A 144179-nucleotide genomic window follows, 5' to 3' on the forward strand; every position below is an offset into this window, starting at 1 on the left:
TGAAGGGAATGGGGGGAAGAGGCAAGGTGGGACTGGGGGAAGTTGAGGGAGGGGGCTTTGAGATATATAATGAATAAATTATGAAAATAATAAAATTAAAAATAAAATTATCAGTAAAGACTTTCAAAAAACCTGTTTTTCTTGCCTTTCATTTAAATTTTTATCACCTGAATCATGTATTGTTATGAAAATTTATGACTTTTTCCCAGTACAGACTCACTGAAAACAGCTGTTTTGTTTGATGAGGTGCTATGTGCCCTGCTCACATTTCTACTCTTTGCTCTCTTCTACAGAGCCATTCACAATACACACCATGTACACACACACACACACACACACACACACACACACACACACACACACACCATACAATTAACAGCACTGCCTTGGAGGATAAAGAGAAATATTTACACTGGTAACCTGATGTTAACTCATTTAAACTCAAATTAAATGAGAAAGGTTACCAGAATTCCTCCCTTTTAGAAAGGAAACAGTATGTTACGAATCAGAGGCTGATGAAAAGAAAACTCTAAACTTGCCTGGAGAACTAGCTCAAGCTGTGTTGAATTATTTAATTATGGGAAGATTTTGCCACATACATCCTTTGTAAGTACTGTGATTTAGTCATGTCTAACCTGACAATTAACTCTTTTGTTTTGAGTAGAGAAAGTACATAAGTAGTTTAAGCCCAGATCTCTTCGTGCATCTCACAAAATTTATAAAGAACAACAGAAGAACAAACAAAAACCCAGAAAAATGCCTTTAGCACAATCAGAAGACAAGAAAGACCTTAAAAGGCTTAAATTAAATGGAAACCAATTTCTAGCAGAGCTAAGGCTTGAGATCCTGTGGCAAAGCTTTGCAGTGAGCAAAGTTGTGAGGGAAACTGTGGAAAAAAACCCAGTGGGAAAGAGAAGGGATGAAAAAGCCCCTCCTTAGATGTGCCCAGTGGAAGACAGGAAAAGGATGCAATGGTATCTCCCAGAAAGTCTATTTCAAATGTGAAAATGAGTGCAGGTACACAGAAGATTCCTAGTAAATCAAACTCTGTATAAAAGGATTTAGTAGCTGCACTTTCACTTAAAACAAAACAAACAACAATGTATTAGTTTCTGTCACAATAACAAAATGCATAAAAGAATCAACTTTTTAGTAGGAATAACTATTTAGGTGCATGGTTTCAGGGGTTTTAGTATATGTCTTCTGTTACCTTCTGGAGCTGAGGTAAAGCAATACACCAAGCAGAAGCAAGTAACAAAGAAGGCACATTATCTCATTGTCCCATTCTGTGTCCCATTCTGTCCCTCACTGTGTGGTTAACTGAGATGTGTAACTTTAGTTGGCAAAGGCATTTGCCTAGGGCTGCACATGATAGGGGAAAGAGGAGAACAAATGCTGGGAATAATTATTCATGTGTGTTTTACCTTTGATCCTTAAATGGAAATGTTAGTTCAACAAACCCAAGTGGGTAAGCAAGTAAAAGCAAAGACCTTTCAGATTTCTGAATGAGGGTCAGACTTGGAATGAGACAGAACAGGGAAAGAATGAAGAAATCAACTAAACATTAAAGTTGCAAAATTCCTTTAGCTTCCATAATTACTGGTATAATGGCTTACAGAAATCTGGGCATCTTAAAATAACTCCTTTTAAGTACTTTCTTTTTCTATTCCACTTTAATAAAGTTTAATACTAGCTTCTAAATTCCAAAATGTTTACTGAACTTTGCAAGAGGGGAGAAAAATCAAGAACTTCCACCTGGTGAATCAACTCCATGAGATGTGCAGCTCACACTGAAATGCATCAAGTTTGATGATGTAAATTTAATTAACTTTGGGTTTTAAAATAAAAATCACACAGATAGCAACTGATTAGATGTTCCTGCAATGTACAGAGCTGGTCTTTTTGGTGGATGAATTCATGGGAGGGCCTGCATGAATATAAATAAAACACTTTATTAGAGATTATTTTGTTCATGTAAAATAGCATAATGACAAAATAGAGAGAAGGCATGTTGTTTTATGTTGCTGGCCTTCTGCTAGTGTAGGGTCAGTAAGAATGCTTAGAACATCGTTTGGGTGCCAGGTACATTTCATGAGTTCAACAAACATTAAACTCATCTCTTCACATAGCATCTTCAATGCTTCTCAGTTTTGACTGAGGGAAAGGAACAATGGATACTTCTTTCTCAAGTGGAACTAGTTTTTCACATTCAGACAAAAAAATCAAGTAGTTTCATCCACTCTATGCGAAGCAACTTTTCTTTTCTGGAGAGAAGGCAGAAGCTGGCTTTCAGGGCATGGCTTGTTGCTCCCAAAAAAAATAGTCACAAAGAGAAATGGAAGGTGTTGGCCAACATAAGTGCATGAACTTAGCAGTTTTCCTCACTTCAAGATTAGGGTCCATACAGATTGCCAGGGGAAATAGAAGATACTGCTCTCAGAAAGTCGAATCCATTCTTACCAGCCAAGGAAAGAAAAAAATAATGTAACCAATGGTCCATTGCCTTTAAGGAATAAGCATCTGCTCTGCCATGGAGAGAATTCAGCTTGCCCCTGTCTGTTATGCCTAGTTTCTTTATAGGGTCAAGCACATTTAATCATACTTAATCCTGAGCCATGCAGTGCAGAGTTGGAGGGCTGGGCTTCTGGTAGCCAGGTGTTTATTGTTGTGGCTGCCTAAAAGAAATCAGGTCTTTATACCTGGTTCTCAAGCAAACACAACTTTCCAATCTTAACATAAATTTATATCAAAGCTAAATACACTAAACTATTCCTACTAATACACTATTTGTATGTAAAAACAACCAATAATAATATAATAACTTCTTATTATCCTTACCAAATCTATTAATTAAAGACTTTTAATTGTTTTTTTGGAAGATATAGAAAACAGGTACAAAGTAAGTCCAATATGAAAACAGTCTTATAAGAAAATTGCCTGTCAGTTTCTAAGCTCCAGAAGAAATAGTCCCAGGGATGCCTTCCTAGACTCAACTGATATTAATAAAAAAAGAAAAAAAAAAGAAAAAGAAAAAAGGCTGTTTCATGTTGGATGCTATCTTCTTAAGCATATTACTATATTAAGTGACCTAAAATAATGCAAAAGCCCTTATTACCTGATCCTTTGAGAAATAGCAAAATATTTATAAAATGAAATTATAGTTACAGTAATCAGAAATTAGTTTATATTTTGAATTAATGTAAGTACTAAATCAAAGGTTTACAAAATTAAAAAAGGATGTAAATTGTATTTCTGTCTTCCATCTACCAAGATCCCTAATCAGCAAGCCAAATCATTCACATTTCCAGTAACATTTTATGCACTTTAAGCATCCACTACATAGACACAACATTTCTATACAGAGATAGTAATAAGCTACATTTACCCACAGGAACCACACTAGGGGTATTATTTAAGTCCTTGCTACTTTTTATCACATAATAATATATTGTATATTTTTGCATTGTAAAGTCCTTTCAAATTGTACTTCATTCCTCCCATGCTGGAAATATGGAATATTATCTTACTTTTTCGTCTTCAACCCAGTACTTCAAATAATTGTCTTCGATCAACATATCTTTACTAATGTATAATAAATAATTTTAGCTTAATTTTCTAAATGAAGCATACTGTCATAGAAGCCTTTTTTAAAAACTTTTTTAATTGGAAAAGTAACAGATTTGTTTATGCTATTTTCATTGATACATAGTTTTGGTTAATCCCTCTCTTCCTGTCTCTCCTTTCACCTGTTTCTATAGTCTAATTTTCTCTGTATATTCATCTGTTCCATTAATTCCTTGTCCATTTTCATATTACAAATGTCTGTTACCTTTCTTAAAGCTTCTTTTCACCCTCTCTCCGGTCCTTTTCTATTTTGTGGCTTCTATACATACTTACTTTCATATAAGTACACCTTGCTTAAGCATAAACATTAGAAGCTAGAATCTGCAAATGAGTCTGGGTTAACTCATGTAATATAATAAGTCTCAGTTCTGTACATTGTCCTGCAATTTTAAAATGTAGTTTTTTCTTCATATGCAAATACAACTTATTTGTGTATATGGACTACATTTTAACTATACACTGATTTGTTGATGGACATTTTGATGGCTAATTTGGTTTTCAACTTGACCCAGTGAGTAAACGCCTCCAAGAAGCCCTGTGTATTTATGTGACAGTCATTGACTGTTGATTGATGATGGAGAGCCTAGACCTTTGTGGGCAAGCCCATTTCTGAGCAGGTAGTCCTGGACAGTACAAAGAAAGGTAGCTGAATATGAGCCTGGAAGTGAGTAGGGCAGACATGCAAGATGATTCCATTTCCTTGCATTGCAATCCTTCCTTTCCATTGAATTTAGTTACTGAAACTTTGTCTTATACAGCTGCTGGTGCCAGTTTTATTTTCAGTTCCAAACAAACCATAGAATCATTTTCTATAGTACTATCAACATAGTACTATAATAAGTATTTCTGGAAACCAGAGACCTAAAATAATAATTTTTTCTATATTTAATGTCTACTTATTTTAATACAATTAAAATTCTACATTTTAATATAAACTTTGGTTATGTCAAATTTATGTAAAATTAAGTCTTAAATAAAGTACTCATGGTCTTTACCCTTTTGCATTATTTTTGTTGTGTTCTACTACATAGAACAATCTGTTTTGGCCTGTGATATATTACAAGAATATGTTCTTAATTTTCTCATTTGTCTTTCACTTGATCTTTAGTGAACCTACAATGTAGCTATTTTCAGCCAGCCTTTGCCTGTTTTCAGGGTTGTGTTACACTTTAAAAATACTTTCTCAAAGTTTAAAGTTTTCTATTTTAAAATTTTTGACTGTTGTTACTTCACCAATTTTATTTCTTTGTCCCTTTTCATCCATTCAAATTTACTTAAATTTTTTTTTTTTATTGATTTTTGTGAGTTTCACATTATGCACCCCAATCTTACTCATTCCCTTCACACTTTGCTCTTGGAACCTCACCCCCAAAATAAAAATTTAAAAAATCACACCACACACACACACACAGCATAGAAAAACATCTTGCTGTGGAAGCTTCAGTATGTTACAATATGTCCCACAGTATATCATCTTCACCTGTAAATGTTCATTGTAATGAGTCATTGGTTTTGTCCTAGGTCTCGGCTGCTGTGACACCATCAATATTGGATCCTTACTGGTCCTCCTCCCAGTTAGCTTATTGTTGCCCTGTGTCAGGGAGATCCTGCAGGTTTGGAGGTTTTCATCTGTCCCAATCATTAACAGATGATGTAAATTTTTGGGGTGGACCAACTCAGTGTCCTGGATCTGAGCCTGAGCGAAGGCTGGGCTGGTCAGCCTTCAGTTCTTCCTTTTCCACAACACCAGGTGGAGTTCTCCAGCACTAATCTGGCTAGCAGTGCTACTATCAGTGGGAGGCAGGGTCGGCCTCCTCCTCTGATGTCCTCCAGGCCACCTCACTTGCGTCCACACCTCCAGAGAGCTCCATTGTGCCGCCCAGTCAAGGGGCAGGACCCACTCTCGCAAGTGATGCAGTCTGTGTCGCTGGGACAACTCTCCAACTCTTACATTCTCAGGGATGGCTCACCCATGCCTTCACCGTTAGGTTCAGCTCCACTGTGTATCTCATGTGAGGTTCGGGGCTGTCTCTCCCCAGTGTTACAGCCAGTGAGGGTGCAGCGTCAGCTCTCCCAATTACCGCAGGTTGCAAAAAGAGAGAAAAAGCATCACACTCTACCCATGCCATCTATTGCTAGATGAGTAGCGGGGGCCAGCTTTCCCTTGCTCTTGTCCTCCCGGCTGGCTCATCCATACCCCCTCAACTAGGTCAAGCACTACTGTGCTGCCCAGGCAAGGGTCAGAGCTTCCTCTGCCAAGTTTTGCAGCCAGTGAGGGGTAGACAAAACTCCTGATCATCCACGTGATCCTGGAAGCTGCCCTGACCAGGGACGGCCCCAGGTTCTTTAGTGGTAATAGGAGCCTCGGACACTGACACCGACCCTTGCTACAACGTAGCCACAAACCCTGACATGGCCCCCAGTGGCAGCTAGGGCTGTGACTTTACCATAGCCACAAGTAGTAGGACTGGCCACTAACAAGGGCCACTCCTCTCCACCCTCGCATCTCCAGTTCCATGTCTCTTCATAATGCTCAAGCTGCTCCACTTCTCTTTCTCTCCCATCAGTCCATCATATGCTTTCACATTGTGGTGGATCCGGCTGCAGATCCACAGAACTGGCAGATCGCTGGGTGACATCCTTTGTCCATGATGCTGTATAGTGTGGCAGTAAGTGGGTGTCAAAGGCCTTCTTGTGTTGTGGGGCAGAGGGCAGGTCTGTGGGTATCTTTTCCTGCCCATACTGCATGTTATGGAATGGCATGGTGAAACACAGATCTTTGTCTGTCTTTCCCCTTCCATTCTTTAGTGCCTGGATTTGATTTGATCTGATCTGGTTTGATTTTTGTGTGTCCTAGGCCACCAAACTAGCCAACGAGGACTGCCATCTCTCTGTCCTTCAGTGATATGAGAACAATACCACCGGCAAGGTGTCTATTTGACTGCTGCCAGGAGGCAGCCAAATTTATTTTGATGTAGGGTAAAGGTATGAATGCCCCTCCCTGCCATTCTGAGTTATTGTGCAGTTGTTATGACATAGCCATCAGAATCCTTCGCAATTACCTTGCTCTGTTTACAACAAACACACAGTTCCTGCATGTACTTTACAGAGCTTCCATTTCTTCTCTGTTTTATTATGATCTGTCAGTAACTAGCATATTAGAAAAAGAACATGGTTAAAATTCTGTGATCAAGGAAGTTTATAAGATATTCTGATGTCTGAAAAAGGGAGAGCATCATTTGCAAATGGTGTTGGTCAAACAGGATGGCTGCAGGCAAAAGAATCCAGAATAGATCCACACTTATCACCCTGCACAAACTCAAGTTTACATGAAACAAAGACCTCAACAAAACCAGATATTCTGAACCTTATAGAACAGAAAGTGGAAAAAAAAGCCTTGAATTCATTGGCCAAAAAGAGACATCTTGCTTGTTTACTGATTGGTTGACATTTTTCCTTGAAAACAAGTTTTTTTTCCCTCACAATAATATATCCTGATTATGACATCTCCACATTCTACCCATCCCAGTTCTTTCCCATCTCTCTTTCCACCCACATCCCCTCCTTTCCTTTTCTGTTTCTCTTTAGAAAAAAGCCAGACTTCTAAAGGGTAATAATAATATAATGAATATTATAATATAATATAATATAATATAATATAATATAATATAATATAATATAATATAATATAATATAATGTAATATGATAAAACAAAACTAACACAATGGAATTGGACATAACAAACAAACAGAAGAAAAAGAGCTCAAAAGAAGGAGCAAGAAACAGACCCACTCATTTTCACACTCAATCAAAACACTACACTGACAGCCGTAATATAGACACAAAAACCTGGTGCAGACCCATTCTGTCCCTGTGCATGCTGCTTCAGTCTTTATGAGCTCACATTTGCTTTGATTATGTTGATATATAAGGCCTTGTTTTCTTCTTGTCTTCTATCCCTCCTCTAGCTCCTACATTTTTTCTACCTTCTCTTCATTGGAGTTCCCCGAGGAGAAGGATTTAATGGAGACATATGCCATTTAAGGCTGAGTGTTCCAAGATCTCTCACCCTCTACAAAATGTCTAGCTCTGGGTCTCTGTATTTTCCCCCTCTGCTGCAAGAGGAAGCTTCTCTAATGATGGCTGAGGAAGGCACGGTTCTGCGAGTGTGGCCGAATATCATCAGGAGTTGTTTTATTGATATGTTTTTGTTGATATTTGTTTGTTTGCCTGTTAGAATAGTATTATTTGGTTTTCTCCGTGTCCCTTAGCTATCTGGTCTCAGGTTCTTGGTCACCTAAACAGTGTCAGGTCTGGGGTTCATTTTGTAGAGTAGGCCTTAACTTAAATCGGATATTGCTTAGTTATTCCCATACTATTTGTGCTACTATTGCACTAGCAGCTTTTGCAGACAGGGCACCATTGTCAATTCAAGGTTTTGTGGCTGGCTTGGTGTTTATGCTTCCCTTTGATAGCATGTAGACTAACTTTCCTTACCAAAGACACTGGAGTGTAGGAACGCAAACTTTGTGTAGCCACTAGCTCAACTTCTCCATGCTTAATGAGTGTGTAAGTGTTATCCTTAGCAATAGGACTTTGCTTTCAGTTTGCGTAGAGCCATCTATAGTCTTAGCAACAGCCTGTGCTGTTTAAGGATTACCATAGGACCCCTTGACCAACAACTGAGTTAGATGTAACCCAATCTCAGCACTGGAAGTTTTGTTTGGTAAAAAGATATGACTACTCGGGGTTCTTGTCTATTCCATTATTTGGTACATTCTGTTAGCCTTTATATGTGTATATATTTTAGAATGCTTCTATTGTGCTAGGTTTCCATACTACCTCTGAAATGGTCCCTTATTTTAGCTATTTTTTTCCATAATCTTTCTTTCATCCTCATTTTTCTTCCTCAATACTTGATCCTCAAATTAAAGCACCCCCAACTCTCCATAACTATATAGTCTCTTTCCCTTTCCTTAGGAGATTTCTCTGCCCTGACCCCAAGTCTCTTACACCATACATACCTAAAGTCTGTGGTTCTATCGATTGTAACTTTGTTATCACTGAGTTAATAGCTAATGTCTACATAAAATTATAATATAAACTATATTATATGTAAATATATAATATAATATATATGTATACTATATACTATATACCAATATATACTATATTTCTTTGTGTGGGTCTGGGATACCTCACTCAAAATATTTTTTTTTTCTATTTCCATCTATTTACTGTGACTTTCAAATTTATTTTTTTAATGGTTGAGTAATACTCCATTGTTTAGAGATACCACATTTTCTTTACCCATTTTTCTCTTTAGGAAAATCTACATTGTTTCCACTTTCTGGCTATTATGAATAGAGCAGAAATGAATATGTTCCAGAAAATGTCTTTGTGGTAGGATGTCCTTTGGGTATATGCCCAAGAATAGTATACATGGATCTAGAAGTATATCAATTTCCATCTTTCTGAGACACCACCACACTGATATAGTAGCTGTATACGTTTTAGCTCCCAACAGCAATAGATGAGTATTTCTTTCATCTACATCCTTGTATTAAGGGGCTGTCATTTGTGTCATTAACTTTAGCCATTCTGACTGAGATAAGATAAAATCTCAAAGTAGTTTTGATTTACAGTTCCGTTATGGCTAAGGATGGTAAATATTTTTAAAATGTTTCTCAGCCATCTGAGTTTCCTCTTTTTAGTATTTTCTGTTTAGATCTGTGTCCCATTTTTAATTAATTTTTTTACATTAATTACATTTTATATACTTTGTATCCCAGCTGTAACCTCCTCCCTCACTCCCTCCCAATTCCACCCTCCCTCCCTCATCTCCTCCCATGCCCTTCCAAGTCCACTGATAGGAGAGGTCCTCCTTCCCTTCCATCTGACCATAGCTTATCAGGTCTCATCAGGATTGGCTGATCTGTGATCTGGCAAGTTTTTAATTGGATTATTAATATTTTGATTTTTAGTTTTTGAGTTCTTTTTATTGACTATTAGTCCTCTATCTCAATGGGGAGTTGGTATAAATCTTTTCCCATTCTGTACACTGGGGCTTTGTCCTTTTGACAGTGTTCTTTTTTTTTTTTTTTTCAGAAGCCTTTCAGTTTCATGAAATCCCATTTATTAATTGTTGATCTTAGTGTCTGTGATAATGGTATTCTGGTCAGAACTTCTTTTCTTGTGCCAATGAGTTCAAGGCTATATCCCACTTTCTCTTTTATTTGAATTTTTTCTTTTCTTCCTTCCTGTGTTAACAGTAAATGCCAATCAGTGGGATGAAAGTCTAAATATTTTAATTTAATTTTTTTTTATAGCATAAAATTTTACTAGTAGCAAACTTTTCTCATCCAACATTTATTATATAGTCAGATCAACTAATGACAATTTATAATCAAGCAAACAAAAATATAGTAGTATAAGAAGCTAATCCTTTGTCATCTGCATGTGCAGAACAGTGCTTCAGAAATTTGATGTGGGGCCCAAGGTTCTTCATTTATTTATTTTTCTACTTCGCAGATAATTTTGACAGGCTTTCCAACTAAGAACATCTTCATAGACTCTGCAATGGACAGTTCACATGGAGCAGCACAGTGTTTTCTTACTGCTGGATTGTCCTACAATCTCTGCATACTTCTCAGGATGCTGAACTCAACTGACTAATGCTGGCCTATGCTGATACACATGGCTCTGTTTTGAATGTTATGACTATTACCTCCTGCTGGCAACACATTAGTGTGTTAAGGTCTGCAGAGGCACCAGCATGTTGGAAAATGTTTCATTTTTTTCCTGCACCTTGTAGTTTGGATACTATTTGGAGAATGAAATGTGAGATATATTGAGGACTTCACAGATTTTTCACGCTTTGCTGCATCATTAAGGATGGATTGTATACAGGAAGGCTACTGATTTTTTTTAATTAATCTTGTATTTCTGAAGGAGTTTACCAGCTGCAGGAGTTCTCTGGTGGATTTTTGGGTTGCTTATGTATGCTATTGTGTCATCTGTGAATAGGGATGCTTTAGGTACTTTCTTTTGCAATTTGTATTCCTTTGATCTCCTTTAGTTGTCTTATTGTTCTAGCTAGAACTTCTAGCTAGGGGAATGGGGGATATCTCTGATATGGATATGTTGCCTGCTTTTTTATCACTTCCCCCTGCTGGGACTTCCCTACAAGGCCACAGAGGATGAAGATGAACTTGGTCCTTATGCAAATAGATGAGCTGGGCTGTCTGGGTGGAGGATCCCCTATTCTGAGAAATATGGGAGGTGAGATGCAAGAGGGAGGATAGGACTGGGAGAGAGGATGGAGGAGCCGATGGCCAAAATGTTAATTGAATTAATTAATTAAAAAAATAAAAAGAAAAAAAGGATGGATTGTAAACATCACTGGATGGAGTTTAACAAATAAATATGATGAACTCAGAACAAATTCTGTTCATGTTTTTCAATAGTGGAGATGCCATCATCTAGTACAGACAGTTGATGTTTAGTGGGAGACTGTTTCATCAAATTCGTAGGACTTAATTGTGTACAAAAAAAGCTCTGGGCCCTTCATGTGTACAGATAACTGTAAAGTGAGGAGATCTGCCAATGAAGCTGCCATGATGAGTGGGAAAAAGGCATAGCAATAATGAGTAGAAAGTTTTTTTAGGGAGAGGTCCTAGTCAGTGGTTATTTCACCTTGAGGTTCACTAACTCTCTAGACTTAGTTACATTGACACACTAGAGAAAAGAAACTTTTACAAATGTTTCAGATTCAGAGTGGTCAACCATTCAGAAAAAATGAATGAACTAATGGTATGTCATTAGTATGGTTAGTATGGTTAGACGCCCAGTTAATCCCAAGCGTTTTTTATTTAAATCTGCAGTTGCATCTCTGACACACAGTAGTCATGATTCCTGTTGACAAAGACATGGCAGGTTATTACTGATAATCCAAAGAAGAGCTAAAGAAATTCTGTTATCTTGCATGATAACTTCATTATTTCGCGCTTTTGCATATATTTTGATGGATTTCCAGATTTGCCAGAATGTAACAATTGTTAAACAAAAAGTTCTTGTGATATTTTATATAATGTTGATAAAAAGTTTGATACAAGCTGTCCTTTGGATGACGCTTTTTCACAAGGCTAAGACAAGAAGTACATAGTTTGAATAGCTCCAAGTCAGATGTTGCTGCTATTAATAAGCATGGGGATAAGCTAGGCCTTAATTGGTTAATACATGATCCCATAAATAATTATTGGACATTGTGACTTACATAGTACCAGGATATTACTTTTATTTTCTTATCTGGTCAAGGACTGATACTAAGTCACTGAGATCACTGGTAGTGCGTTATCAGCTACTGAATTCTTTTGTGTCTCATTGTCTCTACCCCTTACCTCCATTATGTCTAGTTATATCATCAATAATCAACACATATTAGATGATACAAAATTTTGGAGATTGCTTGAAGTTATTCTAATTTCTTGCATTGTTCTTGTTAAAAGTTTAAAGGAAACAAAAGGAGGTAGTGTATAATTAAATGGTAAATTCAGAGAGTGATATAAAAGTTTATAGACAGGATTAAACATCACACATTAAAAGCTTTAGTGAAAGTTTCACAGAACCAAAGGTATTTGGGCAAGGATTTGAAGGTGGGTAGGATTTGGGCAGGAAGGAAAGGATTGAGAATGTATTTCAGATGGAGCCAACATATACAATTAAAAAGAGTTGAAAAAGAGTTCACATCTGCCTAGGGACTTGAGACAATACTTTGGAGGAGGCTTCTTACAGTTTCATTGTGATTTCTCTAATATATTCATCAATTAGAAGTTTATTTGGGACAATCATAGTAAGGAAAGTAGTGTGTGGAATTTTATGAGATATGGATTTTGATAAATGTTTAAGAAACAATGGCCATTATTTAGATAATCAGTGGACTTGGCAAGGGGCACGGTGGAGAGGAGGGAGGGAGGGACTGGGAGGGAATGAGGGATCGGGACACGGCTTGGGTACAGAGTTAATAAAATGTAACTGATAAGAAAAAAAAAGACAGTAAAAAAAATAAAAAAAATTAAAAAAAAAAAAGAATGGAATACTCACATTTAAAATTCTCCTATCAGTGGACTTGGGGAGGGGCATGTGTGAAGAAGGGGGAAGGAGGGTGGGACCGAGAGAGGAGGAGGGAGGGTCTTATGGGGGGATACAAAGTGAATAAACTGTAATTAATAAAAAAATTCTCTAAAAATAAAAAGAAAGTAATATTTTGGCAAATTAATGGCAGATTAAATAGAAAAACTAGGCAGTATTGAAAAGTGTGGTCCAAATAGCCAGAAACACACTATAAAGTCCATTGGCCGGCAAATATATTCTTCATTATACTCCTTTAGCATGATTGTATGAGAAATTATGATACTGCCATCATTGGCATTTCTCAGGGTTCAGGATATAGATGGATTTGTGGTTGTTTTAAGCTTCTACTTTGTTCAGTTTTCCTTCTCAGTTAGTCCCTGAGTTTTCTTAATGACATGCTGCTGATAAAGGAAAACACTTTAGGATCATGACTGTCTGTGCCATGGAGTTGAGTTATTTCTTCCAAACATGGAATTTCAAGTCTATATTTGTACCACTATGGAGTGGGAAAGTGGCAACATACAGGACAGGGCCCTTTCACCTCTAAAGAGTGTATCTATAGGTGCTGTCAGGTCTTTCTGAAACACTCTACTCTGAATTTTTTTCCCTTTGTGTTTTTTTTTCTTATATTTAAACTGCTCTGTCTCTCCTGCTTTATACTAGTTATTACCTGCTAACTAATCCATTTTTCTATTGTGTTATAATTTAGGAGTTAAAGGAACAGAGAAGCCTGTTTCCTGGAACTGTGGAATGTGCCAAGAAAAGGAAAAGGTTCTGGTTGTGACAGACATTCGTGAGAGAAAGCAAAGAAGCCAAACATAGCTAAAGACCAAGTGCCTGGGAAAAGATAGTCCAAAAGTGAATTTGAAAGACAAGAGGAATACTGTCTATGCAAAAGCTAAGCACAATGCCTGGGTTGTAAACAGGTATACATAAGTGGATTTTATTGGTTAGGGTGGCAAGAAAGGCTGGCAATTTCCAAGCAGCTATAAAACCCAATAAGGACCTGGTTGTTATTACCAGAGGGAGCAGTGATAGGAGTCCACAGGCTTTCACCATGGTCTCTTTGTTTAACTCATAAGGCTTCGCTTAATATGCTGAAGATTGTTACATTATAGGATGCTCTGGGGAATTGGAACTTGCCTACAAACATGGCCATGGTAAAATCAACGAGAAATAAAATGCTTTGGTGGCTGAGACTGAAAGTTCACCGTCTTGTTAAATATGGTTACCTCCTGTATAGAGACCTGATTCACTCAGTCTACACTATTGCAGAACACTTCCGAAGAATCAAATACCCTCTTGAGACTCCTATATCTTCATCAGATGGAAGTGAAGAAAAAGACCACTTGTTCTATAGGAAGTGAATGATGCTGCTAGCAACAGAGAAGGCCAGATGGAGACTCACTGAAGGGCGCACTAACTTGTCTTCCGTTGTGTTTTTGTAATCTAGTCAGTAAGTACATCTTAAACGAACACAAGCGGAAAGTGAAGTAAAACTACCCGGCATGCAGTAGTCCAAGGAAGTTACTAACTGATGTCTCCATGCAGGTTGATATGTTGTGATGCAGTTCAAGGTTTACACACTAATTTAACAAAGTCAAGGGAAAGGCGTAGCTGAAGCCTGGCCGTTGTTGGCATAAAATTTCAACCTAAGTTCAGTCAATATTGGGGACTTTCTTACATATACACACGTCACATTGCATGTTATTTACTAGATAGCTGAAAGATATTTGTAAGATAAATTGAACTCCACTAAATGCAATGTGATGTTAATTATTTTACCTTCAGAGATAGTTATTTTTCTCCCTTGATACTGCTCTTGACAGAAAAGTATTCTTTGGTGGAGAAATGAGTGAGAGTGAATTTGAAGATTGATGAACTGTGGCTGTTGTGTTTTTACCTCCTAGTACTACAAATCAAGATAAATTTACAGAACAAGACAGGGCTCTCTTGGCTTATTATCAATAGAGAGAGGATACCTTTTCACACTGGAGACTTGCAAGCAATGCATGTAGGTTCAGTATGTGTGTAGTGGTCAAGTGTGAGTTTATGTCATTAGTAAAAATTACCAACATAATTAAACTTTGGCATATACCCACTTAAAATCTGAAATAGACAGCAAGTATGGAAATTTATTCATACACAGTTAATATATTTAGACTCTAACATATTTTTGTCTCATATAATGTTTAGGATATACATTGTTCTTGGATCATTGTTTTGTTCCTTGTTTACTGGAAATTCAAATTTATCAAGGTGCTCTTTTTTTTTTTTCATCTCTAGTCCATGTTCTGATTATCAGTTCCCTAGGTTTAGAATAACTTGTTTGCACATTAAAGAGAGATCAAATTATTAGAATGGATAACTCACATTAGTAATCTCTGAATACTGATGCATTCAATTATGATATATTTATTTGTATAATGTTTTTACTTGTATCACAAAATAAATAGCAACAATAATTTTAGTAGTTTCAAAAAACATATTCGATTTATTCCTGCAGCTTGCCACACTGTCTATGGAAACCATCCTGGATCAAATCATGTAATTTCTCACTTTGAGCTATTTTATATTCTTTATATTTAATATATTTAAGTAGTCCTTGAACAAATATTTATCAAATCCCTGCTAAGTGCCTGGCAGCATTTTTTTTTGCTGTGTACTTCCAGTAAAATAAAATAAAAGAGGGCTCATTCACTCCTTTTAAATGACTGTGATGAGGAAGCAAATTGGTAAAATATATGCAATATCAGATGGTGAAGAGGTGCAGCACAAACATGAGAATGTGCTGCGGACGTATGCATGTCAAATAGAGGCGAGCTAAGGTGTTTCTGAGAGGTGGCTTCTTTAGGCTTTTCTATTATTGTGATAAAGATCATGGAAGACACTGCTCACTCGCTTTCTCCCCGTGGTTTACTCAGCTCTCTGCTTCGTTATACTCTCAGGAACACCTGCCCAGCGGTGACACCACCTAGAGTGGGCTAGATCCTTCCACCTCAATCATAGTCGACAAAATGCCTCATAGGCTTACCTGCAGGCCACCCTGATAGAGAAAATTGAAATTCCCTGTTTCCAGATATGTCTAGGTTTGTATAAAGATGAAAACAAAACAAAACAAAACAAAACAAAAACAAAAACAACCAGCACAACATCTGAACAAAGACCCGAGTATAAGGAGAAGAACAGTCACGTAGTTCACCTAGAGAAAAATATTTCAGGTTACAGAAACAGTAGGGTTAAAACCTAATGAAACAGAATTTTGACAAAATGGAATCTGGAGTCATGGAGACAATGGGAAAAATGAGAAAGTACAAGAATATATTTTAAATCATTGCTAGGAATTACGGTTTCAAGTAAATGGGAATCCACTGTGGGTGTTGAATAGAGTTGTGATTCTATTTGACCCACAAGACCTTACGTGTCCAGATTGTTTTGTGTAGACCATTCTTGTTAAACTATTTGAAGACTGCTACAGTAATCCAGGTAGGTACTGATGGCTGAACCAGGGAGTGATGCTAATGTCAGTGAGAAGAATGTTTCCGGATAAATTTTAAAGCTACAACCAAATCATTGCCAGGAAAATAGGCAGTTAGAAACTGAATAAAACAAAGGAATTTATAGGTGACTTGGAAGGATTTTTCTGGATTTTGGAGGATAGATATCTGACTTACTAAAGCAAGACTGAGGGGAGAGTGGAACATTTGGAGAAGATAGTTGGTTTGTGATACATTAATTATTATTTATGTATTTTCTCTCTCAAGTGAAAGTATGGAACATGGCAAACAAGATAGGACTGAACTCCAGATGCTGACAGGAATTGTCTTTGGAGATGACATTTTTAAGTTCATAACACTAACCAGGATAAGGATATGGTGTGTGCAGAAAGAACTATGGGGGTCAGTGGTCCTACTGAGAAAGCGCATCCTGAAAGAGGGTGGAAAAGTAACTCCCACACAGCCTCTTGGCCAGTATAGGGACAGCCAGAACATGGCATGAGATCTGTAGTTCTCAGTGTAAAAACTGGTGCTACACTACAGCTATAAACTAGGGTTTGCATATTTTTGTACCTCTTTATTTTCTGATTTTTAAAAATTTATTTAGTTTTTTTCATACAATATAATCTGATCATATTATTTCTCCTTCCTAACTCTCTCCAGATTCTTCTTACCTTCCTTATCATCAAAATTTATGTTCTTTCTCTGTCTCTAAAAATAAAAAAAACAAAAACAAAAATTATAATCAAAACAAATAAACAAAAATCAAGAAGACAAAATATCACCAGAATAAAACGAAACAAAACAGCACACAGAAGTACATGGAGCTTTACAGGCTGGTCAAATCCTCAGACAGGTGCTGAGAAAGTGTACAGCGAGTGAGAGGCTTTGGTGCACTTAGTCCTAAATGGATGTCTTCCTCAAATCTTCCCCTGAAAGCTCAGTGCTCTACACAAGGGAGGCGTGGGAAAGACTGTAAGAAGCAGAGTCTTCCAGAAACAAAGCGTCTGGAGCACATATGATCTCACAGACACTGAGACAATACATCCAAGCTCTACATACGTTCAAACTAGACAAAATCCTAGAATAGTTTGTTCTTCTTAAGATCAGTTAAAATTTATTGGCACTGTAATAGGTTTGGGAGGTGGACAGTTTGTGAAGAGATGAAGTGGTGAAGTTGAGATACTGTTTTTCAAGGCAACAGGGTCAGTTTTTGAGGCAGTGAGATTTCTAGGAGGGCTAGATTCCTTTCCAGGAGAGTGGGTTGCTTTGAAAGAGAGTTGCCTGTGTGTTTTGTCTCCTTTACATACATCTGCTCATGCCTGTCACCTTCACATGTACTGGTGCAGGTAAGCCTGTCCACCACCTCATTATGAAGCCCTTGCCAGATGCAACACTAAATCTCTCACTCCCAGCTTGTAGCACAGTGAGCTGTAAGAACTCTATTCCTTCAGATATTATTCACCTTTTGCTCTTTCTTTGCAGTAACAGAAAACAAAGACCATTTCTCTGACAAAAGGAGATTCTGTGTAATGTAAAGTATACATTGGACAAAATGAGAGAAGAGTTGAAGAAAAGAAGGATCAACAACTACAGTGCGAAATTTTGTTGAAAAGGAAAAAATGTAACTGGTGGAGAGATTTGGTCAAGGGTGAGGAGATTATTCTTTTCCATGGAAGCGATTTATAACCCATTTTCTGTTTTCTGTTCACAATGCTGAGGGCATGCTTTACTGAGGCATGGTCACGTGGCAATCCCGCAGGAACAACTTTGGCTGCAGAATACCATTTTGGACCATTGTCAGAGGTTCCCCTGTCCTTATACAACTAATTTATATTAGAGTACTTTTACTTTTAAAATTACTTTAAATAAATATATTTTTAAAAATCAAAATAATTTCAACTGAACATGGCTAAAACTTTTTTTAAGGCTTTCATCTGCGTTACAGTTCAAAATCTGTGAGCTCCAAACTGTCTCAACACAATCCGGTGGCATTATTGGATTGTATTGTTGGGTTTGAGAAGCATGGCCATTGGGCCTTTGCTGATCACCTGTAGAATAACACTTCAGTTCATACCGGCTCTGTTCGCAAGACCCGTGGTGCAAGCCACTTCTGAACAAGCAGCAAGAGCAACAGCAGGCTAAATTTAAAATCACCTCAATAGAGAGGGAGTTGGAACCAGGCCTGGCAGTGGTGGGATCCCGGCTGAGTGGGAACTCACCTCTGCCAAGCTTCGATTTCCCTCAGAATGTCAATAGTCGAGCCAAGGACTCAACAGATGGAAATTGGCCAGTGAGAGGTTGGGAGAGGAAGACATTGAGGGAGAGGCTTGGAGCAGGCCAAGAGTTAAATGCTAGCTTGTCCTCACAGTCGTTACGAACTTATTCTGTGTTTTATCTAAACCTGGACTCCTTACATGGGAAAACTTTTCCTTGAACTATGTATGGCACGATTAGTTTGTCTCTTTCTCAGTTTGGGATTTGGCCGGTGGGTCACCCCTTGTTTGGCAGGACTCCTCCTGGGAGAAATGTGCTGGGTCCCTCTTGGTATGGATGGCATGAGCAGAGGCCTCAACCACAACTGCATTATTTTAACAGGAGTATGAATCATTCATTCATTCATTCATTTCATCAAGCCTGAACTTAAAAAATACATTTTATTTGTTGTGTGTGTGTACCTGCTTAAAAATAGAAAATCATCAAAGAATCACACTGAATGGCTTAGGCAAACCCTCTCCCTTGAAAACGGGCCTTATCAGTAAATGTCTCCTATCTAACCTTAGGTAACAAACTTAACTAATAACCAGATAATACTTAATGCTGCCCAACTCTAAACAAACACAATGGTTATGATTTGTGGAGGTTTTCTGGGGCTGAGCAGCTGTCTGAAGCAGCTGACAAGACACAAAGCACAGCAGAGCAGATAACACCACCTTCGCACACTGCTCAGAAAGGCCTCCTCTCGCTCTGGCTGGCCAGCAAGCTCAGGGAGTTAACACTCCAAACCGCCTCATGTATTTAAACTTTGTGCAGTGGGTCATATAAACACTCTGGAGTTAAATGGTGTAATAGATCTAAAAATCTCTTACCGCTTTCTTTTCTCCCTCAGATTTATCACGCTGTGATATAAATACCCACAGTATTTTACAAGACAATGAACTTGGCTTTTTCTAAGGCCAGTAACTTTTGCTGATTAGTAGAAACCCAGAGAGCTGTAAAATAGCTGTTTGACACAATCTTGAAGCTTTGAGAAGTGCATCCCTGGAACATAGTTCAAATTACAGTATGATCATATTTCTAAAACAAAAAAATCCATATACATAAATAGCCTTATAAATAGCAAAATATGCCAAAATCATGCATGCAAGGAGAGTGCTAATGTGCAACAGATAGCCAGTTCAGAACACATATAAGATTCAGTTTTCATTTGTTTATTTCTCTTTTCCTAGCATCTGGGAGATGGGCCAGTTGGATGCAAATTGGAAATGAGGGCTTGAAAGTTTTAGTAATTTCTTCATTTTTGCCTTTATACAAAATGACATTGTCGGTCACATATCTATTTGTTGGGCTCTTGAAACTATTAGTTGTAGGTCTCTGGAGAATATCATGGTTTCTGGGGAATTTTTCTTTTCCTTGTCTTTCAGTATTTTCAATCTAGAATGTATGATGTCATCATAGCTCTGTTAGCTCTACCATGACAAATAAAACACATTTGCACAATAGAGAAGCTGGCTTGGGCATCACAAGAGAAGTAATATTGTTTATGATTTCTCTTCCCCTTGTGGGCACAACTATTACCCACCAAATTCCTCTGAAAAGCAGAGGGAAGCTGGAGATGAAGACATCGAATGCTCTTCTGGGAACCAGTGGCATCCCCCTTGCCGTTCCTCCCTGAAAGGACCGAAAAGAAAGTCTCTACTTATTTTGGATCAACAAAGCTTGAACAATGGGTGGTGTGTGCAAAGCCTCTTTCCCACTAGACCTATGGCGTTAGCCTGTGAGGCTATTCATAGAACATAATGCACGGCCTCCCAGCTTAAACCAGAGCCCTCTCTAACTTACGGTTCCTCACGTTTTGTTTCTGGCATTTTAATCCTTAGCATTATCCAAGAATTAAACTAAGAGGAAAATGTTTGTGTCTCCAAGCCACAGGATGCTGCTCTTTCACTCTGTGACTTATCTTCATTTGGAATCCTGGAAGGGGCCCTGAGAGGCTGTCTCTCTCCTCTGGAGTCCTGTTTATTCTGTCAGACACTATCTGAAAGGCTTTACTCTTAATTTATCCTCATCTAGTAAAAGTTCTCTTTGAGAAAGAGGAAAATTAGTTTTTATTTTTTTTACTAAAAATAAAGATTTGCTGAACAAAATCTGAGGTGATATTTCCAAGGGAATCTTTGATGCTTCATTTTAAGGGCTTGTTTAGTGACTACCGAGCTTACTGATAGAAACACATGCAAACCTTTTGACAGCTTGGAGAAAGCATGAGATGAAACTGAGAGCATTGGGTCAAAGCCTGCACCACTGTTGAATTGACAAACCATCTAACACACACACAAAAATTCCCAATAGGTACCCCGTGGCTAAATTTTGATGATATGCAATCCACTGGCTAACAGAACACAATATTGCCTGCTACAGTGGACAGCACTGTGACTAAGAACAGAAATGCAGACTTTAGAGGACTTATTATTCATCTAAGTTTAAATTTGTCATCTTGGACTATTAATATAGTTATGCCCTAACTGTTCGAGGACATTCAGGAACCTGGGTGCTGGTTAGTTTTATGTCTTCTTGACACAACTGGAATCATCTGAGAGAAGGAAACCTCAATTAAGCAAAGCAAATGCCTCCAGAAGATAGTGCTGTAGGGACTTTTAAAATTAGTGATTAATGGGGACGGCCCAACTCACTGTGGGTGGTGCTACCCCTGGTCTGGGTTCTATGAGAAAGCACACTGAGCAAGTCACAAGAAACAAGACATAAAGAAGCACCCGTCCAAGGCCGCTGCAGAAGCTCCTGCCTCCAACTTTTGTTCTGTGTTTTGAATTCCAGGCCTGACTTCCTTCCTGATGTGGAAGTATAAGCCAACTATAACCTTTCCTTCTTAAGTTGGTTTCATCCTGGTGTTTAATTACAGCAATAGTAACTCTAACTATGACAGGTTATTTTTTTAATGAAAGTTTATGACTGTTTTCTGCCTGTAATTGCTTCCATTTTAGATTTGTTCTTTCTAACATAGGAAGAATGGTACATGAAAATTGTTGACTATGAAATACAGGTAACTCTTAATGCCTCTAAGAGAAATTTTGGAAAATTTATTCAGGCAATTGGGAGTTTATCATAATTTTTATTTTATCAATAGTAGATTTTGTTTTCCTCTTTCAGGATAGCTATATTATCCCTGTAGATACAGAGCCTTGCCATGTAGCCAAGAATGAGCTTGAATGCTCAATCTCCTGCCTCTCCCTCCAGATTGCTAGAATCACAGTTATCTACCACTGCTTTTGGCTCATTAACAAATGTTAATATAAAAATATGACCTGTTTTATACTACGTCTCTTTGCTCCTTTCTCCCAAAATAAATTCTAAAAAGAATGGCAAAATAAATATAATTGACTTCATGTATCTTGGATTTTGTGTGTGATATGTCAGGACTTGTTTGTTGATTCTTACTAGCATTACTTTTCTGAAGAGATTTCTCTTGGTTAAACATTAAAAAAGCTAATGTGAAAATAGTTCAGTTTTTCAAAATGGAACATATTGACTCCAGTGATTACAAATTCCCAGGATGAAGGTTGGAGGTGGCCTGCCAGAGACTTTCAGACTCCAGTATCTCTCACCTGCAGTCCCACAAACTCTCTAAAATAATGTTATCACTGTCTTAGTGTCTTAATTACCTTCAGGCCCCTATTACTGACCTCCTCCTTTGTTGATTAAAGTATACCTTTAGAAAATATCTGCAGAGATTATTTTGCTGGATTCTTTAGTGGCATTCCATCTCATTTAAAATAAAGTTTCTTTAGTATTCTAGCATTGCCCTTGATAAACCTTCCCCTCGGCCTCTTTCTGGTTGCATCTTCTATTATTCTCTGTCCGACTCGTCTCCTCCAGTAACATGGGCACCCTTTGTTGACCTTATCAACCTCATCATGTTCCTGCCTCATCATCCAATTTGCTTCCCTCTTCCATTCTTGTTTATACTTTACATTATTGCTGTTTGTTTAACTTCTTCTCTTCACTATGTCAAAGTGTAAGTCATTCATTTCTGACCTCTATTCTACCTTATTTATCTACTTAACACTACTTACTTCCCCATTTGTTTAATTAAGACACTGTATGAAGGTGACCATTACAGAGTAGGTGCTCATTACATGGCTTTAGAGCAAATGAATAAATGAATGATAGTAAGGGGAGGGGCATCAGAGAACATTGAAATTCAGAGTTTAATGGTGAATTCCCACATGGTCTAGGCTCCCTGGGCATCAGGCAGTTATGTAGCCAATATTTTTTCAATGTATAGGAATTGGTGTGCATATACAGGAAGTTACAGTTTGCCTCCTGTCATTGACACTTCTTGGTGACACTTGGTTAAGGAAATTTTCAGCTTTATTTGTTGTTGCTTACATTTAAACACGGACTACTGCAAAGAGACATTCTTTTCTCCTGTATGCTGCTTGTGAAAGAAAAGTGGCAGGGGCTTGAAAAATAGGAAGATAAGAAAATCTGGTACAAGACTTTTGTTGCAGTTTCCAAAGGTTTTAGGTGTGTGTATATGTGTGTGTGTGTGTGTGTAATTTTTTCTTTATTATTATTTTTTATTAATTTTTTTATTTTTTTACATTGGTTCCATTTTATTTTTTACATTAGTTCCATTTTATTCGTTTTCTATCCCAGCTGTAGTCCCCTTCCTCATTCCCTCCCAATCCTACCCTTCCTCCCTCATCTCCTCCCATGCCCCTCTCTAAACCCACTTGGAAGGCTGATCAACCTAGTTCCTTGCCCTTAGGTAGACAGGAAATAAAAGTGTAACATTCTAATCACTGTCCTGCTTCCCTCTTACAATGCTCAAAGGAATTTTCCAGCATTATCTATTGGTAACATAAGCCAACATTATGGGCAGTTTTAAAGATGACTAAATTGGATCCATAGTTACACTATCTTTCTAAGTTCCCATTTATTATTGCTCTCTCCTTTTGGTGGTTATGGTCCTCATACTTAACTCAGTACACCATGTAATGACTGTATTCGTTACAGTGATCACACTATCTCCCTCTGTGGATTGCCTGTGGGTTGTAGGAGGTATATGTTGATCTGCAGAAGCCTTTCCAAAGACAGGGAATTAAGAGATTTGCTGACCGCTTTTGAAGACTAATTTTATCCAGACTCACAATTTGAAAAATTGTGCTATTTCTTCCTGTGGAAAATGAGTAATCTCATTAATTCTACCCTTCATCCAGGAATTGCCATGCTTTTAAGATTAAGGTGTTCTGTTTTGTTTTGTTTTACTTTTTGTTTTGTTTTAAGATTTCTTTTTCTAATTTTTGGTAGGCACCTAGTTTATTTTCCTTGTATTTATCCTTGCCATATGTGTAAAGTGTCTTGATGGTGAAGTATGGTATCTTGTACAGTTTGGGAAAATTACCTACGAATATTTCTTCATAAATGATCATTCCTTGTTATCATTTTTCTTCCTTCCAAGACTCCAATACTATTTCCTTCACTTGAATTCATCTTTACTAATTGAAAATTTCATACAGTGTATTTAGATTATATTCCACTCCTTCTCACCCTTTAACTCTTTCTGCCGTCCTTTACCTCACCACACTTGTCAACTCTGTACCCTCTTTTACTTTTAATAACTTACCCACTGTAATTTGTCCTGCCCATGTTACACATTGGTGCTGGCTGATGACTATCCTTCCCTAAAGCTATCAGCTACCAATAGTCCCTTAGTGAGGGATGGCGGGAGTCCTTAGAGGTTTCTTTCCCTGTCTGTGATAGAACGTTCACTGACTTAATCTTGTGCAGCTCTCATGTAGACAACTACAGCTGGTAGAAGTTCATGAATGCAGCAGTCCTGTCATTTTCTAAAGATGCCGTCTAGCTTTGATCTTTCCTAATGTGTGGCTACCCCTCTTCTGCGATGGTCCCCGGGTCTTGGGGGTAGGAGAAGTGAAGTGAGGCACTTCACTTTACAGCTGAACAATTACTTTCTCTGCTTTGACCAGTAGTGAGTTTCTGGGTTAACTACAATCCACCACGCAAAGAAACTTCTCTAACATAGCATGAGGGCTACAGTAATCTACAGGAATAGAGATATACATTTGAAGGGCTAACTGATATTAGTCTGACTGGCAGAATAATAGTAGAAGGCTCTTCCTTAACCATTTATTCTAGTCAGATTTACAGTACCCATTATGTATTTTTTTCTGTGGAATTGGTTGTAAATCCATTGAGAAAGTGACGTTTACCCTGATAATTTTGTTCTACTGTTGCACCCATGGACATTTCTAGCCACAGTGGCCATTACTATTGTCGACAGGGCTCATGGCCAGTTAAAATTCCTTCTCCCAGAGGGGCCTTGCATAGAAACTTCCAGTTAATTAAGACAGATATCCAGCAGGGAGGGAGATTTCTGGTCACTAACAACTTGATTTCTTCACATCCTATGACTAAAGTGTGTGATATCTCCAACAATAAGTTTTTTACCTTCAAGTTCTATGGGTGACTTGTATTGTCTGTGATATCTCTGGTCATCTGGTCATCTACAAACAACTGGAGGCAAGGTAGCCCAAATCAGACACAGATTCTTTTTTTTTTTTTTTTTTTTTTTTTGTTAGGCATTGTATGGATTCCGGGAAGAAGAATCAAATGGTCTTTGTTCCTTCCTTCCTACCTTCCCTCCTTCCCTCCTTCCTTTCTTCCTTCCTTCCTTCCTTCCTTCCTTCTTTCCTTTCTGTTTTCCTTCCTTCCTTCCTTTGTTCTTTCCTTCCTTCCTCCCTTTCTTTCTTTCCTTCCTTTCAGATTTATTTATTTTATGATTGTATGTATGAGTCGTATGTATGTATGTATGGTTGTATGTAAGTATGAGCCTGTATGAGTCTATGGGCATGATGTGTGTGAAAGAGCCCACAGAGGACAGAAGCAATCATGGCCCTCCTGGAACTGAAGCTACAGATGGTTGTGATTTGTCCTATGGGGACTAGGAATTGAAACAAACTCCTCTCCCAGAGTATAAGGCCGTTTAGCCCCAGAGACAACTCTGTAGCATTGTATCAGTGGTATTTCCTAATGGAACATTTTATTAACCTGTATATCTACAATCTTTTTGCATATTTTCCAACATTTTGTTGTTTGAGAACTTGAAATATCTTCCACTGACCCCCCTTCTAGAAGGGTTTAGTAATCTTTAATGTATAATTACTGTTTTATAAGCATTTAATGTATATAGTCCTATTTTCTTCCAGACAACTTACTTTTCTTAAGCAGATAGATGAAGGAGCCCTGCAGTGTCATAACTTAAACTCTGCTGCTTCTCTGCAGTAAGTTCTATTCTTCTGTGAACCCAAGGGTGCCAGGAGATTTGCTTAACTTCTTATCTTTTGTGCTTGAACTGTTTATGATTTCAGCTGACATCTCAAGTAGAAATCCTTATTGTCAGTTGTCAGTCTCAGTTCCTTTCCACATTTTCTTCTCTGGGCTCTTGAAATTCAAGACACAGCTGTCTGGAAGCCATACATTCCAGCTTCTTCCTGTCCATTGCTGTCATTTACCAGAAACTATGTTGCACACTTTCCCCTTTTCCCAAGGCCTCTGGGTTTTCTGACTCTAGTTTTAACTCTTCTCAACACTGGCCTTCTTTTTTTCTTTTTTTTTTTTTATTAATCATGCTCTCTTTATTTTAAATTTTTTGAATGTGGATATACAAGGCTGTTCTGTGGCGGATCCATTGTGGCATCCTAATACCAAAGATAATTTTGCCCAAACAAAATCAAAAGAGAATCCAATTACTGGATTATGGCAGGGCTCCGACCCTGTATTAATATGGGAAGAGGGCATGTTTGTGTTTTTCCACAGGACGAATAGGGAACCAGGTGGTCCCAGAGAGGCTGGTATGATTTGCAGGAGTTGTTCCCCAGAAAGAAGATGTTCCCCCTGCAGACAACCGTAAACTCTGCCCTAACCTAGACTGAAAAGCTGCATCAGACCTGAGCTCCTGACCCAGCTCTTGCTTCATTCTGCTCCTCAACACTGGCCTTCTTATTGGAAGTCTATTTTCTCAAGAATGGGTTGGAGGAGTAAGTTTTCTTAGTTTCAATTTTTGGTATTAAATCGTGTTTTTCTAGCTGTTCTCGGCAAAAGCCAACATCAGTGGCCCACTCCCTCCCCCCCAAAAAAATCAAAGTAAGTTTACTCATTTTAAGCTCTTATCATTGAGATATTTTGCATATGCAAATTAATGCTATGTTTTATATCATTCCTTTGAAACTAAACTTGTGAAATCTTCATTTGCATTTGTATACAACTAACTCTCAGTTTTACCTACCTCAATGTCCCTGACTTGGAAACCACATTTGCTTCAGTGGCTACTGTATCTGGACACATCAACAGAGACAGGGAAAATTGAATATGTTTCATTAAAGCAGTAAAAGGAGTTCACTTATATTTTCAAAGAAGTTTCTCATTTGTGATATATTTGTGAAGAATGTTTTTTTTTTTTTTTTTTTTTTTTTTTTTCCCTATTGAGCTCTTCAAGAATTAGAGGAAAACTGAAGTAGAACTTGTGGAGAACCTCTGCTTATATGGAATTGCTTTATACAATGGAGCATGAACAAAGGTCATATATTGTCACATAGTTCAAAAGTGTTTAGGAAAGGATACAATTTTACCTTTAAGGTTCTCATGTCCACTTTACCTTCTTGAAAGTTTTTATACAAGACACACTGTGGTCACTGATGGGTTTGTCACAGTGGGGCTCTGTGTTCTTCGATAGGTGTGTCTTTGCCAAATGGGCTGCTATGGCTGTGACAGATGAAAAAAGCCTTAACCACACTACTTAAAAAGAGAAGGAGATGGGGGCTGCAGAGATGCTCAGAGGTTAAGAGCACTGACTGCTCTTTCAGAAGCCCTGAGTTCAATTCCCAGCAATCACATGGTGGCTCACAGCTATTTATACTGGCCCTGATCAGCATGTTCTTATGGATGGCCCTATACCAGTGAGTATACCAAGTCCATTCAGTGGGTTTAACAAGGAGGACAATGTAGTTGGGAGAGAAAAGTACAGGTGTGTGTGGGGGGGTGAATGAGAGATGAATTGGAGAGAAGAGACTGAGGATAGATATCAAAGTATCAAACAAAACACATATTGATGTATCAAATTCTCAAACAATAAACAAAAAATCAATTAAAAAATGTGTGACTTGAGGTTGATGGGAGATGGCTTTTAGAAGGTAAAAACATTTGTCATGCAATTCTGACAACACAAGTTTGATTCCCAGAACCCAAGTAAAGGTAGAAGATGAACACTGACTATACAAAATTTTCCTCTGATTTCCTTATGTAGGCATACACACACACACACACACACACACACACACACACACACACACACCATACACACAGATCAAAATGAAAAATAAAAATGATTTTTAAAGCATGGTTTTTAATAGAACATATGTTTCAATGTATGACAATATTGAATAAAGGTAGCTTACTGGGAAATATAATATGGAGATTAGATTAGATCATTATTTCATACATGTATAATTTTTAAGAGTGCTGGAATCATATAGGTTTACAGGGGGAAAGAATCTAATGTTGTCAGTTTGAACAGTTAACTGTACAGTCTCTCGTATAATTCAGGGCTTTCTGACAGCTAAGCCAGTACTAAAGACATCAGCGTGAATATTCCTTTTCTTATTACGCTCAGTAGGGCATTCATAGTGAATAATTTTACTTTCATAGTCCAAGATATTCTGATAGCAGACAGCTTTAGTCTCCATTAAGATGCATATGCTGTGAAGATAACCACATCGATCCCACGCAGTGCTAGGACTCAGGTACCCCTTCTCATTTTCCTAACTGTTCCTTCTTCCCTGTCTTGTCGCCATTAGGAATGAGAGCCCTGAACATGCACATTGCTTCCGTTTTCACACAATGCTACTGTTTTTTCTAACAGGTTCATGCCCTAGGTTACTGCTACAGTCACTTGCCCAGACGATTTTTCCTAATCTCTGAATTTCATGGAAATTATTGTGGCAGATGAACAGGTAAAACTCACTTCTCTGTGTTATGTGGAGAGCTGAGGCAGGCAAAACTTTGTGCTGGCTGCCAGTATGGCTATTTTGACAAGACAGTAGAAAGCAACAACCCACTCCCACACACAGTGCTTTCCCAGATGTGTCTTGGTGAGTATCAAGTGTAATTATGTGTTTGCTAATCTCAAGCTCCTGGACTAATACAGAAGGAACAAACTAATAGAGAGCTTCCCTGTCTCTAGTCTAACCATATGCAAAGCCTCCCATTTTACCAAAGCCACCCATCATTACAACGCTGTCAATTCCTTCTCAAATCTGAAGGCTGACAGTACATGCTTGTGCCTTTAGAAAAACAGACACCTCATAAGAGAACAGTTATTAGTGCTGAGGGCTGAATTTAAATGCAGAGACAAAAGTAGCCGTGCTCTCATCAGTGAACACCTCATTTTGTCCCTTTTGAATAACGGAAGAGACTGTATAAATTTAGTATCCATAAGGCTTGTCATCAGCTAAATTTTATCCAGTGACAATGGAGAAACTGATCCACTAGCCAACTCATAGCAAAAATGCAACCTCAGAAAGAGCAAGTAGAAGCACAGTACCAGATACGTCTGCCTTATTTCCTTTCTTTCCTTCTTCTTGTTTTTTAATTTAACTTTGCAGATGAAATAGTAAAGTGAAACTTCAAAGTGTCAGACCAAGAAGATAGCAGTACCAATGGTGTAATTTCACAAATTATATTTATGATCATGTGAGTATCTTGTTTATTCATATACTTCCATGGCTGCACGTAAAATTACCTCGCAATTCTGTGTACATACAACTGTAAGCAAACAGCATGGTAAGTGAAGGGAGAAACTATGTTTTCAATATTCAACAAAAAGAAATAGTCATGGCCTGATTTTTTCAGTTTTTGGGCATATGACTACTTAATTTAGAAAAGCAAGCTAAAAAAGCATCAAATACATAATCCCATTTTGAAAACAAAAAAGTCTTATGGTCTGTTTTGTCCATATCCTCACTATGTATGCAAAGAGAAAGACATGGGAATACAATCTAAAACATGAAAAATGTTATGCAAAAAACAGAGGTGGAGAGAAAGTGAAGGGAAGGTGAAGAGGTAAGTCAAAGAAAGTTATTTAATGTAAGCATAAGGATCCTAGAAATATGTGCACAGATACCAAATCGCTTGAATATTTCCTCAATTGAATACGAGTTTTCAAATATAGTAATTTCATTAATTTTGTGGGCATATAAAAGCAAACTATTCTTGAGTCATGTCATAGTGAATTATTTTCATTAGAAATATTTGCCGTGTTTCAGTGTGTGAGTGTGTGTGTGTGGTGTAACAAGAAGTACATTTGGCATGAAGTATTCCTGGGACAGCTTTCTTAGGACTCACCACTGCTTCAAGTCCTGCTATCCAAACAGGAAACATGAACATTCAGGACGAGGTAAAGCATACTCATTTGGTATGCTTTCAGAGGTGAGAATTTTTTCTTTTTTTAAAAAATTATATTTTTATAAATTACAGTTTATTCACTTTGCATCTCTGCTGTAGCCCCCCTCATCTCCTCCCAACCCCACCCTCCCTCTCTCATCTCCTACCATGCCCCTCCCCAAGTCCACTGATAGGTGAGGTCCTCCTCCTCTTCCTTGTGACCCTAGCCTATCAGACTGGCTGCATTGTCTTTCTCTTTGGCCTGGTAAGGCTGCACCCCCCAGAAGAGGTGAACAGAGGCCCAGCCACTGGGTTCATGCCAGAGAAAGTACCTGCTCCCCTTACTAGGGAACCCTCTTGGAGACTGAGTCTATGGGCTATGTCTGAGCCGGGATTTTAGGTCTAGAGTTGAGATTTTAAAAAACATCTATTCCCATTATCTAAGTGGCTTGCTTTGTATCACATTTCATCCAACAATAACATTGTCTGTAACCAGCTTAGTTCAAACAACATCCTGCACTAGTAACTGGGCAGGCCTCAAAAGACAGGTTCAAAAAGAACTTATGCTAGTAGAGAAGCTAGACCCCACAGGATGGGAAGCAGAAAGAAAGGCATGGGTGAAGAGAGCAAATTACAACTTAGTGATATCACACATAATAATAGAGTGCCTCCTGAGTTGTGGACCAGAGAGGTAAAAGGAAATTTTTAAAAAATTCTTTATTTTGAAATTGAAGTCCTGTTACCCACAGCTTCGTCTCCAAGTGATAGTTGATAACTTTTTTATATAATTTTTATTACAATTTATTCACTTTGTATCCCAGTCATAGCCCCACCCTCATCCCCTCCCAATCCTGCCCCGCATCCCTCCCTCATCTCCTCCCATGCCCCTCCCCCAGTCCATCTGACCCTAGCCTATCATGTCTCATCAGGACTGTCTTTCATAGTCTTCTTTTTTAAGTGAATAAGTACAGTTGTTTTGTTCATCTCTCTTCCCCAAATACATGAGTAACATGTTCATCTTAAATTCTTTGTTTTGAATTCTCTCCCCTTTTGAAGGACTAAAGATAGAAGAGTTCAATAACATGCATGCTTTGTTTCAAGGTTACATCTGGGCACTTAAATTACTGACCATACTTGTGTTTATAATTTCTCAGGACTCTTACCTTTGAAGCAGGGTTTTTATATTAATTCTGACTGTTCGTTTAAAGGATACTGGATAGCTAATGAGTTTTAATAACAAAACAAATACTGGATTAAGCTTTAGATAAATTAATTTCAGAGAAATCAAAGACTTATCTGTACGGTGGTTGTATCTTATTTGCTTTTGATATAAATTTAAAATCAATATTTATTGCAGTTTAGTTGTATTAGCATATATTTGGAAAGCAAAATAATCAAATATTAAAAACAGCTGACAGAAACTCATTTTGCCTAGAGTTTTGAGGCATTTTAAGCATATTTCATAAAATGGAAGGTAAATAAAACTGTTACCTGTGTATTTTATTTAAAATATTACTAAAATTATACTCAAATACCCAATATTCATATAACATTTGAAGTAAAGTCAGTATATAAATGTTCTGTTAGCTTAATTTATATTAAAAAAGGTACACTATACATAATTTTCTTTCTTTGTTACTTTTCATTTAATGCAGCCGTTCTCCACCTGTGGGTACCAACCCATACAGGGGTCATATATCAGAGATCCTGCATATCAGATATTTACATTATGATTCATCAACTGCAATAAAATCACAGTTATGAAGTAGCCCTTTTGTAAGTGGTGAATTAAATAGAAACAAAAAGGAAACTTAAGTTTTCTAGAAGATACTTACCTTGAATGAAGCCTGGGTAAAATCAAGCCTCTCAGAAATATTTTTATGACTGTTAAGCCATAAGAATTAGAAATATAATCATGTATTCAGTTGTTACACAATGGAAAGAAATAATACTGATGCAAGACCATTTGAAGAATATACAGTGCACACATAATTTTAGAAGAAAACTGTATATCCTTGAATTTAGCCAGACAGCTCGAAACCTAAAACGTACCAGGCCTCTTGAGCGGTGAACTAACTAACTGAGGCAGGAATCTACAGCTGAGAGAGAAGTCAGGCAATAGGAATTTGTGGTTTGTGCTGCCGGAAGCGGGAACGAGAAAGGGACTGCTCTGTAGGAAGTCTCCTTAACAGTATCCTAGAAAGAAATCTGCTGATCCCTGTGATCAGTAATATCTGCTCTCCTCACAAGTGTTGGTTTCGTTTTTTTTCTTAAGGTTTAGAATTTAGTGAGAAAACCGAACAGGTGATGTTCACTCTGTTTAAGTCAGTTTGCTGCCTGCCTTTAGGGATGGTACCAGACTGTAACATGAACTTTGTAAGATCCCTGTTTCTAGTTCTTTGTTTTATTATATTTTATTTTATAATGTATACATTTCTATTTTATATCAAGATACAAGTTTCATAGTGTGGAAGGAAAGAGAAGAAAAGAGTAATGGAGAAAGAGGAAGAGGTTGAGGAGGAAAGAAGGGATAGGATCAGAAGGGAGGAAGAAAGGGAGGAAGAAGAAGGGAAAAGAAAAATGAGAAACCAGGAAAAGAATAAGATAATTTTCTTCATTTTCCTTATAAAATGAAGCATAGAACCTTGTCATGAGAAAAAAAATAAGATAAATACGATTTATTTTCTAGTGTAAAATAAGATATTTCCCTATGAAATTGTATGCATTTTCTTTGATTTATGAAATGATATTCATATTAACTTTTTGTTCTTTTAAAAAAGTATTTATTTATTACAATTTTATCATTTTGTATCCCTGTTGCAGCCCCCTCCCTCGTCTCATCTCACTTTCAACCTTCCACTTCTCCTTCTATGCCCTTTCCCTGGTCCACTACCTCCTCCCCTTCTATCTGACCTAGCCTATTAGGTCTAATCAGGGCTAGCTGCATCACCTTCCTCTGTGGCCTGGCATTGTCCCCCTATACACAGAGGGAGGTAATCAAAGAGCCAGCTGCTGAGTTCATGTCAGTAGCTGTTCCCCTTACTAGGGTACCCACTTGGAAACTGAGCAGCCAATGGGCTTCTTTTGAACAGGGTATCTAGGTTCTTGGTTGGAGAATCAGTCTCTGCAAGCTCCCCCTGGGCCCAGGTTTTTTGTCTCTCTTGTTCTCCTTGGTGGATCAAATTAACTCTTATTTAAAGTATAAGTTTCAAATCAAAACTAAACTTCAATATTACTTGCAGTCGATAGCTAATGTAAGATAAAGTAGCAGTCTAAAATTATGCCTTTAAGCAAAATCTGTGTTGTCTTCAGTCACAGGTTTTTATCTTCTCATGGTGTTCATGATTTGAGCTATAAATTAAACCAAATGAAATGGTTTTTTATTGAGATTTTACCATAGTAGGAGAAAAATTCCTTCAGGTGGTTATTGAAGGATATGACTTTTTAACAAGATATTTAAAACACCTTATTCTGAATAATTATTTGCATTGGGTTTTATTGGTAACTGAGTTAAAGGACAACTGTTTCTGCTTGTGTGGGATCAAAACTGTATTTCATTTTTTTTATTCCAGTGTTGGAAAATCTTGAGTCTAGAATTATGAACAGCAACAACAAAAACAACAACAAAAACAAAAATCAATGTTTGATTTAAAGTTTTCACCAGAAAGATGCAATCCCTTGAGAATTTGGAATTCAAAACAGAACACTGAAACTCAAATCTCTGCCCACTCCCTGCTTCCACCTTCTCGTGCTGCATATTTCCTTTATCAGAAAATCCATGGTCAAGTTGTGGCTGCTGCTCCAACAGCCCAACTAGTGGAGAAAGGAGGAAGGTAACATGATAAAAGATGTGCTTTGTAAATCATCTTTCAAAAGCTATCCTGGGAGGAACCAGATAGACCTAGGAATCTTAAGTGTTTAGCAAATAATTTTAGCTGTGCATTCTAAATGCAGCACTCTGCCTTTACCTAATTACAGAAATATGTGCTGCAGTTTGCAAAACTTCACCTCTGTCATAACTTTTCTTGAAGTTCAGCCAACCAATGATAATAAAGCTGTCACGAGATTAAAGGGGGCTCCAAGTCATTCTTTCTGACATTTATATGTAGCATGGGAAATGCAAACAAGTCTGTGGAGTTATTAGTAATATTACGGGCTTTGAATCCTTAAAGAGCAGTGCCTAAGACATCTGCTTCGGCCAAGAAGGTGATATATCCAAACTGCCAGTCAGTCCTCTTTTGTCTGGATTCAGGAAACCAACTCTAAAGGGGGAAAGGGAGTAATTTACATGAAGGATGGTTCTCACAGCTGCCCTTAGATGGAGCAAACTTGCAGCCTGGGGAAAGAAAACCTTGCAACCCTCCTTCCACTCCCCTGGCCATTTCTCAAGGCCCCTTCCTGGCTTGGCTGCCTGTCCTGGATTTCAACGCCAGCAGTGGACTTGGAGCAGCTGGCATCGTGTGGGGGAACCATAAAAACGCTCCTCTGAGGTTTCCCAGCCAGGCTGAGGTTTGTTTTTGTTTAGTGGGGACACTACACAGGAACAGAATTGAAATAAGAAGGAAGAAGGAAGAAGAAGAAGAAAAAGAGGAAGAAAAAGAAGAAGAAGAAGAAGAAGAAGAAGAAGAAGAAGAAGAAGAAGAAGAAGAAGAAGAAGAAGAAGAAGAAGAAGAAGAAGAAACCACCATTTTAAGTACTGTGGTGAAAAATCTGCATTTTATCATTGAGTTCATATATATATGAAGAAAACACATAGGCTCTCTCACTTTTTCTTTGATCACGAAGCAGCTTTTCTCCAATGACATAAAAACACAACATGCGGAACTTCCTTTCATAGTTTTGAGGCTGGTCACCCACAAGTCTAGAGCAATGGGAAACCTTGCTTCTAGCACAAAAGCAATCCTAACAACTAATCTTGGTGCTGATATTCAGCTATTGATTCAACCTTTGAGATTTTTGGCGATAAAATTAAATAATGACAATTTGTAGTATGATAAACTAATAATTAGTAGTCAAGGCTTGTGTGTGGGTGTGGGTAATCTTAGTGCAACGGTTACTCTGCATTCTGCATTTAAACTTTCCTGACATAGTCATTTCCTCACATGGTCATTTCCTTCCTTTTTGAGGAAACTTCAACTTGCATTTTGATTCCAGGAAGAGGGTGCCTGAAGGTTGTAGAGAAAGGATATCAGAAACAAACGGGACTGGCATCAGGTCTGTTTCAGGATCCACTAACAACCGAATAACCCCTTATCTGTCAGGCTTCCACAAATAAAACTGCACTTGATTACATCTTATTTAGGAAAGCAGCTGTTTGTTCTTCATGTGACTAAACATTGTAAGCTTAATGATAAACATAAATTCAAGATGACGATTTCCTTCTGGTTTCCTTCTGGTTCAAAAATGGCTGAGGAATTTCTCAGAGCATTTGTTTTTACAACTATTGTGAAGATACCTAACTACACAGTATTAAATCTAATAGTGATTTAAAAATTGCTCATTTGTTAATGATCACATGATATTTTCTTAGTTAATAGATCCTTTCTAGGAAGCTGAATGTACTTTGCCATCAATATCAATTGGTGGTAATTTACCTGTTTAAAAAATTTGGGTGAACCTACAATAAATTAGATGAGCAAAAATATGCTATTGAGCGTAGCACTTAAGATGATTACTTATCATCATTGGTTTAATGTTCAAAGAAGAAAATTTGCTACTGACACCGTGATAAGTGAAAGATTGAGATGTACAAAATGAGGACTGCGAAGGTCTCCTCAATGGTGAGCTACTTAAACAGATTTTTGAAAACACGTTGTGCGTTCCTAGAATCGCTCTAACGTCGCATGAGGTGGTTGCCTGTTCACACTATATGCTGGATGCAGCTGAAGTTATTTTGCAGTTTCTAACTAGTGTTTAGAAATTACCAGCAAATGTAAAAGCAATAGGGAAATTTAATTAAGAATAACCAAGTACTAATTTTTAAAAGTAGTGACAATAAGGTGCATTGCCGTGTTTACTTATATGAAGCAATGGAGTTCTAAGTTACCCAAGCAATCACTGAAATCTGAGATTTCTGATGTCCAGAACAGACCTGAGCTTTCACCCTGAGCCAGGACTTTCCAGACAGGTTGCACGTGCATTTTCACGTGACCCTTCGGGGGTAGGGCTGAGATTAAGAAGTTTTTGCAATAAGAGAGAAGAGAAAAGTCCAACAGAGGAGGAAAGCAGAAGGGTAAACAGAGGAAGAGGCTTGGAAGGAAGATATTTGAATCTGAATGGTGAGTTAATGATTCAATTAGTTTTCCACTTTGTTAAACTACATTAATCCTTCTTTATCAGGTCCCCATATTGAAACTCTTTGAAAAGAAAAATGCAAAGGATCCTAAAAAAAATTCTAAGAGCCACAGGCTTTTAAAATTGTAAATGCTTCCCAAATACGTGCTGCCCATTGGAAGCTGTGTAGATATTGTTCCAAGAATCTTAAGACATGAAAAGGGGCAAGTTCCACCGGCCTCCTAGTCTTGAGGAGGTTCCTATCTGAATTAGGCTTACAAAGTGTGCAAACTGTGCATTCTTTTTAAGCATGGAAGAAGACAATTATTCTAAATTAACAAAATAGGAAAGATGTGATTTGAAAATAATTGGCTACATGTGAAATATTTCCAAAATATGATTGTGGGAAGTTAAAACTGACAAGGATGTGGGGTTTTTTTTTTGTCTTTTTACATTCTATTTGCTTTTACACTTACCTTTTAATTTATAAAACAGTGCAGATTAAATTCTTGAACTTGGATTCTTATTGGCATTTTGTTGTCCCTACAATCATCAAACACATTTTATTATGATTAGTCAAACCCTATGCTGTTCTCACAATTACATATTGTTCCAAATATTTACAATCTAGCAGATGTTAAATTGGTTCACTAAATATATTAAGAGAATGAAGAGAGATGAAAAGCTGCTGAAGAAAATTACCCACAGGATAGTGAAAACACAGCCAGGCAGTCTAATCATAAAAGTCAAACTGCCAGTTGGAATTAATTTAGATGTTGAATCTTATAATGTGTTTTATTTTAAATATAAACTAAAACTCAAAGTTTGTTGTACAAGATATAGTTATAGATCAGTCAAATGTGACTCAGCTTGATTAATTTTAAATTATATCGTAAGCATCTTGATGTTCATACACACACCACTTTATTGAGCTGCTTATGGTATGATATAAAATATATGTTATATATCTACATATACAGACGTATGCATATTGCATCTACATATTACACATTGCTTGTATATTTTTTGACATTTAAAGTACCTTATATTGAAAGGTTGCTATCGTTTTTTTCCCATGCACTTTGATTTCTTTAGTTAGCTGGTCTATGGGTTAGTAAATAAAAGTTCTAAATGATCAGAATGTTGAAAAGTAACTAATTTTCTGAATGCCCTGACAGCTGACGAACTTACAGAATAAATTAGAGAAGAAAGGAAAACAAGATGAGACAAGGGGAAAAGGGAGTCAGAAGAGACCACCACCGTGAGGGTGCAGTGTGATGAAAAATAAGAAAAACTACTCTGTTACTTAATAGAATCTTTGTTTTCTAATATCTGCTAACTAGAATGCCAGGTTCTTGTCAATAAATTAATTGTTATAATACTTGTCAGTACACAGTGACGTTTTCACAAACAGTATTTGGTTCGAGCTACAGTGTACTTTTTGGTCTAGGAGACCCAAGGCATTAAAGTCACCTAAACTTCATCGTTAAAGTGATCAAGCTAGGAATATATACTGACAACAAAGTGAAAATAGTGAATTTAGTGAAAGCAAAACTGGCTTAGGTGAAGTTGGAGATCATATTTTTAATCTATTTTAATCTCTATCATGTCTAGTATCTATACCTATAAATTTACATATCTATATATGATTCATAGATGATACAAATAAAATTTGGCTATAATTTCATAGAACTCAGTGACAAGGTCAGTGGCACAAACTCTGAAGTCTAACTGCTTGGATGACATTTATCATGTCACTGTGGCACCCTCTGTGGGAGATAGGAGATTTTGTGTGAAATATGTTGTGTGTGTTCACTTTAGCAATACATGTATTAAAACAGAACAATACAGGGAAGAGTCCCACACCCCCTAAGCAAATATGGCAGAATCCCATGGCTATTTTATGTTTAAAGAGAAATAAAATAGTTAAGCATGGCACGTATTAGGTATTTGGTAAATATCAACTGTTATTCTGTAAATATTGTTGGAATAAAATAACGTAGAGAGTTCACTTTCAAGAACTGGAAATTACAGAACCCTTTAGACATAAATTAGAACAATTGTTATTTGAGGGACTTCTGTGGACATTTCTGAGTCTGTTATAAACATATAAGGATAGAGAATACATATTCTCAGGTTAGATTACTATGTAATGAAATGAATCCTGTAAACTCATTTATTAAAAAATCTATTATTTCATTCTTGTCACTCTTAAAAATTCTTTTCAGGGAGCTGGAGGAATGGCTCAGAAGTTGAGAATACTGGCTATTCTTCCAGAGGACTTGGGTTTGTTCCCCAGTACCTACTGAGTGTCTTCCAACAGTCTGTAACTCTAGGTAATCTCTTGCTCTCATTTTTAGCCTCTTCAGGCACCAGGCAGAGACTTACAAACATGCAGGCAAAACACATATATACATAACATTTTCTTAAAATTCGGAGAATCCTAAGAAATTATTTTATATCATGATCTTCATTCATGAATTTTTTTTCACATTTCAGTTTTTAAACCCACACATGTGAATATGCAAGGGACTTTTAGGAGGCCAAGCATATCTATGACTGTAATACAGACATAGGCCTTTTTTTTCTACTATTCAGTATGAGAATTCAGTTAATACACAAAACTTAAAAAAGACAACTTTCACCCTACCATCCTATACCCAAGGATTGTAATTGCCAAGTTAACTGTGTGCTGCAGTCATTTTTCCCCCACTGATCATCTATTTCCCTAAGTCATCACTGAAAGAAACAGACTAGAAGTTCATTTTTTCTTCTCTTTCCTGGCATGACGATGAGTTCTCACACTCCATTTTGCCTCATAACAGCTTTTTGGAGGATCAGACTACTTTTCTTTCTGATTCCTAAGTGTAGCAGAAGATGAGTAATTCGTCTTTGATCCCAACAGGGCAATTAGGCCTAATGATATTGGACTTTGTTATCAGTAAAAGGATACCGAAGACTCTAACACATGGTTCCAACAAATCTTACCAAATATCCCCTAGAAAGCCCAGTGCCCAACATTTGAGGCTTTCACCAAATTAATAATCTTTAGCTTTTCTGAGAAACGATTTGAAATGTGGAGCTGCTTAGCGTGAAATAGGTTTGTATCAACGGACTTTAGCACAGACTGAAGATTGATCCTTTGGATAGAAAACTGAAAGAAAACAGACATTGCAGGCAAAATAAAGGATCTACAAAAATCTATATTTATGTTTCATAAAAGTATAATGCTTTTACAACATTAACTCTTGGTTAAGACTGATGTTTACTAAGAGTTAAATCATTATTGATGAGTTTTCTAAAAATCTGAATATTTATTTTCCATGGTCAAAGCAAACACTTTACCAGTCAATCTATTTCGGAGTAAAATAGTTCAGATATAAAATATAAAACTCAGCTCTCTTTTTAAAAATAGAGGAACTCATTCTACAAGACTGTAGGGCAACGTCTCCTTAAACCAGAATATGCAAAACCAGGAAACTTCAAAGGAGACCTGTTCCTCGATGCCTAACCATGGCATCCAATGTAAAAGCCCACCTGTCACACTCATAAACACAGAAAACTTTCACATCTAAGTAAATAAATGCTATTCACTTTTTCTCAGCCATTTGGCTTAAGAGATTGCTGAATTTATCAACTGGTGGGACTGGACTGGTAACATTTATAATGAAAGTAAAAGTGGCTTATATTTCAGGAATGCTTCCTCTGTGTTCTCTGACATCCAAACATGGTTTCGGTTTCTACTCTCTTTATGTTTTTTTGTTTTGCTTTGTTTTTGTTTTTGTTTTGTTGTTGTGATTTGTTTTGTTCGCATATATGTTTTAGGCTTATCTCTCGTATCTGGATCTTCCGTGTTCTGTATGACCAGGTCTTATAACCAGTCCCACTACCAATTGAATTTAGGCTCTAGTAGTAAGCATGCTGTTTCACAGACAGTATTTTCTGGCATTAAGGTATCTTATACTCTATTGAGTATTTGTCTTAGTGTTTTCTTCCCAGTTTTAGAACTGGCATTGACTTCCGTGTGGTCTCTCAGCAATGAGCTTTGAACGAGGTGTGGGGCTCCCTTGTCTTTGTGTTGCATGTGGCCACAGGCATGTTTGCATTAGCTTAAAGAGCTGAATTGCATGATAGGAGAGGTGAGGGAAGCAAAATGTGTTTTAAAGAGTCTCACTTAGAAAGCATTTTATTAATGTTGAGCGTCAAGACATATGTTCTCCGTACCAGCAAATAGGACTGACCCCAAGATGATACTCATCATCAGTGACTACACTTTCTGAAAGTTGAAAGGTCACGTGAAGTTAAAAATTCATCCCAGTTCTTGAGAAACAATAGAAATATGGATGGGCTGAGAAGGGGTACTTCATGCCCGGAAAAGACTTTGAAGATGAAAAGCTCTAGTGAGCACTAATCATGAGGAAGATAACCAACGGGAACCAAACTAACAAACTCTTCAACATGAGGCTGCTACCTTCCTCCTCAGCATTTTTCAGCTGCAGGATAAAAAGATTTTAATTTTTCTTTGTAAATGGCATATTGACTGAAGAAGAAAAATGATATGTAGTTAGATCATTAGTAGGAACAGGAGCCAACATCTTAAGGGCTATTAATGTGCAGCTTAAAAAGGTTAAGATAAGGATGGCTAGCTGGGGGCAAAAGATAAGTGAGCCAACAAAATTCCAGCCTGCAGCAGCAAAGTCCAAGTTGGAGAAGATGGGGAAAACATTTGCCATTTTGCCTATAGAAATGTATATTGTGGTGCCAGAATACAGATTTTTTTTAATGCAAATTGACCCCAAATTACTTATAGTTATAAAGACGAAAGGCATGCTTTCTTCTTTTTCATTTATTTTTGCTTTATTTCTTATTTATTGATGTATTAAGAAAAATTCTCATGCTTTAATACTCAAATATAATGAGTTAAAACATTTAATAAAATTCTCTTATCTTAAAAATGTTTGAACATTTTTATTTAAGTGAATGTGTATGTTTGTGTGTGTATGCCCCATGTGTGTGTGACAAAGACCAGAAGAAGAACCAGATCCCTAGTGTATTACACGGAAGGGCCACAGAGCTAGGCAGTGCAGCCAGTCCTGGTGAGACCTGATAGGCTAGGGAAAGAGGGAAGGAGAGGAGGACCTCCCCATCAGTGGACTGGGAGAGGGGCATGAAAGGAGATGAGGGAGGGAGGATAAGATTGGGAGGTGATGAGAGAGGGGGCTATAGCTGGGATACAAAGTAAATAAACTGTAATTAATATAAAAAGTAAAAATAAAAGAAGAAATACAAGAAGTAAATGTGGAAAAAAGAAAGAAAAATAGGAAGTTTATCCTTGTATTAAAAATTATGCCTGTGGAAAAGAAAGTTCAGTACAGTGGTGTCTCACTGCTTAAGTGAGAGGTACTCAGTGTTATGGGATTTAGCAAACTGGTATGAGCTAATAGGTCATAGCAAAACAGCCAACTTCATGATGGAGACATGGTTTACTGCTTGATCTTCCATTTCAATGATACTAGCTTCTCAACTCACATGCTTGGGCTTCTTATGAATCTTTAACAGCTCAGGCATGCTTCTAAAATTCCAGAGAACTCTAGAGGCAATACTATCACAGGGGAGGAGTTTTTATTTTAAACAGGTCTTTTAGGCATCCGTAGATAGATGACACAGTATTTAGAGAGTTTAAGCTGTAAGGATATATTTTGGAGGGAACATGTACCTGCAGATTAATATGTTGAAACTTCATAAATTAATATGAAATTTGAAAGTGGGGGAGGTTCTTTGAGAGATGATCGAGATAGTCACAAGAGTGAATGATTATTCTTTTTTAATTAATTTTTTCATTTTTTATATTAATTACAGTTTATTTACTTTGCATCCCAGCTGTAGCCACCTCCCTCATTCCCTCCCAATCCAACCCTCCCTCCCTCATCTCCTCCCTGTCCCACTCTAAGTCCACTGATAGGGGAGGTCCTCCTCTTTCATCAGATCTCATCAGGACTAGCTGCAATGTTCTCCTCTGTGTCCTAGCAAGGCTGCTCCTCCCTTGATGGGGAGGGGAAGTCAAAGAGCTAGCCATTGAGTTCCTGTCAGAGACAGTCTCTGTCCCCTTACTAGAGCACCCACATGGATGCTGAGCTGCCAGGGGCTAGGTCTGAGCAGGGGTTCAAGGTTATATCTATGCACAATCCTTGGTTGGAGAATAAGTCTCAGAAAAGACGCATGTGCCCAGATATATTTGGTTCATATAGAGCTCCTGTCCTCTTCATTCAGGTATTAATAACTTCCCCATCTTTCATATGATTCCCCGCACTCTGCCAAGGTTTGGTTATTAGTCTCAGCTTCTCCTTTGATACACTGCTAGGTAGAGTCTTTCAGAGGCCCTCCCTCTATGGTAGGCTCCTGTCATGGTTCTTCTTTTCTCTTACTTCCAATGTCCATTTCATTTGTCTTTCTAAGTGAGGATTGATCATCTTACCCCAGGTCCCCATTCTTGCTTAGCTCCTTTTGGTGTACAGATTTTAATATATTTATTCTATCTTATAGGTTTAGTATCCACTTATAAGTAGGTATATACCATGTGTGTCTTTCTGCTTCTGGGATACCTCACTCAGGAGGTATCTTTTCTAGATCCCACCATTTGCTTGCAAGTTTCATGATTTCCTTGTTTTTAGTTGCTGAGTAGTATTCCATTGTGTAAATGTACCAAAATTTCTGTATCCATTCCTCAACTGAGAGGCATCTGGGCTGTTTCCAGGTTCTGGGTATTACAAATAAAGCTGCTACAAACATGGTTGAGCAAATGGCCTTGTTGTATACTTGAGTGTCTTTTGAATATATGCCTGGATCTTGAGGAAGCACTATTCCTAATTGTCTGAGAAAACATCAGATTGATTTCCATAGTGGTTGTACAAGTTTGCATTCCCCCCAGCAATGGAGGATGGTTCCCCTTTCTCCACATCCTCTCTAGCATGTGTTGTCACTTGAGTATTTGATGTTAGCCATTTTGATGGGTGTAAGGTGAAATCTCAGGGTCGTTTTGATTTGCATTTCCCTGATGACTAAGGACGTTGTGTATTTCTTTAAGTGTTTCTCTGCCATTCGATATTCCTCTATAGAGAATTGTCTATTTATCCATGTACCCCATTTTTAACTGGATTATTTGATTTGTTGCTGTTTAACTTCTTGAGTTCTTTATATATACTGGATATTAGCCCTTTGTGAGATAATAGGTTTCATGAAGATTCTTTCCCAATATGTAGACAGTCGTTTTGTTTTGAAGACAGTGTCCTTTGCTTTACAGAAGCATTTAAGTTTCATGAGGTCCCATTTATTGACTGTTGATCTTAGAGCCTGTGCTGTTGCTTTTCTGTTCAGGAAGTTGTCTCCTGTGCCAATGAGTTCAAGGCTCTTCCCCACTTTTTCTTCTAACAGGTTTAGTGTGTCTGAGTATCTCCATCTCTGATCTCAAGCTGTAGAATAGAGCAACAATAATAAAAACTGCATGGTACTAGCATAGAAATAGAATAGTGGATCAATGGAATTAAATAGAAGACCCAGAAATACACCCACACACTTATGGACACCTGATTTTTGACAAAGATGCCAAAACCATACAGTGGAAAAAAGATAACAAATGGTCCTGCTCTAACTGGATGTCTACATGTAGAAAAATGCAAATAGATCCATACTTATCACCCTGCATAAAACTAAAGTCCAAATGGCTCAAAGACCTCAACATAAAAACAGACACACTAAATCTGTTAGATGATCATTCTTATTTAAGAGGAAGAGAATAAACCTTCTTCTCCAGGCCTTATAAAGAGAGTGAGGCAACACATATTTATAATTATATATACCACATAATCACACACATATTTAATCATATATAATCATGTATATAATTAGGAATATATAAGGTGAGTGGAAAACAGTGTATCTACTACTATCAAAGTAACAAATTTTAACATTATGTCGTATTGTGATATTTAGATATAACAACACAAAACTAAAAAGCCTATTTCTTGAATTTAACATCAATAAATGTTCTTACCAGTCAAATCTATGAAATCAATCTATGCCAAATTTAGAATATATCTATTATGATGAGAAAAAGACCACTCAGTAATTAGTAATAAAAAGCAAATGTATTGGCATCCAGGAACACTGAATGCCTTACTCTGATTATATTGCATTTGCATTTCATGGCTTTCTTTCCAATGCTTGCAAAGGGAAAAAATTATGAAGCAATGAAAGTTTTACAAGTTGAGATCAAATATAAGGCCGAAAAAAACACCCCAGAAAATACTCATGGAATATTTTAGAATTAATACCATTCTCCTTACCCCCTCCTCTCTGATTGTATGCAATCATACAATCTGAGGTTTTTTGAATTCCGTCAAATTCAGAATAACACACAACACTCTAACACAGTATTGCATTAATTAATGAAATTCTTAGTACATAAATATCTAGTTTTCACCAAAGACAAAAGGGCTGAGAAAAAAAATCAGGGAAACAACACCCTTCACAATAGCCAATAACTTAAACTACTTTGGGGTGATTATAACCAAACAAGTGAAAAACCTGTTTGAAAAAAACTTTAAGTCTCTGAAGAAAGAAATTGAAGAAGATATCAGAAGATGGAAAGATCTCCCGTGCTCATGGATTGGTAGGATTAACATTGTAAAAATGGCCATCCTGCCAAAAGCAATTTAGAGATTCAATGCAATTCCCATCAAAATACCAAATCAGTTCTTTACAGACCTTGAAAGAAAGATTCTCAGCTTCATATGGAGAAACAAAAAACCCAGAATCTCCAAAATGATCCTGTACAACAGATCTTCTGGAGGTATCACAATCCCTAATCTCAAACTGTAATATAGAGCATTAGTAATAAAAACTGCATGGTATTGGCATAGAATCAGAAAGGAAGATCAATGGAACCAAATAGAAGACCCAGAAATAAACCCACACACTTATAGACAGCTGATCTTTGACAAAGACGCTCAAACCATACAATGGAAAAAAGACAGCATCTTCAACAAATGCTGCTGGTCCAACTGGATGTCTACATGCAGAAAAATAAAAATAGATCCATATTTATTGCCCTGCACAAAACCAAAGTCCAAGTGGATCAAAGACCTCAACATAAAACCAGACACATTAAATCGGTTAGAAGAAAAAGTGGGGAATAGTCTAGAACTCATAGGCACAGGAGACAACTTCCTGAACAGAAAACCAACAGCACAGGCTCTAAGAGCAACAATCAATAAATGGGACCTCATGAAACTGAAAAGCTTCTGTAAACCAAAAGACACTGTCAGAACAAAACGGCAGCTTATAGACTGGGAAAGGATCTTCACCAACCCTATATCTGACAGAGGGCTGATATCCAGCATATAAAAAGAGCTAAAGAAGTTAAAAAGCAATAAATCAAGTAATCCAGTTTAAAAATGGGGCTCAGAGCTAAACAGAGAATTCTCTGTAGAGGAATATAGAATGTCAGAGAAACACTTAAACAGATGCTCAACATCTTTAGCCATCAGGGAGATTCAAATCAAAATGACCCAGAGATTTTACCTTATACCCACTCAGAATGGCTAAGATGAATAACTCAAGTGACAACACATGCTGGAGAGGTTGTGGAGAAAGGAGAACCCTCCTCCATTGCTGGTGGGAATGTAAACTTGTACAACCACTTTAGAAATCAATCTGGCGCTTTCTCAGGTAGTTAGGAATAGTGTCTCCTCAAGATCCAGTCATACCACTCCTAGGCATATACCCAAAAGAAGCTCAAGTACACAACAAGGACATTTGCTCAACCATGTTTGTAGCAGCTTTATTTGTAATAGCAAGAACCTGGAAACAACCCAGATGTCCCTCAATTGAGGAATGGATACAGAAATTGTGGTACTTTTACACAATGGAATACTACTCAGCAATTAAAAATGAGGAAATCATGAAATTTGCAGGCAAATGGTGGGATCTAGAAAAGATCATTTTGAGTGAGGTATCCCAGAAAGAGAAAGAAACATATGGTATATACTCACTCATATAGATCTACAAGATAGGATAAACATAATGAAGTCTATCCACTTAAAGAAGATAAACAAGAAAGAGGACCTGGGGTAAGATGATCAATCCTCACTTAGAAAGACAAATGGGATGGACATTGAAGTAGGAGAAAACAAGTAACAGGACAGAAGCCTACTGCAGAGGGCCTCTGAAAGACTCTACCTAGCATTGTTTCAAAGCAGATACTAAGACTCATAACCAAACCTTCATCAGAGTGCAGGGAATATGAAAGAAGAGGGAGTTAGGATGATGTGGAAAGGATAGGAGTTCCACAAGAACCAAATACATCTGGGCACTGGGGTCTTTTCTGAGACTGACACTCCACCAAGGACCATGTATGGATATAACCTTGAACCTCTGCTCAGATGAAGCCCGTTGCAGTTCAGTAACCAATTCTTTTCCCATAGTAAGGGGAACAGGGGCTATTTCTGACAGGAACTCAATGGCAGGCTCTTCGACCTCCCCACCCCCCCAAGGGAGAAGCAGTCCTTCTAGGCCACAGAGGAGGAGTTTGCAGCCAGTCCTGAAGATACCTGATAAAACAGGGTCAGATGAAAGAAGAGAAGGTCCTCCCCAATGAGTGGACTTGGAAAGGGGCATGGAGGAGATGAAGGAGGGAGGGAGGGTTTGAAAGGAAATGAGGGAACGGGATACAGCTGTGATACAGAGTTAATAAAATGTAATAATAATAATAATAACAATAAAAAGAACCAGAAACTTACAAAGATTGGGTAAGTGTTGGTATAATCTTCTTTTGGAATGTATGTGAATGTATATACTTTACCCTTGTTCATTCAAATGCTGATTTCTGTCCCACATCTCTGGTTTCAATCCTGACATTTCATTGTGATACTTATTCTAAGCATCACATGTCTCAACTTTGGGTAAACATGCCAAAGCAAAGCACATAGTCACAATGTTGGGTAATAGAAAGGAAGCAGGAAGAGAGGGAGGAGCCAAAGTACAGGAAGGTGGGAGGCAGAGGAAGAGGAGAGAAGGGCAGACTTTAGCTGGTAGAACAGAGGCAGGAGCATACATCTTGGAATGATGTGGAGAGATGGATTGGACCTAATATATAACTAAAAGCAAGTATAATGTGGGAAAACTAAATGTTAGGAAACTATGAGGGCTTGGAGGTTTAGGATGAAACAACTATTGCCCAGCATTGTGTTCTAGGCTAATTAAATGAATCCCAGTGTCTGTGTGGTGATTTGGGTGTACAGCTGTTTAGGATTAACAGCAGCTTTACCAGAAGATATATCAATAATAAATATTAATTGTCAATTCCAACAGGTGAGCCATGTGGGCAAGCCCTAAAGACCCAAAGCCCTAATCTGTGTTGTCCATTGGATTAAATTGCCTATAGAGTAGTACTTATCATACTAGTAGGCTTTATTTTGCTACTTTATTGTCATTTTTTGAGAACAAATTGTTTTTATCTGTGTAAGTTTATCTTCAATTGAATTGCCCTATTTTGTCAGATGATATTTGAGTTCTCTCATGCTTCATATATGCTAAGGCATGGATTTGATTTAAGCCAAAAGAAGACAGAATTTTTATGTTCTCCGTCTCTTCTCTCATCAGTTGTCTGAGTAGAAAGACATAGAATCTGTTCACAAGATCATAAATACATAAACTGGTTATATAAGAATTTCTCTTGGAAAAACAGAAATCATACAAAGAGAATTTTCTAAGATTACTATAAATAAAGTAGAATAAATTTGAACAAAGTCAGCATAACACTTTGGGGTCTAAGCTATTTGTTACATAATCAAATTTATTAGAAGGCTTGAGATTGCACTAAAAATTTAACTTCACATGTTTCTTTCTTGAAAATACATTTGCCTTTCATGTGCAAGCTAATAGTGTGCATGAAAAAATGCAGTTTATAATACATTAAGGAGCGCTGTTAAATGCTTACACTCTTAAAAATATTTCCTTTAGCAGCACGTGGTGGCACACATCTATAATCACAACACTTGGGGAGGCAGAGGCAGGCAGACCAGATCTCTGTAAGTTCAAGCACAGTCTAGACTATAAAATGAGTCCAGGACTGCTAAGGGTTCACAGAGAAACCGTGTCTCAAAAAACAAACCAGCAAAATCCCAAAAGTATTTTCTTTAATAATATAGCCAAGATTCATAATTTAAAATGTGTGAGCAGTGTATACATTAATTTTTGTTTATACTTGACACCCAACACAGTATATATGACATTTTAACATTTAAATAAAAAATTATAAAATTTTATTATGATACGTGATGATATATATTCCATTTGGGGGAATTTTTTCAGGGGAATTGAACTGCGATATACTTTGTCTATAATGCTTATCAAAACTCAGAATACAAGTGCCTCTGAAAAGTTCCAGAAAAAAAAAAAAAAAAAAACAACTGTGAACCAGATGGAGAAGGTAAGGCCATCATGAGATGACAAAGGCCTCTGTTATATTATATGTTATATATTAACATAATCTATGTTAAATATTAACATAATATATATATTGAATCCAATGAAAGGAATGTTGATAATACCACCAGAAACTGGGAATAGGCAGGAAGCAATACTCACTGGAGCCTTCTAAGGCTGCCTGGCAGATCTGCAGCCACCGAAAATGCAGAGAAATGTCTGCTCTTCTTTGCCAAAAACTGAAAGAAAAAAAAATATCTAAGAGTGTCTTTTAGAGGTATTGCATACATATCCTAATTCATAGAAAAAAATCATTAAGGTTCTATGAATTGAGCAACATCTTGCAGTTAACATTAAAGAGAACCTTAGAAGTGTCTAACCTACAGTGTATCTATGTTTCCATTCACAAGAGAATTTCACTTCATAACATGCTATGGATCCTATCTTAGTCATTCTTTCTTATTTGTGTAAAATCAGTACCTTCAGGGCTGGAGAGATGGCTCAGAGATGAAGAGCACTGCTTGCTCTAACAGAAGTCCTGAGTTCAATTCCCAGCAACGATATGGTGGCTCACAACTATCTATAATGAGATCTGGTGTCCTCTTCTGGCCTGCAGGGACAGTTGAAGGAGATCAAGGGGATACAAATTGGAAAGGAAGAAGTCAAATTGTCACTATTTGCAGATGACATGATAGTATATATGAGTGACCCCAAAAACTCTACCAGGGAATTCCTACAGCTGATAAACACCTTCAAAAAAGTGGCCAGATACAAAGTTAACTCAAAAAAATCAGTAGCTCTCCTGTATACAAAAGACAAAAGGGGTGAGAAAGAAATTACGGAAACAACACCCTTCACAATAGCCACAAATGACATAAAGTACCTTGGAGTAACCCTAACCAAGCAAGTCAAAGACTTGTATGAAAATAATTTCAAGTCTCTGAAGAAAGAATTAGAAGAAGATATCAGAAGATGAAAAGATCTCCCATGCTCATGGCTTGACAGGATTAACATAGTAAAAATGGCCATGTTACCAAAAGCAATCTACATAATTGCTAAAACAATCTTCTACAATAAAAGATCTTCTGGAGGTATCTCCATCCTTGATCTTAAGCTGTACTATAGAGCAACAGTTATAAAAACTGAATGGTACTGGCATAGAAACAGAATGGTGGATCAATGGAATCGAACAGAAGACCCAGAAATAAACCCACACACTTATAGACACCTGATCTTTGACAAAGACGCCCAAACCACACAATGGAAAAAAGACAGCATCTTCAACAAATGCTGCTGGTCTAACTGGATGTCTACATGTAGAAAAATGCAAATAGATCCATACTTATCACCCTGCACAAAACTAAAGTCCAAGTGGATCAAAGACCTCAACATAAAACCAGACACATTAAATCGGTTAGAAGAAAAAGTGGGAAAAACCCTAGAATTCATAGGTATAGGAGAATACTTCCTGAACAGAACACCAACAGCACAGGCTCTAAGAGCAACAATCAATATATGGGACCTCATGAAACTGCAAAGCTTCTGTAACGCAAAGGACACCGTCATCAAAACAAAACAACTGCCTACAAATTGGGAAAGAATCTTCACCAACCCTTTATCTGACAGAGGACTCATATCCAGTATATATAAAGAACTAATGAAGCTGAAAAGCAGCAAACCAAGTAATCCACTTAAAAAATGGGGAACAGAGCTAAACAGAGAACTCTCTGTAGAGGAATATCGAATGCCATGAAACACTTAAAGAAATGCTCAGCGTCATTAGCCATTAGGGAAATGCAAATCAAAACGACCCTGAGATTTCACCTTACACCCATTAGAATGGCCAAGATGAAAAACTCAAGTGAGAACACATGTTGGAAAGGTTGTGGAGAAAGGGGAACCCTCCTCCATTGCTGGTGGGAATGTAAACTCGTACAACCACTCTGGAAATTAATCTGGCGCTTTCTCAGACAACTAGGAATAGCGCTTCCTCAAGATCCAGCCATACCACTTCTAGACATATATCCAAAAGAGGCTCAAGTACACGATAAAGGAACTTTTGCTCAACCATGTTTATAGCAGCTTTATTTGTAATAGTAAGAAGCTGGAAACAGCCCAGATGCCCCTCAACTGAAGAATGGATGCAGAAATTGTGATACATCTACATCATTTCTACTCTGCAATGAAAAATAAGGAAATCATGAAATTTGCAGGTAAATGGTTGGACCTGGAAAGGATCATCCTGAGTGAGCTGTCCCAGAAGCAGAAAGACACACACGGATATACTCACTCATATAGACATACAACATAGAATAAACCCACTAAAATCTGTACATTTAAAGAAACTAAACAAGAGAGATGACCCTGACTAAAACGCTCAATCCCCATCCCGAAAGGCAAAGAGGATGGACATCAGAAGAAGAAGAAAACACAAAACAACCTAGGAACCTGCCACAGAGGGCCTCTGAAAGCCTCTGCCCTGCATTCTATCAAAGCAGATGCCGAGACTTATGGCCAACTGTTGGGCAGAGTGAATGGAATCTTATGTAAGAAGTGGGAAATAGTAAGAGCTGGAGAGGACAGGAACATAACAAGGAGAGCAACAAAACAAGAAAATTTGAACACAGGGAACTTCCCAGAGACTCATATTCCAACCAAGGACTATTCATGGAGATAACCTAGAACCCGTGCACAGATGTAGCCCATGGCAGTTCAGTGTCCAAATGGGTTCCATAGTAATGGGAAGAGGGACTGCCTATGACATAATCTGATTGGCCTGCTCTTTGATCACCTCCCCCTGAGGGGGGAGCAGCCTTACCAGGCCACAGAATATGACAATGCAGCCACTTCTGATGAGAACTGATAGACTAAGATCAGAAAGAAGGAAAGGAGGACCTCCTATCAGTGGACTTGGGGAGGTGCATGTGAGAAGAAGTGGAGGGAAGGGTGGGATCGAGAGGGGAGGAGGGAGGAGTTTATGGGAGGATACCAAGTGAATAAAGTGCAATTAATAAAATAAAATAAAAAAATATTTTAAAAAACAGTATATTCTTCATTTTATTTGAATTAGATAAATCTAGGTTTCAGGATGTTTTACTTTAAGTAATTTTTTTTTTCAGTCTTTGGCATTTTCAAGCCCATCATCTAAATTCTAAACTGGATTAAGAACTTAACTTCAAATGGAAATAAAAACTAAAATGCTTCAGAATAACAGGATGAGTGTTGGCCGAGATTTATCTGTAGAGTACAAATTCACAAAGCTTAGGCATGCAGAGAGGGCAAGAACAGCAGACAGCTCCATCAAGTGCTATGGGGCTTCAGGGCCCACGAAGTCATTTTCCGAAGTTGCCATTTCATCTTTAGAACTCAGTTGAGTTTCTGAATATCTTAGGCTCAGAGAACTGAATTTGCTTAAGCTAAAGCAATGTTGGAATGCTTTTCAGGTGCCTTAATCCTTGAAGACTGCCCTGCCAACATGTGGACCTAGAGTATAGCATAGAGCAGTGTAGTCTAGGTTTTTTTCCTTGGTTCTTTTTAATTGTTCTGTCCTGAATGAATGTAATACATTTGTTTATGAAGACAATGAATGGAAAGTCCTGTTTTAAATTAAGAGGTGGTTGTATCAGAATTCTGGGTACAAATTTATTTTTAAATTTTAACAATTTGCAGTTAATCTAGCCACATATTCTCACCAAAATTTAGTTAAATAAGTGCAATTGATTGTTTAAACATGTGTGTTTACTTGCGAGGGATTCTTTGTGGAAAAGACTTTTTTATTTGGCCTTCTATGTTCTTAGTCAGGGCATGAGTATTAAACTGACATATGTTGGATTAATAACAGAAATGTATATAATGCATAAGCATTGAGGTTACCATTTTATATATGTATTGAAATGGTTTCATATATAAGAAATGAGAATCCAGGGAACCCAAGTCTTAGATTTGAAAAGCTTATACTAATGTCAGGAGTACTGATATACTATTTTAACAAGGCATACAAAATTGTGGAGACAAAGGATAGGAAAAAAGTTTGGGACTGAGGTACTAAACTGTGGGAAAATTAGTAGGAGAGAGCAGTTATTTTGGTATGTTTTGTTGTTGACAGATGTTTTGTGTGAATTTGTCTCGGCACTTTTATTTCTCAGAGTGTTGTCCTTAGCTGCCACAGGCAGATGGTTTTCTGTGCCTTTACACAATAAGAGGAGATTGGAGAGCCTTCTTACATTAACTGGTTCTTAATTTCTTGGAACTCACCATAACATGCCATATTTAGCTATTATTTTCCCCTTTATTTGCACATAATTGTACTTTTTTGTTTTAGTCAAATTATTCTCATTATTAATTGTTACTTTTTTGTTACTATTTTTTTTTTTTTTGTCATAGCATTGGTGAGGTCGAGATCAATGCTGATGTAGGAATGCTCAGGGCATATAACATTCACTTGTTTCTTGTATTTGTAGCTACTGATTTTCTCCTGAAGATCATAAACACAGGTCAAATCTTATCCAGTATATTATATTCATCAAGTGAATGGGTTTTCACCTTGTTCCTCATAATAGAGCAAATTTCCATAATGAAATGTTACTCTTGAGGGGTCACAACTGTTCATTAAATATTTTCTTATTGTAGAGATTTTAGTATTTTACATAGCACCATTTGCCACTGATATTCACATGAAACTGTGGTCTAGGTAGGTGAGTGCGTGTATGTGAGTATGAATCTGTGAGTATGTATACTTTCTCTACATTTTCAGGGCTTTATATCAGCCATGTAGAATGATATGACTAATTCTATTACTATTCTATTACTTTCTATGCTAAAAATAATTGAACTGGCTGTATACAATTATTTTTTATGAATCATTGATACTTCTCAATGTTAAGTGTATCTTGTACTTTTATAGATTTATGGCTGTTTTTATAAAAATTCTTTTGCAGCTTGTGATCTACATATTTTTTCTTTTTGCTATGTCAACTTTCATCACTTTTATTTTCATTGAAATATCATTCAGTTAATTCAGTTTTCAAATATGTTTAATGAAAGTATCTATTCTAAATATGGAATTTAAAAATACTAATTCTAATATTGCCTATTGAGATTTTTATTCCTAGTGCAAGTGTGTAAAAACAAAAAATAAAACACACCTCAATTTTGTGTGTCCTATTAGTTTTATTCAACTCTCATTTTTAATTAATTTAATCTAGTGATTTAAGGTCTCCCTTTTTTGTGATTTTGTATACATACTTGGTTCATTGCCATTTTAGAGATTAGAGTTCTAGATGAGTGTAATATGACATAGCCTTAATGTTCTATTAATTGGCTAAGCCTACCTTGCATCATATGGAATTTAAGCTCTCTCTATGTGTATACATATATATGTATATATGTATATATATATATATATACATATACATATGTGTATAACACGTTTACAAGATCAATGAATGCACTTTATACTTACCCATGTTAATAAAATTTTGTTGTATCTTAGAATCACCATTGTTCCTTGTAAGTCTTTCTTGTTCTTTGCATTCACGTTTAAGTTTCAGTTTTTTGGATCTGTACTCTTTTAGAGTTGCTTATTTGTGTGTGGCAGTGTACGTGTGTGTATTTGGAGGCCAAGGTGACATTAGGTGTCTTCTTCAATTTCTCTCCACTTTGTTTGGTGAGACAGGGTCTCTCAGTGAGCCTAGACTTCACCAATTTGGCTAATCTTGTTGGTCTCCTGTGTTCCCACCCTTGTCGCAAGCTCTGGGGTTACACACTTGCAACGCTCTGCCTGGAAGTGCATGGTGCTGGGTGTCCACACTCAGATGCTCATGGTTGCATTGCAGGCATTTGATCAATTGTACATTCTCCCAAGTGTATCGTTGTCTGTGAGTATGTGTGTGTGAGACAAGGTCTTATCTTTGTTACAAGTTAGATTTAAACTCATGCTTCTATATCAGCATCTCAATACTAAGATTACAGATGTGGGCGACCTAAATTACTTTGTATCAAAAACAACTAAAATTTTCTTCATGTATTATGGCTAACCTTTTATATGGAATTTAATTAAGATTCAAAACATTAAATTTGTGTAAGTGCTGAGGTAGGGAGGGGTGGGGAAGAGGCGGAGTATAGGAAAAGCAGATCAAAATATATTGTGTAAAATATATTGTAAGAAAAGAAAAGAAAATTTATTTAAAGAGAAAAATGATTCAAGATCCTGTTTATCATGAGTAGAAGTTTACTTTTTTAGATTCTATGTGGGAACCATAAATATTAATCTGATTATTAATTTACTATAATGATATTTTTTTCTCTCTGTAAGCCACTGACATATCATTTTTTATTGATGTTTCAAAATAACATTCTTAGTTTTTAGTGTTAGTAATTATTTTTATAGAAATGTGTGAGCCTTTCCAATTTTGATGTCTTCTCAACTATAAAGTGTTTTAGATAATATTGTCATATTTTTGAACATTTTGCTTGCTTTTTCTGTTTGTTCTTCCTCTAAAACCACTGTTAAGAAAAAAAACTAATGCTCCCTGAATCTCTCAAATATTTTTACATTTCTCAATATATTATCTTTGTATGGTTGAGTTTGAGGACTATCATTCAACTACTTCATGGTATTTCCCTTGCATCCGTTCTGTTATGTAAACTTGTTTTTCTTATTGCATATTTTATTAAACAAATGTTTCCAATTATTCATTTTTTACTATTTATTTTATTTATAGTATGTCTATCATTTCACAAATACAACTCCGTTTGTAGTATTAGTAATACTTCACTTTTATGTTTCTAATTCAAACTTATCTCCTCAAAACTTTTTAAGTTTAATGTCTTTATTATGAGAATTTTTGCAATAAAATTTGATTGTCAGCTCATATTATATCTGAAAACAAAACAAAGCAAAACAACTCTAGTATTTTAATAGAGGTTACCAGTATGTGAGATTTGCTTCTGGGAAAAAAATATATATCCTGTCTACAAATCAACTACAGATGAATTTACTGGATCAGAATATAAGTTTAATTTTAGTCACTTATTAAGGAACAATTTATTAAGTGTCACAGAGTGGAGATGGACCATCCTTAGATTGCAGAAAGTTAGTCTGTGTCCTTAGCCAATTCTTTCTCTTTTTTTTATAGCTCCATGAACATTTTCCTTCTCCTGGTCTTTCTGATTTGTCAGTATATAGATCAAAGTTCTCAATTATTTTTTTAATAGTTAATGCTAGAAAAAAAACCCAAAGAATATCTATATGTTACCACACAATGACATACACCTAACACCATGGACATGCATATTTAAAACAGTATTTTAAGAAAACAAGGATGATGGGGGAGGGAGAGAGGGTAGGACTGGGATGGGAGGAAGAAAGGGGCTACAAGGACGTAAAGTGAATAAAATAATGAGGAAACAATTAAAAATTAAAAACACACAGGGATATGTCAATAGAAAAAATTTTAATATCTAAGTTGTTTTTACTGAGTATTTCATCGATGGTTCTAGGTTCTGTAAGAGTGTAGTCTTAGTAAATACGTATTCCCGTTGATGCTGATTAATACATAATACAAAGTACATTCCATTTTTAGGTCTGCCATTTTTCTTACAGTCACTCTGTCCAGCAATCCAGTCTTTCATGAGGAACATTGTTCCTAAAACAGTCGTATAATTCATGGCTGTCCATGATGGAAAGCTTCTTCACTGTATAATTGCAATGTTCTTTATAAAATGTAAACACTGTGAAATTCTGAGTCTTTAACTGAGCACAGGTTAATACATATTGATTTGTCATGTAATCATCTTGTTTTGTGTTAGGAAGGAGCTAGGGAAGCTTGCATTTACTGATACTCTGGAAAAAAAAAAAACAGGTAAAAATCAGAAGTGAGATAAGCAATGGCACCTCCAACAGTTCTGGTGGCATAGGAGGAGGGCACATGTTAATGGTATGTACTGAGCAATGGATAGCCCTGAACAAAGCCTTTCTCATTCCCAGTGCCCTCACAAACACTATGCAGTCCATTGCTAAGCCTCTATCCAAACATGGCTTCCTTGTTTATTCATGTTTAATGCCTTCATGTTGGAGGACTTGGAGTTCCCACTCTTCCATTCCCTTTCAAAGAATTGCCTTTTTATCACCCTGTATAAGTTGCCAAAACAAAAGAACTCCTCAATAAGGAGGCTTATTAGATTTATTAGAAAGGATGGCACAAAGCAGATATAAAATGTGTGGTTAAATGCTGGCAAAGCAGTTCCAGATGCTACTCAACTGGTCACTTGGCCCCTTGAAAGGTCACTCATAGGTGTCTGCCACAATGGTCCCTGCTTGCCACCACTCAGCTGTGAGGTATTTGAAAATCTAATTCGTGATCTATGATTTACTTGGGATTGCCATATAACATGTTTTCTGACCTCATGGTTTCCCTTCTTTTCCCTTCCATTGCCAGTTGCTTCTCCATGTTCACACAGCAGCAACCATTCTCGAGATCAGTCAGTAGCGTGTGAGAACTGGAGAGTAGCCTACTGTTTTCTGGACTTTAGAAACAGAAGAAGGCTGTGATCTGTTCCACTTTACTCAAGCAGCAACGTTTCAAAAAGTCTTGAGGAAGTGAGGAGGTGCTTCAGGCTGAGGCTTCACAATTTGTCCAAAGTACATAAGGTCAAAGAAAACAATGAATCACTGTTCGGTAATCAGCACACTGAATCCAGGGTAGTGTTCTCTTTGCAAAGATAAACTTACTTAAGAAAGGGCAGGAAGCATTATCTCGAGGGGTATTTTGAAGAAAAACCTATTTGCTCTGTGTATATGTGTGTGGTGTGTGTGTGTGTGTGTGTGTGTGTGTGTGTGTGTGTGTTTGTGTGTGAAGGCTTGCAGTCCATTGTTATATACTGAGTCTTGGTCTCTACCTCAACTTGAAGCTCAGCATTCCAGTTACTCTAGCTTGCAATGTTGCTTTGGGGAGTCTCTATTTATACTTCCATCAAACTCACCAAGCTTTTAAGTTGCTTCTGTAGGTTGTAGCCAGGTCCTTCTGCTTGTAATGTAAGTATTTTATTTATTGATCCATTGCTGCAGACTGCTTTTCATGGTCTGTGAGGCCTTGTTTTATGATTAAAAATTTTCTATAAGTATATTCATGATCACTTACCTTTTTTATACTTAAGCAGGGCAGGATTCCAGATACTGCTTTTAATATCATCTTCCTCTGATTACAGTGAATACATATGCACATCATTTCATCATACATAACTTAAAAGGAGCCTCAGCACTACTCAGGAACCTCACCATTTCTCTTCTGTACTTCTATAAACCATGTGACTAACAGTCTAATTGATTCTTTTCTTTACTGCTATATACATCTTATCTTTTTTCTTCCAATAGCAGACAACTCCATAGGCCCACTCCAAATTTAGCAAACACTGTGGACATAGCAGCAGCTTTCACCAAGTATGCCTATTTATCTTTTCCCTCTCCCTGTCTGGGTGCTTGGTTCCCCTCGTAGTTGCTGCCTTCCTACAGGCTTGTCAGTCTTCTCAGAAACAGAAGTTTGGGGAACTGGCTTGATTTCCTTCTTTAGCTCCAAGCTGAAAGGCTGCTAGTATCTTGCTATCTGTCCATTCTGAGGTAGACTCTGGCTCCTACTCACAAAAGGTTCTTACAGACATAATTATTTTGGTTTCTAGTCCTGAATTTTCTTTTGATTTTATAACTTTTTTTTTTCTTATTTTCATCTGTCTTGCTGCTCTCATGAGTCTACTCATTGTCTTCCTTTGTCTTTGGAGAAATAAGTCAGGAACAATGTTTGTTTTGTTTGCCAATGTATCTGTTCCTTGATGCCTCACTTGGAGCTTATGTGATTGCCAGGTTGATCTTCTAGCTGATTCTGTTTGCTGGCACCTTTCTATGGTGAAGGTAAATGAAAAAAATACAAGATAAACTCTGACCTAACAGTTTCTAAAATCTGGTCTGGGAATCTAGTATTCTAAAACAAACATATGAAAAGGAAGAAAGAGGATGTCAGAATGAAGTCTCCTGTTTAACTCAGAAAAGCTTTCAGATGATGCCTGTGGCGTGCTCACTGAATGCTAAGCCTCATGAGAACTGGAGTAACACTGATTGCATTATAGAGGATGTGCTGTATTAGAAGAGTCTGTAACTGGGATTATAATGCTTGCTGGAGGATTATGTCTATATTGTTTCTGAAGAAAGGTAATATTTGCCATGTGTGTTATGTTGAAAATAATTCCAAACTCTTGTGCTCTTAGTGATTAGCTAGATCTTTTTGATTTATTAATTAATGCACAAAATTCCATATTGCCATGGTAATACACCTCAGAATTTAGACAACACACATGTTAATGACTCTTGTCTTTGACTGTTAATAGTAAATGACATGGAAGTTTTAGACAATTTGTTACAAAAAGGTAGAAAGTAAAACATTACTGATGATTTCAGATCAAAATAATAAATAATGGTCCTTAAAGATTTTCATCAGTGAGATTGTTAAAAATACTATATTTAATAAATTTTGAATCTAGATGAACCAAACACTTGGCCCAATAATTTTGTTAAATTACTGTATGAAGAAGCCAATTGAACTGATTAGACTTTTACATGTGATATTTCATTATAGTCTAATACTAGCATTAGGAGATATACAGCAGTTCTCTTATTAAATCCATTTAGCAAATAAGGTGGTAGAAAAATCATGGTGTTTAGGGAACTCTGTGTCTTCAGTACTGTCTGTTTCAGTGAGTATAAACTAATACCACCCTGCTCAAATAAGCATGAGCATTCTCTAAGGATGCAACTAGAGATCAAGAAATAAAGAAACATATGGAGAGGCAAAGCGTAGGGACTCCGCCCTTTTGCCCATAACCTCGTCTCTGCTTTTGTATCTATTTCTCATATTATCTGTTTGCTTCTTTTTAAAATGGTTTTTGATTAAAAAAAAACTTTTTGAATTAATAAAGCATACACCTCTTAAAGACTCTAGGTCCCAAAATCTCAATACATTCCAAATAATCAAAAGTTTCACAAGTCATATTTTCTTTATACAAAATAAAATTGTATAAGTAACAAAATAGTAAAATATTTTAAAGCTAGCCACACAAATATTTTTAATTAAAGTTTTATTTTTATATTAATTATAGTTTGTTTACTTTGTATCCCAGCTGTAGCCACCTCCCTCATTCCCTCCCAATCCCACCCTCCTTCCTTCATTTCTTCCCTGTCCCTCTCTAAGTCCATTGAAAGGGGAGGTCCTCCTTTTCTTCCATCTGACCCTAACTGGCTGCAGTGTCCTCCTCTGTGCCCTAGCAAGGCTGCTCCTCCCTCAGAGGGCAGGAGGGGAGGTCAAAGAGCCAGCCACTGAGTTACTGTCAGAGACAGTCCCTTTTCCCCTTAATAGGGAAACTCCCTTGGATACTGAGTTGCCATGGGCTACATCTGAGCAGGGGTTCTAGGTTATATCTATGCATGGTCCTTGGTCGAAGAATCAGTCTCAGGAAAGACCCCTGTGCCCAGATATATTTGGTCCTTGTGGAGCTTCTGTCCTCTCCAGGTCTTACTAACTCCCTCATCTTTCATATGATTCCCTGCACTCTGCCAAGGTTTGGTTATGAGTCTCAGCATCTGCTTTGATACATTGCTAAGTAGAGTCTTTCAGAGGCTCTCTATGGTAGGCTCCTGTCATGTTTCTTATTTTCTCCTACTTCCAATGTCCATCCCATTTGTCTTTCTAAGTGAGGATTGATCATCTTACCCTGGATCCTCCTTCTTGTTTAGCTTCTTTAGGTATACAGATTTTAGTATGTTTATCCTATCTTATAGGTCTAGTATCCACTTATAAGTGAGTATATACCGTGTGTGTCTTTCTGCTTCTGGGATACCTCACTCAGGATGATCTTTTCTAGATCCCACCATTTGTCTGCAAATTTTATGGTTTCTTTGTTTTTAATTTCTGAGTAGTATTCCATTGTGTGAATGTACCACAATTTCTGTATCCATTCCTGTGCTGATGGACATCTGGGTTGTTTCCAGGTTCTAGCTATTATGAATAAAGCTGCTACAAACATGGTTGAGCAAATGGCCTTGATGTATACCTGAGCATATTTTGGATAAATGCCTAGGAGTGATAAAGCTAGATCTTGAGGAGCCACTATTTCTAATTGTCTGAGAAAGTGCCAGATTGATTTCCAAAGTGATTGTACAAGTTTATATTCCCACCAGCAATGAAGGAGAGTTCCCCTTTCTGTACAACCTCTCCAGCATGTGTCACACAGAAATATTTAAGTAGTCTTAATTTGTTGAAACAAATTTTGAAACATAATGATAAACTACTTAGAACACAAGGCTACTGCACACAATAAAATGGTCAGAATGTTCACAGTACTCAGTGAAAACCCAAAGCCATGGACACCGCATTTCATACAAGCAAAATGAACCCAATATTCTGAATGTTAAAAAAAAACCCAAAAAGTTCACAGTACTCAGTGAAAACCCAAAGCCATCAACACTGCATTTCATACAAGCAAAATGAGCCCAATATTCTGAATGTTAAGAATGTTAAAAAAAAAAGCTAAAAAGAAAAACACACACAAAACAAAACAAAAAAACAGAAAACAAGGTAGCATTAAATTATAAATATATTTTAAACAAAACCAAAATAAACCAGAACACTGGTTTTCTGAAGGAATAAAAGCCCATCATTCCCCAGGTAATCAGGTAAGCTGCATAGCTGAGAAAAGATCTACCAAGAAGTTACACTGATTAAAAGAGATTTCCATGCTAGCAACTCTTTAAATTTTCACAAAATATATTACTTTTCTGAAAGACCTGGATGACAATGGATATCACTGTGTGGATGAGGCTGCCCTCAGAACGAAAGATCACATAGCTCTCAAGTGCCACCACACTCCAGCTAAATTTCTTTAATTTACATGTAGTAAATAGTAAACGTAACAGAGACACACTGATAATGTCAGTTATCAAGAAAGGACTTGTACACAGTCCTCTGAACTCGGTCTCACATGCAGTTTTTCTGCATCTCCTTGAACAAATCACTGCCCTGCTTTAGCTGCTGTGTGCATAGAGTTTACACAGCCATCCTGTCCTCAGCTCAGCTACCAAATGCCCAAAGCTATAAGTTTTAAAACAGCCCTAAGACCTATGTTTATGTATAAATACACCCCCCCAATAACAAGCAAAGCAGACTGTAAACCACCAACAGGACAATCACATATTGGGAGAAATGTATCCTGGAAAGGTATAGTCATATGCCATATGCCTGCCATCTGGACACTGTGTATTTTGTCCTGATAGATACTAATCCCACGTGACTCCTAAAGTTTTTAAGAGACTATGCATCTTGGCACACTGCTCATTTAAACTCTGTCTCAAAGATAACAGACTTCCAAGTAACCCTACCACTTGGTGAGGTCCAATGAGGAGGCACCATGTTGCCAGGACACTGATGAAGGATGATGATGCTCCCACTAACCAGGGAAAGTGGTTCTGCCATGACAAAAGCATTACAACACACAATGCAAAGATAGCTGGTGTTGAAACTGCCAAGCCTTGGTGATTCTTTTAGGCTGTAAGTAGGTGTAATTGTCCAAATTTTAAGGACAGTGAGTCTTTATTAAGAGAATGACTATTGAACCAATACAATTTAGTGTCTACATAAAACACAAATGAACTATGAAACTTTCTGTTTAAAATGAATCTAAGTGGTTCCTAAAGTGCAGAGATGGTTTCCTATTGGATAATCTATTAGTCAACAGCACACTAGGTGGGATAAGTGTAAGGCCATCTTAAGAGTGACTCAAGAGCTTCCTCCCAATAGGACTCTCTACAATCTTCCTCATTTAACTTTCTATAGAACTCATAGCAGAGAGAGGCCACCTTTCTAGAGTCTATGTAAAAAGCCAACTTAAACTAAAACACCCCAGTCTTTTCCAGAAGAAAACAGAACAAGAAAAAGACTGTTGGCCTGTAGGCTTAGATTTTTCACCAAATGTACTTTACTTAGGGTACTTAAAGGCTTTTACCTCCCTTCTACCCACTGACCAGAGGTAGAGGAAAGAGAATATTAGGTAGAAGGAGTTGTAAACATTTTTAGAAGTAGTTCCTCAAGATGAGTCCATTCTTCACTGTCCGAATACCAGTAGTGCAGTCCAAAGGCCAACACCAAGAAGCAACATGAATCACCACCATTCAGAAGACTGGGACAAGTCAGCGAAAGCCACAAGACTCAGTTGGATTGCCCTTAGACATTCTCTGGAATGTTTCTCTCTGCAAAGGCAAGTGTTGAAGAACAAAGATCAGCGCAGCAATGTCGATCTGAAAAAATGACATCTCACTGTCTGTGGTCTTCTATATATCTTCTCTCCTCTCAGAGTCCACCCGTGAATGTTCTCAGTGGACAAAATTCACACCTTTTGCACAAGACAGCTCACAACAAAACATCATGTGCCCTCTCAAAAGACAGCTTCTAGCAAAACATCACGACTCAACTGAGTCTTTAAATAAACCAGAAATATCCACTTCATCAGTCATTATCATTTAATATAGTTCTAAATCTGAATCAACAAAATTAAAAAAATATCATTATTCAAAGATGGTATCAAGTATTTCCCTAAAACCCTGTGAGGACTTACCAGAAATGGTATGAAAACCAGCATGATACCAGAAAATTATGGACTTATGGTCTTTTCCTGAAGAGGCTAACTATCAAGTCTCCGGTGGATTAGCCTGCCCAGTCATGATCAAGGCAGGTTCCTGGCATTGTCTGAATTACTGCATCAAGCCTCTAAGATAACTGACCTCCACCCAGGTAAGAGGTTTCACAATATGACCACAACAATGGAATCTAAACCCACAGCTAACCTTAAATTCTTTTCATCCTTTCTTTTCCCTTTATCTATCTATCTATCTATCTATCTATCTATCTATCTATCTATCTATCTATCTATCTATTTATCTATCTATTTATTTTACAGGATTTCCCTATGTAGCACTTGCTGTCTTGCAATTCACTGTAGACCAGGTTGACCTCGAACTCACAGAGATCTTCCTGATTCTGCTTCCCAAGTGCTGGGATTAAAGGCATGTGTTACTATACCAGGCTTTCTCTACCTTCTTTTGATACTATCAAAGATCTGAAGTTTCCTGGAATATTAGCAAGCTATAGTTGCAAACTGGGTTGCCCTAGACTCTGTGACAAGGATCAAACATTATTTCAATGGTTTTTATTCAAATAATGGTAAGAAAACATGACTTATTTATTTATTTTTTATTTTATTTTTTCTTTATTAATTACACTTTACTCACTTTGTATCCCTCCCCCTTGGTTCCCTCCCTCCTCCCATCCCAATCCCTCCCTTCCTCCACCCTCTGCATGCATACCCCTCCCCAAGTCCATTAATAGGGGAGGAGTTCTCTTCCTTCCTTCTGATCCTAGTCAATTAGGTCTGATCAGGAGTGGCTGCCTTGTCCTCTTCTGTGGCCTGGTAATGCTGCTTCCCCCTCAGGGGGAGGTAATTAAAGAGCAGGCCAATCAGTTCATGTCAGAGGCAGTCCCTGTTCCTATCACAGTGGAACCCACTTGGATACTGAACTGCCATGGGCTACATCTGTGCAGGGGTCTTAGGTTATCTCCATGCATAGTCCATGGTTGGAATAGCAGTCTCAGGAAAGACCCCCGTGCTCAGACTTTTTGGTTCTGTTGCTCTCCTTATGGAGTTCCTGTCCTCTCCAGATCTTACTGTTTCCCACTTCTTTCCTAAGATTCCCTGCACTCTGCCCAAAGGTTGCCCATAAGTCTCAGTATCTACATTGATAGTCTGCAGGGCAGAGCTTTTCAGAGGTCCTCTGTGTCAGGCTCCTGACTTGTTCCCTCTTTTCTCCTTCTTCTGATGTCCAGCCTCTTTGCTTTCCTGGGTAGGAATTGAGCATTTTAGCAAGAGTCCTCCCTCTTGATTAGTTTCTTTAGGTGTACAGATGTTAGTAGGTTTAGCCTATATTATATGTCTATATGAGTGAGTATATACCGTGTGCATCCCTCTGCTACTGGGATAGCTCACTCAGGATGATCTTTTCCAGATCCCACCATTTACCTGCAAATTTCATGATTTCCTTGTTTTTTTATTGCTGAGTAATATTCCATTGTGTAGATATACCACAATTTGTGCATCCATTCCTCCACTGAGGGGCATCTGGGCTGTTTCCAGCTTCTGGCTATTACAAATAAGGCTGCTACAAACATGGTTGAGCAAATGTCCTTATTGTGTACTTGAGCCTCTTTTGGATATATGTCTAGAAGTGGTATGGCTGGATCTTGAGGAAGCGCTATTCCTAGTTGTCTGAGAAAGCGCCAGATTGCTTTCCAGAGTGCTTGTACAAGTTTACATTCCCACCAGCAGTGGAGGAGGGTTCCCCTTTCTCCACAACCTATCCAGCATGTGTTGTCTCTTGAGTTTTTGATCTTAGCCATTCTGATGGGTGTAAGGTGAAATCTTAGGGTTGTTTTGATTTGCATTTCCCTGATGGCTAATGAGGTTGAGCATTTCTTTAAGTATTTCTCTGCCTTTCAATATTCCTCTTAGCCAATAAGCACAGAGGTGTTTCGGCTGTGGTGTGATGTCAGCATTCACAGTATTAAAGTATACAGTGATATTGATTAGCAAAGTGGAAATACAGACATTTTTGGTGTAGTGGAAGTTCCGGTTTCTTTAAAAACTCAGGTATGTTATGTAAACAGGTTTTTGTTTTAATCTCAGTGGGATATAGAGCTGCTTTTAGTTTATCCACCACTGAGAATTGTCTCCTGAGCAGCGTGATCTTTGCCAGCTGGTAAAAGCCTCTGCAGCTCAGAGAGGGGTGTGGGCTTTGCCAGATACAAGGTGGTTTAATCTAGGGACTCAGAGAGGGTATAAAACCATTGCAAAGAGACAGAAAGCAGGAGATGGACAGAGAAAGAAGGCTGCTGGTTCTGCTGGACTGCTGAAAATCCTGCTGACTAAGGTTGATATTTCCCCAAGAACCTGATGTTCTTAACAAACCAAAGCAGCCAAAGATAACTCTACTTCTCTACACTAACATTTTTTTCTCTCCTACTTAGTGCTGGGGTGTTGAAAGATATTAGGAGAGATAAGGAGAGGAGAAGAAAGGTAGAAGCGTAAGAAAACCCAAATAAAATAGTTTAAAAATGGGTGTTACATTTTTGTTCCAATATCAATCCTCATTCAAAGACAGGGCTGGACAATGGGTTATAATTAAGCAACAGAAATTGTACTTTTCTGAAGGCTATCATTCTAAACAAAGCCAGATAGTGCTCTGAACCTCAAGAATCCAACACGGGTGATACAGTACAAAACTTAAACAAACAAGAAAAGGTGGACTGGGGATATATCTCCATTGGTTGGGACTTTGCTTAGAATGTGTAAGACCCTGGGTTACACAAGACCTCCCCCCCCCATGCACTCATAGGGAAGAGACAGAGAAGAGTAGTGGAAGGAGGATGAGAAAGGAACAGGAGATGTAGGAAAAGCAAAAAGTGAAGTGTGGCAAGTGTAAAGAAAATATGCACTGCTGTCTTTTGATGTAGACCCAGTACTATAAGAAACAGGTCCTGCAGGCTACAGAAGATAACATATTTGCACAACATGTTAATTAGAGAAGTGGAAGAAGGGATCATTTTTCATAATATTTTTATTGATTATTTGGGAATTTCACATCATGAACCCCATGCACACTCTTTTCCCAGTCTTTCCAGTTGTTAGTCCCACACTTGTGAACTCCCCCGACAAAAGGAAGAAGAAGCAGAAGAAGAAGAAAACAGAAACAACACCAACCTATGTTGCCCATATATTCACTGGAGCGTGGTCAAACACCAATTGGCCAGCCCCTTAAAGAAAACTAAAGAAAACTGAGTTCTTCCCCCACTGGCACACCTGCCAGAAGCCACCAATTGTAGAAAGCTTCACTTCAGCATTTTTAGCACATTTATAAAAAGAGTTCTCTTTGGTGGCTGAAAAGGGTATATTTTAGACAGAGTTAAATAGACAGGAAACAAAACTTTTGGTATCAGAATACTTAAAGTGGTAGAATTTAAAGTGAGGGAAGATCACCCTAAACGCCATGCAGAGATGAAGTCACTAGGTAGATGTATACAAGATCTAAATGATGGAAGACATTTTTAATATTAACTCTAATAAATGAATTCCACAAGGTCCCAAAGCACATTACATCAAGGATCTGGTTGTTCAGTTTGCATTGTGCTTCCCCCAACACACAGGATTATTAATTTTATTACTGGTAACAAACATTACAAAGTGACTTGAACAATTACTAAAGCATTATCATGAACAAGAAAGCATTAGTTTAAAAATTCCTTTGTGGGAGGCAGAATATTTAATCAGTGCTAATTATTCCAGTACAATTTTCAAAATAAAGAACTTGACTGCTACTGCAAGTAAAATATTTCAGAATACTAAAGATTATGTAAAGAAGTTATATTACCCCAATTTAGTTTTAGTTGTCCATATCAAGTTTCTAAATAATTGTGTGTATATGAGTACATGAAAGATAAGTTTCTAAGAATTAGTGTATATGTGTATATAACACCCACTTAACTGTTTTCTTTTTAGCAGTCCAACTCTGAATGTGTGCGTGTGCGTGTGTGTATGTGTGAAGAAAATGTCTTACAAAGTACTTTGTATCCCTGTCTGTTCTGTAAGTCACTGTATGTCATAAGTTGACTTTCAACTTGCAGTGACCCTTATGCCCCGGCATCCTGAGTTTTGAAATTATAAGAGTGTGCCGGAAAACCCAGTAAATCTGCTATTTTTAATGTTATACAGAAATTTCACGTCCTAAATAATCAATTCTCATTTATTTGGAGAATACTTTTTCCATGAAGCAGAAAGCAAATTGTTCATTGTTTTTATTAGTTAACATATTGTAAACCATCAACTAATCCTTAGAAGAATTATGTCAATATTTTTATAGAAATGGCAAAAAATTAAAAAAAAACATTGCAGTGTTTTGGGTCAAAAGCCTTCTTAATAAAAACTGCCAAAATATAGAGTGTCACAGTCCTAAAGCAAAGCTGTCATTGAGCCTTTTTAAGCTAATGGATAAATAATCTGTTGTCAAAATTAGTTATTGTGTAGTCATGTATATTTAGGTAATAGGCTGAAGCAACTTTGAGGTTGCTATGATTTGGTGGGTAATTAATGTAGCTAAAAATAACCCACTGCAAAATGATGTGGACCTGGTAGTTAACAGTACAATTTAATCCTTGTTATTTTGTGTGTATTAGTTCGTTTTCTGGAAACTGGACTTGGTGATGAGCTACACAGGTTTCTGGAAAGATGTGAGAAAGAAAATCAACACTTTCTGAGGTAATAAATTCAAAATCAGAAATGCATTAATTTAAGTGGTGGAACTTCAAGATGGCAGCTTTTAGCAGTACATGATAATTAATAAAGAGGTGCTCCAGTTGGCCCACATGTAGAGAATAAGAGATGTGAGCTGCTCACAACTACATGAGACATCCTTGTCACACCTCTGCCCCTTCCCCTAAGGCTACTGGTTCATAGTAGAACTGGGGACACACAAAGAGCGTTAGAGCTCGAGGTGGTTTATCACTTCAGAAAAATAACAATTTAAAAAACACAGCAGATCTAAAATCTAAAATCACAATAGTTGTGACACCATGCACAAGACCAAATTCCATCAAGGAAGGGGAGAAGAAGATACAATGTACAACTACTAACTGAGAAGATATTGACAATATAGCTTCTGGATGAGGGAGACTCAGCAGGAACCCCAGTAGGTTGACAACTCCAGCACAGGCCATATTCTCAAGAGTTGTTGAGCAACACAAATTGGACTTGGTGTGAAAAGAAAATAAGAGAAATCCAAGTTTGGTAATTAAGGAGCCAAGGGTCAGCCTGAGAGAAGTTGGGGAATGAAAGTGAACACAATCTGAACATGTGACATGGAATTTTCAGTGTTTTAATAAAAATATAATTCAAAGAGAAAGATGGAAATTTTTACTGACTGTGCAAAAGAACTGAATGGAAAATGAACAGTACGATGGTACAGGTCTAACTGGATGTCTACATGTAGAAAAATACAAATCTATCCATACTTATCACCCTGCACAAAACTAAGGTCCAAGTGGATCAGAGACCTCAACATAAAACCAGACACCAAACCTGTTAGAAGGAAAAGTAGGGAAGAGCCTTGATCTCATTGGTACAGGACAAAACTTCCTGAACAGAACACCAACAACACAAGCTTTAAGACTCAATAAACGGGACCTCATGAAACTGAAAAGCTCCTGTAAGGCAAAAGGCACTGTCATCAGAACAAAATGACAGTCTGCAGTCTGGGATCTGACAGATGGCTTATATACAGAATATATAAAGAACTCAAGAAATTAAACACCAACAAGCCAAGCAATCCAATTAAAAAATGGGGTACAGAGCTAAACAGAGAAGTCTCAACAGAGGAATATGAAATGGCAAAGAAACTTAAAGAAATGTTCAAAGTCCTCAAAACGACCCTGAGATTTCACCTTACACCCATCAGAATGTCTAAGATCAAAAAGTCAAGTGACAATAAATGCTGGACAGGGTTAGGGCCCTGCAGGGACCAATGATACAACCAAGGACCATGCATGGAGAGGAGCTTGACTTCCCTGCTCCAATGTAGTCCATAGGAAGCTAAGTCTCCAAGTAGGCTCCCTAGTAAGGGAAGCAGGGACTGTCTCTTACATGAACTCAGTTGCTGGCTCTTTGATCACATCCCCCTGGGGGCTACTGAGGAAGATAATGCAGCCAGTCCTGATGAGACCTAGTAAGATGGGATCAGTTAGTAGGGGAGGAGGACCTCCCTTATCATTGGACTAGGGGAGGGGCATAGGAGAAGAGGGAGGGGAGGGTGGGATTAGGAGGAGATGAGGGAGGGGGCTACAGCTGGGATATAAAGTGAATAAATTGTAAAAAATAATAAATAAATGAAATTAAAAAAAGAAAAGAACAACACATTCACACCCACACACATATACATATATATGCTAAATACATAAATACAACCACTTGGTATGTAATATGTTACTTGTATGTACATTTTTGGAGCTAACCCTTTGGTTTTGCATAGCTAACTGGTATACACTTCCCTGGGGCATTTTACTTCTCTTATTCTCAGCATTCCTTCTTTCCCCTGAAGGTCATTTTCTAAGGTCAAGGCCTACAGGGTCTATTCCCATTAAGATTTCTTTTGAATAAAAGAATAAGGATTGAGCATTTTCCTGGGGTCTTCCTTGCTGTTTAGCTTCTTTAGGAGTATAGCTTTAAGTGTGCTTATCCTATATTATATGTCTAATATCCACTTATGAGTGAGTATATACCTTGTGTCTTTCTGCTTCTGTGTTACCTCATTCAAGGCAAAGACAGGGAATAGGACAGGAACCTACCACAGACAGCCTCTGAAGGACTCTACTGATCCAGGTATCAAAGCAGAGGCTGAGACTCACAGAGGGAGGGTGAGATTTGGGAGGGAATGAGGGAGGAGAATACAGCTGGGATACAAAGTTAATAAACTGTAACTAATATTAAAAAATAAAAAAAAATAGAGGAAAAGAAAAGAAACCCTAAGTCACCCTTCTGGAGACAAACTCACGTGGTCTCTACTCAGAGAAATAATGGTCTTTAAAGAGCTTGGAAGAGTCTTTGCTTTGCCTTTGGCAGAGTACAGGGAATCATAAGAAAGAAGGGGAGTTAGTCTGATGAGGAAAGGATAGGAGCTCCACAAGGACCAAAGATATCTGGGCACAGGGTCTTTTCTGAGACTGACATGCAACCAAGGACCATGTATGAATGTAACCTAGAACCTCTGCTCAGATGTAGCCTGTGGTAGCTCAGTAACCAATTGGTTTCCCATAGTGAGGGGAACAAGGACTATTTCTAACAGGAACTCAATGACTGGCTCTTTGGCCTCCCCACCCCCCAAGGGAGGAGCAGTCCTGTTAGGCCACAGAGGAGAGCTTTGCAGCCAGTCCTGAGGATACCTGATAAAACAGGATCATATGAATGGGGAGGAGGTCCCCCCTATCAGTGGACTTGGCAAGGGGCACGGTGGAGATGAGGGAGGGAGGGAGGGACTGGGAGGGAATGAGGGATCGGGACATGGCTGGGGTACAGAGTTAATAAAATGTAACTGATAAGAAAAAAATAAAATACAAAAAAAAAAAAGAGCTTGGAAGATATGATGGGCATTATAGCCCATGTGTGCATCTCATAGGCATGTAACAGTCATATTAACAAGTCTAGAGGACATAGATCCAGACAGTAGATTCATGTCTCCTTGGGGATGATCTGAGTATACTCTTTGTTTGAGATTACATTAATTATCATAATTGCCCAACATTGTAGTAATAGGCAAAAGGTTTATTTGAAACATGTATGTGTGTGTGTGTGTGTGTGTCTCTCTCTGTGTGTGTGTGTATTAAAGTTTTATGATGGAAAAAAAATTGGGCAGAGTGCAGGTAATCTTATGAAAGAAGAGAGAGACAGAAAGACTTGGAGGGGACAAGAGTTCCAAAAGGAGACCAACAGAGCCAAAAAACAAAACAACAACAACAAAACAAAACAAAACAAAACAAAACAAAGCTGAGCCCTGGGGATCCTGAATAGACTGATATCCCAACTAAGGACAACGCATGGAGAGGACATAAACCCCTGTTCATATGTAGCCTATAGACTCAGTCTCCAAATGAGTTCCTCACTAAGAGGAGCAGAGGCTGTCTACATGAACTCAGTGACAGGCTCTGTGATCACCTCCGCCTGGGGGGTACAGCCTTGCCAGGTCATGAAGTAAGAAAATCTAACCAATCCAGATGAGACCTGATAGGCTAGGGTCAAATAGGATAGGAGTTCCTCCCCTATAGAATAGGGGAGGGGTATAGGGAGAGAAGAGGGAGGGAGGGTGGGATTGAGAGGAGATGAGGAAAGGGAACACAGTCGGGATACAAATTGAATAAATTGTAATAAATGATAACAAAAAGATTTCAATTGATGCTGTCTTTATTCATCTCATGTTCAGGCAGTCATGTTGGTGTGAATTTATGGGTGTAGAAGACACAATCTCATAACAAACTCCTTGATACTCTGGCTCTAAAAGTCATTCTATTCACAATGATTCCTGAGCCTTAGGTGTAGGAGCGTAGGAGTTGCTTAGCTGTTCCACAGCTCCTCAGTTTCCTGCTATATACCACACTGTTCATTAAACAAAACCAAAGCAGAAAGAAAGAAAGAAAGAAAGAAAGAAAGAAAGAAAGAAAGAAAGAGAAAGAAGAGATGTTCTCCAATGAGTGGTAGTGAGCCAAATTATGTAAGTTCCTTAGGGGGAAAAATAGGAAATATGTTAGGAATATTATAGACATTGACAAGATAATTTTTCTATAGAATTTTAAATAGAAAATATTACACAGATTTCTTCTTGAAGGTACCTACCATAGACGGCCTCTGAAAGACTCTACCTAGCAGTGTATCAAAGCAGATGCTGAGACTCATAACCAAACCTTGGCAGAGTGCAGGGAATCATATGAAAGAAGAGGGAGTTAGTAAGACCTGGAGAGGACAGGAGTCCCACAATGACCAAATATATCTGGGCACAGGGGTCTTTCCTGAGACTGATTCTCCAACCAAGGACCATGCATGGAACCTAGAACCTAGAACCTAGAACCTAGAACCCCTGCTCAGACATAGCCCATGGCAGCTCAGTATCTAAGGGGGTTTTCCTATTAAGGGGAACAGGGACTATCTCTGACATGAACTCCCCAGAGGGAGGAGTAGCCTTGCTAGGATGCAGATGAGGACATTGCAGCCAATCCTGATGAGACCTGGTAAACTAGGGCCAGATGAAAGGGGACAAGGACCTCCCCTATCAATGGACTTAGAGATGGGCAGGAAGGAGATTAGGGAGGGAGGGTGGAATTGGGAGGGAATGAGGCAGGTGGCTACAGCTGGTTTACAAAATAAATAACCTGTGATTAATATAAAAAATTAAAATTACATATAAAAAAGAAAATATTATACAAATTTAAAGAAATATTGTGTGCTTTATATATTAAATCGTTTTATATGACATTTAGTTGATTTTTCTCTTCTGTGCCCTGGATAAGTCTATTTCTGGACATTTTTTGTTTTGTTTTGTTTAACTCTTTCTTTCTAAAGCTCAACACAATGTTGTATTAATATCTTATTTTATTTTATTTTATTTTATTTTATTAATTACACTTTATTCATTTTGTATTCCCCCATAAGCCCCTCCCTCCTCCCCTCCCAATCCCACCCTCCCTTCCCTTTCTGCATGCATGCCCCTCCCCAAGTCCACTGATAGGGGAGGTCCTCCTCTCCTTCTTTCTGATCTTAGTCTATCAGTTCTCATCAGAAGTGGCTGCATTGTCATCTGTGGCCTGGTAAGGCTGTTTTTTTTTTAACATTTAACTTTTTACCTTCTTGAGGTAATGAATTAAATATTTCTTACTTTGGGAAAATAGTTTTTTTTTTTTCACATTTCATTGCTGGTTCTTTTTTTTATTTTATTTTATTTTTCTTTTTAGTTACATTTTGTTAACTCTGTGTCCCAGCTGTATCCCGCTCCCTCATTCCCTCCCCAACCCCACACTCCCTCCCTGGTCTCCTCCCTGCCCCTTTCCAAGTCCCCTGATAGGGGAGGACCTCCTCCCCTTTCATCTGACCCTGTTTTATCAGGTATCTTCAGGGCTGGCTGCAAAGTCCTCCTCTGTGGCCTAACAGACTACTCCTCCCCTGGGGGGGGGGGGTGTCAAACAGCCTGTCCTTGAGATCCTGTTAGAAATAGTCCGTGTTCCCCTTACTTTGGAAAACTACTTGGTTACTGAGCTACCACAGGCCACATCCGAGCAGAAGTTCTAGGTTATATCCATAGATGGTCCTTGGTTGAGTGTCAGTCTCAGAAAAGACCCTGTGCCCAGATATATTGGAAAATAGTTTTTTATTAGTAACACTTCAAGCAATTAAAAATACTACTACGTCTACTGTGTTGGATGTGGTATTAGTTTTGACTCCGCAATCATAGAAAAAATAAATAAACATTTCTTCCTTTGATATCCAGTAGAGAAAAATTCTATTGAAAAATTAAATGCTTCTCTACAGTTCAAGTACATTTTCATCGTTTTTCATAGTCATATGCTTTTCTCCTGACCCGCATTGCATTTCCATTCTATGAGCATCAGTGACTCACTGAGGATCAATCCCGAAGCTAACACTTCTCCACATTTTTACCTTCCAATCATTATTATCTTTCCAAATGAATACCCCAGTTATTCCTTAGAAAATAACATCATTAATCCATATCTATTAACTTATAAGGTATACTGAATTGTGTCCTGGTATTTTTTTTTATAAAGAGTAACATAAATTGAAAGGGTGTTGTTTACTCTCTACCCCCAAAGTTTCAATGAAACTGTGTGAGGTATTTGTATATATCAATTACTTTCTTCTAAATGTCTGAATGGCACTCATTAAACATTTGTTAAGTGAAGAAGCAGTAAATAGAACATAATCTGGCTATCAGACTACAGATGGTTTAAAGGAAACAGAATTTCATAAAAGGAAATGTGTCTTTAAAAGAAATTTCCATGGAATCCCTAAAACAGGAAACTAAATATACCTGTTTGAGGGGTGTGTTGATCTCATTAGTCTCCTTATTTGTCTTATATTTCCTCTTTTAGGATTCACTGAACATTTTCCATATGGCATTCAGTGACAAGATTTTAATGCAAGCCAATATACAAACTTGGGAAAATTCAAATCTCAATTGTTCTTACAACCATTGAGGCTAATCATTGAGTTGTGGAGTAACAGTAGAATTTCATCAATATAACTATGAAAGAAAGAAGTATTTTGGCAAAGAAAACAACATAGACAAAAGTTTTATCCATTTACATTATTATGTATTCCATTAAGACAGTTCAAAGATATGCATCAGAACATGCTTAGAAAATGGCGGAGCTTGTCAGCCACGTGGACCAATGGAAGTAAGAATTAATGTTATAATATGATGCAAGCAAGAGGCAGAAAATTCTAGAAAAAAATGAAGCTGGGTCTGTGCTAAATTTTCAAGCAAATATTTAAAAAGAAGGACTAATAAGAGGGAAATCACAGGATGCTTTTTAACAATATTCAATACATTCATTAGGAGAATCTTGTTCTTAAAATAAGTTGTGGATGAGTCTGCAATTGTTTGTCAAAGGACAATGATTAGAGATTTTTAGAGTGTTCTGAAACTTTACTCCTATCAGTGGACTTGGAGAGGGGTATGGGAGGAGATGAGGGAAGAAGGGTGGGATTGGGAGGGAGTGAGGGAGGAGCTACAGCTAGGATACAAAGTGAATAAAAAAATATAAAAAACAAAAATTTAATAAAAAAGGAATATTTTATCAATTTCCTTTTGGATGTTTTGCTCATTTTCTATTAACAATGTCTTTACACTATTGGATATTCAGGGAATATAATAAGGAACATAAAAAAATACCATCCTACCTTGAGATGTCACTATAGTAGCTACATGCATTTACCTCCTGTCATTCCTCCCTCCCATTCATACCCCACTGACAGGCAACATCTCTATGGTTACCTACATCATTTAACCTCCATTAACCTCCACACTGACATTTCATTCTACTGCCAGTCTTGATGCAAATGCAAAAATTTCACCCTATCTTCAAAGTTCCAACCCCATAGGGACAGCTTCACAATGAGAAATTGTAGGAGTATGAAGGAAGCTTACACATGAAAACCTGCCTAATCACTGAGCATCAGTGGCTGGCTTTGCAAGTTGGCCTCCGTATTAAGCCCTGTGCCACATAAGAGTTGTAAGTCCTTCCCGAACTCTTCATTCTTGGTGTCCAAACGTTAAATTTACAAGCCATTGCCCACAGAAAATACGTTAAACCCACATGTGTTGTCTATATGTCAGAGGCTCATAAAGTACAAAAAAATGTGTAAATCTTCATGTTTAAAGTAAAAAATCTGCATTTCTTTTTATCCTTAAACAAACGTTGCTAATATCTATACTGTTGTTTTAATAAGAACAAATAAAGCATATGAGGCTCTTCTCTATGTTTAGGAAGAGTGGGAAAAAGACTTGTGGGTGTGCGAGTGCTCTCAGAGACTTAATTGTACTGTGTAGAAACCCTTGCATATGACTCATTTAAGACAGTTTTACAATTTCTTCATGATGCTTAATTACTTGTTGAAAAACAGGTCACTGGCTAGCTTACCCTACTCACATATAGGGTGAATACAAGCATATATGCATACATATATAGTCTATCCATGCATACAATTATTGATGTAAGATATTATTACGCGTGAAGATAAATTTCACCTGTATGGCTCATAAATATATCATTTCCAGTCTATCCTATGTGAACTTGATATATGCATCATTCAGGTTAGCTTTGATTGGAACAGTTGTGTACAATGTTAGAGTTTGAAAAAAATTTTTGCCATGCTTTCACCATTTCTGTGTCAGGGTCTTGTGTTTGATGGTCTGTGCCCAACCACCCTTATCTATTTATGCTTGCTGACATCTAACCAACATCTACTGTCTGGAAAAATCTTATACATATGTTTATTATATGTAATATATTTATTACTTATTATAATATATTTATTATTATAAACTCAGTCCCATAACAATTGACATTAAACTCTATGCAAATTATTAACATTTATAAATTATTAACATTTATACAATCTTTTAAAATAAAATTTTGCTAATTTTTAAGTATTGTTTAACCAGCCTAGAAACATTTTTTTTCCTACTTGGATCTATGAGACTGGTATCTCAAAGAGGTTAGCTAAGCTATAGGGGAACTTCTCCGAAAGGTAAATATGTTTCTCTTTCAACCCCAAAAGGGTCAGTGTGTGGGGGAGCGACAATGTGCACTGACTTTGAGGATGTCTGTCAGTGCCCACAAGAATGAGGCTCTCAGCAGCTTTACTTCTGCTCTTCTAAGCAGGTGCACACCGCCTCAGATTTCTCCTCTCTCTTTGTGTTTGCCCACCTGTCTCAGCTCTTCTTGTCCTTTCTTCACATTCCAAGATCTCTCTGCTTGGCTGCAAAGACAAATCTCACTGTAAAGTGCACTGCTGTGGGAGTAGCCATCAACATCTGGAGACAATTTTGTTTTTCTTCTCTACATCTTTCCAAAATGAATATGATAAAATCTTTAGAATCTAAAATGGCGTGATTTTTTTTTCCTTCCTGTCTGGAGATTCTACTCATGGCATGATCACCTTTCTTCAACCATTATGTCTACATACAGAAAGTTGCCATTGTTAAGGCTATCTTTCTTGTATTATTTTATTTTATTTCATATTGAACTCATACTTAGTTGTGTTAATTTTCTTCATGGTTCACTCTGAATTTATTTACATGTGACCTACTTGCATTAAAGCCTTTGTAAATCATTCAAATTGATAAATTTGATAAAATATGATTTAATAAATAGTCATACTCAATTGAAATAATTGTTGTGCTGAGTTCCTTGTGAGAGTGTAATTGTCAGGATCATGATACGAAAAAAAAATTAATGGTCTAATAAAAAAAAGTTAGCTTGAACATATGCTATATGCAATCATCTGAAATTAAATAAGTATATAGCCAAATACAAACATTAAAAATCCTACTTGATAAGCAAAATGATATAAAATAAAAGCAATGATACTTAATTATTTTTTGGAAAATAGGTCATTGGCTAGCTAAGCAAGTGTATGCTTAGAAAAATAAGAATAGACGTGAAGAGACAATTTAGCAGTTAAGAACACTTACTGCTCTTTAGAAAGAGGAGCTGGGTTTAGTCTCAGCACACACACAATGGCTCACAGTTATCTGCAGCTCCAGTTCCACAGCTTCCAACCACCTCTTCTCGCTTCTGTGGGCACGTCTGCTCACATGGCACACATGCACAAGTCTTGCTGTATTCATTAAAATGGAACTTCATCACCAAATGAAGCTTCTAGTACCAGTCATTATTTACATATTCAGTTGTTGGCCAAAGGGGTCCCATAGGAATCCCAAAACAACCCAGGCTGTTGCCAGGAGTATAGTTTATTCTCCACAAACTGATGCAAGCTCATTGTTGCTGAAGACAAGACCTACAGAACTCATGAAACTTGGAGATCTTGAGTTGGTACCTACGTAGAGCCTTTACCCTATATTTGAGCATCTTTGTAATAGGAAGCTATTTTTCACATTGTTGAAAGAAAAAGGTAAACACCAAGCCACCCACAAACCCTTTCTCTACAATGGTGTACTTCCTGAAGGATCTGCTAGTGCAATTGTGACACAAAGCTTGTGCCAATAACCAACAAATAACTGATCTGAGTTAAGTTTTGCTCCATGAGATTGAACCAATACGGATACTGCTTGGGTGACCAAGAACCTGAGAATTAGATAGCCCAGATAATTGGGGTAAAACAAAATATGCCTACAGGGATGGATCATAAAATAACTCCTAATGACATTCTGCTATACTCACAGAACAGTGACTTACTCAGCTATCATCACAGAAGCTTCCTTCTGCAGCAGATGAAACAAATTCCTACAGCCAAAAAATATGCTGAGCAGAGACCTTGAAATACTCAGCCCTAAACAAAGTTTCTATATCAAATCTCTCATTCAGGGTTTAGGGAACCTTATGGAGGAGGAAATAAAAAGAACACAGGACCTAGTGAGGAAAGAAGACAACCCTTTTTTTTTTTAATTTTATTTTTTTCTTATCAGTTACATTTTATTAACTCTGTATCCCAGCCGTGTCCCGATCCCTCTTTCCCTCCCAGTCCCACCCTCCCTCCCTCATCTCCACTGTGCCCCTTGCCAAGTCCACTGATAGGGGGGACCTCCTCCCCATTCATCTGATCCTGTTTTATCAGGTATCTTCAGGACTGGCTGCAAAGCTCTCCTCTGTGGCCTAACAGGACTGCTCCTCCCTTGGGGGTGGGGAGGCCAAAGAGCCAGTCATTGAGTTCCTGTTACAAATAGTCCTTGTTCCCCTCACTATGGGAAACCAATTGGTTACTGAGCTACCACAGGCTACATCTGAGCAGAGGTTCTAGGTTATATCCATACACGGTCCTTGGTTGAATGTCAGTCTCTGAAAAGACCCTGTGCCCAGATATATTTGGTCCTTGTGGAGCTCCTATCCTTTCCTCATCAGACTAACTCCCCTTCTTTCTTATGATTCCCTGTACTCTGCCAAAGGTTTGGTCATGAGTCTTTGCTTTAAAAACACTGCTAGTTAGAGTCTTTCAAATGCTCTCAGTAGACTCCTGGCAATGTTCAATGCGCATCCCAACTGTTTTTCAACACGAGGATTGATAATCTTACCCCATGTCCGCTCTCTTGATTATCTTTTTTAGGTGTATAGATTTCATTATGTTTATCATATCTTATAGGTCTATATAAGTGAGTATATACCGTGTTTGTCTTTCTCCTTCTGGGATATTTCACTCAGGATGATCTTTTCTAGATCCCACCATTTGCCTGCAAATTTCATGATTTCCTCCTTTTTGATTGCTGAATAGTATTCCATTGTGTAAAAATACCACAATTTCTGTACCCATTCCTCCGTTGATGGACATCTGGATTGTTTCAAGGTTCTGGCTATTACAAATAAAGCTGCTAAAAACACGGTTGAGCAAGTATCCCTTTTGTGTACTTGAGCAAACTTTGGGTATATACCTAGAAGTGGTATAGCTGGGTCTTGAGGAAGCACTATTCCTAATTGTCTTAGAAAGCACCAGATAGATTTCCAGAGTGGTTGTATCAGTTTACATTCCCACCAGCAGTGGAGGAGGGTTCCCCCTTTTCCACAACCTCTCCAGCATGTGTTGTCCCTTGAGTTTTTCATTTTGGCCATTCTGATGGGTGTAAGGTGATATCTCAGGGTCGTTTTGATTTGCATTTCCCTGATGGCTAATGAGGATGAGCATTTCTTTAAGTGTTTCTCTGCCATTCGATATTCCTTTGTCGAGAATTCTCTGTTTAGCTCTGTTCCCCATTTTTTAATTGGATTACTTGGTTTGCTGCTTTTCAGCTTCTTTAATTCTTTGTATATACTTGATATTAGTCCTCTGTCAGATAAAGGGTTAGTGAAGATCCTTTCCCAATCCGTAGGCAGGCATTTAGTTTTGATGACAGTGTCCTTTGCTTTACAGAAGCTTTTCAGTTTCCTGAGGTTTCATTTATTGATTGTTGCTCTTAGAGCCTGTGCTGTTGGTGTTCTGTTCAGGAAGTTGTCTCCTGTGCCAATGAGTTCTAGGCTGTTCCCCACTTTTTCTTCTAACAGATTTAGAGTATCTGGTTTTATGTTGAGGTCTTTGATCCACTTGGACTTTATTTTGTGCAGGGTGATAAATAGAGATCTATTTTCATTTTTCTGCATGTGGACATCCAGTTGGACCAGCACCATTTGTTGAAGATGCTGTCTTTTTTCCATTGAATGGTTTTGGCTTCTTTGTCAAAAATCGAGTATTCATAGGTGTGTGGGTTTATTTCTGGGTCTTCTATGCGGTTCCATTGATCCTCCTTCCTGTTTTTATGCCAATACCATGCAGTTTTTATTACTATTGCTCTGTAGTACAACTTGAGATCGGGGATGGAGATACCTCCAGATGATCTGTTGTTGAACAGGATTGTTTTGGAGATTCTGGGTTTTTTGTTTCTCCATATGAAGCTGAGAATCTTTTTTTTCAAGGTCTGTAAAGAATTGAGTTGGTATTTTGATGGGAATTGCATTGAATCTGTAGATTGCTTTTGGCAGGATGGCCATTTTCACAATGTTAATCCTACCAATCCATGAGCACGGGAGATCTTTCCATCTTCTGAGATCTTCTTCAATTTCTTTCTTCAGAGACTTGAAGTTTTTCTCAAACAGGTCTTTCACTTGCTTGGTTAGTGTCACCCCAAGGTACTTTATGTGGTTAGTGGCTATTGTGAAGGGTGTTGTTTCCCCAATTTCTTTCTCGGCCCTTTTGTCTTTGGTATACAGGAGGGCTTCTGATTTTTTTGAGTTGATTTTGTATCCTGCCACTTTGCTGAAGGTGTTTATCAACTGGAGGAGTTCTCTGGTTGAATTCTTGGTGTCGCTCATATATACTCTCATATCATCTGTGAATAGTGACACTTTGACCTCTTCCTTTCTGATTTGTATCCCCTTGATCTCCTTTAGTTGTCTTATTGCTCTGGCTAGGACTTCAAGTACTATGTTGAAGAGGTATGGAGCGAGTGGGCAGCCTTGTCTTGTCCCTGATTTCAGTGGGATTGATTTAAATTTCTCTCCATTGAGTTTGATGTTGGCTATAGGCTTGCTGTATATTGCCTTTACTATGTTTAGATATGTGCCTTGTATTCCTGATCTCTCCAAGTCTTTAAACATGAATGGTATTGGACTTTGTCAAATGCTTTTTCAGCATCTAAGGAGATGATCATGTGGTTTTTCTCCTTCAGTTTGTTTATGTGGTGGATTACATTGATGGATTTCCATATGTTGAACCACCCTTGCATGCCTGGGATGAAGCCTACTTGGTCGTGGTGGATGATATCTTTAATGTGTTCTTGGATTTGGTTTGCAAGTATTTTATTGAGTATTTTTGCGTCAATGTTCATAAGAGAGATAGGTCTGAAGTTCTCTTTTTTTTGTTGGGTCTTTGTGTGGTTTAGGTATCAGGGTGACTGTTGCTTCATAGAATGAGTTTGGTAATGTACCTTCTGTTTCTATTTTGTGGAATAGTTGGAGGAGAATTGGTGTGAGCACTTCTTTGAAGGTCTGGTAGAACTCCGCGCTGAAACCATCTGGCCCAGGGCTTTTTTTGGAGGGGAGACTGTGAATGACTGCTTCAATTTCCTTGAGGGATATTGGGCTGTTCAGTCTTTCTACTTGATCTTGACTTAATGTTGGAAGATGGAATCTATCAAGAAAATTGTCCATTTCATTTAGATTTTCAAATTTTGTGGCATATAGGCTTTTGTAGTATGACCTAATGATTGTTTGAATTTCCTCTGTGTCTGTAGTTATGTCACCCTTTTCATCTCTGATTTTGTTGATTTGGATAGATTCTCTCTGCTTTTTAGTTAGTTTGGCTAAGGGTTTGTCTATCTTGTTGATTTTCTCAAAGAACCAGCTTTTTGTTTCATTGATTCTTTGAATAGTTTTATTTGTTTCTAATTGATTGATTTCAGCCCTGAGTTTGATTATTTTCAGCCTTCTGCTCCTCTTGGGTGTATCTGCTTCTTTTTTTTCTAGGGTTTTCAGTTGGGCCATTAAGTTGTTTGTATGTGATGTTTCGAATTTCTTCTTGCAAGCACTTAGTGCTATATATTTTCCTCTGAGCTCCGCTTTCAATGTGTCCCATAAATTTGGGTATGTTGTGCCTTCATTTTCATTGAATTCTAGGAAGTCTTTAATTTCTTTCTTTATTTCTTTCTTAACCCAGCTGTTGTTGAGTAACAGGTTGTTCAGTTTCCATGTGCGTGTAGGCTGTTTGTTATTTCTGTTGTTGTTGAGGTCCAGCTGAAGTCCATGGTGGTCAGATAGAATACAAGGGATTATTTCAATCTTTTTGTATCTGTTGAGGCTTTCTTTATGACCAACTACATGGTCTATTTTGGAGAAGGTTCCATGTGGTGCTGAAAAGAAGGTATACTCTTTTGAGTTTGGATGAAAAGATCTGTAGACGTCTATTAGGTCCATTTGATTTAGGGTCTCTGTAAGTGTTTTTATTTCCCTATTTGTTTTCTGTCTAGTTGATCTGTCCCTTGGTGAGAGTGGAGTGTTGAAGTCTCCCACTATTAGGGTTTTAGGATCAATGTGTGATTTAAGCTTTAATATTGTTTCATTTACGAATGTAGGTGCTCTTGTATTTGGGGCATAGATATTCAAAATTGTGATGTCCTCTTGGTGGATTTTTCCTTTGATGTGAATATAGTGACCGTCCTTATCTTTTTTGATTAACTTGGGTTGAAAGTCTATTTTATTAGATATTAGGATGGCTACTCCCGCTTGTTTTCTGGAACCATTTGCTTGAAAGACATTTTTCCAACCCTTTACTCTGAGGTAGTGTTTATCTTTGTTGCATAGGTGTGTTTCTTGGATGCAACAGAATGATGGTTCCTGTTTCCGCAACCATTCTGTTAGTCTGTGGAAGACAAGCCTTTTTAAACACAATGCGTGCAATGCACATATGACCTCACAGAAACTAAGAAAGTGTGTGTCTGATATACATAGGTCTATATCATAGAGGGTCCTATAGCTACAAGAAGAAGTGGACACATGCCTCATCCCTAACCCAGAAGCTGTCTATAATTTATGACCATGCACAAATGAAAGTTGAGTTTTCCTCAAACTACTCTCAAGGGAAGGCCACAAGGTCAGCAGTAGATGGCCAAGAGAAAATAAACTCAGTGGCATCTTTGGAGGTTCCTTGACTCAAAATGTTGTGTCAAGACTTTGGTTTTAACTTATTTTTTTCTCTCTTTTATCCTGTAGGCCCTTTGTGTATATATTGCGTCCTCTGGATTTGTGTTTTTATGGGATTCCTGAATGTGGGGAGGGCTGGGTCTCTGCATCTATTTCTTGTGCCTTTTCCTGGGCTCTTTTCTTTCTGTTTGTAAATTTTTCCCTATGATAATCCGTTTCTTTGCATTTTATCTTATTATATTATATTCTATTATTATTCTCTGGAGCTTGTTTGTTTTCTTATGGAAGACAGAAGGGATGAAACTCTAGATGGGATTGGAGGTAGAGAAGTAGGTGTAGAGAGAGGAGATGTCATAATCAGCAAATATTATGTGAGAGAAAAATCTATTCTCAATAACAATAACAATACATCTGACACTTATTTCTGCTAGATTTTTCTGCAAAGGATTATAATGATATGTTGGGAATTCATGTCTGATGTCAATAATGATTTAGAAGGTGGTAAGCATTTGGTTTACTTACATTTTATATGCAGCCAAATAACAGCAAACACTCCCTTTGGTTTCAGTTGGATGTTGCAGAATAGGACAATAGTTAGAAGCCCCTGAGATGTGTTGTGTTTGATCATGTCTGTTGTATGTTAGACACTTTGCTAGATCACTTATTGTTATATACTGTTATATCATTATATATGTTATTGTTATATCATTTATTGTTAATAGCTGCTAGAGAAACGTAATTAGTTGCATTTTTCTTAATTTTAATTTTACTTAGAATAAAATTTGAAGAAGTATATATCATTTTCAATTTGTGAACGCATCAGGAGTTCTGGAAAGAACTGTTTTCATATTTTACTCATATGTAATTCTCATTAAGCATTAATATCTCTACTTAGTGTCTTGGTGTAATTTGTCTGCTGTCAGAGACAAACCAGTAGATGATATTTTGATGGTTTGTGCATGTGTTTATTTGTTGTTCACTTTGTTTTTGAAAAAAAGCAGACAGTATTCTTTATTATTAATTGATGGATATTTTGGCTCAACATAAATCATTGATTCACCCATTATAAAGTAGTTGTGTTCACTAGATAATGCTCTTAAATCAAATAAATATTGAATACTGCCATAGAATAGATGCTTGTCATTAATTGCCCTTCTACTTGAATGCTTGCAATGGACTTTCTAAATCAGCCTGAAAAAGAGTAGATCAAAGCATAACATTAAAACTGCTAACAAAGGTAGTTATTTATGGTTCATTTTAATTCAATATTCCCAGAATCAGTATCCTTTCTTTCTTCATTCCTCCCACCCTCTCTTTCATCACTGTCATGACACAAAACAGTCTATTTGAATTAAAATACAAATAAGAATTGCAGTGACCATTTGCATTTCAAAACTTCACCTTAAAATATATTTTCACAGAGTTCTGTTTTAACCTAATGCACAGAGCCAATTCTCTGGAATGGTTTAATGGGCAAAAGGTCCCCAGTAAGATAAATAAGCCATTGTTTTTCCGACCTCTCCTTCAAAATTTGAAGGAAATATAGGTATTGCAAAGAGGAATAAAAGGCAGGTTAGAATTACAAACCTTGTGGGGCACAAAGATAAGCTCTGTAGTACTGGTATTAAAACACAAGATGTTTTCTGAAGAAGTTATAAAAATGACAAGGCATTGTAGAGATATTTTCCAGCCATGTAACTGGAAAGTAAGACTAGTTGATATATGATTTTTTCATGTGCTTCCTAGATAGGAGAATCAATTTATTTATGGTTACCAGTATAAAGCAGAAATTCACCCATGAATATTTTAAAATGAACACCAGAAAATCTTTTTTTTTTCTTGCTGGAGTGTCATTGCCAAACAAATAATTTTAAATGGTAATATAATAAGCATTATATTTTATTTATCTATTTCATATATAAAGTTGGAAGAAAAAAACCTTATTTTTTATGGCAAGATATCATTGAAGGCTGAAATGGACATTTTTGCTGCTTTTGTTTTCTGCATATTTAAAGGTGATGCTTTTAAAGACAAATCTAGATTTTAGGTTCAAATTCCATGTCAAGGTAAGATAACTAAGGTGTAAAAGTATATAGATCAGTTCGGGTTAAACTCCCAATCCATAGATTCATTCTGATTTGTGTGGTAACTATTTTTGTCTGTCTATCTATCTATCTATCTATCTATCTATCTATCTATCTATCTATCTATCTATCTATCTATGTGTGTATGTGTAAATACAGGTATATATGTTGGAGATCACCAAAGAGACCAGGAGAGGCCATTGGATTCCCTGAAGCTTAAGTTACAGATGCTTGTGAACCTTCCATTGTGGATACTGGAATTTTTACTCTGGTAGTAATGATAGAACAATGAGTGAGTCCTCTTAATCACAGAGCTATCTCTTTTTTTAAATCTACATATTTGAACAAATAATTTTATAGGTGTGTTTGGGGAAGGAGTGGTTAAGTGTTTGCCAACAGTCTGTGAAGTCTTTGACATGCTTTGTGCTGTTCAATATCTCTATCATCAGATGTCTCAGGGTCAAGTATTGGCCAATGATACCACCTAATGAACAACTGTGTCTATAGAAATGTGTCATTATCTTGCATAAAGAAATACATTCATGCATCCATATACATCTACAATGCTCCAGTACCACAGTCATCAAACGTATTAAAATATTTCTAACACTTTTTTCTCCTAAATAATAAATATAACAGAATTTTGAGGTATATTGAAACTATTCATTAGTTGCCATCATCGACCCTGCTTTTTCATCCCCCTGCATCAGCAGCTGGCAATCTTGCAGAAAACTTAGTGAAGTGTTTGAAGTTATTTTTGTAACTGGAAGTCATACGTATGTCTTCAGCTGTTGTCCTGTCCCACTTTAGTTTTCTACTCTCACAGATAAAAAGGAACAAAACACTTTCTCCCTTAGAGCACTGTATGCCTGAAGAAGAATCTGATGTAAGCACACTGTAAACCAAAATCATGATTCTGAGTCAACTGGGGAGTCTGGGGTTAACGTGTAGTCTCCAAAAAGATACCTTTTTTTCTTTTTTTCTTTTTCTAATTAAAGACATAGAATTTGTTTCTTTCTTCTTTTCTCCTCTCATTTTCTTGTCTTACTTCTTTATTTTTGTTTATTCCTACTCTGAAACTTGGATAAAACTAGTTTTAATTAAATATGGAAGATGTCTTGTAATTTCTAACATAGAAACATTGTAGCTTGTAAGGCTGCAAAACTGAGGTTTCTTCCTTTCTTTCGTCATTTTGATACAATAAATGTTACTCATTTTACCCCTTTAGAACAAACAGCTTTCCCCTCAGTCATAATTTATGAATTTGTCATTTCAAAATGTCAAAAAACCCAAATTGCATTAAGACTTTTTTGTCATATTTTTGATAAATGTTTAGAACCATTTGTTTTCTATTTCAGAAGAAAACATTTCTTTAGGGTTAATTTAACTTAGAAAGGGCATAACTAATCATAAAGACAACTCCAAATTAGGGATTGTATTTGCACTCTTTTGACCTTTACTTTACTTTTGTCTGTTCTGTTTTCTTTACTTTGTGCATCAGCCTTTTTACTAGCTGTATGACTAAACATTAATAAAAATTGATAAGATCCAGTTACAGTTTTCTCAGTTGTAAACTTAGGATACTATTTTGATACAATGCATTTAAGAATATAAATTATTATAAATTCCACATGAGCAAATGAACATATACAATGTGCACATGTATTTATATGTTTATAATCTATGTGGTATATATTTGTGTGGTCATAGTTTTCATTATTTTTTTTCTGATCACCTTCCCTCTAATCACGTTTTGTCATGACTTAAAATTAAAGAATCATTACACATTTCAAACGTGCCAAATTAAATGCTTGCTTTTATTTTGTTAGAGGAAGGGTTTGGCTTCTGAAACTGAATGTAAGTCTTTAATTTTAGAAGATTTTCTTCTGAAGAATTCAAACTTAAGCAGTGGTAAGTTGGAAAAACAAAGAGCAGCCTATACAGATGTGAAGAAAGAACTTCAAGTTGCTTGTGCTGGCCATTTTCTTGCTTCTTTTTCCCTTTGAATTAGTTAAAATGACAAGTTTTAAAAAATAAAAAAAATTAAAATTTACTTGAAATATGAAATAATAGGGGCTCCTTTCAGACTTACCCTCTTTAAAATTTAGTAACATTCTCATTTACCAGAGACAGCTTAGAAAGTAGCCTACCAGAATTTGCTGTAACAAAGAAATCAGACATTCTTTGCAGATTTAAGTTTTTAATAAGAGATAGACTAATCATGCTGTTAGCTGCAGAGAAGAGATGACACATAATTGTTGTGCTAATTTCTTAATTGTTAGAAAGCCATCCTTCAATACATGCTTCACCCAGCCAGAGTGATCTGCCGGGTATCATCACCGTCCACATAGCAAAGAACAAGTACTTAACAATAGACTTAATTCTGTTTACTGTGTCTTACAACAAATTTGATTTCCTAGAGTATAGTTCCCTTTTACTAATAGAAGATTGATGTGGCTCCGCAGTAATAAGAATGTGAAATTAAGTCAACATGTGTAAATCTATTTTTCATATTAAATCACCAGCTCTCAATTATCCTCATAAGTGCAGAAGGCAGAAGAACACAAAAAAATGTCTATTAAAAATGTCAGCTTCCTAAACTGCTCTTGAACTTATGCTTCCTTCAAAATTGAAGCCGGATTAATAATTAAAGCCATTATTAACTCATAATCATCCCACGCTGTGACTTTCGAAGAGGTCAAGAAATCAAACATGTAAGAAAATGTGTTTCCTCCTTGGAAAGAGAAATTCAGGATTTCTGAATGCTGTGATCACTATAACAAGTACATTTTTTTTAAATAAGTCATAGGAAACACCAACTTACAATTTCTTAAAAATGAGAAATTAAGAAAATAAAATTTAGATGGGTCAAAAACTCAGCATGCCATCGTTTTTTTTTTTTTTTTTTTTTTGGTAATAAAGTATGATACATTTTTCATAAGAACCAAATAAAAATAATTTCTATAATTTTCCGTCATTTAGTTTTTAAAAGACAAGTTGGGATCAGACATACTCATTGGATCAGTTCGTTTTCTTTTTGTTTGTTTCTTTATGTATTTTGATGCAGGGTCTACTATGAAGTTCTGGCTTGCTTGGAACTTGTTATGTAGACTCTCTGGCCTCAAATTCACAAAAATCTGCCTCTACCACCCCAGTGCTGGGATGATGGCCAACAGTATACCGTGAGACCAAAACAAAACAGGAAAGTATTCAGTGTGTCTTGCCAGGGCTTGTAGATTTCTGAGGGGAGTAACTGTTGTGTCGATTCTCAGGTCTCTCTTTAGCTGTTTTCACTGATATTTATGGCTGTCCATTGCAAGCCCACCATCCTAGTGTCTCTGTCATCCTTAGTGTCTACTGCAGCTTAGCATTCTTTTTTACTTCACACACATCTTTCTTTTTTGGGGTCCTTCTTCTGCCACAAATTGCTTGAACACTCAGACTATCCTTTTAAATTTAGGCTGAATGCTCCACGACCAATGACTATTATGTCCTACAAACTTATAAAATCAGTATCACTTGGAGTATGTTACACGTAGTTGTCAACTCAAGGAATTTGTTGAATAGTTGGGCCATAACTAACGAGGCATCTGAATAGCTGAAGCAGCTGAACCTAGGAAATAATTTTCCTACATACCCCCAATGAAGGAGTATCTTATTCTTCTCAAAAGAATGTTTTACAGTTTTGTATCTCAGAGCCTTCAATGGGTGGCTTCTGCCTAATTCCTGAGGTACAAGAAGGTTTCATTTTGCACCTACACAAGTTGCGCCATTGCTTAACATGCTGCTATAATTACATTCACAAACATGAAAGCTTTCTTTATTACTATTTTCTGGAAAGACTGTACACATTCTCAAATTTTGTTATTTTTCTCCTTTTATGCACCTTTCTTTATCCAAAAGTGTAAACCTGAATGCTGTGCTATTATGAAACATTTTTTAGGTGAAAATTTTTTATCACCTCAAAACCTGAGTTCCATGAATTTTGTAACAGTATAAACAAATCTTTTGCAGGAGTATGGTATGGACACTGTTTAGTAGTGTCTAGTTCTCTTTCTAAACCTTAGAGTTCAGTCTGTGTTGAGCACTTTCTTCTTAACATTCTGGTCTAGCTCCCATCAAACTCAACCAGTCAGTTATTAGAGCATTCTAGGGCATCTGTAGTCTACCTCTCTCTCTTTTTTTAAGTTCTTGCAAAGCAGCTTCAAAGGCTTAAGTACTACATAGTCAAGTACCAATATTTATATAATATTACTTTTAAAATATTGTGACTTAACATCTAACAGAAACAACTTAAATGATAAAATAATTACTATGGTTCAGTTTTAGACATTTCAGGCTAGAAATGCTTGGTGACATATATTTTGTAGAACATCATAGCAGTAGGGCTACATGGTAAAGAAGAACATGAATAATAGGAGAAAGAGAAGAGAAAAGTTAGGATCCTTGATATCAGTGTTGAAATCATAGACCAGTAAATTTCTTGCTCCAGCTAGGCCCAACTTCTCAAAGTTTCCACAACCTCCAAAACAGTACACTCAGCTAAGGACACACATTCAAACTATGAGCTTGTAGAGGACATTTCATCATTATACAGAAGCACTTGATAGAGAACATCTGTTTCTTCTTTTCTTTTTAAAATTATTATTTGTTACTTACTAATATAATTTTGTGTAGGCTCAGTACATAAGAACATATTTTGTTTCTTTCTGTGTCTGGCCTTGTTCTTTCCTTCTGACATGAAATAGATTTCACAAAGAGGCAAGCACAAAGAGAAACAATTAGCACAGCAAGACTTAGCCTTGGATACTAGGATAAGAATTAAAAGACACAATTTAAGGTAATTTTCCTGGTTTTATAGAAGTATGCTTTTCAAACATTAGAACTTTTGATTTTTTAATAACTCCAGTGAGTTTTTATTATGTTAGTAGTAATTATGCATCCACCTTGTTAAGTCTAACTTTTGAGTGCATATGGAAGATGATAACAAGGCTCATTTTTCCATCCTGGAGAGAATCTTATCAAGCATCAAACTGTTGTGAAAGGCTGTTGTTTGGTGGTCAAAGGGCAGGGATGCTTTTAGTGTTATCCCAGACGACTGGAGGCCAATGAGAGAACAACTTGTCTCTGATCAGTCATGATGATGTAGTCGCAAAACTCATGTGCAAAGAGCTGGAGAAGCAAAGGAAAGAGGGCAGAATAGTCTTTAGGTGTCTTTACTGATGCACGGGTCTGAATTTCATTATCACATAGTCATCCTTATTCTAACAATTAACTTTATACATAAAATATTTTAATTTTATATTAGAACATCTATTTTTGTTCTTTGCAGAAATTCAACTAAATTTAATTTATTTCATTTCTTACAGTGTTAACACATTTCATATATATTCACTCTAATTTGGTCATGATTAATATTTTCCAAAATATAGTAACCTGTCATTTTGACTTATTTTCTCAAAGGTCACATATTATTTGAATATATTATTGATAATGTTTGACGTGAAGAGTGTTTTTCAAGAACTGAATTTGACTTGTACATTTGAGCTCTGGTGTTTACACAGGAAAGCAATCTGTATTTAATTTCCATATATTCATAAAAGTATTTGTGAACATTTAGTGATATTTATAATGCTAAGAGAAATGAAGTGTGCCTGGTTGCATAGTAATATATTGAGAAGTTCTGGCTGTGTAACTGGTGTTTCTTCTATCAGATAAAATTAATAAACTATGGAAACTAATGGAGTTAAAATACAAACACTGTAAAAATCTTAACATAAACAGCAAAGTGTACATTTCTGGGAGTCAGTAACGAAAGAATAACTTGAGTACAATTTAGGTATTTCTAGTTTGAATTTCATGTCATGTCATAATTACTATTCCATAATTCTAGACTCATATTGTGAGTAGCAGTATTCATAAACTATTCAGATCCAACACCACTAAATTTCTGTTAAAAGTAAATTTAGTGTATATGTCTCTATATTGATGCTCACTATAAGATTATGACATGTTCATTTATGTTTTACAAATCAATTAGTAATGTACTCAGTAATTGTTTGCAAATATGCAGGAACTGTATATTCATACAAAACACCTAAGTACATTACAACATATAAAAATCACTTTCACACACACTTAAATTCAGAAGTGTGCTCCTAAACCCATAGTAGGGAAGCAATACCTCTGAATGTTGATGGAATCCACATTATCTGGGGTCAAAGGAAGTTCTGAGCATCTAATTTCTCATCACTAAGCAATAAATGATACTGAAGTCTGGCTACCCTACATAACTGCAGTATTAATCTCTGCTTTTTATACAAATGAATATTTGATAAATGCATAATCATCAAAGTGATTTACTTTTGGTCTCAAAAGTTAACCACCACGATTAGAAGGAATAAAATAGCACCAATGGATGTCTGACAGATATGTGCATTAAATAGCTAAGAACATGGTTCATATCTGCAGTGTCTATAATGGCTCTTAGTAGACAGCTTAAAGATTTGGGCATTTTCTAAATATCATCATATAACAATTGAAAACAGTGTTGTCATATGTCAAACTTGAGGCTTTTTATAATCTACCACACTGACATCCCAAGCAGATTCAGACTGTTAACAGCTGTGTTCATAATACACGACCAGTTTAATTAACTTGCATGATAAATAGATTTTGAGTTAGAAGATTCAGTGTGTCCAGTAAATTCCTAAGTCTGTCTCAAAACACTCCATGAAAGACCCTCTATTTTTCTGGTATAAGAGTTCATTTTGTGTAAAATACTTACACTTAGAGAGAAGGGACTTCAGAAGACTTTATTTAAATGAATAAATTTAATTAATTAATTTTTTAAACTGAGTATCCTGATCGATGCAGTAAATACAGGAAGACAGGAAGGAAAAAAAATGCTTATTTCTAAAATTAAAAGTGTATTTTTAATGTACGAAGTTGTTTTAGTTTTGCCACAATAAATCAAAAGGATCTAATAGATTTCTAAAAATAACTCTTGTGTTGTACTTCTGTGCTATATTAGCTTTTGTTTTTTATTTGCGTAAGACAAAAATCAAAACTGAAATAATTGAAAGAGTACTTGAAGAAAATCTCAAACAAACTGGAGAAAAAAGGGGAAAATGGAAAAAGCTAACCTGTTAGTTAAAATAACGTCCAATATGTTTTCTCTGTGTGGAGCTGGGGCTCCCATCCAACCTGTATGCAGACCTCAGTGCTATGCCGGGGTGGAAAACTGTCAGCAAATCCAACACACATTTCGGAAGTATTTTATTTTTTGTTTACATTCTTGTTTGTTTATTGATTTAATAGTGAAAACAAATCAATTCTACAGGATTAGAAATATAGATAAATATATAAAAATCATTGAGAATCAGATTTCCTCGCCCCTGGCGATGTGGCCTTACCAGGCCACGGAAGAAGGGGATCCAGGCGGTCCTGATGAGACTTGATAAGCTATGGGCAGATGGCAATAGTGGAGAGCTCCCCCTTTCAGTGGATTAGGAGAAGGGGATGGTGGAAAGAGGGAGGGAGGGACAGGGGGAAGTTGAGGAAGGGTGCTTCAATTGGGATATATAATGAATAAATTGTGAAAAAATAAAATTTAAAAATAGAATCAGAACAGTATGTCAAACTTAAATGATAGAGGGAGAAGACAAAAGAATTCTGATGGAGAGATTCAAAATTGAAGATATTGACGTATACTCGCTATTTTCTCTCTGTGTGTCTCTCTGTGTCCTTCTGTCTGTCTATTTTTCTTTCTGTGTGTGTCTGTTAGACTCTGTCCTTAGCAATTCACTGTGAACTCTTTTATGTAGTCTTCAGTCATCACTTGGAGTTGCTTGGTGATATCATTCTCTATTACTTCTTCATAAATTTTTTATTAAACCTAATGTTTACATTGAAATAAACCTCATTTTCTTATTTCCAATTTTGTGTTTGAGAATAGTATTTAAATGGGTAGGTAATGATGGAAGTAGCTTTTGTGCAACCTATCAGCCTGGTATTTCAACCAGGAATATTTTGCTTCCGTGAAACATGTAGGGCATTTCTAGAGATATTTTTGCTTGCTAAAACTGGGATGCTAGTGCTGCTAGAATCTATTTGTTTAGTGTACATATTCTTTGAATATTCATGTATGGTGGTTTCAGTGAAAATGGCTCCCATAGGCTCATAGAGCGTGGCACAATTAGAAGTTGTGCCCTGGTTAGAAAAAGTGTGTCACTGGGGGTGGACTTTGAGGTTTCAGATGTTCAAGCCAGACCCAGTGTTACTCTGTTCCTGATGCCTGTTTAAGGATTCACATGTAAAACTCACAGCTACTTATCAAGCACATGTCTGCCTAGTGTTTCCAACTATGACAATAAACAACTAAACCTATGAGTTTTAGGGCAGCCCCAATTAAATGCTTCTTTTTTAAGACAGCCATGCTTATGCAGTGAAAGAAACTGTAGCCAGAATGGTATTTTGTGGCTTCTTCTTTTTCTAATGCTTTATACACCCAGTTTTGCCCCTTATCACTAAATAAAAGAGAAACAAGGATAGAAGGGAGAGAGATTTATAGAGATCCTTGAATCTAATTTCTTACTTCTTATTTCTTCTTTGTTTATAGTAGGGTCTTTTTTTTCACTACTTTGTGGGTTCTTTTGTTCCTCACCATTTATTTCCCCAGTTTCATGCCCTTTACTAGATAGGAGAGAAAGGTGAGAAGGAGAGAAGAGGAGAGAGGGGGGAGGAGAGAGGAGAAACAGACCATTGAGAGTAATTTCTTGATCTAAATCTTTTTTGAGCACAACTACTAACAAATCACAACCAACTTCCCTGAACAACCAAAAACCATCTACCATGCCTATTAGGGCTCTTGCTTTTATACACTCTTTGAATTTTTTCCAGAATTGCAAACTATCTGCATTTGACAAAATCAAGACTATGGCCGAGCATGAAGCAGCCCCATATCCTGATATCTGGGGTTAAAACAAAAACATATTCTTATGTTATTTGTGTTTTTTTTTTTTTTAAGAAACAAAAATTCCAGAATTCTTGCTGCAGGAAACCATTGAAAATAGAAAACTGGTGAAATGTATCTGAATAAGACGACCCTGTTCAAGTTTCAGCAAATAGCAGAACTTGGCAGATTCGGCCATGTCGTTCTGGTTTTAGAGTCAAAGATATAAGAAAGGGGTTTGGAGTCTCCTTCGAAGACTAAGGAATGCTTCTGAAGTGTGGCATATGTCAGGGTGTTCCAACATGGATGCTAGAGGGGCTATTGTGTGAAGCTGTGGAGGTAAAACCTGGATTGCCTCGGAGACTCCAAGATGCTAGAGATTCATTTAATAGCTGCTGAAGAAATCCACTAACAGTGAGAAGAACCAGCCCAAGAGAAAGAACTGTGTTGCAGTCAATAAATCTGAAAAAGTTGGATGTCTGAAAAGTGTTTTGACATGGAGATGCAGTGTTTGGAGTTTGCTCATTTGGTGTTCAGTCTTGCTTTAGTCTAGTATTTCCTCAGCATGCTCCTTTTCCCTGTTTTTAAAATGGTAATACATATCCTGTGCCATTATATGTTAGAAGTATGTGGACCTGCTTTTTGCTTTTGCTTTTATAAGTGATTATAATTAAGAGATGGCTTTGAGTCTCAGAAGATGTTTAAACAGGGTTGAGACTTTATAGACTATGGTGACTTTTGAAGTTGGAAAAAATGAGTTTTTCCATTATGAGATGGCTACAAGCCTATGGAGGCCATAGTGCCATGTGATTGTTAGAATGAAAATGGCTCCCACAGTCTCACAGGGAGGGGACAACTAAGAAGTGTGGCCTTGCTAGAATAGGTGTGGATGTTTTGGAAGAAGTGTGTCACTATGGGTGGGCTTTGAGATTTCAGATGCTCAAGCCAGGCCCAGTGACATTCTCTCTTCCTGCTGTCTGCCAATGCACATGTAGAACTCTCAGCTACCTTTTGAGCACCATGTCTGCTTGTGTGCTACCATGATTCCCACATGATGATAATGGACTAAACCTCTGAACTATAAGCCAGCCCCAATGAAAATTTTGCTTTATAAGAGTATCCATGGTCATGTTTGCCTCTTCACAGCAATAGAAATCCTAACTAACACACCATAATTGACTATTTGGCTGATGCTTTTCTTTTATTCTTTTCTTTTCATTTTTTAACACTTCTCAATTGTTTGTTCCACTCTTATCAGATCAACTAAATTTGGAAAACAAAACTATTATTTTTAAAATTACTCTATGCTTATTTTTAAAATTCTCCACTTCTATGTGACAGCTTGGGAATGTTTTCTGCTTCTTTACCTTGGTATAGAGAGTCTCAGGCTATGATTCATATTTTAATTAGTTGGGAAGCTGTAAAGAACTCTGACACTGAGGTCCTCTGTCCAGAGACTTAGATTTGATTTTTTTGAGAGCTGATCATCTTCTACTCCACAGTGGATAATGTGATGATACTTTATAAATTAGATTATAGAAGCTCAACCTTGAGCTTTTAACCTAATACATGGCTATTTAAGATACTATATCAAAATTATGAAGCTCACATGTGATAGGACATCAATTTATCACTTCCTTCTATGTTCTACAGTCCTTGTTAAGTACTTTATAGACATTATGCCATCCAATTCTCAAAGCAGCTTAATGAGTTTTTTTTATTGTTCCTTTACCAAGAGAAGAATGTTTTCAGACAATAATTAACCCATACTCTGCTTTAGTTAGTAAGCATCAGAATAAGTATATGAACCTTTCTGAATATTTCTACAAAGCCTTGATCATATTCACTGAGATGCAGACTCTTCATGAGGCTCACTGCATGATGCTGAACCATTCAGAGAACACAAGGATTGGTCAGGAGGGAAGATCAGAGTTCGGCAGAGAATGAGATATCCTACCCATACACACGGTACCTTCCAGATATTCCTGAAATTTTTCTATTTTTCCCAAGCCCTATCTATGGACATTGCAGGGTCTGAAGGGTTTTGGTAGAGAATACTTTGACTCTGAGTGATCAAACCCTCCTGAAAACACACAGCAGAAACTTCACAACCACACCCTTGATGATTCTGATGCCTGAAGTTGTAGCACAAATGGCATGTCTAGTAGCTGTCCACTAGAATTCTACTCTGAGTGTCCTACATTTTTCTCTATTGTATTGGTTCCATTAGCATAGAAGAGATGACCTGAGCATTCTCTCTGTGCTGTGTTGCTGGGATAAGTTTCTGTATTATTGTCTATGCAAAACCTTGGGACAGAAAATCCGATTACATAGGTTTAGAAACTTTTTTTTATATAGATACAATGAGAATCTGAGTGACAAACTTTGGTAGAAAAGCCTGTTGTTACATAAAATTCCATTAAGTGGGAAATAGTAAGAGTGGGAGAGAACAGGAACTCCACAAGGAGAGCAACAGAACAAGATAATTTGAACACAGGGAACTTCCCAGAGACTCATACTCCAACCAAGGACTATCCATTGAGATAACCTAGAACCCTGACAATGCAGCCACTTCTGATGAGAACTGATAGACTAAGATCAGAAAGAAGGAGAGGAGGACCTCCCCTATCAGTGGACTTGGGGAGGGGCATGCATGCAGAAAGGGGGGGAGAATGGGACTGGGAGGGGAGGAGGGAGGGGCTTATGGGGGAATACAAAATGAATAAAGTGTAATTAATAAAAGTTAAATAAAAATTAAAAAAATAACAACAAAAAATAAAGAAAAGCCTGTTGTTTCTTCATCTGATGTGACCAAGATGGATTTGTTTATCATTCCACCAAGACTATAAAAACACAATGTTGATTAAGTATATGTTAAACATGAACCGATAAAAAGGAGCGAATGTGTAATACTGGTTCTTAGCTCATGCTAATACAAACATGGACTCAGAATGAGGATTGCTGAAGGCAAAGCTTGTGTTAGAATCATCTCTTACCAATGGTCTACTGATCACATACTAATTCTTCTGAGTGAAACACCATCCTTTCTCAAGGGGCCCAAAAATTAGATTGGAAATCTTCATACATATTCAAGTTGGAGTTCATGAGTTATTTTCTCTGGACAGAGCTTGAGAAACTATCCTATTGGGGTTCTCCAGGAAGGCCTAGCATCATATAATATCCATATAACTCCACCAAACTCAGAAAAAGCCACACTCTGCCAATAATTTTTATGTGGACCGCAACACTTTTGTCAAATTTGGCTTGATACTTAATCTAGTTTCCTCTGAGCTCTTTTGTAATTTTTTTCTGTGCAGGGCTGTTGGAAGTTGAGTGTCCAGTTTTCTTCTTCAGTGAATACCTCTGAGATCAGAAGACCATACTACTCTCACCTTTTCTGGAAGCAAGCCTGACCTCTACACTGTTTCGAGGATTAGAGCACAGACAAGACTTCTTCTCTTAGAGAGTTCGCATTCACTATCTCTCACTGTCTCTGAGCCACCTGTTTTATTCTTATACCAAACCGGCAGTGTACTTTATAAAGGCATTACCACCTGCCCTGGCCACACCTATTAGTAGGTTTCATATTCTGTGACATTGGCATCTGCTTACCAAATAAAGTCGTAAATAATGTGCTATGAAATCTGGATGGGGCATTAACCCTACACAAGCAATGAATGTCCCAGCCAACCACCACCTGCACCTTTTGTGCTCACCAGTAGTGGGGCCCTGGTGGGTTTCTTCTGGCTCTCATAACTTTTCCTAAAAAATATCATTCCAAAGATGTTGAGAGAATATCTTGTGTATTGTATAGATGCATTGTCTGTTAATAAACACACACACACACACACACACACACACACAGAGCTTTGGCCTATAGGAAAGGGTAGAACCTTACTACAAAGATATGTTTACTTTTCCACTAAATTAAAAATAGCTGTGTATAGTGAACAATAAGATCCATGAAGTTTTGTTGGTTAATTTCTGACCTGTAGGAAAACATTTGGAAATAATTGTGAACTGAATTATATATATATATTTCATGCTGTGACAGCCAGAGTAATTTTACTTGTAAATGAAATAAGGAGATTAAAAAAACAAAAGAGCCACAAGATAAGGTTCCCAGACATCTTGGGGGAAGGGCTATGAGCAGCTTAATGATTATTTTCTGATACTCTTTCAGAGGTATATTTCTACATGGGCAAGGAGACTGTCCTAGCAGCAGCTTCTTCCCATGGTTCTTAGCACTGTGAGAAGCTGTCTCAGGCATCTACTTGGGAGTAGTAGACATTTCACCAAATCTTACAATAGAGCCTTTATAAGAAATTTGTCAACCTAGGTCTCAGGAAACCTGACATACATTTGGGACGATTTTCTTTTCAACTTGACAATTATTTTTAAAACCCTGTTAGAGAATTAATGACTGTTTTAAGAGCTGAGAACAAAAAGAAACAATTTAAAGATGTGTAGAAGCTAGAGTTTATGAATATGATACATTATAAAAATAATTTTTATCTTTAAAATGGTAAGATGTTTGCACTCATAATTAATATCCACTCTTGAAGTTGGCTGAAGAATTTCTCAACCCAAGAACAGGCTAGTTATTCAAGCTATTATAGAATCTTATACTTTTAAGGAATAAAAATTTAATTAAAAATTCAGGAATATATTTACTTCTAAATATGCTTCTTGGTCATTTTATAGGGAAGAAGTAACTAGTAACAAAAGTTTACAGTTTTGGCTCCCCGTGGAATATTGCTTATAATAGTTTTATAAATAAAAGCTTTGATAAATGAATGTTATTTGCTCTGTGCTCCAGTGTAGGAAATCCAGATAAAGGAAGAAATAAACAAGTTCTAAACTGTCACATAATAGTGTGAACTAGAGTAGACATAGAGACTGATATGACAAGAGCCAATTGCCTGATTCTTGCCTGGTCAATTAACACTTATGGACTTCCACAGCAGGTGACATTCACCAGCCAAACCCACCCTTCAGTATTTAGGTGGGATAAACTGTGGTTTGTGGTTCTCCATTATTCTATATTCCCCATATACCTACATAGGGGTGAGCTAAAAAATCTGTACTCAGTTGAGATTTCAATGCAAAATGTAATTCATTTTTCAGTTGGCTCCCACTTCCCCCTCCGTCATTTGTCATAATTTATTTTGATCCATTTGAAAACAAGCTTTAGTATTTTTCCTTTCCATTTTTAGTGCTTTATAAGGATCTGTATTTAAGCAATTTGTGTAATACTTTATAATAAACTAGATTAAATACAAACAAAAACATATTGTCAAACAATTCTTTTCTTCCTATACAGTTATACAGTTGCCCCAGAAAATTGTTGTCAAGAAGAGATAATGACATCTGAAGAAACCTTTATTGCTCTATGATAAAAGGAAAAAAAAAAGATGGAAAGAAACTGAAGAAAGAAGTAAAACTCAGAGGGCAGAGGAAGACATGGCATGTGAAATTCATCCAGATCCGCTTTCCAACTTCTCCAGGAGAGCACTGGTATGCCCATGCAAATGAGAATCATGGCAGGATAGAGACAAATTCTAGTACACCACAGACCTAGGCTCTTTTTTTTTTTAATTTCTTCTTCTTCTTCTTCTTCTTCTTCTTCTTCTTCTTCTTCTTCTTATTATTATTATTATTATTATTATTATTATTATTACAATTTATTCACTTTGTATCCTGGCTGTGTCCTCCTCCGTGATCTCCACCCAATCCTTCCCTTCCCCCCTTCTCCCCCTATTCCTCTTCCCTAGTACACTGATGAAGGAGGTCCTCCTCCCCTTCTATCTGACCCTAGCCTATCAGGTTTTATCAGGACTTGGTTGCATTGTCTTCCTCTGTGGCCTGGCAAGGTTGCACCCCATGCATGGAGAGGAACTAAAATCTTTGCTCAGATAAAGCACATAGATTTTTATCTCCAAGTGGGTTTCCTAGTGGTGGGAGCAGAGGCTGTCTTCGGCAGACCTAAGCTTTTAAAGAGACTCTTATTAACTATTATTTGGGGTTCATAATTTTTTTCTTGTTGTTAAAGATAAAAGAGAGGCCAATACTAATGAAACTAATGACTCCAATAAGGAAAAAATAAAATGAAGCAACAGTTGGTAGTTTTTAGTAAGGGAGAAGAGATGAGCTAAAAATGTAAATGTTTTCAGTTTAGTCTTCCCCATAGTAGGAAAATTTTTGAGGTTTTCTTGACTGCTGAAGGTTTCAATGAGATATTTGGAATTTGAATGGAGATATTAATCGTACTTGTTGCGTTTCATTTTGGAACAATTTAGGTGGTTAAGTTAACAGGCAGTGATCACAGTGCACCACCACGTGTCTTGTCTGTAATAACCCAGGGATTTGTGCATGTGGTTTTAGAATGGGTTCAAAAAACACAGTTCCTGCATATTAATGACATTACACAATTCTATCAGTCTGCATTTTCCACTCTAAATAAATGTTTAGATTTTGATATTTTATTAATTTTTGAGAACTTCGCAGTGTGTTTTTATAACATTAACTTATTCTCCATCTCCTCCCACATCAACTTGACTTCACTACCCACCCATCTTCTGACTCTTTCCTCTGTCTTCTACTTTGCCTTTTTTGTCCTTTTTTCTCTTTTTCCTCTTACTCTCTTCCTCCTTCCCCTCGCCTTTCCCTCCTCCTCCTTCTCTTTAGCTTCTTCCTCTTCTTCATTCTCAACTTCATCATGTCCAGCTTGTGCTGCCCAACTACTTAGTCTTTGGTGTGGGGTCTATCTTAAAACATGGTCACAAATTGTCACACCAATAAAAAAAAAATCTATTTTACCTTTCCCAACAGCTGTCAAATGTGAGTAGCTCCCCAGTATGTGGTAGGACTTTGTGCTCATCCTTCCCACACCAACGCTGAGAATTTGTCTGACTTGTGTTTGTGCAAGACTTTTACATACTGTCATAATGTTTTTGCAGATGCCCAACGGGATCCAGAAAATGCTGCTTCCTTGAAGTCATCTACACTGCTGACTCTTACAATCTTCTCACCTTCACTTCCTCAAAGACCCCAGAAAGAGAAGCTTCTCTGATGAAGTTTAAGACATCAGTTGATCTATGGATATATCAGAAAGTCAGTAGGAGACATTTTAATATCATCTGTTTAGCAAAATAATAGTGGTGGGTTTTTCCTTATGGTTTATGACTATGTAGTCAGAGGTTAAAATTTTACTCTCTATGTATGGATGTCTTAATGAAAAGAATCTGAGAGCATAGTATTATTATGTCAACATCATTGTTATTTCATTTATAAAAAGCAATTTGATATTAGCACTTTATTCTAGGTACAATGAAACAAGATTCCATGTACATGTGAAGAAACAAAGATCATACACAGAATAAAGAGAACAAAAATTACATAGGAGATACTGATTTTTCAGTTTCCAATACCTTGCTGACTTTAATACATGTTCAGTGAAACCTTATCAAATGTTATAGTCCATGCTCCATTCTAAGGCTGGCAAATATAAAGCACAATTCTAACTTTTGAGACTTTAGATTAACAGATACCTCGAGAACTGCTTTATTTATTGCTCAAAAATTACACACCTCACAAGTCATAGTTAGTTAGTTTCACACGCTGTTGAGCAGGGGAGGGAAGTAGAGCGAATGCTTTAAAGAAAATGAAAGGTTGCCTTTTCACTTCATTCTTTCGACCTAGCAGCAACATAAAAAGAATGTGTAAAGACTATACAAAGCCTTCTGTCTTAGTTTTCCTTTACAAAGAATTGGATTAGTCAGAATAATGAAATTGTTCCAGTCTATGAATTCATGTCTCATCATACACATAATTGTATTAGTTTGTATCACTGTTATAATCAATTAATACAGACTATTTAAGTTAAAACATTATTTTATGGTCTTAGATGTTTAAAATATTTAGAAAACACATTAACAGAATACTTTCTAGAAGCTCATTGGAAAAATAAAGCTCTTTGAGGTTTCTAACTTCTCAAGGCAGAGTACATCCCAGAAGTCACATGTGTTTTATCTCTAAAGTCACTTGTGCAGTAGTCTTCACACGCTGTTCTCCCTCATTCTGCTTCCATTATCATTTTGCCGTTCTTAACCTTGACTTACCAGCTCTTTTCTATGAGGCCATTTGTGACTATCTTGTGGCCCTTTGAATAACTTAGAATACTAACCCTCAATTTCAGTGCGGATGCCAATGTTTCTTTTGACGTGTAATACACCATACTCATAGAGTGCACTTCCATAAACTCAACTTCACTATGAAGATAAAGATACCTTAGGGTTATGTGAGTTTGTCTACTGCACCATTGATGTTATCATTTCCCCTTTCAGAATTCAACTATTGACTGCAGAAAGTTCATTTTACTTTTAGAACATTTACCTAACAAAATATTCAAGGTATTTATTATTTCTATATACAATGATTTTTCTTTTGTATGTAGGTATGCTTCAGAAAGTTATGGCCCTCTGCTTCATCTGGTACCAAATCCAGTCATGCTTTATTTTGAGATGTGCTGTTGCCAACTGTAAGCCATCCCGACCCGATCAGTGCTTTCCAACTGATGAAATGTCTTTATAGTGGTTGTTTTCCTAACAGGTGAAGAAATTCTGGTTTGATGTTTCTCAGTGACCATACTGTACTGCAGGACCAGGTAGAGAATTAATACTTTTTTCCATTTTTATTTTCTAACTTTTCACCTTCAAGATTCAAAAAGAGTTAATTGTACACAGAACTTGAGTTTTCTAGTGTACTATCCATCACATGTCAACTGTATGAGTACTGTGTTTGTTACCTCACTATTGTATCCCAAGTCAACTCAACGTTAGATACATTTCTCTTTTGAATGAATAAATTCTGATGGTTTGTACTCAGAACTGTTGCTTGAATTGCCATAAACTTACTTCCTATGATATACAATGGTGCACTTTCATAACTTTAAAAAACCTCTATGGTTATATGGATTGTAGGCCACGTCCTCAAGACTACGTGGTTTTTAAAACTAGCATATACAGATAAAAATAAAAGTAATATTTGTGTTTTGGGGTCTGGGTTACCTCAGTTAAAATTTTCTCACTATGTTTATTTACTTGTAAATTTTATAATTTCATTTTTAAACAAATGAATAATATTCCTTTATGTAAATAAACCCCACTTTATTTACCAAGTCATCAGTAGATGGACATCTGGGCTGTTTCCATTTTCTATTATGGATAAGTAAATATCTCTGTAGTAGGATAAATTTTCCTTTGGATATATGCTGAAGAAGGATATATGCTATATCTTGAGACTGATCTATTCCAAACATCGTGAGGAGCATCCACTCTAATTTTGAGAGTAGCTGTACAAGTTTACCCTCCTACCATTAAGTCAATAGTCAAATATTAAAAGGAATTTTCAAAATATTTTGCCTGTTACAACTTCATTTTAAATCACAGAAGAAAATAGTTTGAAATATTTTCTTACATCTGAGCAGGGTGTCCAGGTTCGCCTCACATATGATCCTTGGCTGATTCATCAGTCTCTGCAGGACCCACTGGATCTAGAGTTTTGGGCCCTATTGTTCTTCTTGTGGAGCTCCTGTCCCTCCAAGTCTTACTATCTCTCCTTCTTCCATAAGATGCCCTGTACTCTGCCCAAAGTTGAGCTATGAGTCTCAGCGTCCCCTTCTATACCCTAATTAGTAGAGTCTTTCAGAGACCCTCTGTGAATGGTTCCTGTACTGTTCCTTTTCTTCTCCCCCTTCCAATACCTATCTTGTTTGCCCTTCTGAATGAAGATTAAGCATCTTCCCTAAGGTCCTCTTTGTTGTTTAGCGTCTTTAGAACTATAGATTTTAGTATGTTTATATTATATTATATGACTAATATCCACCTATAAGTGAGTACATACCATGCATGTCTTTTTGCTTCTGGGTTACCTCACCCAAGATGATCTTCTCTAGTTCCATTCATTTGCATACAAATTTCATGTTTTTCTTTTTCTTTTTTTAATAGCTGAGTAGTATTCCATTGCATAAATGTACCACAATTTCTCAGTCTCCATGGGGGTTCATAGTAAGGGGAGGAGGAGCAGTCTCTGGAATGAACTCCGTTGCTTGCTCTTTGACCACCTCCCCCTTGCGGAGTGTACTTACAAGGCCACAGAGAAAAAGGATCCATACAGTCCTAATGAGACTTGATAGGTTAGGGTCAGACAGTAGGGGAGGAGGACCTACCCTATCAGTGGACTAGGTGAAGGCTATAGGTGGGGAAGTTTGGAGGAAGGTGGGACTGGGAGGAGATGAGGGTAGGGACTACAGCCTGGATACAAAGGAATTAAACTGTAATAAATAATAATAATAATATAACAAACTTTTAAAAATGAAAACATTCTTACAGCATTTTATTCTAGCATTTATTAAATAATATGTCAAGCTGAATAATTGTATTCATAGCATGAGTAAGTACAAAAGTGCGTGGAAAGTAAGTTTCTATTTGGCTTCTATGGTAAATAAAACAGGCAGGAACCCAGTATGGGGCTGGAGGAGTTACAGGACAGTGGTCTTTCAGAACTCTGTTTCTTGACTTTTTTTCTTCTGTGAAACTGTAGCAAGAAGTCTCCATAAGAACACTAAGAGGTTTAGGCAAGTGTTAATGATTATTTGTTTCTTAAAATGTAGCAAGTGCTCAAGCAATGGTACTCTAAACTGCAAAGCCTTTTTCCTTTCTCTTCTGTTGTTCCTGAGTCAAAGTGCAGTTGCTTAATTAATAATTGAGTACATAACTTTTTTTTTTTTACTTTTTTTAATTAATTACACTTTATTATTTATTTATTCATTTTGTATTCCCCCATAAGCCCCTCCCTCCTCCCCTCCCGGTCCCATCCTCCCCTCCTTTCTGCATGCATGCCCCTCTCCAAGTCCACTGAGGGGAGGTCCTCCTCTCCTTCTTTCTGATCTTAGTCTATCAGTTCTCATCAGAAGTGGCTGCATTGTCAGGGTTCTAGGTTATCTCAATGGATAGTCCTTGGTTGGAGTATGAGTCTCTGGGAAGTTCCCTGTGTTCAAATTATCTTGTTCTATTGCTCTCCTTGTGGAGTTCCTGTCCTCTCCAGCTCGTACTATTTCCCACTTCTTACCTAAAATTCCATTCACTCTGCCCATCAGTTGGCCATCAGGCTCAGCATCTGCTTTGGCAGTCTGCACTGCAGAGGCTTTCAGAGGCCCTCTGTGGCAGGTTCCAAGGTTGTTTCCTGTTTTCTTCTAGCTTTCAGAGGCCCTCTGTAGCAGGTTCCTAGGTTGTTTCCTGTTTTCTTTTTCTTCTGATGTCCATCCTCTTTGCCTTTCAAATGGGGATTGAACATTTTAGTTAGGGTCCTCTCCTTTGCTTAGTTTTTTTAGATGTAGGAAATAATGGAGAGGAAGAATTTAGGGAAGAAAACAGGAACTACAGAGGTAACCATACCTTTGTTTTAAAATGAACGAATACAGAGTAATTTCTCCTCTATAAACCCTGCAATGAAGCATTCCAGAAAGCAGTGCTATCTTTTTTTAGAATTCGATCTTAATTACAGATTAGCACTGGAGAATTTGTATGTTAAACTGGATTTTCTTTATTTAATCTTTTCATCAGTAGCAGGAAAATATGATTGAATTTTCCTTTTGAGAAAAAAAGTGCAATCACTTTACTTTTTACTTGCCTAGAAAAGGTGATTTTGTTTAGCAAATATTCTGTTTGCTGGAATAGATGCAGCACTACAAAAACATTGTAGAGTGTAATTTAAAGCTGTCTGCACTGGGTGACAACCATACTGAAATCAACAAACCCAAAAAAGCTAAATAATAAGGAGGACCCTGAGGAGGCTTCTTAATTCTCATTCAGAAGGGCAAATCGAATAGACACCCTGGAAGCAGTTGAAGAGAGGGAACAGGAAAAGAGCCTGCTAGAGATATCTCCTGAATGACTTCACCCAGCAGGGGATCTAAGCAGATACTGAGACTCACAGTCAAACTTTGGGCAGAACACAAGGAGTTTTCTGGAAGAGTCGGGGGATAGAAGGACCCGGAGGGAACTTCATGGAGGCTAACAAAGGTAAGAAATTTGGTCCCAGGGGGTCCTGCAGAGCCTCAGACTACATCTGAGCAGGAGGTCCCTAGAACCATGTAAAGAGAGGACTTAGAACCCCTGCTCAGACATAGCCCACAGGCAGTACAGTCTCCATTCAGGTTCCATAGCAAGGGGACAGGCGCTGTTTCTGACATGGACACTGTTGCCTGCTCTCTGATCACTTTCACCTGGAGGGGTGGCCTCGCCAGGTCACAGAGGAAGCGGATCTAGGCAGTCCTGATGGGACCTGATAGGCTAGGGTCAGATGGTAAGGGAGGAGGTTTTCATCTTTCTGAGGTCTAGGGGAGAAGGTTAAGGGGAAAGAGGGAGAGAGAATAGAACCAGGAGGAGACTAGGAAGGGAGCTACAATGAGGATATAAAGTCAATAAATTATAAAATAATAAATTACAAATTAAAGCTGTATGTACCAAGACAGGCATCAAGGCATCTAGTTGTGGATGCTTCTACACAAAGTCTTTGAACATGCTTTCCACATCAGCACACAAACGGTCATATATGACACAGTGGTTACCTGTGACAACAGATTCCCATATATTCTGAGGAGATTGCATTTATCTTGGAATACATTGAAACAAGAACTTATTAGACACTCAGCTAACCTACAAATTTGAGACTAGTCCTGATAATTTATGGTATATATATATATATATATATATATATATATATATATATATCCACAAATAATGAGAGTACATATGTGTCTAAAAAGACACACAAAATCCTAAAATTATTTTCATTTTAGAGTAATTTGTATATTTATTAAGCACTTACTTTCAGCTAAATAAAATTTACCTTTATTCGTAATGGTATGTCTGCATATTCTACACTTTCTTATTACTGGTTAATTTTAATCTTATTACTAGTTAATGGAAAACTTTATGGAATAAAGTATGACAAATTTATTTAAAATAATATAGTCACCTTTCTAAAGACATTAGGGGAATATTTATATAATTAGAGGGACAGTAGAAAACTATCAGAGAGTTTAGAGGAATATTTAATAATAAAATTCTAAATGTGCTCAGCTACAAAACATTAAGCAACTTGTCTGACAGTCTGAAGTTCTATCAAACTTTTCATAGAGTGTTTAAATATCTTGCCTTCGATCACTTCCAAGCTACACAGACTTTTTTCACCTTACTTCTCATCAGCAAAGTATAAATTCCATATTTGTGGAACATGGCAGAATGACTAGGAAATCATTCATGACAGTAGAAATCCCATGGAATTTTAGCTGTATCAGAAGACACTGTAAAATCAAGCACAGCTAAATCTATGAACCTTCAGCTTACTGATTTTGTAAATAGGCATGATAAAGCCTTTCAGAATTACTATATACAGTAAATAAAAAAATGTACAGAAACAGCATGCTATGTAGTGAATCCCTTTGAATAATGATCATTTTCATAGCTCTCAGCTTGTCAGAAAGAAGTAGATAACAGAACGACTAAAAAAATAAAAGGCTCAATTAAACTATGCATGTCCGTTTAGAAAGAAGGGAGGCTGACATTTTATTTTTAACTGAGACATTACTTTCTCACTTCCAATACTTTTCACAAACTCTCTTCTTCCTCCAAAGTGAAGCAATAGGATTTTAAATATTTTATTCATAGAAGACCACTTATCAAAAAGAAAGTCAGATGAGAAAGACACAATACCTTTCTGATATGTTTTCTAGCGATGGAATATTTTACTTTATTTATTTTCACCTATGAGCTTCATAAGAACCGTCATATCCTCTGTTTCTTTTCTAAGGATTTCTTTGCAGTAGAACACAATATCCCTCCTTGGTGGTCTCTTTCTTATTATGCACCTAATTATGTAATGCATATACTCACCAGAACATGGCTGAGTCCCCCTCCTAGTGAGATCCACCCGAGGAGACTCTCATTAACCACTATCTTGGGAAAGCTCAATGCAGACCTAGAAGAGTCATCTCACATCCTCACACACGTTCCTTTCCTCAGTAACAAAGGTTCACTTTACACAACTACCCTGGAGACTCTTGGATTTCCTCAGAAATAATCATATATATATATATATATATATATATATATATATATATATATATATACAAATCAAAATGCCCAAAACATAATTATCCTTTACCAGTGACACTTTCCTTAGTTACAGCGCATTATTGACATGTTTATTCTAGCATCTTGTGATTAAAGTGATTTACTGCTTGACCATCTTTCTTTAAAACATGTACCATCGACCTCCTTCGTTGAATATCTTAGCCTAATCTTTAGGTGTTCTGCATAAAGTATATATGGGCTTATGTGTCTTCCACATTAAAAACATTCTCATATGCTCGACAAACGTCCTTGCAACTCACCTTAGAAAATTTCTATGTCTGTCACCTTTGACGAACACTCAAATAAGGTGTTGGCTTGAAGTTTGCTTTCTCTTGTGAGTTTTTAAACAGTAAAATATCAGTAATGGAAGGATATGTAATCATTTGTTTCACCAACTTGATGAAAGGGTTTGCAAAATAAATAAGGCAAAAAATAATTCAACCTATATTCAGTTGACCACCTACCTAATGGATATCATAAAACAATTCAGCTATTTATAGCTTATTTCTGTTTAATCAAATAAGTTAGTTCTAACCTCAGTGAAAATCATTCTGTAAAATGATGAATAGCAGTTCCTGAAACGAGGCCAGTATAGATTATACAACAAGTTATACAAGCAATGTATGTCTTTGTTTCAAGTAAGAAACAAAGTAGGACTCGTAAAAGCCTTAAGTCAGAGAGAGAAAAGCTCCAGGGGCCAAGATGGCAGCACCCGGAGAACACCTTGTCTGAGAAGCAGGACAACACACTCCGTGCAGCGACCAGGAGACTGAACTGTGGGCCCTAAAACAACAGCGATCGTTCGTGTTTCCCAGGTGAGGGGAGGCTCCCACTGCGTGGGAATCGGTCGAGTCCACTCTCGGCTGCCCAGCCAGAACCCGGAAGAGAACCCGGCTAACTCGGGCTTTGGGTCTCCGGGCTGGTGCCACAAGCCTGCGTGTCCCGGTCACTTTCCCAGGCTGATCGGTGGATACAAGGGGGCCTAAGGCTGGAAATCCCAGTCACAAAAAAACCCACGGGGAAGGAAAATTGCCAGACTGGTCACGGGTCACCCAGTCTTTCCCTGGAAGGTCTTTCCAACCGCTGCGGGTACCTGCCGCCATCACAACTGAGCTCCCGCCACAGGCGGATAGCAGCTGCGCGCCCAGCTCAAAATCCCTACTCCCTCTTCGGAGGAGGCAGGAGGCATCCAGCAGAATCTGCCACAGACCACATTGTCTGTACCCCAACCCAAGATCGGGGCTGAGAAAACCCAATTCTTTTGGGCACTCCCCTAAACAAACGCCACCATCATCCTGCCACAGCAGAGCAGAAGGATAAAGAGGCGCACAGCGGCTTCACAGTGCCGGAACTCCAGTGCTGCCGGCCGCTCCTAGCAAACAAACTACAGCTCGGGATCTGGGACTGTGGTCATTCTACATGTCCTGAGATTATCCTGGGTCCAGCCCAATAAGGTCTAGCAGCAAGTTCTATCACCGGCGCCCCCCCCCCCCCCCACCCATGGCAGAGAAACGCCGCTGGCTCAGGGCTCAGGATCCGACTGAGAAGCCCCAACCCCTGCTGGCACTCCCCTGAGAGCACCTCCATAAGCTTGCCCTAGAGGAGAAGGTCAGAGGGGAAAAACAGAGAGGCAGCCTGCCAAGGACACAGCACCCTCTCTCCAGCGGCCCCTAGCAGAGAAACCCAAGCTCTGGATCTGAGGACACTCAACCCTACCCAGTACTCTCTTGGGATCAGCAAACATAGATTCTACCGCTAGGCTGCTTCTGGCAGAGAGATCTGGGCTGGGGATTGAGTACACTCACCCTAACTCTTTCCCGCGCCACCCAGGGACCAGTCAACATAACCCCTCCTGGCAGAGGGAAAGGACAAAGAGGCAGCACACAGGAAAGGTGGACACCGAGTCCTGCGGCCACAGTGTCACAGAGCTGACTGTTAGCCTACCCCTGCACTTCTGCAACAGGACCAAAACAGAGACTAGTGAGCAAGGGGAACCCCTGTGCATTCCAACTGGTCCTGCAAGAGAGTGAGTGAGCCTTCTAGGGAGAGATTGCCCCAGACCCAGGGCCTCTCCACAGAAGCAACCAGACGAGATCCCTGCTACCCACACCGCTAGTGTGGGCATCATAGGGATTCTTGGGATAGCGACCCCAACATTGAAGCCTCTGCCTTGCGGGTCCACCAGGGTAATCCAGGCAAACAATCCCTGGATCTCAGTCAGAACTGCGTAATAGTGGCTTGCAGGCCTCTGCAATAGTCAGATAATCCGCGCATGCACATTGCGCCCGCTAAAAGCGCACGCGAATAGCACCAGCATCACATTCCTTACTTAGGCAAAACTGAAACCACAACGCACACTCCCAAACCAGTGAACCTCTCTCATCTTCCTGAAAAAACAGTCCAGAAAACAGAAAGAGAGGATCATAGCCCAAACTACAATCTCGAGGATCAACCAGTGAGGATTATAAATAACCAGATGGCTAGAGGCAGACCTAAAAACACTCCCAACAAAAATCAGGACATAATAACCTTACCAGCAACCCCACAAAAAAAATGGACACTTCAATTCACTAGATATACAGGAAAGTAACCTCAAAACTATGTTTCTCTAGCTATTAGAGGCCAATAAAGGTGAAATGAACAAAGCCCTCAGAGAAATAACCAAAGAAATCGAGACTAACCAAGAGGAAACAAATCGTGCTCTCAGAGAAATGACCATGAAAATTGAGGCAAACAGAGAAGAAATGCACAAAGCTCTCAAAGAAATGTCCACACAAATGAAGGCAAATAAAGAAGAAATAAACAAAGCTCTCATAGAAATACAGGCAATTATAGCCAAAGAAGTAAAGGCATGATTAGTGATACATAGAGAGGAAACGGACAAAAAAATAGAAGCTATCATTGAAAAGCAGGAGTCCACATTCAAACAGATGAAGGAAATGGTGCAAGACATGAAAACAGAATTAGAATCAATAAAGAAAACACAAATAGAGAAAAACCAGGAGATGGAGAACATAGAGAAAAGATCAGGAACTACAAAGGTAAGCATCACCAACAGAATGCAAGACATGGAAGAAAGAATCTCAGGAGCTGAAAATACACTTGTGGAAATTGACACGTCTCTCAAAGAAAAAATAAAATCAGAAAAGTTCCAAACACAAAACATCCAAGAAATCAAGGACACCATGAAAAGACAAAACCTAAGAATAATAGGAGTAGAAGAAAAAGAAGACATCTGGCTCAAAGGTCTGGAAAATATTTTCAAGAAAATTATAGAAGAAAACTTTCCCAACTTAAAGAAGGAGATGGCCATAAACATACAAGAGGCTTACAGAACACCAAGTAGACTAGACCAGAAAAGAAATTCCTCACGTCACATCATAGTCAAAACACTGAACCTACAAAACAATGAAAAAAATTCTAAAAGCAGCAAGAGAAAAAGGCCAAGTAACATATGAAGGTAGACCTATCAGAATCACACCAGATTTCTCAACAGAAACTATGAAAGCCAGAAGGGCCTGGACAGAAATCATACAGTCCTTAAGGGACCACAGATTCCACCCCAGACTACTATACCCAGCAAAACATTCAATCAACATAGACGGAGAATTCAAGATATTCCAAGACAAAACCAAATTTAAACAATATCTACATAGTAACCCAGCTCTACAGAAGTTACTAGAAGGGAAACTCCAAACCAAAGAAAACAACTACATCGAAGGAAACAGAGGAAATAGATAACTACACAACAAAAAAATCAAAAGAAGACAAGCAATGAAACTCAGTGACACCACCAACACCACATCTAAACTAAGTAACAATTGTTGGTCACAAGTTTCTATCAACATTAACGGACTCAACTCCCCAATTAAAAGACACAGACTAACAGAATGGTTGCGGAAACAGGATCCATCATTCTGTTGCATCCAAGAAACACACCTATGCAACAAAGATAAACACTACCTCAGAGTAAAGGGCTGGAAAAATGTCTTTCAAGCAAATGGTCCCAGAAAACAAGCGGGAGTAGCCATCCTAATATCTAATAAAATAGACTTTCAACCCAAGTTAATCAAAAAAGATAAGGATGGCCACTATATTCTCATCAAAGGAAAAATCCATCAAGAGGACATCACAATTTTGAATATCTATGCCCCAAATACAAGAGCACCTACATTCATAAATGAAACAATATTAAAGCTTAAATCACACATTGATCCTAAAACCCTAATAGTGGGAGACTTCAACACTCCACTCTCACCAAGGGACAGATCAACTAGACAGAAAACAAATAGGGAAATAAAAACATTCACAGAGACCCTAAATCAAATGGACCTAATAGACGTCTACAGATCTTTTCATCCAAACTCAAAAGAGTATACCTTCTTTCAGCACCACATGGAACCTTCTCCAAAATAGACCATATAGTTGGTCATAAAGAAAGCCTCAACAGATACAAAAAGATTGAAATAATCCCTTGTATTCTATCTGACCACCATGGACTTAAGCTGGACCTCAACAACAACAGAAATAACAAACAGCCTACACGCACATGGAAACTGAACAACTTGTTATTCAACAACAGCTGGGTTAAGAAAGAAATAAAGAAAGAAATTAAAGACTTCCTAGAATTCAATGAAAATGAAGGCACAACATACCCAATTTTATGGGACACATTGAAAGCAGTGCTCAGGGGAAAATTTATAGCACTAAGTGCCTGCAAGAAGAAATTCGAAACATCACATACAAACAACTTAATGGCCCAACTGAAAACCCTAGAAAAAAAAAGAAGCAGATACACCCAAGAGGAGAAGAAGGCTGGAAATAATCAAACTCAGGGCTGAAATCAATCAATTAGAAACAAATAAAACTATTCAAAGAATCAATGAAACAAAAAGCTGGTTCTTTGAGAAAATCAACAAGATAGACAAACCCTTAGCCAAACTAACTAAAAAGCAGAGAGAATCTATCTAAATCAACAAAATCAGAGATGAAAAGGGTGACATAACTACAGACACAGAAGAAATTCAAACAATCATTAGGTCATACTACAAAAGCCTATATGCCACAAAATTTGAAAATCTAAATGAAATGGACAATTTTCTTGATAAATTCCATCTTCCAACATTAAGTCAAGATCAGGTAGAAAGACTGAATACCCCTATATCCCCCAAGGAAATTGAAGCAGTCATTCACAGTCTCCTCTCCAAAAAAAGCCCTGGGCCAGATGGTTTCAGCGCGGAATTCTACCAGACCTTCAAAGAAGTGCTCACACCAATTCTCCTCAAACTATTCCACAAAATAGAAACAGAAGGTACATTACCAAACTCATTCTATGAAGTGACAGTCACCCTGATACCTAAACCACACAAAGACCCAACAAAAAAAGAGAACTTCAGACCTATGTCTTCTTATGAACATTGACGCAAAAATACTCAATAAAACACTTGCAAACCGAATCCAAGAACACATCAAAAATATCATCCACCTCGACCAAGTAGGCTTCATCCCAGGCATGCTAGGTTGGTTCAACATGCGGAAATCCATCAATGTAATCCACCAAATAAACAAACTGAAGGAGAAAAAACACATGATCATCCCCTTAGATGCTGAAAAAGCATTTGACAAAGTCCAACACCCATTCATGTTTAAAGTCTTGGAGAGATCAGGAATACAAGGCACATATCTAAACATAGTAAAGGCAATATACAGCAAGCCTATAGCCAACATCAAACTCAATGGAGAGAAACTTAAATCAATCCCACTGAAATCAGGGACAAGACAAGGCTGCCCACTCTCTCCCTACCTCTTCAACATAGTACTTGAAGTCCTAGCCAGAGCAATAAGACAACTAAGGGAGATCAAGGGGATACAAATCGGAAAGGAAGAGGTCAAAGTGTCATTATTCGCAGATGATATGATAGTATATATGAGAGACCCCAAGAATTCAACCAGACAACTTCTCCAGTTGATAAACACCTTCAGCAAAGTGGCAGGATACAAAATCAACTCAAAAAATCAGAAGCCCTCCTGTATACCAAAGACAAAATGGCTGAGAAAGAAATTAGGGAAACAACACCCTTCACAATAGCCACTAATAACATAAAGTACCTTGGGGTGACACTAACCAAGCAAGTGAAAGACCTGTTTGAGAAAAACTTCAAGTCTCTGAAGAAAGAAATTGAAGAAGATCTCAGAAGATGGAAAGATCTCCCGTGCTCATGGATTGGTAGGATTAACATTGTGAAAATGGCCATCCTGCCAAAAGCAATCTACAGATTCAATGCAATTCCCATCAAAATACCAACTCAATTCTTTACAGACCTTGAAAAAAAAGATTCTCAGCTTCACATGGAGAAACAAAAAAACCCAGAATCTCCAAAACAATCCTGTACAACAACAGAACATCTGGAGGTATCTTCATCCCCGATCTCAAGTTGTACTACAGAGCAATAGTAATAAAAACTGCATGGTATTGGCATAAAAACAGAAAGGAGGATCAATTGAACCGCATAGAAGACCCAGAAATAAACCCACACACCTACGAATACTCGATTTTTGACAAAGAAGCCAAATCCATTCAATGGAAAAAAGACAGCATCTTCAACAAATGGTGCTGGTCCAACTGGATGTCCACATGCAAAAAAATGAAAATAGATCTATATTTATCACCCTGCCCAAAACTAAAGTCCAAGTGGATCAAAGACCTCAACATAAAACCAGATACTCTAAATCAGTTAGAAGAAAAAGTGGGGAACAGCCTAGAACTCATTGGCACAGGAGACAACTTCCTGAAAAGAACACCAACAGCATAGGCTCTAAGAGCAACAATCAATAAATGGGACCTCATGAAACTGAAAAGCTTCTGTAAAGCAAAGGACACTGTCATCAAAACTAAATGCCTGCCTACAGATTGGGAAAGAATCTTCACTAACCCTTTATCTGACAGAGGACTAATATCGAGAATATACAAAGAACTAAAGAAGCTGAAAAGCAGCAAACCAAGTAATCCAATTAAAAAATGGGGAACAGAGCTAAACAGAGAATTCTCGACAGAGGAATATCGAATGGCAGAGAAACACTTAAAGAAATGCTCATCCTCATTAGCCATCAGGGAAATGCAAATCAAAACGACCCTGAGATATCACCTTACACCCATCAGAATGGCCAAAATGAAAAACTCAAGGAACAACACATGCTGGAAAGGTTGTGGAGAAAGGGGAACCCTCCTCCACTGCTGGTGGGAATGTAAGCTGGTACAACCACTCTGGAAATCTATCTGGCGGTTTCTAAGACAATTAGGAATAGTGCCTCCTCAAGACCCAGCTATACCACTGCTAGGTATATACCCAAAGTTTGCTCAAGTACACAAAAGGGATATTTGCTCAACCATGTTTATAGCAGCTTTATTTGTAATAGCCAGAACCTGGAAACAACCCAGATGTCCATCAACGGAGGAATGGGTACAGAAATTGTGGTATTTTTACACAATGGAATACTACTCAGCAATCAAAAAGGAGGAAATCATGAAATTTGCAGGCAAAAGGTGGGATCTAGAAAAGATCATCCTGAGTGAAATATCCCAGAAGGAGAAAGACAAACACGGTATATACTTATAGACCTATAAGATATGATAAACATAATGAAATCTATATACCTAAAAAAGATAATCAAGAGAGCGGACATGGGATAAGATGATCAATCCTCGTTTTGGAAGACAGATGGGATGCACATTGAACATTCACAGGAGTCTACTGAGCGCATTTGAAAGACTCTAACTAGCAGTGTTTTCAAAGCAAAGACTCATGACCAAACCTTTGGCAGAGTACAGGGAATCATAAGAAAGAAGGGGAGTTAGTCTGATGAGGAAAGGATAGGAGCTCCACAAGGACCAAATATATCTGGGCACAGGGTCTTTTCTGAGACTGACATGCAACCAAGGACCATGTATGAATGTAACCTAGAACCTCTGCTCAGATGTAGCCTGTGGTAGCTCAGTAACCAATTGGTTTCCCATAGTGAAGGGAACAAGGACTATTTGTAACAGGAACTCAATGACTGGCTCTTTGGCCTCCCCACCCCCAAGGGAGGAGCAGTCCTGTTAGGCCACAGAGGAGAGCTTTTCAGCCAGTCCTGAAGATACCTGATAAAACAGGATCTGATGAATGGGGAGGACGTTCCCCCTATCAGTGGACTTGGCAAGGGGCATGGTGGAGATGAGGGAGGGAGGGAGGGACTGGGAGGGAATGAGGGATCTGGACACGGCTGGGATACAGAGTTAAGAAAGTGTAACTGATAAGAAAAAAATAAAATTAAAAAAAAAAAAAGAACTCTCAGAGAGAGGCAGGCTGAAAAAAAAAAAGCCTTAAGTCAGTAATGCAGCTGGATGAAGCAGGCAGGGCTTCAAAACAAAATCACAGTAGCTCAGAAATTATGAAAGAAGAAACTAAATATTGTAAGCCTATGATTAGAGACCTAGAGAGGAGCTCCACAAGAGAGCAAGTCCTCTATCAGTGGGCTTGGAGAGGGAGTTGGAAGGAGTTGAGGGAGGGAGAGAAGGTGGGGTTGAGAGGGAATGAGAGAGGAGGCTATAGCTGAGATACAAAGTGAATAAACTATAATTAATATAAAAATAAAAATTTAATAAAAAACTGTGATAGAAATATGGATGATAGTAAGGAATATTACAGTGATGTTTACATATATTGAAAACTTTTAAATGACATGTCAGTATCTGGGAAATCACTAATTTTAGAGTGATTAAGATCGAAGTGATAAATAAAGCAAAGAAGTAGGTGTATGTTTATAAGTCATTTATTTATAGTTTCAATACCAATTTTGCTTTCCAGTGCTCAGCTATTGTGTTCTGCTTTGAATCATTTGTTCACCTGGGATACTGTGAATCACATCAGCATAAAATTGCAGGGGGTCTGTGTAGACTCTAATCTCATTCAGTAATCTAGCTGCAGAATTTACAAAAGCATACTCAGAGGATGACACTTTTTAAGATACCTTTTCGCAAACTGTATCCAAATATTTTGTGTTATATTTACATTTTAGAAGTCAACGTGCTGTGTGCACTGTGCCGGAGAGCCTGCCTGATATTTTCACATCATCTCTACTAGTGAATTTAACGATTTAGTTCACAGGTTGTTAGATTTTTTCTATTGTGATAAATACCTCAGAGAAACAATCTGAAAGAAAGATTTATTTGACTCAGTTTGAGAAGCTTTGTCCACATGAATTTGAATTACTGTTTTTGGCTAAAGACAGGGCAAAGGATGACAGCTGCATGGAGCATATGACAGAACAGGCTGCTCAGTGCAGGGTGGTGAGGAAGCAGACACGAAAGACTGAAAGATGGCAAAGGCGAACTACAGATTTCAGTGTTCCCCAAATGTAACCATCCCTGAGGGCCAGGCTTTGAGAACTGGCTTTTGTTGACATTGGATATTCAAACTATAAATCTAGTTCAATAATTTCAAATGCTTTGAAACAATTAAGGGTAACATTGGTAGCTTGTCCTCCAAAGCACACTGGAAGATAGCCAGTGTTCACTCTGGGCTCATGATTTTACCTCTATATAGCAAACAAGGCAAACAGCCATCTTTTAAAATAACTGAATAGGTAAAAGACAGTTTCATGCACATTAAACATATGACTATGGGTTTTCAATCCCTGAGAACTGTTATGCTGTTTTCAAAGGCATGGTCCCTACAGATACTTGGGAGGTGACCCTATTGTCCAAATTTTAATTTGTGTGATTTTCTTGCCATTTGTTGTTGACAATCATACATCATTCGAATTTTACTTTTTTCTCCTACTTAATCTTGTGAATGTTTTTGAATGAAACATAATATGTCAAGTTTAAGGGTCAAGGGTTATCCTTATGATTATTTAAATTACTATAGTCATTAGCATAAATGATTATAGATTAGTATAAATGAATATGCCACTAGGAAAAACAGCTATGTACTTCGATCAACCCTGCTAGTTTCAACACTGAAATTTTTCTTTTTACTGTAATTTTATTGTAAAAAAAAAAAAAACTTTAGGCAATGTGTTTTTCCTAATTATTAGTTACAGAAATATGTGAAGAATCATTTTCATTTAAGTGTTTTTTTTTTTAATTTTTACTGAGCATCATTCTAACGGGTTGAATCTAGAAGCAACTCTAAATAAATAGAAATTATTTTTAAGAAGACTTAGAGATGTATAATTTACAAACAAATCAAATGGTTACGCTTCAGTGCCAGCATACAGCAGTTAAAGTGCATTTTAGATCATGATCAATTCAATCACTTTCATGTTGATTACACTAACACTAATAAAGTTCAATGAAAAATGGCTATCATAGACTACCATGTTTACTGACAAGGTGTGCCTTGAGAAATACAAAGCAATATTGAACACTAGTTTTATTTGCTACTAATTTTTATTTATAGAAAGTGGCATGTATAATTAATGTAGTCAGAGTTCATAACATGTAAATGTGCAGGCAAACACAAGAAAACTATATGTAGTTGAAACATTGCAATCACCCTGTTGCATGAGGCAGAGAGGTGTACTATGGCAGTGGAGTGCTCAGTGAATGTTTCAGTACTGGCATTGAACAAGAGCTGTCCTTGGCAATTCCAAAATGCTTCAGTGAATCCAACACCATTACTTGTACCTAACTTGCTCTGTCTTTTGCTTCATCCACAGTGTAATAGCAAGCAAAACCTTCTACCTATTGTATTCGAGTAATTTCTTTTTTTTCCTCTCTCAATATTTTGTTCTGTTCTATATGATCCATCATATTTAGCATTCCTTACCTAGGTGTGATATAATGACACAATTTGGCACATATTGTGGGACCAGAGAGCCATGGAACCAGATGCATTGATATGGAGCAAGAGTGAAGTCCGGACATTTCCTAACCCCTGAAATCTCATCCTGAGTTTGGCAGCAGTTGGACTACTGCCTCTCTGCTTGGGGCCTGTATGTCCCAGGACGCATAGCCCTGTGTCTGGCGGCCGGGTTAACTTCCTTTCCCCTTAAAAGGTAATGTGCAGTAGAACCTGGAATCTCTCCTCATGGGAATGAGGCATCCTTATCACCCTGGCCACACCCAATGATGTACACTCACCTCATAGCCTCTACTCAAACCACAAAGGTTTAAATAGCCTTTGTTCACGCCAATTAAATGAGCTGTTTCACTGACGCTGTCCCCTAGATCTCTCGTTCTCATGCATTAGGTCTCCATGCCTTGGCCTTTACTGCCTTGGCCCCCCTCCCAGAATCCAGGGTTGTCATCACTTGTGGTCATGCTGTTACAGGTAGGGAAACAGGATCAGGAAAACAACATGTTTCTGTGAGCATCATAGAATATCACACGTAATATCAAAAAGCTCCAAGTTCCTTCCTCCACACTTTCTGTAAAGGAAGAGAGTCATGACCCCCAAAGAACTAGAAAAAAAATAAGTAATTTTTAGCCAACTTTTGATTCTTTTCAAATGTTAAGTCACTGGGTTTAAGAAACTGTGTTATTACAATATGTCTCAATCATTCTGGTGGGCACAGTTATTCTCATGGACTATTAACAATTAAGTGTGGTCAGAATACAAGGAATAGAGATTAGTAAAGATGGGGAAAAAAGTTGTGAAAACCGATTATCACAGTTTGCATCAAATGTCAAGATAATCCAGAGTCACTTGGGAGAGTGAAACTCAAGTAGTCAGTTGCCTAGGATCAGATTAGACTTTGAACATATGTGTGATCTTTTCCTTAGTTTCTAATTGGCATAGAGGTTTCAGTCCATTGTAGATGGTGCCATCCTTAGGCAGGTGGTCTTGGGCAGTATAGGAAAACCAGTTGTACCTGAGCCTGCCAGCAAGCTGTAAGCAGCATTTCTTGATGGCCCCTGCTTCAGTTTTTACCTCTAAGTTTTTGCCTTAAATTCCTGCTTCAGCTTCCTTTAATGGCGGATTGAAATCTATAATCCAAATAAACTGTTTCTTTCCCAAAATGCTTTTGGTCAGTGTTTTATCACAACAGGAAGTAATTTAGGCATATAGGATGAATTCAGACTGCCATAGAGATTATGTGCTGCTTTCTTACCAGTAACTTATACTGAGAAGTGTCAACTTTATTTTATGCTTCTTTGGACACATTGTCCTGTCATGTAGGCCAGTTCCCTACAGAAGAAACTGAGGCTCTTCTGTCTCAATGTCAAAATTTCAAGCATGAGTCACCATGCCTAGTCACAGTGAATTTCTACATAAAGATGTGAAGCATAAGAATTAGTTAGATAAATTATGAAGAAAAAATTAAAAAAAAATTAGGAGAAAGCTCCTAAAATAGATAAGAATAACATAAATAGAGAGAGGAAGGAAAATAGAAAGAGATGAGTTATTTAAAGACTTCAAGTTACACATAAAGATCTTGGTTAGTTAATTTATAAGATGTGTGCAAGCTGATGTACAAGATATGAAAAACAAAACCTGTTTTGTTGACTGGAAAGATGTTTATAAAGATGACAGGATTAAGTAATAGAAGAAAATAATTCATCAAGTATATCTAGTTTTCAATGTGTTTTTAAAGGTCTTTTGGTTTGTCTGAGATATTATACAAACTGTCTTTTATTCAGACACATGATTATTCCCCATTTACGAACTATCTACAGTGAACTAAAAAGAGAAGAGAGCAACTAGACGTGAGAGTAAATAATCATGAAGAATTTGATCATGGAGTTGAGTGATAACGATTCCTGTAATTTCATTTTAAAGCTACTTGCAGTAAGACATTAAATAAAATTTGTTTCGCATGTGAAGAACATCGGGTTTTCTTGAGAATGATTAAACAGATAAAACTTCCGTTCTGGAGAGGCTGTGTTATTCTCAGTTTACAGAAACACAACACTTCTGCCTTCTGAGACAGTATTCTAATTGGATGACAACTAAAGTATAATTGGTGAATAAATGACAATTACATTAGGAACCTTAAATAAATCACTGTTTAGATGACTACTATTTTTTTCTTCTAGGATTTGAGGTTATTAATTTCAGGGGTTATTGGTCTTCTATTCTTTAAAAAATAATTTTAAAATAAGTACACAGTTAATGCTTGTTGGTCCGAGAAACAGACTCACTTCTAAGTTTTCATGCAAAAGTTTATAAATCTTATCCGGGGTGAATCTCCCAAGAAACATTTTCATGGTAATTCAGACCACTAGATGCAAAAATGACAAGTAATGAATACTCTTTGGTCATCCACTGAATCAGAATAAAATCACACAAAAACATGTAAATGCAATAGAAGAGAGGTATTGAACATGTAGTTATTTCTCCTCAGTAGTTTCCAGGAACAACTTATAGAGAAAAGAAAACTGAAATACTCAGGAAATGTGTTAGTAACTGAAGCAAGTTTTTGGCACTTTGTGTTTTCCATAGATGTTGCCAAAAATAGTTAAGGAGCTATATGGATTTGTTTTTTATTAATACAACAAACCGCCCAGTTTGTTTAATAAAAAAACAGTTTGTTTTATTAATAAAAAATAAATCCATATAGCTCCTTAGCTATTTTTGGTTATTTGCTAATTAGAACAATATAGTCCCATTTCAAAAAAAAACAGTACCCAGTGCCATAGGATTATCACCTTAATATTTAATTTACACTTGACTTGTGACTTTGCCAGTTTGCATGTGAGCTTGAGCTTCCCTTTTATTAGGTAGATTCTTACCTGTTGGTTATTAACCTTTCAAATAATTTCCTGATGATATCTATATTTTATGATATATTCATATAACATATATGAATAATACATTCACATATATAGTATATATGAATATATAATGATGTATGAATATATATATTACATGAATATATATATTTAAAATTTAACTTCAAGGCACTTCTTTTTATGGGGCTTGCTCCTTTCATACGCATGGCAGTGCTGCGGCTCCATTAACTCACTTGACTTCTCTGAGTTATTTGAAGGTACCGTTCCTGGTAGTGTCATTGTGCTGAGATATCAGGTAAGACAGTTTTAGTAACCTTTCCTTGTCCTGAAATAGGGAACAGTTGCCAGTAGTTTCTACCTTCGTTATTTCAGAAACCGAACCACAGCATGGGTAGCAGCTCTGCTAACTTCATTTTGTCTTCTCCTGTCCGCAGTTCCGACAGCATCAGAAAATCACCACCCAGGTGACGGAAGGTGGCCCAACTTGGCTCCATCGATGGAAAATACAAAGTGTCAAAAACTTGCTGCAGTTACTAACACGTTTCCTGAGTATTTCAGTTTTCTTTTGAGTCCCATACAGAAGCTCATCCTTTCCAGGCTTCTGGCGCTGGGCAGGAATCCGATGTGCTGTGGGTATTATGCCTGTGTTAGTACCCTTAATGGGACAGTATTTCTCAGTAATACTCCTCACTCTCAGAAGATGGGCCATGTGTTTTTTGCTGCTACTTCTAAGCTCTAATGCCTGAGTGTTCCACTCATGAAATGACTATATTGTTTATAATTTAATATGATGTCTTAAATCTGAACTACATAAATTTGTGATTTTTAACATTAAACTGACAATGTCATATAATGTAACCCAGTGGATGAATGTGGGTTGGCTCATGCTTTGAACTCTTCTATCAGAAAAGAGAAGAGTGATTGCTCTGTGATTGGAGTTATGGAATATAACATCACTGCTGCTTATGATAAGGAACCCATCAACTCTCCCTTAATGAAATGGAGAGTAACACTTTAGCTTAGGTTGACTTATAGCAGATGTGTTTTATATGACAAATGACAAATATATTAGAAACTCTACATTAGAATAATGGTGGCTTTGTCATCTGAATTTCCATGATCGAGGGTGTCATCAAGAGGAAGAGGTAAAATAATGAAATGATGTGTTTTGTCTATTTAAATTGTTTCAGTGTTAACCTAGTTTGAATTAAAGCCTTTCCCATACCGAAAGCACAGATCCTGTTCTCAGTATTTTCCAGATGCTTTTGGAGCCTCCTGGAAGAGAGAGTCAAATGCTTGCCAGCTTGCTTGGGGCGAAGCTGTCACTAGTTGACAAGCCTCTTCTCAGGCAGAATGCAGGCTGCCTTGATAGTAAAGTGGATGTGTGTTAGAGGTTTGTTAGAATTAACTGTCCTTTAATCATTCATTCTGAAATGGATTTTATATCCCCTCCCTTTTTTTTTGTCAAAGCCTCACAGTCCACGTTATTCTGCTCTTTAAGGGCACTTAAATTTTGGACTATTCATGCTTGTCCTTCTCATTACCATTCATATTCATATTTATCTCTACCACCTTAGTAATGTGAAAAATAATGGAAGAAAAAATATCATACAACAGCCTACAAGTTGTAGTCAAACCCGTGTTTTTCTATTGGCAAAGATCTTATTGCCATGTTGTATATGTACCAGATTTAATAATCATTGAAAATGAAATATGTATATTAGTTATCTCTTCTTATTTTCTCTACTATTTGTAATTTTCTTCTATCCTAAATAGCCTTTGCTATCATTTCTCATACTGAGACCTTTTTTATATGGTGGTGAAATATGTTCTCTGAACAATCCATTGCAAGTGTTACAACAACTGTGTGGACAAATCACCTAAAATAAAAATGTGCTTCTAAACTTAAAAAAACCTATAAATTTCCTTATCTTAAAAATATCTAAGGGTATTATAAGAAGTTAAAAATGAATGCAAATAGACATATGTAAATATATGAATATGGAACACTTTCAGTATAGTTCTAAGAACTTCTAAGTATCTAAAGTTTATTAGAAGAATAGTAGCTTGTTTTGTAGTAAAGACCATTCTTTCCATACCATTCTTTCCATAATTATTTCATGATTATCACTAAATTACTGCAGATAATAGTATACCACATTGTCTCCAACCTTAGCTGTTTCAGTCAGCATGGCTGGAAGGCAATAAATATTTAGGCCATTTGGCATCAGGTGTAAAGTGACTGGATTTGGAGTTTGTCCTGACGGACGCTTTGATATTGTAGTTTCTTACTATAACCCCATTGCTTACATTTGAAATGATAATGTATACTCTGTGCCACTGAATGTTGGAAGTATGAGATTTGCTTTTAGATTTTATAGGTGATCATAATTAAGAGACTGCCTTGAGTCTTACAATAGATTTTGGACTTCTAAACAATGCTGATGATGTGAACAAGTATGGAAACTTTTAAAATTGGACCAAGTGTATTCTGTGTTATGATATGATCAAATTTAAAGGTTGGTTTATACCAAATCAAAGTAATCCGTGTCCAGATACTTGTTTTTTAAAGTACATGCTTACCTAAATACAATGTGTTCCTTTTATTCTTTATTTTCTTTTCTGTTTTTTTTTAATGATATCTGCCTAGAAATATAGTTCTGTAAGATAGCAAATAATTGGCTTCTTGAGTAACAGCTCCTTGTATTAAGTACTCAAAAGTATTATAATTTACTTAAAAGTCCTGGTCATACACTTAACACAGAGAAAACATTAAAATAAAGCATTTGTATTTGGATCATGAGGAAAAAAAAAACAATAGGCAGGCAATGTTTAGTTGATTACTTTATTTTATTTTATTAATTATACTTTATTCACTTTGTATCCCCCCAAAGCCCCTCCCTCCTCCCTTCCCAGTCCTACCCTCCCTCACCCTTCTTCACTCATGCCCCCCCCCAAGTTCACTGATAGGGGAGGTCCTCCTCTCCTTCCTTTTGATCTATCAGATCATATCAGGAGTGGCTGCATTGTCATCTTCTGTGGCCTGGTAAGGCTGTTCCCCCCTCAGGGGGAGGTGATCAAAAAGCAGGCCAATCAGATTATGTCAGAAGCAGTCCCTGACTGGGAATTACTATGGAACCCACTGTCATGGGCTACATCTGTGCAGGGGTTCTAGGTTATCTCCATGCCTGGTTCTTGGTTGGAGTATGAGTCTCAGGAAAGACCCTGTGTTCAAATTTTCTGGTTCTGTTGCTCTCCTTGTGGAGTTCCTGTCCTCTCCAGATCTTACTATTTCCCACTTCTTTCATAAGATTCCATGTACTCAACCCAAAAAATTGATTACTCTTAACGGAACTGAGTTTCTCAAGTTTACTCATCTCATTTCTGCATCAATGGAGAAGTCATCATTGTGTATGATGACCATAGTATTATGATTCAATTCATGACATGTTGCCTGTTATTAGTAGTAAAATTGCACCCATCTATTCTCTCTTTCATACATAATTGCTATTTCTAGATGTGCTCAGAGGTCACAAAATACATATTCATTAGAAACTACATCTACATTTCAATGTTATACAATACATTTTGAAAAGTACATTTATTAGCTGGGCATGGTAGCAGAGGCAAGAGGATCACTGTGAGTTCGAATCCAGCCTAGTCCACAAAGTGAGTCCAGGACAAACAAGGCTATACTACAGATAGAAACCCTATCTCAAAACAAAATAAAACAAAAAATGTGGAATAGAAATACTTTATATGCAATTTTTCTAATACTTTTCAGCATAGTTTGATTAGACAGGGTATTTTTAATTAAATTTTTATTTTTGTATTAATTACAGTGTATTCGTTTTTATCACAGCTGTAGCCCCCTCCACATTCCCTCCCATTCCCACTCTCCCTCCCTCATCTCCACCCATGACCCATGACCCTCTCCAAGTCCACTAATAGGGGAGGTCCCCTCCCCTTCCATTTGACCCTAGCTTATCAGGTCTAAGCAGAACACTCTGCATTGTCCTTCTCTGTGTCCTGGCAAGGCTGTTCCCCCATTCAGGGGGAGGTGAACAAAGAGCCACTGAGTTCATGTCAGAGACAGTCCCTGTTCCCCCTACTAGGGAATCCCTTGGAGACTGAGATGCCATGGGCTACATCAGAGCAGGGGTTCTAGGTTATCTCTATGTATAGTCATTGGTTGGAGTATCAGTCTCAGAAAGACCCCTGTACCCAGATTTTTTGGTTCTGTTGTTCTCCTTGTGGAGCTCCTGTCCTCTCCAGGTCTTACTGTCTCTCTTTTATAAGATCCTTGCACTCTGCCCAAAGTTTGGTTATGAGTCTCAGCGTCTGCTTTGATAAACTGCTGAGAGAGGTCTTTCAGAGTCCCTTTGTAGTAGGCTCCTGTTCTGTTTCCTGTTTTCTCCTTCTTCCAATGTCCATCCCATTTGTTTGTGAGGATTGATCATCTCACCCAGGGTCCTCCTTCTTGTTTAGCTTCTTTAGGTATACAGATTTTAGTACAGCTCTTGGTTTCATTGATTCTTTGAATTGTTTAATTTATTTCTAATTTATTGATTTCTGCCCTGAGCTTGAGTATTTATTTCTAGGCCTGTACTCCTCTTGGGTATGTCTGCTTCCTTTTTTTTTTTTTTTTTTTTTTTTTTAGGACTTTCATGTGAGCTACTAAATTGCTTGCATGAGAAGTTTCAAATTTCTTCTTGAAGGCACTTAGTGCTATGAACTTTCCTCTTAGCACTGCTCCATAGATTTGGGTATGTTGTGACTTCATTTTCATTGAATTCTAGGAAATCTGTAATTTCTTTCTTTATTTCTTCCCTAACCCAGCTGTCATTGAGTAGCGAGTTGTTCAGTTTTCATGTATGTGTAGGCTTTTTGCTATTTCTGTTGTTGTTGAGTCCAGCTTTATACGATATGGTCCATTTTGGAGAAGGTTTCATGATGTGCTGAAAAGAAGGTATAGTCTTTTGAATTTGGGTGAAAAGTTCTGTAGGCATCTAATAGGTCCATTTGATTTAGGACATCTCTAAGTGCCTTTATTTCCCTATTATCTTCTGTCTAGATGATCTGTCCCTTGGTGAGAGTGGAATTTTGAAGTATCCCACTATTAAGGTGTTGGGATCGATAAGCTTTAATGTTTCATTTACAAATGTAACCTTTGCTGTTTATTCCTGGAGTCTGTACTTCAGACTGTGTCTGTCTGTTTCTGGTGTCTAAAGTATTCTGCAAGAAGATGAGAGAGGTCCACTGGTTTGAGAGTGTGTGTTGGTGTTGTTTCAGCTGTACCTAAGGGAGGAAGATCTGTAGCAGGCACAGATGCAGAGCTGCGGGAGAGCAAGTGTGCATGTGTGCGTGGAAGTGTGCTAGAGAGTGTAGATGCCTGGAATGTGGGGCGAGGAGGTGGTGGCAGGCACAGGAGGGAGTGCAGATCCTGGTGCTGTCAGCTGGCGCAAGGCATATGGACAGATTCCCTGAATACCTCTGTGGCCTACAGGCCTCTTGTACTCTCCTCCTGGTATTCAGATCTGTCTAGGCTCCAGGAATTGTTTGACTCGACTACACTGGGAGACCTGCAGAACAGGGAATTCAATCTTGAGAGCATTGTCTCAAGAATCCCTGTGTTGTCCAGAGTGAGGGTATGGGTAGGAGGGCTCCTATGTCTGGCTGCTAGCATAGAGGGACCCTGGATCTGGGGCTCTGCACGCACTCATGTGAAGACATACTCAATTTCTATCAGGTCTAATAGGAAAGCACAAGGGTCCCCCGGTTCTCAACTCTCAGATTAGGGCAAATGCGAATGTTGGAGATCCCTCTGCTCAGTGGTGTTGCAGTCGCAGAGCCTGGAGGCTGGTGTAGTGGCCATCTGGGAGTCAAGCCACAGCAGCAGAGCTGGGAGGCCTCAATGTCGATGTTCTGGCTTAAGCTGCCCCTCCACTCACCAATTTCAAAGTTTCAGATCCTGTGCGCCTCAGATATGGTGCGTGTTGGTCGCCGCCATCTTGGAGCTCCTTAGAGTAGTTTTATAAGAAGGAAAACTCAGTAAAAGATATTCTAGATGAAAAAAAAAAAGAAAAATAACTATTTCTCATCTTTATTGAAAATTGCTGTCAACACTAAACTTATGATTTTAGAAAATGTACAGTTGAACAAGATTCAGATACAAATCTAGTCTATTTCTTTTAACTCATGAAACATTTTACAAAAATTAAAAAATAAGAACAATCATGATGGGGATACACTAATCAAAGATGAATTTCCCATAAGTGTGGACTACTACTTGAGAAAATTCAGTCAGCACATAAGAAACAGCACAGCTAAACTCTGAATACAAACTCTCAGGCGTATTTGCTCAAAATGATCTTAAATTATACCATTAATTCTCCTTATATTATTTACCTAAACCCATTTATGTCAAAATATTTATAACTGAAAATATGGGAATCACTTCTATTAAATAGGCCTGAATAAAGAATGTGTGTGTGTACACTAAGACACCTACCCACACCCGCACACTTTATCATTCACACGGAAGCTCCTCAGCATAGTAAGGCACTCTACCACTAGTTTGGCGTCTTCTCCTGTAATATTCACAACAGATCAGTCTTCATGAAAGACTCTTACGGAGGAGTAAAAGTCCTGTTCCTTTGTGAATGTTTTGCAGAGAGAACTATTGGATATTCTTGAAGATTATTGTGTTTATTATTCAATTTCATTAAACTAAACATGCTTTGTCCAAATTTCTTGTGTCAATAAAATGCTTCAAATAATTTCATGCTCCTGTGTATTTGAGTACAGATAGAAATTGTGAAACTTCCAGGAAGTTTCATGGATGTGGACAAGTGTCACCGCAGTTTACAGAAGATGCCTGCTATGCTGAATATATTGTTTTGTGATTGGATTGATGTGGACTAAGCATTTACAGTTCTAACTGAACGCTACAGAGCAGTTTACTGGACAGTACACATCTAAGTGGAAGCTTTCAACAGGAAGGTTGACTAGTCAGAATACAGACCATGTCATTTGTAATGCAGGATGCAACTTTATCACCACACTTACAGCATATTTGATGCTATTTATTGCAAGTATTTTAGTTTTTCTTTCCCCATTCATTCATGATTATTCATCTTTAACTAAAAGCTAAAATAATTTATTCCTAATATTTATAAGAAATTTAAAACTAGTAAATGTGGAAAATTGAATTAAGTTAGGAATGCCAAATAAATTTTCTCATTTAAGAAATGTGCCAGTAAGTGGAGACTCATAACCAAACCTTCAGCAGAGTGCAGGGAATCATATGATAAAAAGGGGAGTTAATATGACCAGGAGAGGACAGGAGCTCCATAAGGACAAAATATATCAGGGCACAAGGTCCCTCTATGAGACTGTTTCTCCAACCAAGGACCATATATGGATAAAACCTAGAACCCTGCTCGGCTGTAGCCCATGGTAGCTCAGTAACCACGTGGGTATCCATAGGAAGGGGATCAGGAACTATTTCTGATATGAACTCGATGACTGGCTCCTTTACCCCCCCCCCCCAGGGAGGAGCAGCCTTGCTAGGCTACAGAGGAGGACATGGCCGCCAGTCCTGAAGATACATGATAAGCTAGGGTCAGAGGGAAGGGGAGGAGGACTTTCCCTATCAGTGGACTTGGAGAGGGGCAGGGAAGAGATGAGGGAGGGAGGGTGGGATTGGGAGGCTTGAGGTAGGGGGCTACGGCTGGGATACAAAGTAAATAACCTGTGATTAATATAAAAAATAAAAAAAACTAATAATAAAAAGAAATTAAATGAAAAAAATAAAGATGAAAACAAAAATAAAACAGTCTAGTTAATAAAAGAAATGTGCCAGTTCTAAAAAAAAGGAGGGGGTGGGCTATGCTACCTGTAATTTGATGATTTTTGTGTTTTTGTATTTGCAATCTTTCTCTTTTAAGAAATTGAAATATATAAATGTATGTATATATATATATATATATATTTAATTTGAAGGAAATATAATACTCTGACTAGGAGTAGTTCATTAAACCACAGTATATGAAATATTAAGTAAAAAACTATAGCCTTAATTCATTTTGAATACATCATAAAAATACAGGAAATGGAAATGGGAAAATCCATGAATCTACTCTAGTCTATTCCCTGGGGCTCTAATAAAATTGTGCCATGAAATACATTCAGCAGAGTTTTACTTTTCCCATATTAGGCCACTAAATGGCCCTTGTTCAATATAGTCCATGGAATTGTAATAGGAAACTCAGCACGAAATACTTGCATGACAGATTTCTAGTCTTTAGAGTAAATTTTGAAGTGCTTGGTTTATCATAAATGCACATACTATAGACAGTAGACATTCTCATATGTAAATTCAGTAAATTCCAGTCTGTACTTCTGGCTTTATTTGGGTAGGAGTTGGTCAACATTTTTACAGTGATCCAATTCAGCTATGTTACCTGTATTTGTATATAAAGTTTTATTGAAACACAGCCACACTCAGTTGCTTCAGTATGGCCACTTTTTAGTCTCCTGGTAGAAGTGTGTAGCTGAGACTAAAACTAATGACACACAGAGTGGAATATTTTTACTACCTGGTGTTCTATGGAAGAAATTTATTAGCACCTAGAGTACTGCACATCTGTGTGTGTGTCTCATCATTGCATCTGTTTTTGCCCCACATATATGTTCTTCTGATATTGCAACTTCCTTTCATGTAACAGTTAAATGAAGACAACCCAGCACTGCACATCCACCAGTGTACATCACCACTGTACACCATTACATAATTCAATTGTCAGTAGTGTTTGGTCTTCTTTCCCCTCACAAGGTGACATGCAAAGAGTCTGAACCTGAGATTTGTCACTTGTTTCAGTGTTCAACACTGCATTTGATAAAAAACAGGGGTTGAATTAACATGTTCTGGAATTTTATTATTTCCAGTCATTTACTTAATAGAATTTGACATGTTAAGAAAAGTGAGTGATTTTAATTTTGTAATTTTAATAGATTTCCATAAATAATATGATATTGGGATGACTATTTGAAATGCAAATATCCGATTGAATAAGTCCCATATATTGAATTAAAAGTGTGATTCTACATTGAAAACTTTTGGGGTGATAGGGTAAAGAAATTCTGTTTTGACCTAGTCTGCAACCCACTATTCATTAATTCTCGCAATCTCTTTAGATCATCTAGATCAAGAATACTTAAAAGTCATCTTTCAAGTTCTGTTGAATCCCTACAGGTTTTACCTATACTGTGATGTTTTATTTTATGTTTTTTTAGGCAACTTTCCTTTTCACTTTCTACAAAGTTTAATTCTTTTCTTATGAATACAAGGAACCTGTCACAATGGATATTTGATGTTTCATATTGCCCTTAACATGCACATACTACAGACATGTAGACATACTATAGGGATGAACATTCATGCATGGTTCTAATAGCTGTGGCAGCTGCTCATGGACTTAGATGAAGGTCACTGCTGTAATTTGGGAACATTTTCTTCAGCAGTTGACAAGGACCTACATCATTTTTACTTGCAATATGAACATGGTGGCAACTTAGAGAGGTTAGATAAAATATCTAAATCCTAGTAGTTAAATGCTTAATATTGGTAAAATCCTTGTGGCTTTTAAGTCAATTATGCAAAGTGCATATTTAACTTTGCAACAAAAATTTCAATTGTTGAATTATTACAATTACCTGAACACTTGTATTTTATATTTCCCATCACTTTCAGAGTGGAACTTACTGGTCCAAAATATATGCAATCATTGTCAGTTTCTGACTTTCTCAGTACAACCCTTTCTTACTTCTAGAAGTGTGAGATTCTTGCAGCTATGTTCAAAGCTCCTAGTGACCCAGCTGCCTAAGAGGATTAGAAAAGTGCCTTGGACCTGGGCTTGTTATACTCTCCCCTTACCCAGGTAATGGGAAAATGGAGTATGATACCACAACCTCACAAAGCCAGATGGGTAATCCATGACCTGGATCCTTTCCAACCATGTCAGTCCTCAGAAATCCCCAGCTTGCCTGGATCCCCTTCGCTGATTAAACAGAGACTGAACAGACCAAGCGACAGACTCAGATACTCAATTTACACTTTAAAAAGCTAAAATTAGAGGACTCTTTTCATAAGTAGTAATTATAGAAAAACTTATGTTCTGATAAGATTAACACATCTAATCATAACACATAATTGTGGCTTCAGAGGCAAACATACAATACCTCACATCGATATTAAAATCATGGAGGACATCAAATATTAAATGTAGCCTCACTTTATTTAGATAAGATGAAGATGATAGGATGACGGGGGGCAGGGAAGCCCACTGCACACAGTGTTTTTCCTCCGGTTCAGTGCCCAGATTTATCATTTTGCCCTGAAGTCATGTATCAAATACTGTCAGAAATCTTGAAAGGCCAGATGAGCTTGGCACTGACTTAAGAGGAGAATGTTTGCCATGACATGGTTTCCATTTGCTCACTTCAGAAAACAGCCTAGTGACATTCACATTCTAACTAGTTATCTCTGCCAGAATACTCACTGAATATGTGTACAAGAGATCTTGAAGAAAATGCCTGTTAGGCATGCTCTTTATGTTTCTGTTCTTTAGGAGAATAAAAGAACACAATTATGGTATTTTTCTCAAATCGGACCAAAGCAGTTACTTGTTGTGAATGATGCTTTTAGAAGTAAATGCTGGATTTCTTAGCATATCAGAACACAACATACACACAAGAGCCAAAGCAGGAAATACACTGAAAATAAGGAAGCCTGGCAATGTTGAAGAATGCTTATGACTTTGAAACATCCTCAGACGCTGCAGGTAAAGTCCAGAAATGGACTGTTTCCACAGATATTCATGCTTTAAGGAGGCAATAATTGACAAACCTCTTTCATCTTTCTTTCTTTGTTTTTTCTTTGATTCTTTCTTTGTTTCTTTCTTCTTTCCTTCTTTCTTTTCCCTTTCTACTCCCGCAACAAATATGGAGAAGGATACTAGGTTCCGACCACACATTTTAAGTATAAATAAAGCATAAATTTAAGTCTAAAATGCATTATTTCATAATTTTATGGTACCTTTCTACAGTAAAAAATTCAGACATAGGTTTTTGCCTTAGGAACTTAGAACAAAGCACGCGTTTCAACACAGTGTTTCTAATGTACCTTCAAATCACCTAGAGAGTTTTTACCTTGCCTGTCCCCTTTTCTCAGATATGGCAGAAAATTTTTCTTTTTCATTCTTCTTTCTTATTTTATTTTGCTGATTTTTAATCTTTATAAAATTTATTTTGTTTATTTTTAACACAATAAAATATAATAATATAGAATAATGCCCATTACATGAAGTTGAACAAGGCAAACCAACAGAAGGAAACAAATCTCAAGAGAAGGCACAAGAAACAAAGACTCCCTCCTTCACACACTCAGGAGTCCAACTAAAGAAAAATCTAAACTGGAAGCTATAATATAAATGCAGAGGACCTGATACAGAGCTGTGCAGGCCCTGTGCTTGTTGCTTCCCTCTGTGACTGCAAATGAGCTTCACTCAGGTGATGTAGAAGGCCTTGTTCTCCTGCTGTCCTCCATTCCCTTTGGCTCCCTCAGTCCTCTCACCTCCTCTTCTGAAGGGTTCCCTGAGATCTGAGTGTTGGGATTTGATGGAGACATCCTTTTAGAGCTATGTAAATCCAAGTTTACTTTCTTTCTCTGTAATGTCTGGCTGTGGGTCTTCGTATTCTCTTCTACCTACTTCAGGAAGAAGCCAGCCACTATGATGATGACTATACATGGATATTAGACCTATATTGGATGTGGAGTTGGTAAAAATCTTTTCCACTCTGTAGTCCGCTTGCTTTTTCTGTTTCACAATGTCCTTTGACTTATAAAAGCATTTCAGTTTCGTGGGGGCCTATTTATTAGTTATTGACTTTAGTGCCCAAGCTATCAATATTGTGTTCATTAAGTTGTTTCCTGTGCCAATGCATTCAAGGATATTCCTACTTTCTCTTCTGTCAGTTTCAGTGTATCCTGTTTTATGTTGAGGTTTTTAAACCACCTGGACTTGTGTTTTGTGTAGGGTGATAAACGTGGGTCTATTTGAGGCCTTCTATATGCAGACATCTAGTTTGATGAGCACAATTTTTTGAGGATGCTTTCTTTTATGCAGTTGTAGATTTCTGGATTCTTCTGAAAAATCAGTTGTTCATAAGTGTGTATGTCAGTGTCTTCGCTTTAATTTCATAAATCAGTGTATCTGTTTTTATGCAGATACTATGCAATTTTTATTACTATAGCTTTGGAGTACAGCTTGAAATCCAGAATGGTAATTCTTTGCCTTGTTCTCTTTGTTAGTATTTTGTTGGTTTCAGCTCTCAGTTTGATTATTTCCTTCCTTCTAAGTCTGGGTGTGCTTACTTCTTTTTGTTTTACAGCTTTTCGATGTGTTGTTAACTTGTTTTTATGTAGGCCTTTAACGCTATGAACTTTTCTTTTAGCACCACTTTCATTGTGTCCCATAAGTTTGGGTATGTTGTGCATTCCTTTTTGTAAAGTTCTAGAAACTATTTAATTATTTCTTTACTCTATCTTGACCCACTTTTTCATTTAGCAGACAGTTGTTCAGTTTCCATGAGTTTTTAAACTTTCTGTTGTTTCTGTTGTTGTTGATATCTACCTTTAATCCATAATGATCTCATAAAATGTGAGGAGTTATTTCAGTTTTCCTGTATCTAATGAGACTTGCTTTGTGTCTAAAGTTGTGATCAATTTTAGGAAAAGATCCATGATGTGCTGAGAAGGTATATTATGTTTATGACAGAGGCAGTCCCTGTTCCCATTACTATGTAACCCACTTGGACACTGAATTGCTATGGGCTACATCTGTGCAGGGGTTCTAGGTTATCTCCATGCCTGGTCCTTGGTTGGAGTATGAGTCTATGGGAAGACCCCTGTGTTCAAATTTTCTGGTTCTGTTGCTCTCCTTATGGAGTTCATGTCCTCTCCAGATCTTACTATTTCCCACTTCTTTCATAAGATGCCATGCACTCTGCCCAACAGTTGGCCATAAGTCTTAGCATCTTGCTTTGATAGTCTGCAGGGCAGAGCCTTTCAAAGGCCCTCTATGGCAGGTTCCTAACTTGTTTCCTGTTTTTTTCTTCTTCTGATGTCCATCCTCTTTGCCTTTCGGGATGGGGATTGATCATTTTAGTCAGAGTCCTCCCTCTTGATTAGTTTCTTTAGATGTACAGATTTTAGTTGGTTTATCCTATAATATATGTCTTTATCAGTGAGTATATACCATGTGTGTCTTTCTGCTTCTGGGACAGCTCACTCAGGATGATCCTTTCCAGTTCCCACCATTTACCTGCAAATTTCATGATTTCCTTATTTTTCATTGCTGAATAGTATTCCATTGTGTAGATGTACCACAATTTCTGTATCCATTCATCAGTTGACGGGCATCTGAGCTGTTTCTAGCTTCTGGCTATTACAAATAATGCTGCTACAAACATGGCTGAGCAAATGTTCTTATTGTGTACTTGAGCCCCTTTTGAATATATGCCAAGGAGTGGTATGGCTGGATCTTGAGGAAGCATATTCCTAGTTGTCTGAGAATGCACTGGATTGATTTCCAGAGTGGTTGTACAAGTTTACATTCCCATCAGCAGTGGAGGAGGGTTACCCTTTCTCCACAACCTCTCCAGCATGTGTTGTCACTTGAGCTTTTGATCTTGGCCATTCTGATGGGTACAAGGTGAAATCTCAGGGAATGTTTTACTCAAGTTGTTCTGAAAAAATCATAGTTGAAAATCTGCCTAATAATTGTCTAACATAGAGCAAATAATCTTTGCATATGCCATGGTACCCATAGTCAGAAAAACAGCTCACAGCAGTTTACACTCTCACCATGTAGGTTTCTAGGAACTAAACTAAGGGTGGCAAGTTTAGATCCTGGGCTGTTGGTGTTCTGTTCAGAAAGTTGTCTCCTGTGCCAGTGATTTAATGGCTCTTCCCCACTTTTTCTTCTAACAGTTTTAGCATGTCTGTTTTTACATCAGGCTCTTTGAACCACTTGGATTTTAGTTTCGTGATAAATATGGATCTATTTGGAGTTTTCTGGATGTAAACATCCAGTTAGCCCAGCACCATTTGTTGAAGATGCTATCTTTATTTTGCATTGTATGGTCTTGGCATCTTTGTCAAAAGTCAGTTGTCCGTAAGTGTGTGGGTTTATTTCTGGGTCTTCTGTTCGGTTCCATTGACCCACCATTCTGTTTCTATGCCAGTACCATGCAGTTTTTATAACTGTTGCTCTATAGTACAGCTTGATATCAGGGATGGAGATACCTCCAGAAGATCTTTTCTTGTAGAGGATTGTTTTAGCAATTCTCGGTTTCTTGTTATTCCATATGAAGTTGAGAATTTTTCTTTCAAGTTCTGTAAAGAATTGTGTTGGTAATTTGATGGAAATTGCATTGAATCTATAGTTTGCTTTTGGTAAGATAGCCAGTTTTGCTATGTTAATCCTGCCAAGCCATGACCATGGGAGATCATCTTCGGATATCATCTTTTATTTCTTACTTGAAAGACTGAAAGATTTTTTTTTCATACTAGTGTTTGACTTGGTTTGTTAGAGTTACACCAAGTTATTTTATGTCCCTTGTAGCTCTTGTGAAGGATGTTGTTTCCCTAATTTCTTTCTCAGCACTTTTGTCTTTTGTATACAGGAGGGCTACTGATTTTTTTATTTTAATTTTCTTTATTAATTACACTTTACTCACTTTGTATCCCCCCAGTGGTTCCCTCCCTCTTCCTGTCCCAATCCCTCCCTTCCTCCACCCTCTGCATGCATGCCCCTCCCCAAATCCACTGATAGGGGAGGACTTCTTTTCCTTCTGATCCTAGTCAATTAGGTCTCATCAGGAGTGGCTGCTGATTTTTTTTTTAGTTGATTTTGTATCCAACCATTTGTCTGAAGTTGTTTATCAGCTGTAGGAGTTCCTTGGTAGAATTTTTGGGGTCACTCGTATATACTGTCATATCATCTCCAAATAGTGATACTTTTACTTCCTCCTTCCCGAACTGAATCCCCTTGATCTCCTTTACTTGTCTTATTGATGTAGCAAGGACTTCAAGTAATATGTTAAAGAGGTATGGAGAGAGTGGGCAGCCTTACCTTGTCCCTGATTTCAGTGGGATTGATTTAAGTTTCTCTCCATTGAGTTTGATATTGGCTATGAGCTTACTGTATATTGACTTTACTATATTTAGGTATGTGCCCTGTATCTGTGATCTTTCCAGGAATTTAAACATAATTAAATCTTGCATTTTATCAAATGCTTTTTTAGCATCTAAGGAAGATTATCTTGTAGTCTTTTTCTTTCAGTTTGTTTATATGATGGATCACATTGATGGATTTCCATCAATATGTTGAAACACCCCTGCATGCCTGGGATGAACCCAATTGGTCATAGTGATGATATCTTTGATGTGTTCTTGTATTCGGTTTGCAAGTATTTTTTGAGTATTTTTGCATCAATGTTCATAAGAGAGATTGGCCTGAAATTCTCTTTCTTTGTTGGGTCTTTGTGAGGTTTAGCTATCAAGGTGACTGTGGCTTTATAGAATGAGTTTGGTAATATTCCTTCTGTTTCTATTTTGTGGAATAGTTTGAAGAGTATTGGTTTTAGCTCTTCTTTAAAAGTCTGGTAGAATTCTGCACTGAAACCGTCTGGCCCTGAATTTTTTTTATGGGAGACTTTTGATGACAGGTTCTCTTGATTCAACTTTGGTAAGTAGAATCAATCAAGAGAATTGTCTATTTTGTTTAGATTTTCAAATTTTGTGGTGTGTAGGCTTTTGAAGTAAGACCTAATGGTTGTTTGGATTTCCTCAGTGTCTGTTTTTATATCCCCTTTCTCATTTCTGATTTTTTGATTTGGATGCTGGCTCCCTGCCTTTCAGTTAATTTGGCTAAGGGTTTGTTTATCTTGTTGATTTTCTCAAAGAACCAGCTCTTAGTTTCATTGATTCTTTGAGTTGTTTTATTTGTTACTAATTTATTGATTTCTGCCCTGAGCTTGAGTATTTCCAGCCCTGTACTCCTTTTTATTCTAAGGCTGTCAGGTTAGCCGTTAAGTTGCTTGTATGAGATGTTTCAAAATTCTTCCTGAAGGCAAGTAGTGCTATAAATTTTCCTCTCAGCAGGGTTTTCATTGTGTCCTATAAGTTTGGGCATGTTGTGCCTTCATTTTCATTGAATTCTAGAAAGTCATTGATTTCTTTCTTTATTTCTCCCCTGAACCAGATGTCATTGAGTAGCCAGTTGTTCAGTTTCCACGTATGTGTAGGCTTTTTGTTATTTCTGTTGTTGAGATCCAGCTTTAGTCCATGGTGGTCAGATAGGATATAAGAGATTATTTCAATCTTCTTGTATCTGTTGAGTCTTGCTTTGTGCCCAACCATATTGTCTAATTTGGAGAAGGTTCTATGAGATACTGAGAAGAAGGTAAATTCTTTTGTGCTTGTGTGAAAAGTTCTGTAGATGTCTATTAGGTCCATTTGATTCATGACCTCTGTCAGAGTCATTGTTTCTTTGCTTAATTTCTGTTTTGTTGACCTGTCCTTTGTTGAGAGTGGGTTGCTGAAGTCTCTCACTATTAATATGTGGGGATCTATGTGTGCTTTTAGTTTTATTAATGTTTCTTTTACAAATGTGGGTGCCTTTGTATTTGGTGCATAGATGTTCAGAATTTGTGATGTCTTCATAGTGAACTTTTCCTTTGATAAATATGAAATGACCTTCCCCATCTCTTTTGATAAAGTTTCCTTGAAAATCTATTTTACAAAAAAAAAAAAAAAAAGAAAAGGAGTTGTCACTACTTTCTTGTGAGATGTAATGAGGCAATATAGGTAAAAATAAAACTCAAGTGCTATAAACAGTAAAACACAATACTTTTATTCTGAAGTATATCCATATATTTTTTAACTGGGAGAAAAAGGCAAGACTACTTTTACGAAAAGCAATGAAAACTATAAAGTCAATGAAAATTATTTTACTAGATATTCGAATGGCTACTCCTGGTTGCTTCTTGGGTCCATACTTTTGGAAAACCCTCTTCCAGCCCTTTACTCTCAGGTAGTGTCTATCTTTGTGACTTAGGTGTGTTTCTTGTATGCAACAGATTGTTGAGTCTCGTTTACACATCCATTCTGTTACTCTGTCTTTTTATTGGAGAGTTGAGTTCATTGATGTCGAGGGAGATTAGTGACCAGTGGTTGTCAGATGTTGTGACTTTCCTGTTGGTTGTAGTAGTGTGTTTGTGTACTTGTCTACTTTTAGTTTTGCTGTAGTGAGGTTATTTTTTTCCTGTGTTTTCCTGAATATAGTTAGTTTTCCTGGGTTGTATTTTTCCTTTTAGTATCTTCTGTAACATTGGATTTGTGGGTAGGTATTATTAAAATTTTTGTTGTTGTTGTTGTTGAATACCTTGTTTTCTCCATCTATGATGACTGAGAGTTTTTCTGGGTATAGTAGGCTGGGCTGACATCTGTATTCTCTTAGGGTCTGCATGATATCCATCGTCTCTGTTGAGAAATTAGGTGTGATTCTGATGGGTTTGCCATTATATGTTTCTTGGCTTTTTTTCCTTGCAGCTGTTAGTATTTTTTCTTTGTTCTGTATACTTACTGTTTTGATTATTATGTGGCAGGAGGATTTTCTTTTTTGGTCTAATTTATTAGGTGTTCTGAAGGTCTCTTGTATTCTTATAGATCTAGCCTTTAAGTTGGGGAAATTTTCTTCAATGATTTTGTTGAAAATATTTTCTGGTCCTTGGAGGACTAAATCTTCTTTTTCCTCTATTCCTATTATTCTTAGGAATATTATTCTTGTCTTTTCATATTTTCTTGGATTTCTTGGGTGGTCTGTGTCAGGAATATTTTAGATTTAACATTTTCTTTGACAGATACATCAATTTCTTCCATTATATCTTCCACACCTGAGATTCTTTCTTCCACCTCTTGTAGTCTGTTGATTATGCTTACCTCTGTAATTCCTGTTTTCTTCCCTAAGTTTTTCCTCTCCATGATATCCTCCATTTGTGTTTTATTTTTTTTCAATTCTATCTTCAGATCTTGAGATCTGTTTTATTGATTTTTCTTCACCTGTCTGACTGTATTTTCCTGTTTTTCCTTCAATTCCTTCAGCTGTTTGTTTGAACATTTCTTTATTTCTTTTATTTCTTTTAGTTGTTTAATTATTTCCTCTTTAATGTCCACAAAATATTTGGCTGCATCTTCCCATATTTCTTCATGGATGGCCATAATCTCTTTGTCTTTATCTTCCTCCATTTCTTTACAGATGGCCAAAATCTGTTTGACTTTATCTTCCTCTAATTCGTTATGCATTTCATTTGTTTCCTCTAAAATCTTCTTCATATGCATAGTCATCTTCTCGAATTTAAATTATGCTGGGGCGTCCAGGGCTGCTTGCCCCTGGACAACTGGGTTCTGGAGATGCCACATTGCTCTGCTTTATGTTGTTTGAGCATTTACTCTGGCCTCTACCAATTGGGCTATATTAAGTGTTGGCTGTTAGTTTCTGGTGCTTTCTGGAATCCTGGGTTGGGGAGTATCCCTTTGGCAGGAAGATGATTTTTCCTGAAGGAGGCCTCCTCAGCCTTTTGGGTATGGCCACTGAATGGTTAATATTTCTCAGGAGTTGCCATAGCTCACCTCAGGTGTATAGACCTGAGTGGTAACTGTGGTCTTTGTTAGTCAGATGGTCTGTCCTCTCACCCATAGAAGCCCTAGAGTCAGCTGTCCTGCTCCTGGGTTACTTGCTCTGAATTTAGTTAGCTGTTGCTGTTGTTCTTACAGTTTTTCAGGCACAGTCCTCTTGAAGAAACTTTGAGCCCTGCGGTTTGGTCAGTTTAGTTGTAGATAACTGGTTGCCCCTTGGAGCAGTATCTGGGGGCTGATCTCAGGGATCCCAGGCTTCTATAGGTCTGAGGGTGGAGCTCTGTGCCCCAGTACCCAAATGGCAATCAGTGGTAGGTGAGTACAGCTTTCATGCATGCAGCAAGAGGCTAGAGCCTGGAGCCTTTGGGAACCCAGAAACTTTTCCGGAGCTGGGTGTCCTGAGGTTGGACCAGAAGTTTACCTCCCACTGTGGGGTTTTCTCTCAACAGGGAGACCCAGTCTGTGGTGTTTTGTGGTCCACAGTTCTGTCTGGAGTGGAGTGTAGAGCACGCAAGTGAGTGGTGGCTCCAAGCTGGCAACTGGGTGCCTGTAGGGACCTGGGAACTTTTCCCAAGAACTTTTCCGCGTGTGTGTGTGTGTGTGTGTGTGTGTGTGTGTGTGTGTGTGTGTGTGGTGGGGGTGTCTACTGAAAGCTTTAAGCTTTCAGTATTAGACCTGTTAATTCCCTTGCTGTGGGGTTTTTTCCTTACAGGGAAACTCAGTCTTTGGTGCCCTTTGGTCCACAGTTCTATCTGGGAAGGTGAGTTGGGTGAACAGCACGTCTCTGGGCTGGAGATTCTATGCCCCACTTTGGGCTGGCAGCTGAGCACCGCCAGTCCCAGGACCTTTTTCAGGGATTGACTGTGTGACCTGAGATCAGTCCCGATTGCTTCCTTCCCTGTAGGGTTTTCTCTCAACTGGAAATCCCAGTCTCTGGTGTTGTGGGGCCCACAGTTCAGCCTGAGAAAGTGATCAGAACACTCAGGCATATGGCTCTGGGCTGGTGACAGAGTGCCTGCTGAGGCCCGGACTCTACTAGGTTTTAGCTGGGTGACCTGAGAGTGGACCCGATTGATTCCCACACCATGGGGTTTCCTCTTACCTGGGAATCGTAATTGCTGGTGTTTTAGGGCCCAGAGTTCAGTCTCTTGGTTGCTGTGCTGACATTGCTGTCCTGCTCCTCAGACACAGGGTCTTCCCTGAGCCACCATCTTGGATCTCTCCTCACTACTTTCTTGTGAGATGTAATGAGGCAATATAGGTAAAAATAAAACTCAAGTGCTATAAGCAATAAAACACGATACTTTAATTCTGAAGTATATCCATATATTTTTTAACTGGGAGAAAAAGGCAAGACTACTTTACGAAAAGCAATGAAAACTATAAAGTCAATGAAAATTAGAAAAACTACCCAACTGAATATTTAAAATGACTAGTACAAACAATACCTTGAACTGTAGAGATTAGGATCTATTCAAGAGTGCATGGCCACACATTGGTTATTGTGTGGGCATGGGAAGTCATAATAAAAAACACAGCCAGAATTGTTTGAATCACAGTTGTATTTTTTCTCTCAAACCAGCTCCAGAGAACTTACAAATATTTCCCTGACTTTGAAAGGTGGGGGAAAAAAATCGCTTTTTATTTGCATATTAATCGGTAAGTTGCTACCAAAATACTATAACACAAAACTCTCACTTTCTAAAATCACGGGAATCACTAAACACAAGACAATGAGCGACAATATGTACAGGCAAAAACACCATTTTTTCCCTAAGCAGAAAAGCAGAGTGAGTGGATGTGAAATCAAGAGGATGGTAAAGAGAAGGGTGGTTTCTCAGGTGTAAGTAGTGTATTCTTTTTTATTGACTTTATATCCTGATCCCAACCCCACTCCCTCTTCTCCTCCCAATCCCACCCTCATACTCCTCTGCCCATTATAGTGGCATAGACTAGGTTTTTTTCTAGTAAGTGAGTAGGAAACATACTGATATTAGGACTCCAATTAATACTCAAACTTTGTGACATGTACTTTTGCTTAAATTCATTATGTAGTAATATCATGGTTTGATTATGAAACAACCTCATAAGTTCATGTATGGAATACTTTGTCCATGGCTATTGATTCTTTTGGGATGTGGTGGAAACTTTAATATGTGGGACCTCAGTGAAGAGTAGGTCACTGATGCTGTGACCTGGACCTGTGGGTCCCTTCCTCTCTGTCTCTGAGAGAGCTGCGTGTGATGAATGCTCCTGCTGTCTGCCTGACCCTGGGCCCACAACTGACCAATGCTCCATCTGCCCGACCCTGGGACCACAGTAAATAAAGCCAAGGACTATGAGCTCTTACTCCGAAATACCCACCTTAAGTAAGTCACAGTGACACAAAGTCCAACTCATATACATATCTATATATAATATTCATTGCTGGACTCTGCTGGTAAGGTCAAAGTCTGGCATTACCAGATAGTCCCTGAGCTCAGTCCCAAAAGGACAGACTCCCTTTTTCATCTGCATCCCCATCTCTCCCCCTGATCTAGAGAAACCCCAGGTCCTCTAAGGAGAATCACCATAGCCCTCAAGGAATCTGTTGAGCAAGCACCTGGGGATTTCTGGAAATAACTCAATCTAGCTAATGAGACCTTAGCTTTCAGCTAAGGACCTTGAATCATATTTGGAGTTCTTCCCCCACCCATAGGATAATTAAGTACTGAGTTCCCCTTCCCTCTTCACAGAGCCGTGCTATTGCATGTAAATAAAGTATCTCTAGCATCTCTATCCCCAGGAAATCAAACACATTCACCCTCAGAACTTCTCCCATCATTACCCAAAGTTTAAAAGTTCTTGTTTTACACCAAATAAATTGGCTGCTTTCATATTGTCACCATGACCATCTGCGACTCCTCCCTGAAGAATTCCCCTCCTCCCTGACCTTTGACAAAGCAGTGGCTAGACTTGATTTCCAGGTGTAAACTGACAAGGCATAGAGTCCATGCACATCCTATACCATTAGCACAGCACCTTAACTGAAGGGCTGTAAGACTGCTTTGTCATCACAGGCTCTGGACCTCCCAGATTTTCACTGTTGTCTGGCACCAGCAAATTCATTTAGAAAAGCTAACTGTAATGCCCTGTGGAAAACTCTTTCCACTCCCCTAATGAGATCCAGGAGCACCTATGCACAGACCTCATGCCAAGTGGTCTAGCTACTCTTGAGACTG

Source organism: Psammomys obesus, unplaced genomic scaffold (assembly GCF_907164565.1).
Source record: "Psammomys obesus unplaced genomic scaffold, mPsaObe1.curated_primary_1811, whole genome shotgun sequence".
Taxonomy (NCBI): domain Eukaryota; kingdom Metazoa; phylum Chordata; class Mammalia; order Rodentia; family Muridae; genus Psammomys; species Psammomys obesus.